The 109984-nt window shown below is 41.3% G+C and overlaps 1 protein-coding gene and 1 pseudogene across 1 annotated transcript; both read right to left on the bottom strand.

Moving 5' to 3' along the window:
* Positions 1–12048: 12048 nt before the first annotated feature.
* On the bottom strand, positions 12049–74233 carry Cenpe (centromere protein E). Its single transcript, XM_028857287.2, is given in 48 exon segments — positions 12049–12420; positions 13064–13350; positions 15124–15304; positions 18733–18830; positions 20328–20440; positions 24508–24693; positions 25880–26107; positions 27451–27654; positions 28213–28410; positions 29891–30109; positions 31219–31305; positions 33840–34100; positions 35486–35644; positions 36567–36848; positions 37041–37199; positions 37666–37953; positions 39775–40059; positions 40245–40403; positions 42637–42909; positions 43898–44041; positions 44165–44296; positions 44298–44441; positions 46159–46317; positions 47371–47574; positions 48898–49053; positions 49168–49440; positions 49567–49881; positions 51827–51981; positions 52271–52427; positions 52509–52631; positions 53238–53357; positions 53567–53641; positions 54606–54773; positions 56518–56606; positions 57381–57552; positions 59510–59668; positions 60746–60865; positions 62346–62475; positions 63396–63483; positions 66479–66530; positions 67560–67625; positions 67707–67774; positions 67942–68023; positions 68698–68817; positions 69435–69553; positions 69683–69772; positions 71306–71397; positions 74119–74233. Coding segments are annotated over 48 exon segments (7590 nt in total). The 5' UTR covers positions 74175–74233; the 3' UTR covers positions 12049–12325.
* Positions 74234–78139: 3906 nt separating this feature from the next.
* On the bottom strand, positions 78140–85131 carry LOC114683445 (annotated as a pseudogene).
* Between the last annotated feature and the right edge of the window lie 24853 nt (positions 85132–109984).

Below are 109984 nucleotides of genomic sequence, written 5' to 3'. Positions count from 1 at the left end.
CTGGCACTCATCTGTCACGTGTGGTCAGGTCTAACACACACACACACCTTCAGCTACGAGCATCTTGGCTACACTGGGCCTGGTGTGGTGGAGTGACCCCAGCTTGAATGGAAGTCTGAAAAGGAACAGAGTTAAACAACAGGAAATCAAATTGGTTGAAGAAAGCATCTATGAAGCCAAAAGGGTAGGACTAGATCTGGTGTGCTCTCTTGGTTGGCCAGAGACTTGCGGGTTGATCTGATTGGTGTGATTAGGCAGAGTGACTATGTAGGTCATGTGTGAATGTCCTACATAAACAGGGTACTCAGTTCATGTTTGGCTCACTTTGCCGTGGCCTCTTGCACTGTGAAGGCTACAAAACAAAGCTATCCAATTCCCAGCCTCCTTTGTTGCCAGGGCTGGCCTGTCACACAGATCTGGCCATGGAGGCTGCACTTTCTGAGGGCTTCTTTCCTGAAGGTAAGGTGATGCCGCTCAGAAGGTTCTGGCTTCTGCTCCCCTTTCCGAGCAGCAGCTGTGGTGTGGGTTTGAGAGCCGGATGCACACGGGCAGGGCAGAGCAGAGCATGAAAGGAGCTGGTCCTTCCAGGCTGGCTCGGGGTGACTCCTCTGCATTCTGTGGGGGCAGAAACTTCTGATCATTGTTCGACAGTGTTTTGTGTTTGTTTGCTGCTGGTATTACCTGGTTAAGAATAATGAAAACAAACAGAACAACAGAGCTGGGTATCTTGCTCAGTGCTTGTCTTGTATGCCAACAGGACCTGCCTTCAGCCTCTAGCACCTCATAAAGCCCCACATGGTGGCACATTGCCTGAGATCCAGGCACAAGCAAGAGATGTAGGAGGATCAAAAAGGTTGCCTAGTAACATCAAGGCCAACATGAACTACAGAAGATCATTATTCAAAACAGGAACCAACCTCCCTCAAAGGGGAAAAAAAGCTCAATTTAAAAATAAAAAGACTGGCAAGCCCTATGTCTCCCCTCAGTAATTCAGGAAATAAAACCTGTAAAGTGGCAAACTCTCCAGTGTTCTTATATGGAAAAGGAGAATAAAACAGCAATTATACCAAGGATGTGTTGAGGTTTTAAATGTGGCGCTGTTACTATGCAAGAAAGGTCGTGAGGCACAACAAAACCCAGTATCAGAGCTTTATTAGGAGGAGGGGGATAGGGACAGAGGAGAGTGACCAGGCCTGTGAAAGACATGTGTAGGGAGAAAGAGATAGGGAAGGAGGAGAGAGCAGAAGAGAGAGGAGGAGTCTGTGACCAGCTTTTTAAGGATTTCCCTGCACATGCGCACGTGGGCTTATGGAGCTACACCATGCATACGCAGATTTTGTGACCACACTGCGCACTGATGACGTAAGGCTGCTTGGCTACTGAACTGCGCATGTGTGGTCATGCAGCTGGAGGAGAGGCAGAATCCTAACTGTGGTGCGCAAGCGCAGTAACCCAGTGTTTGCCGCTGGCCCACCTGCTGGATAAATGTCAACTTGTTACAGAGGACACTCAGAGGAACAGAGTGTAATTGACAGAGTATTAGTTGCCTTTGCAGTTCTGCCCAGGATGCTGAGGCTGTGGAAGACTCCCGCCACTGGGCATCGCTCTTCCCTGTTGTACAAAGCTCCTAATGCTGAATCCAGTGGTGAGCGCACATCTGGCTGTGCTCCTTGCTTTAATAAACACGTCTTTTCCTCAGCGTCCCAGGGTTTTGAAAGAGACTTTTTTAATGACCACGAGGATGCTCTGAGACCGACTCCTGCATCTCTTTCTTCATTTTAGTGAAGATTGAAATCCAAGGGACTCGTCTGCAGTCCCTGTACTTGGGAGGCCAAGGTAGGGGTTATAAGGACAAACGGGGCTTCACAGCAGGACCTGCTCTCCAAGGAAGAAGACCAGATTCACATCCAGACGTTTCTCTTTTCAGTCCTGAAAACAGCAGGGCTGAGGGACACTAGCCCACTCTAGCACGCGGCTCTGGCTGACCCTGCCCTTTTCTCCAATTCTATCCGCTTTGCTAAAAACTGTTAGATTACATTCCTGAAGCCAGCCCCCAAGGTCCATTCCCTTATTTGACCAATCCTTCATCCTGAGGCTGACTACCAAGGTCCAGCTACCAAATACTGAAATCCAGCAATTAACCCCTCCATTGGCTCACCTAATTAACGTGCCCAATTAAAATTAAACACCTTATCCTAACGTGGAGTTTCCCCTTGTACCTTTATAAACTGACATTCTCTTGTGTGCCACGTCTGTCTCCTCTCTATCCAGACAGTCCTTTGTCCTCTGGACCAAATCCCCCTTCCTTTCTCCCTTGTTCCTTTCCCCTTCTCCCTCGTCCTCTATCTCCTGTTTAGTCTCTTATTCCCTGACCTCTGTCCCTCTGGGGCAAATAAATCTCCTTTGTGATGAGAACTTGGCCTTGGGGTCCTGAGCCGATACTTTTCCTTTCATAGGGTTCCATGACCCAGATTCAGCAGCCTACAGGAAGACCTGCTTAACCCAGTTCTCTCACATTCAGACCTACAGGTGCCGGCCTTCTTCATCCAACACTGGCAATAGGTGAGTTTCCCACTAAAACTCCCTGCGTTCCCATACGTGATGTCCTAGGGTTTCAACTGCTGTGAAGAGACACCATGACCACGGCAGCTCTTATAAAGAAAACATTTCATTGGGGTGGCTTGCTTACAGTTTCAGAGGGGAGCATGGCAGCATGCAGGCAGATGTGGTACTGGAGGAAGAGCTGAGAGTCCTACATCTTGCAGGCCACAGGAAGTCGATTGAACACCACAAGGTGGGAAGCTTGAGCAAGAGACCTCAACGCCCGCCCCCACAGTGACACACTTCCTCCAACAAGGCCACACCTCCGAAGAGTGCCATTCCCTTTGGGGGCCACTTCCTTTGAAACCACCACAACTGATGAGCGCATTCCCTTTCGTTCTGTGTCGCTGGCAGGCTTTCCTCTCACTTTTGGTGGCTGCTCCGCCAGAATCCAGAGCCCTTTTCCCATTCCTGTCGCCAGGTCCCAGGTTCCTCCTCGGACTCACTGGAATCCAACTTTCAGCGGGAGAGTCGGGATGACGATGATTCTGCTCGGGCCTCTCCAGTGTCAAGAGGACACTCTCAGCTTTGGCCCTCCAGCCTCCATTGGCGATTGGAAACACTTTGCCCCAACTGAAAAGCTCCGGTTAACCACACACGTTAGCACTCACCAAGAACTTTGGCGCCTGAATGTGTCTCTGCGTCCTCTTCTGCCTGCTCCAAGCCCTCCATGTGACTACTACACTCTCCGAACTTTGCTATGTGCCAGCTAAGCCTTTGCGCCGTTTCATGTCCTATTTAACTCGAAAAGCTGCAGGAACACTGACTGCCAGCACTCTGTGCCCAACAGCCTCCCTCCCCGCCAGCCCAGGGTGCTGCAGAGGCCACTAAAGCCTGCAGCTTCAGCCTCTGTACGGATGCCACAGGCCACACACCTCAGGCCCACTCTGTGGCTGCTACCACTGTCCCCACCGTCCGCAGCTGCCAGAGTCCCCCACCACCTCCTTTCAGCCCTCCTGAGCTCCTTCCCCGTGCCCGTCCATCACCTGGCCACACTCACTCCCATGTCAGCCCTGCCCACTCCGCAATGCCCAGTCCAGCCTGGCCGGGCGGGGAGGAGTCAATGCTTGCCCAGAGCACACCAACCTCTCCTACCCTCCGTAACATCCGGTCACTCCCATGCCCGCAGGAACTGCAGCTTCCTTAGGCTCATGCCTGGACCACAGGTTTTCCCTAAGGCCTCTGGGCCTCTACAACACCTCTCCTCCTGGAAGTTCTGCAGGCCCGTGTGTGGGCTACTATAACCACCCCTCCACTGCTGTGGGTCCCAAAACTTGTTCCAGCTGCGCCGCCGCTCCAATGGCAGCTCCCTCCTCCCTCACCGCTGTCTCTCCTTAACTCCCAGCCCATGGGCAGCAGCCCGCCTGTCAAGGTCACACTTGCTTCCACAGCAGGCCTGAGACAGTCCTCTGCTGTTACACTGTTACAGCATCCTCCGCCTTCCTTCCGGAAGCCAAATTCTCCACTGTTGATAATCAAGTAAGCTACCATACACTTAGCTGCTTCCTCACCTTAACCCTTTCCTGTCCCGCCTGACACTGCCTACAACTTAGTCATACAAAAGAAACGGTGATATTCTGAATATTCTGTAATGCCACAAAAGTCTGCTTCACTTATGGTTTACAGAAATAAGCTTTATTTAGCCCCCTGTATATGTTTTCAAGGTTAAGCTTTAAATCAGGTATCCTTAATAGATACTTGGTTCTCAAACTCAAATGCTAAAAAATAATGGCATTTAAAATGTTCAATAAAAACTCTCCACAATAAACAGAGGCTCCCTCCTAACAAAACAAAACAAAACAAAACAAAGCAAAACAAAACAAAACAAAACAAAGCAAAACAAAAACAAAAAACCCAAAAACCTTTAAGGTCTCCAAAGAAAAGAGATGGAACATTGGGCTGTTGATTCCACCTGGACTGTGGTAACTCTAACCACTGGGCTAACTGCTCCAAGCCTCACCTGCCACCAGGAACCTGCACCAACTGTGGACACTTTTGAATTGACTAATAGACGTGCCTTGTCACAGTAAGGTCAGTTTGCTGGGGGATGTCTTTCTGTATGCTGTGAATATATGTTGTTCCCATTGGTTAATAAATAAGCTGCTTTGGACTCTGGTAAGCCATGGAACACGTGGCAAAACATAGATTATAGAAATGGGTTAATTTAAGATATAAGAGCTAGCTAGCAAGAGACCTGCCATAGGCCATACAGTTCGTAAATAATATTAAGCCTCTGAGTGATTATTTTATAAGGGGCTGCAGGTGAGAGATTTGTCTGGACTGCAAAGGGCTGGGCGGGACCCGAGAAACTTTTGACTACTCAATTTTCCCAAGTTCTTCCTCTACAGGAAGAATTCCCAGACCTGGTCAGACCAGCTGAAGGCCTGATGCTCTGTGGGACAAGGGAAGATTAAATGTTGCTCTTTCCTGAAGCTAAAGGCAGGCTGCTTCTATGATGAACCATCATGTAAGCCTGTCTAAGTAAGTCTCTGACATTTTAGTTGCTACAGAAAACATTTAAGTTATAATTCCTACTCAGATTTATCCATCACAGATCTCTGAGGACACTGATGGCTAACTGGAGCTTTAACAACAGCAGTCACAACTTCCAGGTCAGCCCGTTTCATTTGCACAGTTTACTTTGCTGCCAGACTTCACACTAACCAAGATCTGAGTTTCTGAAGGTTACGAGAAACAGACCAATAAGTTATGCAGGTCAAGGAGAAATGAATGATACAAGGTATGCAGGTCTAAGATAGGTCTAAAGTTGGGCTGGAGAGATGGCTTAGTGGTTAAGAGCACTGACTGCTCTTCCAGAGGACCCTGGTTCAATTCCCAGCACCCACATGGCAGCTCACAACTGTCTGTAACTCCAGTTCCTGAGACCCAACACCCATGGCAAAACACCAATGTACATGAAATAAAAATAAATAAATTAAAAAAAAAGATAGATCTAAAGTTATGAAAATTTGTGCTAAGGTCTAAAGACATAAAAGTTTAAGCAAGTCATGAAGGTTTGAGAAAGTGATTTATGGGTCTGAGAAAGTGATTCAAGGTCTATGAAAAGTTGTTTCAGATTTCTTTTCTCCTCTCTATGCTATCCCTTTTCCCTCACACAGTCAGAATACACAGCCAGTCCTCCAGACCCTTCCCTTTACTTGTTTTTTCAAACTTTTTTCTCCTCATTCTCTCATGTCCTTCTCCACGCTACAATACTCCCCATCTTAAAAGTAAAACAAACAAACAAACAAACAAACAAAAAAAATCCAATAAACTAACAAAACCTCCTGTCTAGTCCAGGACCTCCCCTCCATTAACTGTGGTCTCTTTACACTCTTTACACCCTTAGGTCTCTAATCCTCAGGCTGCTCTCTCCATTATCCTTGACAAGACCCTTGCTTTTCAATCTGAAATTTTTTTTTTCAAGACGTGGTTTCTCTGTGTAGCCCTGACTGTCGTGAAACTCCCTGTAAACCAGGCTGGCCTTGAATTCACAGATATTCATCTGTCTCTGCCTCCTGGATGCTGGGATTAAAGGCTTGGCCACCACTGCCTGACTCAGTCCTAAATCTTAAAGACACTTTCTTCTCAATACTCCTAGATGTCCACTCCCAAGACTTTTTTGCCGTTACATAGATGGATCCTGATCCTTAAAGATCCTGACAACTGACCTGGACTGTCCTTGCCCAGAGATTCAGAGACAGTCCCCACCATTTTGGCCAGGCACTCACTACAGACTTGGCCTGCCTCCTCTCCGATTCCTCCTGCCCACTTCAGTATGTAGATGACCTCCTTTTTCACAGTCTTTCCCTCCCTGATAGCCAGTCTGACACTGCCTCACTCCTCAGTTCCGGAATTTACCTGCTCTCACCTTCCAAAGCTCAACTCTCCTCTCCCAAGTCGCCTATCTTACATTCTTTCTCATGCCAACCCATAGACACCTCACTTTAGACCACCTTTCCCATCTCCACTCCTTATCCCTGTCCTCCTGGCCCATTTCTTCCATTCATGGGTCCCTGGGTACTCACTCCTGATTCATTCATTCCCTACACCAAGCTGCTCCTAGACATCTCCCCCTCTCATCCACAAACAACTCCTTAAACCATCCTCCTTTATACTCCAGCCTTCATCTCCCAGATCTATGCAAACCTTTTCATCCTTACACTTCCAAAACACATAAACACTTCCTAAGACTGACCTTTGCCCCTGTGACTTACCTCTCCGAAACTCTAGATAACAACCTCCACAGTGGCCTCCCTGGCTATGTGCTCTTGCCACAGCCTCTCTGCTCATCTCTAAACCAAATAAATTAACTCAGAGATTCCCTCTGACCACCTATCGCTCCTCTCACAGTCTATTCCCACCAATATCTCCCTCAACTCCTAAATCTCTTCCACTGTCTAGGATTCCATTCCTCCAAACTTGTCTTATTGAAAACTCATCACTCGAATTCCTTGCCTGTCCTCCCTTCAGTCCCTCCACATTTATCTCTTGGCCTCAACGTTCCCCAGATCCTCTGCACTCCTGTTCCAGACTCTCAAGGACCTCTTCCCCCATCCCTTTCACACACAAGAGGGTCCTCTAGCTACGTCTGCTTACACTTTTTATACACTTGGCAGCTCCCTCGAGTCAGACAGCCACATCAGACTGACCCCTCCATTATCAATATTCATCCTCAACCTCCTCCTGTATCCTCATGATCACCCATTCTACACAAATCTCATCTCTTCTCACATTCCTACTTTTCCCTCTGCCCAAATGATCGCCAAAAATCCATGGCCAATTGACTCCCTTAAATTCATTAACTGTCCAGACAGCCTCAGACATCAAACACTCTGGACAAATCCTACACTCCCAATTATGAGACATAACTAACCCAAGCCATCTTCTCTGTGACACACACACTCTCATGGCCAAGTCCTCACTTGGGTCAAGGTCATCCAGCAAACTCTCTCCTAAGCTTCACTGTCTTCAATGCCTCCCACTGCTTTCTTTGTGCCTTCTTCAAAGCCTTCCATTAATTGCAGTCTCTTTGCCACTGATACTCCAGTTGCCAATGCCCCACCTCCACTACTGACTGCTTGTCCCCTTGACCACCCAATTCCCCCTTTGGAAACCAGTGCCAAGTTCCCTCAACCTTTCCACACCAATCTCCAAACCTGTTACAGACCACTCCTCTCACCATTTGCCAAGAGCCTCTCCAATCATCCATGTTCCTAAAATACTTCAATTTAAGAACCCACCTGCACACCCCCCAAAAGACTATTCTGATGTAACATAAGCCTCTTAAATTATATTCTCTTCAACACATATAACGGCTATTCCCCCAATTAACCTTATATAGCCAGTCTAAATTATCCTGGCCCCTCTCAAAAACTCAAGCAGACTCCAGATAAGTACTGCCAACCAACACCCTAATTTAAGTTCTCCTGCCTTTTGCCTATTCCTAAGGGTAGGATCTCTCCCCGCTTCCCTGGGATTTTCCCCCATTTCTCTGCGTCTCCCCATTCTCCCTGGTCTTGGGACCTGTCTTCCCAACTTCAGGACCATGAACCTAAAAGTTTCAAATGTACATCAGAGAATTTTTTTTTTTTTGTCTAACTTCCTTAACATCACCTTTGTCCCTAGTCTGTCTGTTCCAACAGAATTCAAATCAACTACAGATTACTCCAGTAACCCCAGAGCCAGGCATAGTTGTTTCCTTGGAATGTACAGCCTCACAGACTACACTTCCCTAGCCTCAGATGGTCCCACAGAGCCAGGACTATTGGGGAATATTTGTTTACACTGTGTGTCTACTTAAGATGTGTCTCTGGGTAAGGCGTCTTCTGATTGGTCCAATAAAGAGCTAAATGGCCAATTGCTGGGCAGGAGAGAATAGGCGGGACTTCCGGGGAAAGAGAGTAATGGAGAGGGAAAAAGAATCTAGTGCACAGAAGATGTTAGGGGGACTCTAAAGAGGTCAGATATAGGCTACAGAGTAGAGGTAACTGAGCCATGTGATAGAACGTAGATTAATAAAAGCAGGTTAATTTAAGTTATAAGATCTAGTGGAACAAGCCTAAACTAATGGCCTTGTGTCATTATCTGTGAGCTGGCGGCCCAAAGAAAAACCCGATGACATTGGACATTGATTGACACAGCCTGCCCTTCCTGGCCCTGACCCAAACCCAGCTTCCTTGGGGCCCCAAACAGCAACATTCTAGTGTCAGCAGGAAGCAGCCAGAGAGAACAACACCCACTTCCTCAGCACCTAGTGACCCAATAACAAAACAGGAAGGTGGGAATGAAGGGACTCTAGATAGCCTGGGCCTGGCAAACATGGCGCTGGCAGGCCTTGCCCCTCTTTTGTCTTCCTTCTGCCTTGCTAAAAACCATTAGATTATAAACTGCCATTTTCCTATGTGCCAACCTCTGTCTCCTCTCTATCCAGAGGCTGTTCTTTGTTTCTCCAGGACAAATACCCTGCCCCTTTCTCTTGTTCCCTTCCCCTTCTCTCTTGTCCTCTGTCTCCTGTCTTTGGCTTATTCTCTGTTCTCTGTCCCTCTGGGACAATATAAAGGTACAAGGGGAAACCCTGTGTTAGGATGGGGTGTTTAATTTTAATTGGGCATGTTAATTAGGTGAGGCAATGGGGGCTTTGATTGCTGGACTTCAATACTTTGATAGCTGAACCTTGGTAGTGAGCCTCAGGAGGAAGAATTGGACAAATAAGGGAATAGACCTTGGTGGCTAGCTTCAGGAATGTAATGTAATGGTTTTTAGCAAGGTAGAAGGAACACGAAATAAAGGCAAGGCATTGACTTTTTTTTGGCCAGCTGTTGTATGATATCTCATTTGTATCCTGACAAATAAAGCTTGCCTGGAGATCAGAGAGCAGAGCTAACCATTAACCACAGAGGACAGGCAGGGGTGGCACACACCTTTAATCCAGCACTTGAGCTGAGGAAGCAGGAAGTTCAGGAGTTCAAGGCTACTCTGAGCTACAGTAGAGATTGAACCAGTCTAAAAGAGAAACAGAGCTAGGCAGTGGTGGCTCACACCTTTAATCCCAGCACTTGGGAGGTAGAGATAGGATCTCAGCCCCAGTCTGAGGATTCATAGAAACAGGATCTCATCCATTTGGTCTGAGATTTCATAGAGGTAAGAATTTTCTGGTGGCTGCTGCTCTGCTTCTCTATCTTTCACCTTCGATATCTGACTCCAGGTTTTTATTGATTAAGACTAATTAGGTTCGTGCTTCAGCCAGTTGTGTTTGGTTCTAGCCTAGGTCTCTGGGCTATCCATCCTGTGTCCTGGTGCTCCAGGTAGTGTCAGGGGTGGGCTCGATCTTGTGGCATTGGTCTTAGACTGGACCAGCCATTGGTTGGCCATTCCCACAATTTCTACACCACACTTACCCCAGCACTGTGAAGGTCTAGACTTGACTTTACAGCCTCCATCTTAGGGAAAGGGCCATCTAGACTTGACTTTACAGGCTCCATCTTAGGGAAAGGCCACCATCTCAGACCATCCACTGTACTCAGTTCCAGGAAGGACCTCAGGAATGTACTATGACAACTCCAACAGATACAGAGCAGTATCCTCCTGCAGACATCCTGTCTGCGGTTTATGGCCCTTGGAGATATCTAGATAATCCTGCTGAGCAGTCCAGACGATCTTGTTCAGCGGGTTGTGGTTCCCCACCAAAAGTCTAACCCAATGGTTTCAAATGTGGTTTCATGCCCAAAGTCTAGACCCATAGTTTCAAAAAGTCACCTTGCCCCATATCCCTTCAACCCAATCCCAAGTTGCCAACTCCTGGCTTGTTTTTCCCTATAAAAACTCTCTATACCTGGGCTTGTGGCTGCTGCTGTGCCACATTTCCTTCCATCTGCCATGCGGTGGCCCAGGTTGAACCTGAATAAAAGGACCCTTATGTGCTTGCATCAGAAATTGGCTCTTTGGTGGTCTCTGGGGGTTTCGAGAAATGGGTACAACAGGACATCTTGTAGGCAGGGCAAATTTCAGGTTGAAGGTTTTGTGGCTTTGCTGGTATCCCAGTCCCTTCCTGGAAGTCTTGTCTGGTTATAAGAGATGGCCAGTTCAGGCTCTATATCCCCGATTCCTAGTAGTCTTAGCTAGGGTCACACTAGGTTTCTAGCTCAGTCATCTCTTCCAGTACTCTCCCCCTCCACCCCACCTCTTGATCCTCCTGTATTGAGATCCCAAAGAGCCACTGCATCTGACTTGAATTCCTGAGTGCTAGCACCTAGGCTTTGAACTACCTTTTGTTTAAAGTCAGTGATTCTTATTCAAGAGTTGTTCTTTTGAAGGAATTCCAGAGCCTTTACATAACTTAGTTGAGAGAACCTGGCAAACCAGGTCTCATGACGGAGAACCAGAACCGCTTAGGCAAATGGTTCTTTCCAACAACTCTGGATAAGAGGGTTTGGTATTCAGAGATTGACCTGCTAGAGGTGTAATTTGTGTAACAATAAATGAGGCTTCAACAAAGCCTCAGAGCAGTCAGGTCATCTGATGCTCGCTCCCCTGCTGCTGTTGTTAAGCCTGAATTACACTTTGGAGTGACCATGGATACCTCCTGTTTCTATTCCCACCCTTGACATCTATTCTATTTCCTTTCCCCAGAGAGAGCCAAGCATCCCCTCTGAGCCCTCCTTGTTACCTGGCCTGTCTGGGTCTGGATTGTAGCACAGTCATCCTTTACTTTACAGCTAATATCTACTTATAAGTGAGTACATACCATGTTTGTCTTTCTGAGTTTTGCCTGCAAATTTCATGTCATTGTTGTGTAGATGTACCACATTTCTTTATCCATTCTTTAGTTGAGGGACATCTACTTATTTCCAGTTTCTGGCTATCCATCAGGGAAATGCCAATCAAAGACTCAGATTCCATCTTACACCTCTTAAGATTGGCTAAGATCAAAACCACAATGGCATCTCATGCTGGTGAGGATATGGAGCAAGGGCCCTCTAGGCCTCACAAACCATAAAGGCTATTGCTACTGCTGTTGTATAGGAAAACTAGATGGTAAGACCCCATTCCTGGAGACACTGCATGTGGCTGCAAGACAGGGAGAAATTAAGCTGGGACTGAACTGGAGACAGCTTTCACAGTGCCAGAGGGGGCCATGTAGGTTGCTGGTGAACTGTCATCAACATTCCTATGGACCATGTGTGCTAAAATTCCAACATGCCAGGTACAATGTATTTGCTTGTGCAGTAGTGGCTTGGCTGTCATGGGGAAGACCAACAGTCTTCTGGTTAAGGCTGCTCCATGAGATGGAGTTCATGGAGCACTGGAAGTCAGAAAGCAAACTTGTGGCTGGAAAGTCACAGGTGGTATTCATACTCGGTCTGTCGTGGGCTCTCTATCTGGGGTGAGTAGACATGTGTGTTGCATCTTCCCAGGAAAAATTTCATCATACAACAAAGCTTTACATTAATTTATGTGCTATGAAAAGCCTGAAGATTTAAGAACTTTATTCTTTCAATATATAAAAATAAATAAAACAGTTCAATTTTTGGGAGTATCACAAATACAAGAAGGTACTGCTATCATTATTCTAAATAACTGGAATAAATTAGTTTCTTTTTCCTCCATCTTCTAATTATAATGGCAAAGTGAAAATTAGGCTGATATTAAGTTGGACTGCAGCATCACTGTTAGGGTAGACACATGAAGAAAGCCATTCCAAAGGACGCCGTGGGTGGGGCATCTACTGCATTTTGCACTCGGGCCCATCTCTTCCTGAGGAGGGCTGACAAAGGTCTGCCCTAGGATCCACATTCTCTACTTCAGCAGCTGGTTCCTCTGACAAAGAAAATAAAGACAAATTAACCCCATTCAAATACACACACAGGCAAGCACAGCAGGAAGCAGAAAGGACATGGAAGCAGGCGGTTAAGGAAGAAAGGGTGATTGGCACATGTGTTTGGTGGAGAAGCTTGTATAGAAGGAACTCTTATTTTACTTAATAGTCCATGAAGAACAGTAGCGATGTTGGCAGTTTGAACATGCTAATGGGAAAAGGGGAGCTTTTCCTATAATCTGTATGCATATAAAAAAACAAACAAACAAAACCCCAGCAGTACATAGGATTATGCTATCCAGGATTTCCGCGTCCCCTGGGGTCCTGGGATGAATCTCTCACAGACAAAGTGGACTACAAGAATGTGCATGTCACAGAACACTAGCGGTCTGACTCTGAGCTGGGTACAGACTGAGTGGGTGAAGTCAGATGCCGTGCTTCTGTAACTGTGACAATGACAGCAAGCGGCAAGGGAACAGAGCGAACCCAAGTCTGGAAACACCATGTAACTGTGTAACCACGACAACAGAACCTGAGTTCTGACTCAGGCTCTGCAGATGAAGCGGTGCACCGGCCTGCTGAGCCAGACACACGAGTTCCATCTGCTGTCCCCAGTGATACCCAGCAACCTGTGCATTCACCTACCTGGGCACAGTCCTAAACTGGAGTTATCAAAATAGCGAATCGGATGGGGTGCTGGTAAAGACTTGGACCGGTTATCAAAAAACCAGGATTTTGGTGACTCTTTTGGCACAGGATCCTGGAACTTCGGTTCCCTGCACCGAGAAGGTGTGCGCTGTCTCCTTTTAGAATCTGCCCCAGTCACTTTAGGAGACTTTGGAGAATTCTCACGAGCTGCTTCTCTGTAAGTGTCTTTTTTAAGGCTTCCTTCCTTGCAGGTTTTAAACTCCTTGGAGAGCTGAGGGTTTTCACTTGAATGGAAGCAGAAAGTGCAGACAACTCAATTCTCAAGTGTGGGTATGGAGGAAACTTAAAAAGAACCCCACCCCACTAAAACCTTGAACATGAAACTTACCATTTTGTTACATTTGCATTTTAATTTCACCCCAATGCTTTCTGTCTAGACTACTTCCATGGTTCAAAAGTGAAAAGGAACTATATAAATTGAAGAATTAAAGTACAATTTTGTTTGTTTGTTTTTGTTTTTTTGAGACAGGGTTTCTTTTTTCTTTCTTTTTTTTTTCCCCAGGATGGCCTAGAACTCACAGAAATCTGTCTGTCTCTGCCTCCTGAGTGCTGGAATTAAAGGCCACCAATGTCCAACACAAAATAAATTTTGATAATGGAGTCTGAAAAAATTAAAAAAAAATTCAAAGTTTAATTCAGGTTTTTGAATGAGTCTATAACATTGAGTGGTTTATATGCTACTGTAGTTAGGTTTATAGAATGCTTATTGAACCTTTACACAAGTATATTTTCATCTATTCTAATTTCTCTTCACTTGTTTGGTTGCAACTGCTTCACCTTCCTGAATCTATCTGTATACGATCAGATTCTTCCTTCAGAATGTAATTTAAGTTAACCATACCCTGCTTATCGTTTTTTGCTGGGACAGGGTCTCAGTAAGTTCTAATGGCCTTGACCTCATAAGTTTCCTGTCTTTGCCTCCTGAGTTCTGGAATTGCAGCCATACAATGTTTGGCCCTTTGTTTTTGCTTAATGTTACTCAATGCAAAAGATGTAGTTGTTAACTTCTTTGGCCGGGGATATTTTATTCAGTGACTCTTTGCATAAACGTTCTACTCTTCTATGGTAGGAGGAGCTGCAGTGTTTTAAGTTTGTCTGTAAATAGGGCCTGTAAATAATGGACTCGGAGTCCTCTGTGGGATACAGCTTCATTGACTGTGGAAGCTGTCTTCTCAATGGTATTCATTTCCTGGTTCTTGACCTACTTAAAAATAGTTCAGAATAGCTGGGAAGATGGTTTAGCAGGTCAAGTACTTAAGCTGAATTCCTAGAATCCGAGTTAAAAGAAAACCTGGGTGCATAATACATGTCTGTATCCAGTGCTGGGGAGGTAGAGGCAGGAAGCCCTCTGGGGTTTGCTGGTCAGCCAGGATAGCTGAATCAGTGAGAGACCTGGTCTCAAAACACGCCAGAAAAGCAGCTGAGGAAGACACTCACACCGACCTCTGGCCCCCACATGTACAAGTCTGCACAGTTAATGAATAGCAAATGTGAAATGGAGCCAGGATATTCCCGTTTGATTCTCTTTCTTTCTTCACAGGGTTTCTCTTAGTAGCCCTGGCTGTCTTGGAACTTGCTCTGCAGACCAGACTGACCTCAGATTCAGAGACCTGCCTGCCCCTGCCTCCTAAGTGCTGGGATTAAAGACATGGGTCATCACTGCCTGGTTATTCCCATTTCTTTTAAAATAAACATTTATTACACAATCTCTAAAAATTGCTTTCCCTCAAATTAGTGAAAGGTTGACAATTGCAGAAAATATGTACAAATAGTTCCAACACATGTAGCCATCAACAGGATAGGTCATGCAAACAAAACTTGCCTTTTTTGTTTGTTTGGCTTCTTTTTTGTTTGTTTTTGTGTTTTTTGAGACAGCTCTCCATATTATGTAGCCTTGGCTGACCAAAAAGTTACTATGTAGACCAGGCTGGCTTTGAACTCTAGAGTGCTGGGATTAAAGCTATGTACCATCACACCTGAGCTTAGATAGAACTTACCTTAATAGTTGATTCTTTTGTTTTATTAGCTGTTCATTTTGCTGCTTTAACTTAGAAATTTCATTTTCCATCCTTATATATTCACTTTTCAAAATAAGAGCTTTGGTGCTTTGTACAATACCACTGCCACCTCCACAGGTTAAGGGTTTACGCAAAGGCTGAGAGTCATGTTCTGCTACCACTGAAAGAGGCAAACATACACACAGGTTGATCCTCTTCTGTTTCTGTGCTGCCCAGGCTGGCTCTGGACTGGAACTGATCTTCCTTCGTCAATCTCCTGAGTGCTGAACTATATGTAGACAATGTGCCACCATGTCCAGCCAGGCAGATAATCTTAATTAGCTCTAATGCTCAAAAAAAGAAGTATTAAAAACTGCAACAGGCCACTATGGAAACCATTTCCTGGAAGTCATGTCTGCTTTTCTGTTTCTCCTCAGTCTACTGACCATCATTCTTCATTTCCCTACAATCTGCCTCCAATACTCACATTACCGCACCTTCCATCCCATTATAGCAACAGCAGCCTTTTATAACCAGAGCTCTCCTGAGTCGATCGACCTATGCTCTAATCACCTGTGGGGCTTGTTACCTGCTACCTTGCTGCAGGCCGTGCAGTGACTGCCCCAAAGTCACTCAGTACATTGCAAGTGCTCAGCACACACTCAACTAAACACACCTCCAGATGAGAGTAAAACTGTCAGTATTGTGGACAAAACTGCATAAATATGGAGGTGTTACTTATCTAACAACCCACGTGGTCATCAGCAGTTAGTTAAAGAGACAGAGAGGGTATGTGAGGAGATTAGTGATGGACATTTTTATCATTCAGGCACAATACAGGCAGACATCTCTGAAAATCAGAACTGCTCCAGTGTCCCAGTGAATTAGAGATGAGCAACTCATTAGATGCAGAAAAGGCCCTTGGCAAAATCCAACCTTCCTTCATGATAAAAGTTCTGAGAGACTAGGATAGGAGGGACATACCTCAAAATAATAAAGAGTGTCTACAGCATCCCCACAGTCATAGTCTTGACTGTTACTGAAATCAGGTACAAGACAAGAACGCCCAGTCTCCCCTCCTGTTCAATATAGTGTTCCAGGTCTTTTTGAGAGGAATAGACAACTGAAGGAGATTAAGGGGATATAAATAGGAAAGGGAAAAGTCCAAGCATCCTTTATTTGCAGATACGATTTTATATATAAGAGACTCTAAAGATTCCACTAGGAAACTTTTACAGATAACAAATACTCTCAGCAAAGTAGCAGGATACAAAAATCAACATACAAAAATCAGTAAACTTCCTAAAAAAAATCCTGGAATAACTCTAATCAAACAAGAAAAGACTTGTACAATAAAAACTAAGACATTAAAGAAAGAAATCGAAGATGACATCAGAAAATGGAAACATCTTTCATGCTCATGGATCAGTAAGATTAATATTGTGAAAAAGGCTGTGCTACCAAAAGTGATCTCTAGATCAGTGCAATCTCCATGAAAATTCCAACACAATTCTTCATAGAAATGGAAAAAAAATTTAAATGTCATATGGAAACATAAAAAACCTGAGATAGCTAAACAATCCTGAATAATGAAGGAACTGCTAGAGTTATCACCATCCCAGATTTCAAATGATAACACAGAGCTATCTATATAGTAATAAAAACAGCATGGTATTGGTATAAAATCAGACATGATGATCAAAGGAATAGAACTGAAGACCCAAATATAAGTCCACAAGCCTATGGACACCTGGGTTTTGACAAAGCCAAAACTACACACTGGAGAAAACAGTATCTTCAACAAACGTTGCTGGTCAAACTGGAGGGCTGCAGGGAGAGGGGAACTAGTTTCCTATCTGTCACCTTGCACAGTACTCAACTCAAATGGATTGAGACCCTCAACACAAGGCCAGATACCCTGAACGTGACAGGAGAGAAAGCAGGGACTAGGCCTGCACTGGAAAAGACTTTCTGAACAGGACCCTCCCTGATAGCAGAGCATTAAGACCAGCAATTAATAAATGAGACCTTATGAAACTAAAAAGTCTTGTGTATAGCAAAGGACACCATCATACTAGTAGAATGGCAGCTTGCAACTGGAAAAAAAACTTTACCAATTGTCCATCTGACAGAAAGTTAGTATCTAGAATATAAAAAGAACTAAAAAAAACCCTGAACATCAAGAAAACAAATAACCCAATTTAAAAATGGGGTATAGAACTAAACAGAGTTATCAAAGATGAAACACAAAAGACCAAGAAACAGAGCAGTGGTTCTCAGCCTTCCTAACACTGTGACTCTTTAATCCAGTTCCTCATGTTGTGATGATACCAACCACAAAATTATTTCATTGCCACTTCACAATTGTAATTGTGCTACTGTTAATGAATTGCAATTTAAGTATTTGATATGCAAGATATCTAAAATGTGACCCCTCTGGGGGTCAGGACCCACAGGTGGAAAACCACTGACTTAAAGAAATCTTCAAATTCTTAGCTATCAGGGAAATACAAATTAAAACTACTTTGAGATTCCATCTTATACCAGTCACTTCTATTTTATCCTTTGAAGCTTTCCAGTCAGGAACCAAGATCACTGCAATAGACACTTAGGAAGTTCAGGCCACATTAGATACCAGACAACATATTTAACATATTGTTTTCATTTTCTATTACATTTAAAAACTAATTACATCACTTCCCTTCTTGCCTTTTTCCCTTCCACCCCTGCCACACCCCTACTATTCCCTCTCAAATCGATGGTTTCTTTCTTTCTTTGATACTGTTACACATATAAACATAAACATTCAACCTACTGAGTCTTTTTGTATGGCTTGCATACACGATTCCAGGGCTGACTACTCTGTATTTAGTGACAAATTATCATTCCTCAGAGAGGTTAATTCTCCCCTTTCTATTTTCTTTTGAGAAGAAGCATAACACAGATATGCTATATTTTGTTGGGCATTTAGATTTCTCAAAGTGCTTTCCTACACCTGCTGGTTTGATGCTCGTGTGTATGAAGGTCAGGTTAGTTCACTTGGTCGCCGAGGGCACTCAGTCCAAAGACTTTCCCCCAATTTTTAGCTAATGCTCATTCTAGTACATAAAGGTGCTCCAATACCCAGTCAGCATTCTTCCTCTAACAAAGCACATGACAGAAAAAAGAAAGAAAAGAAAAAAGCTGCTGCAAGGAGTATACAGAAAGAAATTGGACCCTTCAATCCCCAAACTATGTCGGTGGCAAATTTCAGTTTTCATGTAATTATCAACGTAGTATCAATTTATGAGCAGATCAGCTAATACTTATTCACTGTTATTATGTAGCAACTGGAATTTCTTAGTTGTATGCATATAGCTAAAACCTCCTTGGATGTGTTTGGTTTGTATTGGGAAGTAAGTTTTCCCTGGATAGTTGAGCCATTCTTACAGAAGTCAATACTTGAGTGATGTGTGAAGCTCTTAGGAGGCCTGCTCATTTCTGAAGGGAAACGGAGGAGGAGTGGATCTGGGGGAGAGGGGTGGTGGGAAACTCGGAGAAGTGGAGGGAGGGGAAACTGCAGTTGGGATGTATTGTAGGAGAGAAAAAAATCTGTCTTCTTCAACTTACTTGAGGTATCCTGGGCTTGTTGATTTCTTCTAAGATTTTCTCTCAGCTGCCTTATCACTTCTTTTTGATGTTCAATAGTGGCTTTTATAGAACGAACTCTAACAGGAGTAAGATAATGAAAATATGTCAATGTCCAGGTGATTTGAAGTGGAAGGTAAACAGAACTGTTGCCGAGGGTTTTCTAAGTTGATGTGCCACACTGACATGACACCTTATGCTGTAGCACACCAGTCCCTGGACTACAGCTCAGGTCTGAAGGCTACACACAAATGCAACCATTCTGTTTAGCTGTCCGAACAGTCCAGCTTTATTATTGAGAAACCAAGTCATTTAAAACTTCTAATAAATGTAATAGGCATTAGTTATCTACTGAACAAAATTATTTTTGGAGACACTATGAACTATTACCATGAGTGATATAAACAGAAAATCACCAGAGAATGAAAAGGAACAGGAAAACCAAACCAAAGCAAGCCAAACCAAACCACTCATTTCCATACTATCAGGAAAGCAAATCTTCACTGCAGCTCTGACTTGGGGCAAAGGAGTCAAAAGCCAAATTCTATACTGCTCCCCAGGAGAAAGGGATACTCTATGAATTCAGTCAGCAATTCAAGAATTAATCAGAAATGATCAGCTATAATCCTGTATTAAAAATTATACTGTTCTTGGGCTGGAAAGATGGTTCAGCAGTTAAGAGCACTGGCTGCTCTTTGAGAGTTCAGTTCCCAGCAACCACATGGTGGCTCACAACCATCTGTAATGAGATCTAGTGCCCTTTTCTGGCCTGCAGGGATACATGCAGACAGAACACTGTATACATAATAAATAAATCTTTAAAAAAAAATTATGCTGTTCTTAAAAACAATGAAAATAGTGCTGGGTGTTGTGGCATAGGCCTTCAGTCCCACTAAACAGGTGGTCTCTAAGTTTGAGGCCAGCCTGGTCTACAAAGTAAGTTCTAGGACAGCCAGGGATACAGAGAAACCCTGTCTCAAAACACCAAAAACTATGACAATACATGCTGACTGTATTTTATAAGTATGCTATTATGGTAAAAAGAGGATATGCTGTGGGGTCCCAAGTACCAGAAGAAAACAATCTTTACACAAAAACGCATTAGGAGAAAAAAGGGAATTGATAGAACCAAGCTGAAACCTCAGTCAATCAAACACCCGTGCACACACAAAAAGCAAAGGCTCTCAATATCCACTCTGAAGGATGACAAGTCACCTTTAAGTTTTGATTCAGATACCACTGAGGCAGAACTATTCAAAGACACCCTGCTAACTGATGAGAATCAAGCTTATTTTTTCAGCCCTGGGGATTGAAAGCAGGGCTTGGGACATGTTAGGCAAGCACCTTACTGTTAGCTATACTGCAGCCAGACTGTGCTCAATTTTTTAATAATTTCTACAGGTAACCACACTTTAATGAACTTGAAACTTATGAGTGCTTACATATTTTTTAAACGTAAAGAAACATTTTTACAAATTACTTTCTAAAAAGTAAACAAATACAAAGATTTTTGTGAAGTTTATAAAGCAATGCTATGTGACTAAAGCCATGTTCAACAAAGCCAAAGACAGACTTACTCTACTTCGAATCCCTTGGCATTTTCCTTCTTTTCTAGGTCAATCTTCACCAGCTGCATTTTGAGATCCTCAATTTCTTCTTTATAGGGCAGAGCTCCTAAGGCAACTTTGTCCTGTCATAGAAAAACAAGTAAAGAAAAACAATGATTAGTTTTGGTTTTGCCAGCTGTGAAGTGGTTGCCTTTGATGTAGCAGAAATGTCTGAAAACTGCCTACAACTTCTAACACAAGAAGGTAGTAAAGGCACATCCCAATATTTGATATGAAGTATATCTGAAACTATATGCAAACAAATACTGTTTTTTTAAGAAAATATTCTTTCCCAATGGAAAATGTGATATAATTTACCAGATGAACAGAAAAGTGGAAATGATGAAATGTGGGCTGGCGCCATGGCTCAGTGGTTAAGAGCAACTGGCTGCTCCTGCAGACGACCTCGGACAGCTCACAACTTTAGCTCCAGCACCAGACAAGCACGTGGTGCAGAGACACCCATGCAGGAAAAACCGTCATACACATGAGAGAAAAAAATGAAACGAGTGAGCAAGGGAAAGGAGCGCGGCAGTGTGGGCACAGAGCAGACGGGCGCTCGGGCCACAGAACCTCCCGGGTGTTCTGTGGCAGGACAGCTCAATGAAACAAAGACAGCTATTTTGACTCAGGGAGTCCATATAACCTTACATGTCTGCAAAGCTGTGTATCTTAAAAGAATCATGACTATACTTGAATGCTTTCTACATTTACTTTTTTGTGCAGGACTGGGCAACTTGCAAGGTTAGCTCTCCCCCTCCACCGTGTGGGTTCTGGGGCACAGACTCAGGCTTGGTGGCAAGCATCCTTACCCACCGAGCCATCTCACAGGCTCTTGACGATGTGTAGAGTTTTATTTAGGATTATAGAAAAACAAAGTGCGGAAAACTCTCACACATGTCTTGTCCCTTTTCTTTTTACTTTCTACTAAAATTATACATTAGTACAGTGCATTTTCTACAAGTGAACTAACATTAGCATCTTGTTTAGTTTTCGAGATAGGGTCTCGCTGTGTAGCCCTGGCTGTCCCGGAACTTACTATTTAGACAAGTATGGCTTCACTGCAGATCTGCTTGACTTTGAGAACCGGCTTTAAAGTGAGCAGCACCACACCTGCCGAGGACTAATACTTTTACAGGAGGGATCTAGATTGCCCACATTGTACTGACTCATCTTTCTCTCTCTCCCCGCTCCTGGCAAATGCTAATCATTTTACAGTCTTCCTAGTTTTGTCTGAAGTTTTTCTAAAAGATAGGGAGCCTTTTCAGGTGGCTTTTACTTAGAACTATGCTTTTAAGGGGCCTGTGTCTTTTCATGACTTGCTACATCTCTCTCCACATCCCAGGTTTTACAGACAGGATCTTTCATATTCTTGGTGAGCTTTATTCCCAGGTTTATTTATGGGTGGCTACTGTGAAACGGGGTTATACAGGAAGGCAAATGATTCGTGTTAATTTTGTATTCCACCACTTTATTGAAGGTGTCTGTCTATCAGTTTTGAGATTTTCTGTGGGGTCCTTGGGGTCTTTTGTGTATAGAGCCACATCATCAGCAAAGAGGGATACTTTATGACTTCTTTTCCTATATTTACCCCTTTATTTCCATCTCATGAGCTACTGTCTTATTACTTTAGCTCATATTTCAAGCACGGTAATGAACAGGAGTGGAGAGAAGACACTTGTTTCTGATCTTGTGGGAACCATTGGAGCTTTTCTCCTTTTGGTATGGTGGTGGCTATAGGTTTACCACATCTAGTCTTTTAGGAATCATGGCATGTTCTCCTGTCCCAGGCTGATCTAGGACTTGCTATGTAGCTCCAGATGACTTTGAACTCCTGATCCCCATCTCATTTCCCATGGGCTGGGATTAGAGTTTGTGTCACCAAGCCTTCTTCATGAAGTGCTAGGGATGGAGCCCAGGGCTTCCGGCAGGCCTGGAAAGCACACCACCAGGGGTGCTTCTCCCTTAGTCCTCTCACTACCTCAGGAGGAGTGCAGCAACACTGTACAGACACACCAGAAGGCGCCCAGGGGCTTCTGTGGACAGGGCGGAGTTCATTCTAATTTTTGTCCATTTCATATCAGGTTGTTCGATTTCCTTTCTGGTATATTTTCTCCTGTGTTATCTTCATTATTTACATTTCTGTCCATGACTTCTTTTGTCTTTTAAGAAGGGCTCCTGCTATGTTGGCCAGGCAGGTCCTGGGCCAGTGAGAGCATGCCATCCTCCCACCTCAGTCTCCTGAACTGTGCGCTGTCACTCCTGGCTTATGAAATGCTCATGGGTGTCCAGGTGTCCAGCATTAATAGCTGATAGGTCACCTCTCTCCACTGAGGTACCTTTGTCCTTTTTAAAAAGATCCCAGGGCTGCCTTTGAGTGTGTCTGTCTTTAGGTTCTCTGTTGTGTCCCACTGATCTGTTTGACTAGATACTGTTTTAAAAGTTCAAACACACCGACAAGAAAATTTCAGTATATGCTGAAAGTGTAGAAATTGCAGACATTCTTTGGCTATGATACAAAGACATTATCACATAAAATACTGTCTAAACAATTCTTGCCTCAGGGAAATCAAAACTGGAAAAGCTGATTTAGAAATGATGATGGTAAGAACTCCGTGTGGCAAATGTATCACCTGTGGTTAGAGTGATATTCACAAAAAACCTGCTGGCCTTCAAGCGTTATTAGTTAAAAAGACTGAGATAGGAATTCCTAGCTACTAAGTTTAGCCCTTGAAGATTAGGTGGATTCTGTTAACTCTTTTTTTCTGCTAACTATTCTTCCACTAGAAACATAGTCCTCTGTGATTCTGATCTGAGCCATCCTAGATTTAGAAATTCATAATGGAGGGGCTGGGAGATGGCTCAGCAGTTAAGGACACATCTGCTTTTCCAGAAAACCCATGTTTCTTCCCAGCATTCACTTTAGGCAGGTCACAGGCTCCTGTAACTCCTGCTCTAGGTGATCAATGCCTCTGACCATCTCAGGCACCTGCATTAATCTCCCACTCCCCCCAGTTAAAAATACTAAACATCTAAAAAAGAAAAATGAATGAAAGAATATGGGAAAATCCCTACAGGTTCATTTCAGTTCTGATTTGGGACATGGTGAATTTCTCATTTTACATCCCATTTTCAAATATATTTCTTTTTTGTTTTTGTTTTTCAAGATAGCATTTTTCTCTGTGTAGCCCTGGCTGTCTTGGAACTCACTCTGGAGACCAGGGTGACCTCGAACTCAGAGATCTGTCTGTCTCTGTCTCCACCACCGCCCGGCTTATAACTCATTCTTTTTACATGTTCTTATCTTTTTTTTTTACAATTCAAGCATTTTACTTTAGTTTTTGTGGTCATTATAATCTCTGAAAAAGTAATTGTACAGGATGGTTATAAAGGTCTAGTATAGTTCAGATTTTAAACAAATCCATTGCGATCTGATTTGAGCAATTTGTAATGTTACAAGAAGAAATTTACCAAGATTTTATTCAAATTACGTTCTTTTTCAATCAATAAATGCTCTATTATATTACATGGCTGTATGCAGAGGATAAAATTAATATCCTTGGGAGTAAGTTTTGAAATAAGTATTTTGGATACTACAGATTTAAAAATATGATTGACAGAAACAATCTTTTTTTTTTTTTTTCGAGACAGGGTTTCTCTGTAGCTTTGGAGCCTGTCCTGGATCTCACTCTGTAGCCCAGGCTGGCCTCAAACTCACAGAGATCCACCTGTCTTTGCCTCCCGAGTGCTGGGATTAAAGGCTTGTACCACTACCGCCCAGCAACAGAAACAATCTTAAAAAGTCAAACTATGAAAAGAATTTATGGATCTCTCTTCAGGACAGAACAAAGCCATATCCTGGTACATCATTCTGCTGCCTGTAGAACCCTGATGCCTGAGGCAGTCTAAAATGTGTCGCTTATTCCATTTTGAAATTCCTTTTTCCACTATACTAAAAATCATCAGTATTTTACATGCAAATATACTCCATTTCCTCCAGTCACTTCCTTTTGAAGTCTGAGAAATGAACTCAGCCCTTACACAGGCATCGTGGTAAGGTTGTAGTAAGAGGGGGGAACAGAGCATCCAATCATTTGCTCAATCCAACAGGCTAAAACACGTTTTTATTTATGAGACTGGTCTGCCTTACCTCAAGTGTTTGTATTGTTGCCCGTGTGTTTTCAAGGCACTTGTTGGATTCATGAACTTGGCTCTGGAGTTCTGCTACTAAGTCCTTGGTCGCTGCCAGTTCCTTCTTCACTGTTGCCATCTGGCCTTCCTTATGGATGGCATTCTCTTTAGCTTCTCGTAAAGAGGCTTCCAGCTCCCGAATTTTCTGTGAGAGAAAGCACAGATCCATAGGGCAAATCCATAGTATGTTAAATAAGACAAAAATGATCATCTGTAGCTAGTTATTGAGTTTTCACAGACTCAATCAACAAACAATGAGGTTAAATATTGTTTAATTTATCCAAATACAAGTCCTTTTACTTAGAAAATAATATTTTACATGTTAAAAGAATGCAAAATTTCACATTACAACATGTTGGCTAATTCTCTAAGTCATGCAAGCGAGAACACATCAGTTACACAACACACTAGTTAGCAAAGTTGTAAGCACATTTAGTAGTCAGTCACCTTTTAAATAAAGGGCACTTGGACTTTCTACAGTAATTTAAAGGTGAAAACATATGAAAAAAACCTTGAAACCATAATGAAAATAAAGTTCTCCCAGATGCTAACCAAGGACTATGAAACCTTTTTGGGTATCACCCAACCCCTAAAAATTTTCTGAGCAATAATAAGTATAAAATTTATGAAAATAGTCAACCATACCCAATAAACATACAGTTATACTTGGAGGAAAAAAAACCCAAATCTGTGGGTTTCTAATCTTCTAGTTTCTAATGGTAAATGTCAAGCTAATGGTTGATGTTTTATATTAAGTATTTATTTTGGAAAAAATGATAAACTATAATTGGCTTTTGATTTCCCACTAAGACAGTGCATACTAACACAGTAGCATATTTGCTGTTGTGACAAATTCCCAAGCAAAGGCAGCTAATAGTCTACCTGGGTTGTTCAAATGATACTGATTCTTACACATGTTAATTTGCCTAACAATTCCGCTATACTTGAGCCTCTTAGCTTTTATGATGATAATATTACTCAATATTCAAGACAACAGCTAAAGATAAGCTAAATTGCTATTTTTCTCTAACTTGTTTTCCATGCACATTATAGTTTAGCTGAAATTCATGTTTTAAGAAACTTAGAGGATACTGTAGATATACCATACATGGCAATAAACTACTCTGTATATAGTCTTTAAACTATGACTTGTTTCTTTAACTCATAGGAAAGCTCTTACATGATATCAAGTTTCATAATTAGTTGAATGGTAACTACAGTACAACCACATGTAAAAATTCAACTCATCACACATATTTACAATAGTGTATTCATATTTAGTGAATATATTGGTGCTATATATTTGCTCTAAACTCCAGGAAGTTTCATACCTCTGATGTTAGTTGTTCACCTACTGATGTGACATGAGGATTTTTACCATACTGTGTAGAAGAATGTGCAGTAAGATAAACCTGGGCAGCAGACTGGGCGACAGTCACAGTATGGTAATCTTTAGATAGTTGTTCAGTCTTTTCTTTCAGTGATTTCAGGTAATGTTCCAATTCTTTGGATCTGGCAGCACTTCCTTCCTCAAACTCTGTTGACTCGTTTATCATGGCCTATGAACAGTAAGAGACACTACAGCTTTAAGATAATTGATACATTAAAATTACATTAAAAAAACAGTAGAATTCTAGGACAGTAGACATGCCGAGATTCATTATTTAGAATGTCTTAGGGCAGTGCTCAAGACAATGAATGCACATTTCTCTTTCAACATGTTGGATGTTAATAATGGTGTGAATAAGAAGGGCTTGAGAAGATCCTGCTGATCTGCAAGATCATTTCATTAGGTTTACAGTACCTCAGGAGGAGAAACTGAAGAACTGCGGGTTAAAGTCAGCAATAGCAGAGCTCACAAAGTAAATCTAACAATTATCTATTCTCTCCACTTCCTTCCAGACCTCAGCCCACAGAGAAATACTTTACTGATTTAAAACCCCTTTGTTATGTGTTTGGGTGTTTGGCCTGTATGTCTGCCTGTGTACCATGTCTGAGTCTGGAGCCTATGGAGACCAGAAGAGGCCACCAGATCCCCTGGAACTGGCGTTACAAACAGCTGTGAGCCAGCCACCATGTGGGTGCTGGGAATTGAACCCAGGTCATCTGGAAGACTAGCTAGTGCTCTGACTGGCTGAGCCATCTCTCTTGCCCCAATTTACTGATTTTTGCTAATTAATCTATAAATCTTATATTCCTGTGTAGACAATAACAGTCAAAAGTCACTATTCTCTTTGACACCAGAGGCTGGCTGACGCTGGGATGATGGGAATATGTCACAATACATTAAGAAGCCAACAGGATGTTCAACACCAGATGTGAGCTTGGAATTCATGACTGGGTCAGATGAGAGTTCTCTGTAGTGATGGGCTAATTTTTCCATAAACTTAACTAAAAAAAAACAAATACTGACACACATGCCATAAACAAAACAACAGTTGGAACCTACAGTTCAGATTAAAGCATGTGACGACGGTGAAGGAGCTACTGAGGTGAATGTACACAGAGTCCCCCTGATGCAGCCAGCCGGGATCGCTTGTGGCTTTACCTCAGCTGCCGCCCACAGCCCTAGCAGACTTACATCTCAGTTTCCCTGAGGCCACTGGGGCAAAGGCTCACTCCTCACAAGCACTGAGAGGAGAATGGGAAGAGAACAGTGAGGAGAGGCAAAATCTCCCAAGTGGGAACTCAGTATCACATGCAAACAGCCCGCTACCTTCCCAAGTACAAACTGGTTTAATTGCCTTGAAGAAACCTAAGACAACAAGACGAAATTTTTATATAATCAAAACTTTCATAGAGAGCCCCTATGTATAAATATTAGCCAGTCTAACCCTTTTAGGAATGAGTAGAAAAATAAAAGAAGCATAAAAGAGCCCGGATGACGAACAATCACACTCACAGTTACTTTGCTGTTATAGAGGTTATTCACTTGGCAGATGCTGTGGTTTTCTTTTTGAATGCCACTTTTAAGTTTCTCTGCATCAAAAGGAGTACTCAGCCATTTTTCCAAAAACTGAGTCATTTCTTTGCTATTACTTAGTACTTGTTGGAATTCCGTTTTTATGGTGGGGAAGTCATTTTCTGAAAAATCTTTGAGAATCTCCTGTGTGAAAAATAGGTATCGAACTATATGAACATTAGGAAAGATTTCACCCAAATAACATATAAACTATAAAAATATCATAACGGGGAAAAATACCCACTGTACTCTACTTACTAGGATACTAGAGTAAATGAATTCTAATTTAAAACTATTCCAATTACGTGCATAAGAGAATGCTGGTAATACATTCTACACGACAGAGGTAGTCTACCTATAGGTTCTGGTGGCTCTTTTTCTATGCACACGGCAGGCCTCACATGTGTGTTGGGAACTGCAGCCAGCTTTACATTGTTGGGAGAGCAAGAAAGTCCTTGCAGAGTTGATACAGGAAAGAATTCTGACTTCCAGTCAGTGGTGCAGGAAGGCCCTGGGAAACCTACAATTCTCTGAATTCTCACTTGTTGATGTTAAATATACTTCCTGTCTACATAGGCCTGGCAACATCTAAACAGTCCTTGGGTCAGCTATCATTCTGGGAGTTCCTAGTAATTTCAAATGCATACAAAGGTATCTATTTACAAAGCTTAAAATCACATTAAAGGCATTAAAAAAGTATACCCCAATATGGCGGTCCATATCCTGGCTCAGTCTGAGGTTCTCTAAGTCTTTGGATGGAATATCATAAGCCTGTTGAAAGCTCCGCATTTTAATCTGAAGTTTATTCTGCTTTTCCACCTCCTGGATGACAGCCATTTCGATATTACTGATGACCTCATGCTGTTCTTCCTTCAGCCGAGTAATGTAGGTCAACACGTACTGAAGGAGGTAAATTGACAAACGAGACACTGTATTTAGGGGACAACATCTGAGATGGTGAGGTCTCCTGTTTATTAGTTATACTATGACAGAGATGAAGAAGGAAGCAGCTACTCTTTATCCCCAACTTTCGCTTCTCAGCCCCTTGGGAAAGAAACCCTTCCAGATTGCTGTTTCTATGTTTGACTTCCTATGGGACCTCTCATATGGAGTGTTTTAAAATGTCACATGGCACTTTCTATAAGCTCTCTTTTTCCTATTTTTATGTGTGTGACTAAACATGGATTTTTTGTTTGGTGTCCATGGATCCCCTAGCACTTGAGCTCCAGATGGCTGTGAGTCACACAGTGTGGTGCTGAGAGTCAACTCTGAGTTCTCTGGGGAGCAGCCAGGGGTCTTGCCACTGAGACATCTCTCCAGCCTTCTTATAATAATTTTTTGTTCTGTCAATCTCCTACTGTCAGACATTTGAGATTAAAAAACATATTTCATTTTATATAGTATTACATGTATACATGTGGGTACATGCATATGAGTTTAGATGTCCATGGAGCCTAGAAGAGACCTTCAGAAGCCCTGGAGCCAGAATTTCACGTGGTGTGAGCTGCTTTGACCTGGGTGTTAAGAGCTGAATTTGGGTACAAACAGTAAATGCTCTTAACTGCTGAGCCATCTCTCCAGCCCCATATTGGATTTTCGAAATATTCTTCTAACAATCTTGTCTGACTAACAACCCCCAAATGTCACATGCTTCAAGATTTCTTTATCAAGCATCTTTAGATGTTTGGCTTTAAGGTAAGGATAATTTTAATGCTACAGTGTTCCCCAACCTCATAAATTTTGGGTATCCGACTGCCACAGTCTATGAGAGGATTATCAACTAAGGAAACCCTCTATCTCCTGGAAAACCTCAAGATTCCGAAGGCGCTTCCTCAGGGTTCTAACAGCAGGAAGTGACTGCTGGAGGAGGAGACATGTTGAGCAGGAGGCCCAGGGTGCAGCTTTGCTGAGTGATCGCCCATTGGGGTGGGCTTGCGGCCAGCGCAGATGTCCCAGTCATCCCCCTAAACTGTAACCCCAATTAATTCATTGGTTTACTAAGTTGAATTGGACTTTGGTGTAATTGGTATTTTGGTCTGTTATGGATTCCCTGTCTGGGGTGAGGGAAAATCTGTCACATAACAAACCTGTCAGTACCTCTACAATTGCACTTATAACTGGTCACAAGCCTGCCTCACCTGATTATGAGATCTTTGGGATGTGACTCATGTGGACTCTGAGTACCCTCACATGGTGTCTAGGCATACAGGCAGAGCTCAAGTTTTGTTGAATGAATCCGATCTTCAGATGCATATTAATTTGTATATACATATTATATAGACAGTATATATGGTAACTCCCAAAGGACTTAAATACATTGAAATATACAATTGAAATTATAATTACATCAGTATAAGGCCAATACAAAAAAAGTTGGTACCTTAAGTTTCTTCAGGATTCTGTTGAATTCCATGGAACATCTCTGGTGCTCAGCAAGCAGCTTTTTAATCTCTTTGGTTTGTGAGTATGGAAGTGAGAGCTTTGCTTTTACAGTAATTGCCAGCTCTTTTTGGGTTTTAATTTCCTTCTCGAAGTCAAGAGAGAACTGATTCAAGCACTCATAATCATTACCCATTTCTGAGTACTTTTTCAGGAGCTCCTAAAGGACATTAGAGTTCATTCTAATGAATACTAGAACACTGTAATACCTTCTCTTGGAAAAAAAGAAATTAAGACCTTTGTGCTTAGAAGATATAATTAGTAATTTTTAGATTATAGAAGCAATGTTTAATGTTGTGAAAACTAACCAGAGGAATATATGAAAACCAACTTTTCTTTTGGTCTTTTGAATAAATTTAGTGTGCACCATACACCAGACTGAGAGCTGGCTTATGCTTATAAAAGCAGTGAGAGTCTGTGGATAAATCAATGACCATGACTCAACTGCCCCTCCCCATCTTGCTCTAGTCACTCCACACATTTCTGTGATCTGCTAATACTGTCTGGACTTCTACCTCTCCGTTATCTGTTTACATGATTAAAATTCATCTTTCAAAAGGGCTCTCTCACTGGCCAGCGGCTCTTGCCTTTAATCCCAGCACTAGGAGGCAGAGGCAGGTGGATCTGTGAGTTTGAGGCTAGCCTGGTCTACAGAGTGAGTTCAAGGACAGCCTTAGCTACACAGAGAAACCTTGTGTTGAGAAAACAAAAACAAAAACAAAAAGAAAGGCTGTCTGCTTATACTCAACTTTCAGTATTCACATCTTTCCTTTTCAAATGTAGGTCATGTTGTGTCTCTCACACTGTACAACTCTCCAGCTGCTCCTACTCAGAGCAAACCCCAAGTCCTTCTGTGGCCTCACAGCCCACTCCAGCCCACTCCTCCATGAGCTCGACTTTCCTTACTTTTCACTAGCTTTCTCTCCTGAAACTCCTTGAACACAAAGCCTTCTCCATCAGCTTTGTACCACAGTTCCCTATCTACCACATTCTTCCCCCAGAGTAAATGGAGACCTTTACTGCTTTTAGAGATTTGCTCAGGATTACTTTCCCACACAGGCCTTAAAAAACAAATCACAAACTTGCACTGTGTCATCTGTACATATACGTGTACATGTATATGCATGCATAATTGTACTAGACCATACTGCTTACGAAAACATTTGCTATCATCTACCCACTATCCAGTTTCCTTTAATCCTCTTAGGCGTGACAGGATGCCTTTGGAACAGTAGCTACAATGCCACGTAGCTCCTATAGGGCTCTTACTTTTATCCTGAGGCACTTTTCACGAAGGTGTTCTATACTGTGTTGTTCTCCATCATCTAGTAACCTCTTTGCATGGTTCTGATGGTCCTGGTACAAAGAAATACATAGCAATAACCACATGCACATCACATGTCTAATTATACATGCTTACATCTTACATCATGTTTCAATAACAGAATTAAATATTTCATTGTAATATAAAAACAGTATTAAAATAGGCAAAAAGAGGAAGTAATAATTACTGTCAAGCTACATGGTGAATGACTTCAACTCACTGAAGGAATACACGAGAAGTACATGATATCTAGAAAAGGATTTGCTCCTCATCAGGCCTTAGACTTCTAGTTTGTAACCTCTCAATGTCTACATTAGAATTACTGTCACCAACTAAATACACCAGAAAACCCAAGCTTTGTATATTCTTCCACCTTGGGGAGGAGAGTCTACATTTTGTTCATATTCTTTCTGCGTCCGATTAAAAAGCCCAGAACAGACATACCCTCCCTCCTTAAACTGAGACATTAGTTTAACTTGGCCACTGTGATACCCAGGAGACTATCTGCTAGATACAGATTTGTCAAACAAATTATGTCTGTCAATTTAGACAGGCCCTACATGTACTGGACTCACAAGTGTTTAGTGTTTATGATAAGACTGCACATTAGGCTTTCTATTTTACCTTTCGAACATGAAAATAAAGTTACAGACTTTCTGCTACTTTCTAGAGGAATGAATTAAACTTTTAAAGATTATTCTGAAATAAAGTCAAGAAAACTCCCTTTTAATCTCTACTTTTTTTCCTTCTAACTTCAGTCATGAAAACCCATTTATTTCTAGAAGTCTATTAGTATAGGAAATGGAGGCATTTAATCTTTTGCAAATATAGTCTCTGAAATATTTTTCCACTTAAAATAATGCTAGTTTCTTTTTGTGTTGTTTCAGAAATTTAGAAGGATAATAGTATATCTAATAAATCTTTTCTTAAAGATGAAGAATTTAATTTTCTGAAAAGCATTGTGGCTTTAATGTTTCCTTTTTGTGTTATAATTATTATACGTTTCCCACCACAGTTTAGTATCTACATAAGTTTAAAAAAAATTAGGAGGAAGAGGAAAAACTCCAAACCCACAGCAGGCAAATCCAGATACCACACACTGTAATCACCCCTAACGCTTCAGTCTTAGAGCTACTGGGCGTCGAGGGTTCTGAACTCACGCTCATTAGCATGTGACTTATGGTGTCTTGGGATTGTTCTCTTTCCACCTTGAGAGATTCTGTTATCCTGATTAGCTCACTGTTTTCCTTGGCTATAATTCTTATTGCTTCAAGGTTTTTGTGAATTTTCTTAATCAAGTCCAAGTTATTTTCACCCACACTTTGCACATACGAATTCTGAGCCTCAAACTGATTTTTCAACTGCTCAATTGCCTTCATTTCTTTATAAACTTTACTGACATCCTCTTCCTCTTTAAGAAGCTGAAGCTCTTTTTCCTGAAGTTCTTGGATCTTGAGATAATTACAAAATAGAACAGAATAAAGAATCTCTTCACGGAAGGGCAACGTCTACTGTTGTGTATGTACACATACATTATCAGAGTACCTGACGAAATCAGTGTTTCAGATTTTACAGTGTTTGCAGTCTGGACTTTGCTGGTTAAAAACCCCTGATCTGAAATCCAAATTCAAGATTTTGAACTTCACACTGGTGCTCAAAACCTTTCTAAAATTGAGCATTTCGCATAGCAGACAGGAATCCTTAGCCCATATTTATGTATTTTATTATCACTTCTAAGTGACTAATTACTTTTAATACGCTCAAAGAAAAAAATGTATGCTCAGTTAGAAATAAGCTCTACTTTATGCCTGGGGTACAAGAGGGCCAAAGGAGCCGGGCTTTAATTCCAGTACTCAGGAGGCAGAAGCAGGGTATCTGAGTTCGAGGCCAGCCTGGTCTATAGAGTGAGTTCCAGGACAGCCAGGGATATATATAAAGAGAGATCCTGTCTTGAAAAACAAACTAAACCAAACCAAACCAAAGATCCAAAGGACCCAGAGCACAAGTTCTGATCCAACCTTTCCCTCGGTGCTGCTCCCCACTGAATCCCTGACTTGTTTTCTCTGTCACCATCTTTTATGGTCAGAGTCACATAAATAATATGAGACTTAGAATTCCATCATATAGATGAGCCCCATTCAGTCAGTGCCTTGCGGGTGGATACTTGGCTTACTTCTAGATTTTGGTTACCACAAACCACTCTACACAGAACAATGTATTTTGGCGAAATCAGTGAATATACTGGTTGGGTAAATTCCTAGAAGTGGTGCTGCTGCACCAAATGTACTGTACGCACTAGGAAGTTTTCAAAGAGACACTGTTTGGCTGGGAAGATGGCTGAAAAGAGCACTTGCTTTTTTTTCAGTTCCAGGAGCTCCAACACCCTCTTCTAATCATTACAGGTACCAGACATACATACACATGCATCCAGGCACCACACACACACATGCACAGAGGGAGAGAGAAGGAGTGAGGAAGAGAGAGAGAGAGAGAGAGAGTCCATCTCTGGATGCTGCACTTTCAGGTAGAGTGGTGTCTCTAGAGAGGAAGAAGGCAAACAACTCACCTTTCCCATGGTGTCCCTTAGGTTTTCCTCGAGCTGGTCTTTCTCCATCCTGAGCATTTCCTCAATTCTCTTTAGATCGTCTCTTTCTTTTATTACAGATTTCATTTCCTCAAGGTTTTCGTGAAGCTTCTGAGCCAGGTTTAAATTCTCCATCTCTATCTTACTCAGAGTTAAACCCTGCTCCTTGAGTTGCTTCTGTGCTTTACTGGCGTCTCCTTTTAACTTAAGAAGTTGAAGTTCATTTGCCTTAAGTTCTTGAATCTGAAGACATGAAATCACATTAGGACACTGACTCTTTAAGAAAAGCTTTATTTTTCATTTTTTAGACTTAATTTTTTTTTTTTTTTTGGTTTTTCGAGACAGGGTTTCTCTGTGTAGCTTTGCGCCTTTCCTGGAACTCACTTGGTAGCCCAGGCTGGCCTCGAACTCACAGAGATCCGCCTGGCTCTGCCTCCCGAGTGCTGGGATTAAAGGCGTGCGCCACCACCGCCCGGCCTAGACTTAATTTTTTATTACTGCTTTATTTTATGGTTAAGGGTGTTTTGACTACATGTATGTCTATGCACCATATGTATGTCTGGTGCCCATGGAAGTCAGAAGACGGTGTCAGATCTCCTGGAACTGGAGGTAAAAGAGTTGTGAGCTGCCAGGTAGGCTGTGGATATCAAACCTGGGTCCTCTAGAAGAGGACTACTCATTATGTGAGGGAGGTGCTCATGAAGGTCAGAGATACAGGAGCCTCTGGAGCTGGAGGACCAGGCTTTGAGCCACCTGACATGGATGCTGGAAACTGAACTCCAGTCCTCTGCCTTTTAACTGCTGAGCCATTTCTCCAGGCCAGGATACAGACTATTTTAAAAGAAAGCTGAAGGATAATTTTGCTGGGAGTGGACATTCATGCCTTAATCCCAGCACTCTTAGGTGGAGGGAAGAAAGAATAATTTCTAAATTGACTACGATAGTAATCTTTCCATGCTATTCTCATTAATGTTTTCTAAAGGCACCCACCCAGCTTTCTTTTGAGGTATAACACATATAAAGCATACTAATCTTAAATGTAGAGTTTGGTGGTTTTTGTGTTTTTTTTTTTTTTTTTTTTTTGAGGCAGGATATTCTATGTAGCCCTGTTAGGGAACTCTTGCTGTAGACCAGGCTGGCCTTGAACTCATAGAGATCCGCCTGCCTTTGTCTCCTGAGTGCTGGGATTAAAGGCATCCACCACCACTGCCCGGTTCAGTTATTCTTGATATATGCATGCATCTATAAAATCACACCCCAGACCAAACTAGATAGTATTTGCAGTATCCAACATCTGTGTATCCTTTCCTTGAGGTTAATATTAATCTAACCTTTAACATCCTGGATCAGTTTTGCTTCCTTCTGAAGTGAAGACGACAATAGAGTCATCCATTCACTTGCTGATATTTAGGTTGTTTTCATTTCCCCGCTATTTTGAATAAAACTGCTATGAACATTCTTGTAGACTGTGTAGAAGAATGATCCCTGTCCTTTTCAGTACACACCCAAGGAAAGGAAACGCTAGGCCTTATAGTGAATACTGCCAAATTGTTTCCCAGTATGGCTGAACCTTTATAACCTCAAAGGCTTTTTTTTAGGCATGAACAAATGGGATGCCCAATCAATACCTTTTCTTGTAATTTAATATTTGCATCTTCCAATTCCATTTTCATATTTGATACTTCATCTGTCTTCTTGGACACAATCCCTCTGAGTTTGTCAATAGTTTCTTGGTGCTCTTTCAGATCCATGTGAACAATTCTTAGTTTCTCTTCCTTTTCTAGATCCTTTTAAAACAGAAACATATCTCAACATTAAATAGTATTTTTAAAAGTAAGTGATATATCTTCTTAGTTTAAAAAAATGTTTTTACTTCTTTTTTTTTTGTTGTGAACTGGGAGTTGAACTCAAGACCTTGTACAAACAAGCAAATGTTCTGATATTGAGTGGGACAGTCTGCTTTAACTCCTTAAAAAATTACCTTAATTATTATTATTATTATTATTATTATTATTATTACTATTGTATGTGAAAGCTTCACATGAAGTCAATGGGCAGCTCTGTGCTGTCTGTTCCCCCTCCTTCCTTTACACAGGTTCCGGAGAATGAACTCAGATCATCAGGCTGGTGCAGCAAATGCTTTACCCGATGAACCACACTGGGGGAGGAGGGGGCTGCTTTTACTGCTTCATGTTCTGTATTGTTAGAAATCCATAGACCTTTCCTTCCCATTTCATTTTCCCATACTCTTACTTCAAGAGGCCAACATATCACACATTTTACTTAACAAACTGCTTCCCTCTTAATGTGCCTGAGCTGCTTGTACAAGATCTTGGCCTACTGCTTGTATTTACTGCCAGTTTCTTCCTAAGACACATTAAGGTTGTTTCCTATCACAAACTGATATAACCAAGCAACTTTGGGAGCTACTGCTCTGACCTTTTTGGCTTTCATCTCTGCATTGGCTCTGTGTTTCTTATTTAATAAGACGGTTGGTTACATCTGCATGTTTATGTATACACTCATTTGCTTATACATTTCTTTAACAACTGAATCAATATATACCTAGGTTAAAATTCCATAAAGAAATGCTGAATTCACAAAGTTTAGGAACACCAAACTGCCTGTCATTCCTGTCGCCATGATGGACTCCCACTCCCCGACCCCCCAGATGACTTGGAAACCTGCTATGGCAGGATGGGAACTTACACTTGCTTCCAGTTGCTGAAGACTCTTCCTCAGTTCGTCTCGCTGTACTCTGAGGGCTTCATCCATAATTTTCAGGTCGTCATTTTCCTTTGTAACAAGTCGTATTTCTTCAAGGTTTTCATAAACTTGTTGAGTCAATTTTAACTTCTCTATTTCTATGTTCTCCAGAGCTGAATTCTGGGCTTCTAGCTGCTTCTTCAGTCGCTCCATTTGATCCATACTTTCCCTGAGCTCAGCTTTCACTTGAGAAAGTTGATGTGCTTTTTCCTGGAGTTCTTGGCTCTTAATACAACCATATAATAAGTTAGGGCACTGACCATATGAACAGTCCCCCGCCCCCACTGCCCCACAACAGTCTTAAAATTGAAGCAGCAAACCTTGTGCTTCAAATTTAGACAGGTTCACATCCTGTTTCCTGGTTCATTACACAGAAGATCTGACTTCATTTCCTGACTATTCAGATGAAAAAAATACCTGTGTTTCTAGCGCAGTATGTGCATGTACTAAGTCCCCTTGAATACGTGATATTTCCTCTGCCTTATCAGACACACTCTCTCTGAGCTTGCGGATAGTCTCCTGGTGCTCCTGCAGATGCACACAAGCAACTCTCAGCTCCTCCTCTTTTTCCAGACCCTTAATTATTAGGTAAAGAAAGAATTGAAGAAATACATTTCAAACATAAGCTATACAAAAGGAAGTAAAAGTCTTCTTGTCCTCTCAGGCCTCCTGGTCCTCACTCTCTTGAGCTGCTTTGGGATGTGACCTCATATTCTAGATGAACCATGGTCAACTTATCTTTCCCCAAGATAGGACACTACAAATAGTGTCAGTCTACTTTGTTAGCTAAGGCACAGCATTCCGTGATCCAAATATGCTGTTTATTTTAATTATTTATTTTTAATAATAATTAATTATATTAATATGTCCCCTATTAATGGACAATATGAATGCACTACAAATACCTTTGCAGGACTGTGCCAATGTGTAGAGTGTAAACAGTTACAACTAGACTCTCAGGACCAATTTTATACTTTGCCCACTTCAAGCCCAGTGTCAACTGGGCATTAAGCTCCATGACGGCATAAAGATGGCAACTCACTCTAGTTACTGTCTCTTTAAGGCTCTCCTTCAGCTGGTCTCTCTCTATTGTGAGACGCTCTTCCGCACTCCTAAGCTCATCTCTTTCTTTTGCTACAGATCCCATTTCTTCAAGGGTTTCATGAAGTCTTTGAGTCAAGTTTACATTCTGCATTTCCACCCTCTCCAGCGTTGACTTTTGGTCCTCCAACTGCTTGCTCAAGCATTCCACTTCATATCTATTTCCTTGAGTTTCATTAATAGTCTCCATTGCAAGACATTCATGCTCTTTGTCCTGAAGTTCTTGGAGCTGAGAAAAGAAGTTAGGTCACAGGTACACAGAAGTGGGCTTTGTTAGTTTTTAAGAGAAAGGAAGGTGTATTCCTACATCAAGGCAGAAACTTTTCCATTTAGTGATACAGAAATATAGGATATAGATACAATAGGATAAAAGGGTAGATTATTGAATCTACTTTTAAAGAGCAACAACTTGTTTAAAATGTTTTATGTTGCTATGGATTTTAGTTTATTGATACAAATTTAAAGTTAATTTTGTTATACTGTATGTATATTTCTACACTTGTTTAAGGTATTATGTTTGTGCAGCTCATTAAAATTGTAATGTGTAATTAAGAAATACAAATTAATAGTCATCTACAATAGTCAAACTTATAGTCATGTTACTTAGGTTTTATAGATATGCAGAGATATATTTCAGCTAGGTAGGAAATCTTCAAACACTTCAAAGACCTACATAATATGGCATTTAAAATGTTTTAAAAACTTAAGACTTTCTGGACAGTGAGATATGTCTGCTCCTGGCAGCACCGATGTACTTCAAAGAGAAAGATGGGCATCGAAGACACTCCATATGGAGTTTATCTTCTTGGCAAAAATAGCCATTTGGGCAAGAAACAGTTCTTGCCTGGACTGCTTGACAAAATGTTGTATCAACTAGACGTGCAGGACCCATAGGAAGGTGACCACTGAATTTTTTAGGTTCCTGCTTCACAGAGGAGACTGCCAGATACTCTACAGGACACACGGAGAAGCGATTAACTCAAGGCCTATTGGCTAAAGATAGATGCCCCAACGTTGCAGATGAACTTTGGGTGACTGTCCAGGCAGCCAACTGTCTCTGTCATTCTAGATTCTTGGAAGTTGTTTACAATGCATTTCCTGTTTACTTAGGTAATATTATATCCTTCTGGGGTCTCTGATGTAGTTGAAGACTTAATAGTTATAGTAATTTTGCTAAGTTATGATAAAAGATAAATTAGATATGAAACTTTAGACTCACAAATATAGAATATTTTCTTTAATTTTACCAAATACAAATAGACTAGATATTGTAACTATAATTCTTGCTTGATAACTGTTCGTTATATGTAATTTTACTAGTTAAAAACTTCCTTTTTGATTAAACAGAAAAGGGGAAATGCTGTGAGATAATGCTTTTGTACACTGGTTTAATAAAATGCTGATTGGCCAGTAGCCAGGCAGGAAGTATAGGCGGGGCAAACGGACTAAAGGAATGCTGGGAAGAGGAAGAGCAGAGTCAGGAGCCACCAGCCAGACACAGAGGAAGCAAAATGATGAGGCAGAACTGAGAAAAGGTACCAAGCCATGTGGCTAAACATAGATAAGAATTATGGGTTAATTTAAGTGTAAAAGCTAGTCAGTAATGAGCCTGAGCTAATAATGGCCATACAGTTTATAATTAATATAAGCCTCTATGTGTTTATTTGGGTCTGAGTGGCTGTGGACCAGGAGGGAAACAGGAAAATTTCCAATTACAATTTAGTCTGATGCGTGCTGTGCTTTCTTTGATGAGAAATGGGAAGGAAAGAACAACTAAGTTCATGTGCTTTTCCACTTAACAAGGAAGGCCTTCTTCTTGTAACCCAGCATTTGACTTTCCTAAATCTATCTGAGTACCTGCTGCTTGATCTGTCTTTCCTGAAACATTCCTTGAACTAGTAATTTCTATGTAGTCATTCAGATGAATATGAACAGTTTTCAGTTCCCTTTAATCATTACAGAAAAATTAATAAAACTTAATAGGTGACATCACAATCATCTTAGTCCTATTTTTTTTTTTTGTTTCCTCCAAATTAGCAGACAGACTTACCTTAGCACCAATTTCTTTAATGTTTTCTTTCTGTTGTTCGATTTCCACATGAAGAGCCTCTCGTGTTCTTCTCAGTTCATCTCTTTCCTTAATTAGAATTTTTACTTCCTCTTGACTTTCTTCTACTTGTTTAGTCAACTGGAGCCTGTCACTTTCCATCCTTTGTAGTGCTGAGTCCTTGGCTAGGAGAAGCGCCTTGACTTTGTCTAGTTCTTTCATTTTCTCTTGAGACTCACTAGTTTCTTTTATATTAAGTTGTTCCTGTTTCTCATCAAGTTCTTGAACCTTCAAACATCGATGAAATAAGTTATTAGCACAAAATACCAAACTCTCTCTCTCTCTATTCCTCCCTCCCTCCATCCCAAGGAAAAAAATATAAAACAGGTTCCAAAACAATTCATTATGTAAACAGCAGTCTTTAAGTCAGCAATCTCCAAGTTTCCTCCCACTGCTTTTCACCCTCAATTTACCTTTCTCTCTAGTTCATCAGTGGCCGACTCTAGCTGTACACGAATACTTGACAGCTCAGTGTCCTTCTGGGAGAGGCTCACTCCTAGTGTGTCAATTTTTTTCTCTTGCTCTTTCAGGCAACAACGAGCAACGTTAAGTTCCTCTTCAGTTTCTAGATGCTTTAGTATTAGAGAAAATTCCAAGACATTTATGGAAATATAACCATTCTAGTATAACTGACTCCTTTTTGAAAAGATTTAGCAATAAGGAAAAGCAATACAGAGCAAAGAGGAAACTATCTTCGTTGCAACAGCCCTGGGATGCTGGGATGCCTGGAGAGCCTGCTGCAGGCACAGCAGTCCACCTGTCTCCTTTGACCAGTACAGTCCAATCACCAAGGTGCCGCGGTGGCAAGCGTGCAGCACTGGCAGCAACCACAGCTCAATAAGAGGGACACCACACCTGGTACTGGGAACCCAGCCAAGTACTCATGTCATGGCTCTTGGGAGGAGAACCTATAAACATCTTTTTACTAAGCCAGCATAATTCCTAGCTACATTCTAAATATTTGTCCTTTCCCCAAGTTGAGCATTTCTATTTCTTCTCTCAGTGAGGCTTGATGCCGACTCTCTGCCTCTGCTCCGCTCATCAGTTGTTCCACCTCACTCATTACTTCAGCAGTCTCACTGCCCTTTCCTCCCACAGTGAAGAACTGCTCCTGTTTGTAGAGCGCTTCTTGCATCTTAAGGGGATTCCAAGACAATACATTTGATAACTAAAGATAATTATAGAAGGAAGGAAATTAGTCATTTTCTTATGTAATGAAGATAGGATCCAAGGGCTCATTTACAGAGTAACTTTCTCCCATTCTCTAGGTAGTTAATATGATTTATTTAAGGACTCACTGTATTGTCAAGTATCCCATTAGACAAAGGCTAGAGATAAAATGGTTGAGCTTGTTTTTTTTTTTTTTTTTTCTTCTTCTTTTTTTTTTTTTTTCTTTTTTCTTTTTTTTTTCTTTCTTTCTTTCTATGATTCTTTCTGCCAGAATCATACTTTAGGGAGAAAAGACAGATACTATGCCAAATTTCACCAAACAGAAGAGATAGGCTACTTAGGGCATTAACACCAAGCATACTTACTATCATGGGTGATTAGAAAGGGCTTCCTAGAGGACAGAAAACTGAGAGGTGAGGGATGAAAACACGAGGTACACAAAGGTGTGTAAGTACTGCAGGTGGAGAAATGATCAGAGCAGTCAAAATTCCTGAGAAGTACAGAAGAGCATCCCAGGAAGGGAGGCTGCAGAAGGCTAGACACCGGCAGGCTCCCTGGTCCCGGGCCTCATGGGCCATGCAGTGGATTCTAGTTTTTAAAAAGGAACAGTAATATAGTGAACAAATTTAAGAAAGCATCACTTTGTCTCAGAATGGGAACTGTGTTGGACAAGTGTAAGAATGAATGTAAGGGGACGGGAGAGTTGGCTCAGTGGTTGAGAGCACTTGTTGAAAAGGACCTGGGTTCAATTCCCAGCCCCCACATGGAGGCTCATCACTTCCTTGGGCACCAGGCATGCATGTGGTAAACAGATGTACAAGCAGGCAAAACACACATACATATAAAATAATTAAATTAATCTAAAACAAAATGAATATAATGGTGATACTGTATAAGGGTATTGGTAATGTGGATAGAAAAATGGGAGGGTTTTAATGTAGGTTGGGCGCATGTGAGCGCGCGCGCGCACGCGCACACACACACACACACACACACACACACACACACACACACACACACCAAGATTTGGAAACTGTATTATAGAGTGAGTGAAGGGGAAGACAAAGAGCAGGATGGTTTCCAGGTTTCTAACAGAAGCAATGAAGAAGACGGTAATACCGTATAAGAGAAAAGGTTTGTTGACAATTTAATACATAATCTTCCTATTTGTCTCAGAATCCCAGAGTGCTGAGATTACATACAGTTGCCTAGCACCATGGATGGCATGGAGAAAGAAAGAAAATATTTCTTTCTGCTTTCCCTTTTCTGTGATTAAAACAATGGTTCTTCTAAGTCAATTCTGAATACTTAAGAACAAGGTGTTTGGACAGTTTCAATCATTTCTTTACATTCAGGAGCAATTTCTAATTACTCTGTTTCCTGTCACTCCATGATTAAGAAACATTTGCAGAAAGTTAGTAATAAAGTTTTTAAATGTGACACAAGCAACCCTTTTCTAAGAACTTAATTTTGATAAAAGACTAGTTTAGAAGGAAGAAAGAAACTCATTTTATCCAAGCAGAGTGGTACATATGCCTGTATCCTAGAACTGAGGAAGGGAAGGCAGGAGAATGAGTTCAAGACCAAGTCTGGTTACATGAGACTATCTCAAAACAAAACAAAGCAAAGACTCACTTTAGCCAAAGCTTTCCTGGCATCTTCTCTCAGCTGGGCACATTCGACATGAAGTGCTTCTAATGCCGTTTTCAGGTCGTCCCTCTCTTTAGTGAGACATCTGATCTCTTCCTGAAGTTTCTCAGTCAGCCCAAGTCTTTCTATGTTCTCTGGTGGCTCTGAATCCAATGTTCTGGAGTGTTCTTCCAATGGCTTCAGTTCATTCACTTTTCCTGGAATCTCTCTGACTTCTTTCACATTAGGAAGCAGCTCTTGTTCTTGGAGCTCTGGGATCTTTTGATATTCATAAAGCACAAGGTTACTATCTAGAGAATACATTTTTCCAATAGAAAAGGTCAGGAAATTTTACCCAGCAATGAATGTGACCTTGAATCTTAGAGTCTCCCTTGGATCAATAAGCCATTGTGCACTCACTGTCAATCCCTTTGATTCTATGTGATGTCTACTTTCAGTCTGCCATGCTTTCTTTTCATCTTAGACCCGAAGTTGAACCAATCTTTATATATTAGAATCATCACACTATTAACTCAGCCAGTTACAGACTTAATTTCTAGACTGGTACTCAAACTATAAGCAAAAAAGGAAATCATCTTAGGTGTTTAGGAACATTCCAATAAATGGATAGTCCCCATCTTTTGCTGAGTTCAAATAATATCTCCCAAGTTTTCTGTTTGTGCACACTGATTCCCTATTCACTCTAATAACTAGTGGAATGTAACTTTGTATATATTTCTATAGTCATTACATTAGAATTGAGGAACTGTTTAAACATGTATATCACTGACAAAAAGACCTGTTTTATTATATACTAGTTTCAATGCTTGGCAGAGAGCAGGTTGCCCAGTTATCCCAATGTCATCTTTTCCACAGAATTTACAATTCTTTGATGGTGTCTTATTCATTTGATTACTCATTTATCTACTACATTATTCCACTACAGATCAAGGATTTTACCCCTGTTATCACTGTTTCCTTTCGCTTCTTTGGTAAGACAGGATCTTACATAGATCAGACTATCCTTAAACTCTCTGTGGAGTCCAGGCTGGTCTTGAACTCCCAATTCTCCTGCTTCACCTCCCAAGTTCTGAGGTTATGGGTATGCACCAGCATACTTTCCCCATCATATCTGTAACCAACACTATGTCTGTCATAGTAGACAGTCAACAAATTCTTACCCAGTGAATATATCATAACTGCTTACTTATTTTCCTCCGAAGGAGGAAGGAAGACGTGGCCACGGACATGAGGAAAAATGACATACCTTTCCTTGCAGTTCGGCATCAGCCTTTTCCGTGTCCTGAGTGCTTGCTATTTCATCTTTCTCAGAAACGCTTCTTAGCTCATCGATGATTTCTTGGTGCTCTTTCAGATGTGTGTGAGCAATGTTTAGTTCTGTTTGTAGGCCCTTAGACAGTAAATGAAATGTAAACAATGTTACAGCCTTTGCTCAACACTGCCTCTCTTGCCAGATGACTGGGTTTCTAAAGAAACATTTAACAGATAAAGAAAAGGCTACAGCATTACTTACTGTAGCATATTCTTTAAGTTGTCTTTTTTCTATTTCAAATGATTCCTGCAATTCCTTTAGATCATTTCTTTCTTTGGTTATAGATTTTATCTTCTCACAATTATCATGAAGTTTCTGAGCCAACTCAAGTTTTCTCTGTTTCCATGCGTTCCAATGCCAATCCTTGGTTCTTAAATTCATTCTTTAAGCTCTCCATTTCAGTCATCTTTTCCTGCATCCTACTCACATCTTCTTGGGTACTAAGAAGTAGCTGCTGTTTTTCCTGGAGTTTCTGGTTCTTAGGAGGACAATTTTTTATAGTTATCATGTTGCAGATATTTTGCCAAATTTTTATGTAGTACCATTAACAGAACATTGTCTACATTAATGTAACCAGACAAGCAGCATTAAAAGTAAATTAGCCCTTAAAAACAATGTTGATGGTGGGTTTAACAGTTCAGAACCATCTAGAAACTGAGGATGTGAACTTGATTGGAAATGCGACTTTTACACATATAATTGTAAGCAATGAGACTAGATTCTTTTGGATTACAGTGGTCCTTCAAATCAATGACAGAGATGGTCACAGAGAAACCTGGAAAAGCAGATTTTGGAAAAATAGCATCAGAGACTGGAGTTCTGCAACCCAGGGCAGCTGGGAGCTATCAGATACTACTTAGAAGCAAAGAAGGCTTCTTTACTCAGCCATCCAAAGGAACGCCACTGACACTTCAACTTTTAAACCTAAGGACCAAGAACAGTGACAATGAAGCATGTGGAGGCCTACACCCTCAATCTCAGCACTGGGGAGGTAGAGGCTGGTGGATCTTGGTGAGTTTGGGGCCAGCCTGGGCTACATAGTGAGTTCAAGGACAGCCAGAGCTACTTAGAGAGACCCTGTCTCAACACACACACACACAAACCCACACACCCACACACAAAGAAAGAAAGAACAGTGACATAATGCATTTCTCATCTTGTAAGCCACTAACTTTATGGCAATTCTGGTATTACCTTGGAAACTTACAGAGGTTGATAAAGGTGAAATGAGAAAATAAAACTAAAAAGCCAATACTAAAATATACCAATACAGAACCATAATTCCCTGTGATACAAATAAATAATATACACATATAATTTGTTTATTTAGAGACAGTCTCATTCTGTGGCCCAGGTTGGCTTAGAACACAATATCAAGTCCAGGCTGATGTCAAATTTACAGCGAGCCTCCAAACTGTAGGGACTACAGGTATGAGTGACCACACCTAGCTTCTCATCATCTTTTACTTTTAACAGAATGGTTATGGGATGACCCAAATAAACTTAAGAGTACCCACTATTACCAGCTGTTGGTTTCATTTCTTAGGAGAATGAAAAGACCCAGGTTTTAAAGTAAATCCAATTATATGAAAGGGCTAAAAGAAGATAGAAAGCAAGCTCCCGAGAACAGTGGCACGAGTTACAGTTGTCATCAAGCAGTGGCGCTGCTCTCATCCTGAACAGAAGGGACTTCGAGTGTGTTTTAGAGTCACCGAGTCCCCTGTCACAGTCTCAGGTCTCACATGTCTTATAACAGCACTTCTCTTTACCAGTGAGTCAGAAACCTGTTAGCGTCCAAGATGGTGATAGTGAACAGTCTTACATTTCAAAGAAACTCCAACACAACTCCATATGGAGAGAACCTTTGTTTGTTGACTGATATATCTCAAGTACTCAGCAGGGTGTCTAATTCATGGTAGTACTCAATAAAGTTTGATGGATGACTATATTATATGATTAATTTGGACCATATAAGGCTGCCTGACTCTTACCTGAATATGTTACAATTATACAATCTTTGCAAGGAATGTTGATTAAGAATTCAATTCAGATTGAAACTTCATACTGTTAACATTGAGACTTCTCTCTTTTGAGATATTCACTATTCCTTAACTTAAGAGTAGAGGAAAAAGAATTTAGTAGTAAAATGTATGTGGTCGGGACAAACAGCCAGGAAGGCAGCATGGGAAGCTCACCTTTTCCTTTAACTCTCTCTCTACTTCTGCTAATCTCTCCCACGCCCTGGAGAGCTCCTCGCTCTTCTTGGTGGCTTCATCTTTCTCCCGTGCAGCTATCTCTTGCTGCCTTTTGAGTTCATCTCTAAGAAGTCTTAATTCTTCCTGGTTTTCAATAGTCTAGAGTTTAAAAAAAGTCCTAGATTAGCATTTATAGCATTTGTTTACCTTTATGAAATCAGGAAAACCCAGAAATTACTTTTGACTCAAAATGAAGAAATTGAAGTGATAATACATAGAAAAAGAAACTGTAAAGTGAAGTCAGGCTGCTTTCAGTGGCCAAAAGACTACAGTCACAGTTTTTTTCTTATACTTTATGACTTTGGATTCAAGCACTGTTAAATGACCAGTCAACTCAAAATGGTTCCCACTCTTTGCTGGCAGGATGTAGGCTACTTCATTATGAAGGCCACACAGCAGCAGGCCTCTACATGAAGGTCACCAAGACATAACAAGTCTACAGAGAACACACTTTGTGTTTGCATGCTAATTTTCATTCAGTTTGTTGATAAACCAGACAATTCTAAATACAGGAAATAGAAACAGCACGAAGTGTCAGGTTCTACTGGATCCACAGTGAATTTCCTAAATTATTAATTTTAACCCTACAGACTCTAGAGTCTTGTAACAGATTAAAAAAACACTGAGCCAGTATTACTGGCAAACATGAATGACTTAAAACAAAATTAAAAGCTACAATATTAAAGAGAAGCATTTAGGAAGCAATTTAAAAAATTACGTATAATACCAGCAAACTATAACACAACATTAAGAGAATAAATCATTAAGGATATTCAATGGCTAATTAGCTTATAAAAAATGTTCAATATCTTTTGTTAGGGAAAGGCAAAATAGGTACATTAGTAAAAGAATGGCTAAAGTTGAAAACATAAATAAAGTGTTGGTAAGGGGAAATTTGGAGCCACCAGAATTCTATTTGTTGACGGGAATGTAAAACGGTAGAGCTGATTTGAAAATCAATCTGGCAAATTATTATCAAGTTAACACATAACACCCAGTGGTTCTATTTAGTCAGAGACATTTGTCAAGAGTCATTCAACCTTACACTTCCATGACATATGTATTGCATATAGATTCTACCCGAATAAAGTTAGTAAAACCTAAAGTGAACAGATAGAAATGTACAGCCAACTGCAGAGAGCTAGATCCTACCATCTCGATATTTTCCTTTAGGTCCATCTTCAATTGTTCCCTTTCTGCAATAATACTCTCCAGGGTTTGCTGGAGGCCACTATTCTCCTGCAGTAGAGAGTGTATTTTCCTCTGTTCCTCGGTGACCTCATTATCGTTACTATCTGCAATCAATGTCGGGGTGTTTTCAGCAGGCAGACTCTGTTCTTCATCTGTGCCATCCACCTAAAATTTGAACACATTAAAGAAGAATTTAAGTCGTTAACAACTACTTTAATATTAGGGAAGTATCTATCCCTTGTATTTTGTATCAAGTACTAGTCTCTTATCAACCCAGAGTCTCCTCTAGAACCTTAGGAGCGCGGCATTATCCCTATCTCTATTTGGTAATTAGGGAACTTAAAGTCATTTATGCATTATGCAGAGAGCATACAGCCAGCTTTGGATGCAAGTGCTCTGCTCTAGTACTGGTATTTTTAGACCTGTTCACTGATAAGAGCTGCCTAGGAAGCTATACACATTGCAATTTTTGTGTACAATAGGTTAACCTGCCTCTGTGGACATTCATTTATTCAAACTGATTAGATAATTAAGACATATGCCTTTCCTGGCTACACATCCTCCTTAAACACTTTCTAAGTTATACAATGGTAGTATTCTGGTTATTTTATTTTATTTTTTGCTACAAAAAGAATACTGAGGACTTTGCTTCCCTGAGTGCTGATGGTTACAGTTGGAATAAGAAACAACAGACTTTGTATCAAAGTGGGAACCGTGGGCACTACGTCAAGGGCTGGTGCTGGAGGAAGGGGCTGAGCTACAGCATTCACCTTTCTTTGCTTCCTGACTGGGAATATGATGTGCCTAACCTCTCACTTCTGCTGCCTAAGTTCCCTGTCGTGGTGAATTATACCTTTGACACTGTGAGGCAAAATAAACCTTCCCTGAATTGCTTTTGTTAGAGATTTGGTCAGAGCAACAAGAAAGCAACGTATGTAAAACATGGGTTTTGGTGAAACCATGATTCCTGAGGCAGGTAAGTCAGTGCTGAGAAAACAACACATTTTGTTATGCTCTGTGACTCAGGGAGGAGTGGCCTGGCACCACCTTGAAGGAGAACCTAGGGTTAAAAAATAGGCTTCTGTAAAAAGTCTAAGCTTCCAGTATTTTTACCAGACACTTCATGATCTTGTCCCTGTTCAACTCATGTGTCACCTAGTCTCAAATTCTGTCTTCCTAGCCACTAAGAGGTTTGGAAAGTACTCTACAGCTTGCTGTGACCTCAGGGCTTTAGTATCAGCCATCTTTTGTCCTTGCATTCTTTTACTATCCTCATTTCTCAGTCTTTGCCCCCCATTTCCACCCATTGGTCGTGTACTTTCCTACTTATGTTCCTCTTGCTGCCACAGACCGCTGATGGGGAACTTGGGAGGAAAGGGCTTATTTCATCTCACAGGTTATGGTCTGTCACTGCAGGAAACCAAGGCAGTGTGTGCTGTTAAAGAAAAGCTTGTAGAAGCATCTGGAAAGTCAACCATTGTTCTTTACCTTCTGCTGAACTTCATCTCTACTTCCTCCTCTGTCCTTTATATGCAAATTCTCAGACACTTCCTCAGCAGCTTTCATTTTCAGCATGTTAATTGTTTCTTGGTGTTGTTTCAAAGACTCAAGAGCATTTAGTAACTGTTCTTGAGTATCTACATTCTTTGTAAGAGAAAAAGAAAACGATTTCCATTAGTATGTGAAGCACACTAACCTTATAGTTACTACTTGATCATATCTAACATGACTTCTGCAGTTCTAACAGTTGGTCCATACCATGTTCACAGTGTCCTGAATGTCACTTCGGAGTTGGTCTCTCTCCGTTTGTAGGCTTGCTTGGAGTTGCTTCAGGTCTTCCTTTTCTTGGGTTAAGGCTCTTACTTCTTCCAAGGTTTGCTGAAGCTTCTCAGTGAGCAGTGCCCTCTCCTTCTCTGCAGACTGCAGGCTGGAGTCTCTGCTTTCTAACTCTTCTCTCAGTTCCGCCATTTGATTTAACCTTTCTTGGCCCTCACTGGTTTTCTGCTGAAGCTCTTGAGTCTTCTGAGAAAGCTTTAAAGAGAAAGTGTGATACAGTGAAAGCAGAACGTTGTATCACACACAGAGACAGACACACGTGCACGCAGACGATACTCTGGAAACAGAAGCCTATTTCTCTTGTCGACAGTTTGTACCAACCTCGGCCTTCAAGGAATCCAAACTTAAACCAAGGTCTTCTGCTTCTTTAGAGAGAGTTCCTATTTCCTGCTTCATCCTCTCCTTCTCCTCCAAGAGCACTTCATATTTTTGCTCAAGTTCCATGTGAAGGGTTTTCAATGTTTGGCATGCCTCATCTCTGCTTTCGTAATTCAGCTGGGAAGCTGCAAGGTCATCTTTAGCGTTTCCAATTTCTTCAAGTAAACCTTGAATCCTACTGTCTCTATGAGCTACTTCAGAAAATAAGTTTTCTCTTTCTGCAGTTATTATACAGAGCTCTTCAGATTTCTCATGCAGCTATGGAAAAGAAGTAGAGATTTAGGGATGTTAGCAAAATATGTTGGATACCCTGAAGCAACTTTCTGAAAAAATTGTCAAGTTAGCAAAGATCTGACTGAGGAATGGTGGTTATTTTGATTTGCAGCGCTGAGGATGGAATGCAGAACCCAGTGCACACTGGGCAAACACGCAGTCTTTCAGCTCTGTCTACAGTAGAGGGCAATGTTCTTGTCATTAACTCTTCATTTAGCCATCTAAATCCATCTTAAATGCCTTTTTCATGATGTCTTTGGGCTCCAGGTAAAGAATAATGAAGGAGTCACATGGAGGAGTCGACAGAAACAGCTAACTGAGGCTTATCTGTTTCCTTAGCTAGCTAGCATCTGAAAGTAGTCTGTAATGTGACTGTGGCAGGCACTTCAGGTTTGCCTCAAAATTTGAAATCCCTGTCCCCTGACTAAAGTAATTTCTACATATTTAATCTATGGACAAACTATACTTTTAAGAATTATATATGAAGCATCATTTTAAATAATTATATAACCCACAATATATTTATGGGTAGTTCGATCACTGTGAAAGGAAAAGGAGAGAGCTAAACAGCCCACAAAAAGAAGGGCTAAAGCAGAGGTTAGCGACTGACCGGCTTAGGGGCACATCCATGTGGCTCAGCGACTAGCCTGACAGTTATTTTGGGGCCTGAAAACAGCACCTGCTGGTCTTTTCATGCACTGAGTGGTGAAGGGACTTATTGTTTACAGGACAGATAAGGTTTCCAAGTTCTTTAGCAAGATGTTTGCCATAAAGTATGTACTCAAATTCTTGGCCCTTTTATTCCTTTTTGAAAGATAGACAGACAGACAGAGAAGCTGATAGGTGAGTTTGCAGATGCCTTTACTGGGAAAATTTATAGTGGCTGCAAAAACTATCAGTGTTAACCTTGCTGTACTTTATTTTGAAAATTATTTTTTTTTTACATGTTTGGGTGTTTTGCTGTATGTATATATATCTGTGTACCATCTGAATGCAGTGTTCATGGAGGTCACAACAAGGTTTTAGATCCTCTTGGAACTGGAGTTAACAGGATAAGCTGTAATTTGCAATGTGGGTTCTGGGAATCAAACCTGGCTCCTTTGGGGGATTAGTCAGTGCTCATAACCAGTGAGCTCTCTCTCTCTAGCCCTTGCTATTTTTTAAATACAGAATTTTAAATTTAGTCTCTGAGAATTCCACACATACATACGGGATGTATTTAAATCACATTCAGCCCCCTACCAATTCCTCCTGGATTCCTCTAAATCCCCCTCCCAACTTTGTGTCCTCTTGTTTCGTAACTTTCTAAGTCCAACCAGTCACCTGGGCATATGCATGACTATGCAGCCACCTACTAGACCATGGTAAACCTACTAGGGACCAAAGTCCTGAAGAAAACTGTCTCTCCCTCCCCTAGTGGCCATCAATTGCTGGCAGCTTCAGGCAGCTATAGCTGCTTGAGGATAAGCACACAAGTCTTGTCAAATCTGGAAGATACTGTTTTGCCCTAAGCCCCTCTAATCACTGGCCCTTATAATCATTCCATCCCTTTGTTCTTGATGATCCCTGAGCCCTGGGAGGACATATAAAATACATGTCACAGACATTTGTTTTTTGCATTAAAGAAATTTGTTTTTGAGTCATAGTCTAAAATGATAGCCTAGGCTGGTCTAGAACTCCTAGTAACCCATCTCAGCCTCTTGAATGCTGGGATCATAGACATGAACTACCATTTCCAATACCTTCTCATTTCTATTCTTTTTTCTTCAACACAGTGACATGACCAGTACCAAGAAGTGGGCTAAACGTATGTGAACACATTTGAAGACCAAGCACAGCCGGTGGATTAGGTTACTGAGCGCTGTGAGAGCATGAGTCCTGTCTTCCCGTCACTCACTGAGTCACATGTTTACAGTGTCTCCTGTTTTACCTCTTTCCTCAGCGTTTCCACCTCAGAGGGTAAAGATTTCAACTCGGAGAGCAAGCTAACTTCTTTTTGCAAAGTTTCTTTTTCTTCAACTTCTTTATTCAGTTCTCTTTGGAGATCAGTAATCCTTTTCTCCAGTTCCAAATTTGACAGCAAACCTAGAAGTGTTTGATAAATTAGCCTATGTTGATATAAAAGTGATCTAATTTTTAACAGATTTTAAACCACCTCTCAAGTCATGTCCAGTGCATTTGAAAAATAATCTTAAGCCTTTATTATTGTGCCCATAGAAGTATTTATGAACATGGACATTAAAGACATTTAAACTGAATAGTAAATTCTTTTTAAAAAATAAGAGCTTAACAGGCACTTAATTTTGGAATGTACTTAATCCCTTTAGGTGAGTTCCCAGGGGCCAGTGTGCAGATATCTGAATTTGTATGGTACCTTTGCCGTCTACCAGGGCAGTGAGTTTTGATATTTCTTGAAAAGCAAACTGCAATTCCTTATCTAGATCAACCTGCATTTTCTTTTTTGCCTCCAGTTGGCGTTGATACACCTGAATGTCATTCTCCATTTGCTTACAAGAATCTGAAAGTTCATTCTGTTGGAAAAACATTGAAATTTTGATGACCCCATGCTGATCACTACAACTATGACATCATAAATTCTGAAAACTTCTTACGATTTTCTCCTTCAGCTTCAGATTTTCACTTCTAAGAAAGGCTGACTCTCTCTTGGCATCAAGGGCCACAGTGTCCATATCAGACAACGTTTGCATCACATGTTTCAGGTCTTCAGTGGGCTCCTAGACAGAGGAAAAAGGACCCAGGAGGTCCAGTTTTGGCAGATTTTGGAAACTACACTGGAGAACATACACACATGCATGTCATTCCTAGCTGATCAAAAAGGGTGAAGACAGGATAAAATTTCTGGCCACACTTTTTCTATATTATAACAGCTGGTCTAGAAGTACAAACTGGTTACTGTTTAACAAAAAACTTAAACCAGGTATGGTGGCACCCACCTTTAAATCCCAGAACTGGAGACAGAGGCAGGTGGATCTCTTGAGTTAAGAGGCCAACCTATCCAACATATCTAATTCAAGTCAGCCAGAGCTACACAGTGAAACCCTGTTTCAAACCAATCCCTCCACCCTCCCCACACTGGCACAGAGAAAAAAAACAAACAAACAAACTAAAATTATTGAAGCATTTACTTCAACTCTCTATTGGTAAAATGTTGATTACACTAATAGCTCATTAATCGAAAATTTATGCTATTAAATATATGTAAATTGGCTATGACCAAGCCTGGTACACAATTGGCTCAATATAACCATTTACTAGGATGATTATGATGATATACTAGAAATGCCAAGTCAATCACACAACAAAAGAAAACCCAATTTTACCGAAGAGTATGACAAGTCCATTTTCATCTTTTCTGACTTCTGGGCATCTTTGTATTTCTGCAGGTCCTTAATCTGATCCTCTTTTTCTTTAAGAAGCTCCACTTTTGAACTTAGTTCGTTCTAAAAGAATCAAAGAACACTGAAACTGAATTTAATAAATGATTTGAACTTAAAATGACAAAAGAACTTATATTTAAAAATTTAAATTGGTCAAAATTCACTAATATTTAAAATATAATTCCTCTATTTTCTGTAATCATGTTTAATTACAGGATACACATTTTTAAGTTGTAGTTATTTATCAAAGAAATACTAAGATAAATGTTTACCTCAAGATCTTGATTATATACTTCTGCATGTTTAACTAAATTCTTTAAGTTGGAAATTTCATGAATTAGTTGCATCTGTAAGAGCATGTGAACAGGAAACAGCAAACCAATTGTTAATAAAGCAAAAAAGAAAGAGAACCAAAAAAAGCATTCTTTACTGCTTCAGAAACACCATCTCAGAAGGGACTGAGAGTCTAACTGTAGTAGAGCACCTCATAAGCTAACAGTCCAGGAAAGGGGGTGGACAGTGGGCTCAGCAGTTCAGCTCAAGGTCGGTTCCAGCATCCCGTCAGGCACCTCCACCATCTGAGACCGCAGCGCTATAGGAACTGACGCCCCTGTGGGCACCTGCACTCACACATGTGCACACTCACACTTAAACACTGACGATCTTAAAACCCAAGAAGCACTACCCAAACAAACTCAAACCCACAAATCAAACAAATGAGGAAAAGAATCGCAGCACGTTTTCATGCTCTACAATTACATACTTTGACATGATTTGAAGCTGGGTTGGTTTGGGTTAGGACCACTTCACGTAGAAACTTTAAGCTATTTATTATTACTGCTGTTGAGAACCTACGTGGGTGTGGGATTATCAACTCTTTGTTCAACTATTCTCAGGAAAACACTGAAAATGATGCTACTGCTTTATGTTATTCAACTACCTGAAAGGATAAAGGAGAAGCATTTGTCTTAATGTCGTTTATCAAAGTTTGTGCACCTTTGAATTTTTGACTGCCAGAAACTTTTATAGTAAGCCACAAGAGACCAAAACCAGCCCAAACAACCAAACAGAGCCACTTTGTGGAAAGACAAAGCCACTAAACCCTTCAAGATATTTCCATTTGTTCCCCTGCACAAGTATAATGGAAAACAAATATGGCTACATTGATTACCTCTTGGTGAAATTTTCTAAGTTGTGTACACATACGAAAAACATCAATACCCCAATCTCAGAAATAAATGTCTTCATGAGAATGACACTGTTGTTGAACGTGTTGTTTTCATTAAAGTTCATTATTTCTATTTCTCTTACCTCTTGATCTTTCTCTGCTTTTCTTTCTAGCGCCTCAAATTCTTCTAAGTCATTTTTTTCCTTTAATTTCAATTTCAGTTCTTCATTTTCTCTTCTTAGCTGCTCATAGTCTAGTACTAGGTCATCATATTGAGCATGAACTGAGCTCAACTCACTTTCTAAGTTTTCCTATTATAAACAGAAATAAATTTTCCAGTCAGAAAATTCAGATCCACTTAATTGCTTAGCTAACTAAAATGTAGATCAAATGAATGATCAATTCAACTCTGAATCAGTTGACACAGGCTGTTCTCTTCTTTAATCTGACATTTGCATAACCTTGCTAACTTGAAACAGGAATAGGTTATTTGAAGATCATAAAAATAAGTAACGTCTGTCTGTTCCAGACAGGGAAACACCCACTGTGAAAACAGAAAACACCGAAGCCCACTGACCATGTCACTGACTCCGTGACACCACTGATCATTTAACTGCTCGTCCGACCCACTCCTGAGAGGGCTTGGAAAGGAAACAGAAGTGGGATGGACTGACCTCTATGCTGCTAACGGTTCCCATGTTTTACCATATCATCCTGGGAGAAGCAAATTTCTATTTTCTATGCTACTTTGGAAAAAACTATGATGGAGGAAGAAAAAAAGCTTAACATAGGATTTTAAGTTATTTAGTTTTGTTATTTTTGGGAGTCTTTAAAATTTAAAAGTGTCTGAGTGTTTTGCCAGCATGTTTATAAATTTTATGTTGCACACTGTCTGTGGAGGTCAGAAAGGGAGTTGGATCCCCTGGAACTAGAGTTACAGACAGTTGTGAACTGCCATGTGGGTGCTGGGAATTCCAGGTCCTCTGGAAGAGCAGTCAGTGCTCTTAACCATTGAGCCGTCTCACCAGACCTCTGTTTATTTTTAAAAAACAAATTCTAGAATATGTGCAGAACACTTTGCCTTAATAGCCATCAATTAGTAGTGCCCAGAATTGCAGGGAGCACTGTGGATGTTTCCAAGCTAAAAACAAAGTTTCCTGATTATACATTTAGACAACTTTAGTATATACTCGAGACTCTGGGCTTTTTTTTTTTTGAGACAGGGTTTCCCTGTATAACAGTCCTGGCTATCCTGGGACTCATTCTGTAGACCAGGCTGGTCTTCAGCTCACAGAGATCCACCTGCCTCTGCCTCCCAAGTGCTGAGATTAAAGGCGTGCGCCACCACCGCGACTCATTTTTAAATCAGTTGTTTACCCTCAAGGGATTTCTCAAATCAAAATATAAAACTTAAACTATCACAGATCCTCAGATTTGTTAGTAAGAGCTGTAAGCAGGCTTCTATTACATCAGCACATACTTGTTTTACAGAATGTTTAGTCTATCTAAGTATCTCTATCTAGCAGAGATATAAAATGAGAGATGGCTCAGGGTTAAGAGCACTGACTGCTCTTCCAGAGGTCCTGAGTTCAATTCCCAGCAACCACATGGTGGCTCACTACCATGAGATCTGGTGCCCTCTTCTGGCCTGCAGACATACATGCAGGCAGAACACTGTATGTATAATAAATAAATAAATATTAAAAAAAAATAAAATGAGAACAGTCTTCCCTATAATCAGGCTTGTCTCTGATATTAAGTCAGGCAGGGTTATAAACCCATCAAGAGAGGGCTCAGCAGTAAGAACACTTGCAAGGCTTCCAGTGACTCCGGTTCTGCTCCCAATACCCATAGGGCAGCTTCAAAACACCTGTAGTTCTGATTTCAGGGGATCTGATGTCCGCTGCTGACTCTGCAGGCACCAGACACGCAGTGGTGTGTGCACGCATGCACACATGCAAAACATGCATACACACGAAATAAAAATCTTAAGAAAAACAAAACAAAAGGAAAAACAAATCGTAAAGACAGATGCTCTATTGAATACTTAGTTACCTCGCTTAGCAGCTTTGTTGCTGAATTCCACTCTACCTCAGGCAATGGATCAAGTGTGTTACTGAATGCATCAGACTCAAACGACAGTGCTGTAAGTAGAAAAAAAAAAGATGCATGTTATAAACATTTAGTATAAGTTATGCTAAACATAAAAATGAGATTAATAAAGAATTCTGACTAGATGTAAGTTCAAATTAACTTATACTGCCAAGTGCATGTCAATAATAGATATGATCACTGATCATATTATTGTATGAATTAAAGCTGGCTGGAATTTGTGATAAAATAAACATCTTTGAAACAATACAGATAAAAACAACAAATTCTGCATCTGAGAGTTGATCAGTGTCAGTAGATTAAAATGTCCCTAAAGATGATTATAATGCTGGAGACATAGTTTTGAAACGCAGTCCTATAGAAATGATATAAATGACACACCCTGAATAGAATAGAAAGAATGAAACTAGAATAAGTTTAGTGGGATGTTATGGGAAGACTGTACCATTTTAGCTGAACATTAGAGCAAAAACTAAGTCACGCACCTGACTTATATGCTCCAACTATACTATACTGTTCTGTTTGTGACAGGGTCTTACCATAACCCAGTCTAGCTCTGAATTCCTGGCAATCCTCGTGCCTTAGTATCTCAAGTGTTGGTATTATAAACACAAGCCACTGCACTTGATTTACATTTCATCTAAATCTTAAGAGATTTGGAATCAACAGATTTTCACAAATGTTCACTATTTAATCATATCTGAACTATACATACTTTACTTAACCATATTTCTCATATTAGCCAAGTTAGTGTCTATGGAGACACATTTATAATCCAACGGAGCTCCACTTGGAGAAGTACTCACATTCATCATTCTCTCCCAATCTCATCAGAGAGTTTTCTCTCAAAAGAGTCACAGAAGTTTTGCGTGCTCTTGTTGTTACGTTTGTTGGGACTTGAAATTCATTGACATAGTTTGAATTCTTCATTTTGTTAATTTTGCCATAGCACCAAGTAACTCTTCGCTTCTTTTTAACCTTGAAAACCAAGAACAAAAGAAATCAAAATTATTCCATACAGACTCAAACTCAGACAAAATAAAACAAGGAAGCTACTTCTTATTTTTTATTTATGTAAACACCATGGTAGAATTCCTAGGTCTGTTTTACTTTAGGACTTTAAGAAAACACACTGAGCTCCGTGGTAAGCACATGTTTACCCTGCACAAAGCCCTGGGTTAAATCTCAAGAACCAAGAGAGAAATGTATAATTGACTTTTGTCAATTATAGGATCAAGTGCTGACTCTAGAATCAAGTATCTCTCTTTTCTCCTTCCTAAGCCCTTCCTCCTCTGTCCATCCAACAGTCTACCCTGACTCACTGTGAAGCAGTTTTCGTCCTCACCACATAACTAAAGACGCTCTTGCAAATAAGTCAAGGCTTCACTGTATCCATAGGCAAGGAACAAACCCCAAAACATCAAAGTCCTATTTAGTTTCTCTCTCAATTCCTCCCCAATTTGTCTAATTTGCTCCCTTTCCAGGGTCATAATTCCCCCAGAGATGCAACTTACCTCATGCAGACAGTAGCTATACCCTTCTGAACCTCAATGTTGATGTCACATAAGGCTCTGTTGTCCTTAGCATAATGCCACACTCACATTCCTCAATGTGCTTCAATATGCCCTGGCCACTGTGCATTTTAAGTTCAAAGTATGTTTACCAAGCATTTGCAAAACTCCTACACCTTTGATAACGTAGGTTATTTCTTGAAGCATCTTCCATTGAGCTATTTCCTATTCATTGCTTACCTATACATCAACCAATACTTCTTCAATGTCTGCACATCTGCTAGTGACTTACACAATAGCCTACTGGTAATTACACCGAAGACTCACATTAGGATTTTCTGCATGGAAAGGACTGTTACACACATTCATGAGACTGGACATCAAGCTATCCTTCAGGTAACTATCCTTCAATAGTTAGTAACTGATGGAACTGAGATTAGAGTTCAGTTGGTCTGGCTTTGAAGGATACCCTAACCAAAATACTCCAGCATGTCTACTGGACAAACAGAAACCTATTCCAGGAAAAACAAAAAGGACACCTGCTGGAAGGCAGGATTTTGATCCCTACACTGATTTATAATGTCAATAGGTTTTCCTGAGTTAACATTACTATTAATTAAGTAGAAGATACTTTCATAAACCCTAGTGATCTTAGTTCCTAATCATCTTATAAATTTCATTAGACTTCACTAAGAATCATAGTTCAGATAGTCTTTACCAACACCCTAGACTTTTTGAATTAGTATCTATAGTGGTATTTTATTTGTACTGAAATGTGATTTTAATTGTATGTTAAAAAATAAAGTTGCCCAGGGGTCAGAGCTATTAGAGCCCTAACAAGAGTGTGGTGGTGGTGGTGGTGGTGGTGGTGGTGGTGGTGGTGGTGGCACACGCCTTTAATCCCAGCACTTGGTAGACAGAGCTAGGTAGATCTCTGTGTGTTCAAGGATACAGCCAGCATTAGAGACACATGCCTTTAATCTCAATACCATAGAAGACCTGGAGGCTGTACAAACAGGCAGTGACGAGGCAGTCATGTGTTTGGGTTTATAACCAATGAGAAAGCAGAACAAAAAGACTATATAAAGACAAACACACAGGAAGTAGCTCTTTTTCGGAGAGGTAGGACCACCGCAGGAGGAAGGGTAAGGTTTTAGCTCTGAGCTCTGACTTCTTAGCTTTCTTCTTTACATTGGTTCTGTGTTTCTTATTTAATAAGGTCGGTTGGTTACATCTACAAGTATCTCTTCACATGAGAACTGGGGAAGAGGTTAATTATAACTCACTTTTTAGGTAGAGATGATAAATGGCAAACACACAGAATGCTCTAGATCTCTTAAAGATTCCGTATCAAAGGATAAAAAAATATTAATCTTAAGCACACAGAAAGGTCTATTCTGTTTTCTGCCATCTTGCAAACCTACCTTCAGCTCCTGCTGCAATGCAATAGAAGACGACGTCACCAGCATCCGCTTCAGGTTCTGGATTTTCTCATCCTGCACTTTCTGAAGCAAGTCTTTTTCATCCAGGAGCTGGGCCAGTTGATCCTTTTCCATTTCCTGTGCCCGAGTCTTTGTATTTACCTAAGAAATATTGGGTTATGTTAACTGTAAACGTAGCAAAACTGAGTCCTTGGAAGTAGCTTCAACAACAGAAAATTACATTTGCATGCAATCTATGAGAACTTTAATTTTATTAAAGTAAGATATTGTCTATATGCAGAAACCCAACATGTAGCTATCATAACCAATAGTTACTTAAACTTAAGAGATAAAATACATGCATTTCTTCTCATTAGGATACTATATATCATGTTAGGATAGTGTTGTTAATTCTATTAATTGTCTATGAAGATATGAATAGGTAGGGAAGTCATGGAAGCTGAAATATGAAAAGTGACTGTAACAGTAGAGATGTTCTTGATATTTTATTTCATTTGACATTTTAACTCATTTTAAAAAATCACTAAAATGAAAGGTTTTTACAAGATATGGGAACATGATGATAAAAAACAAAGAGGCTGACTATTATTCTATGCTTAGAGGGCTAGCTATTAACCTCAAAGTGGAGGGACATTCAGGAGAATGTGAAAATACAGAAGGTAGCTTTAGGTCACCATACAATCCACATACAAAGATACATGGTCTCTTAACATAGCTCAATTTCAAGAAACTCCACTAATTTCAAGAAACGCCCCCTCCTTCTGTTTTTGTTTTTTGAGACAGATGTAGTCTAGGTTGGTCCAGAAATGGCTACACAGCAAAGGATGATCCTGAACTCCTGGACTCCAAGGAACTAGTATTATAGGCATCCAGCACCAGGCTTGGTTTTCTGAAGTGCTTTGTACACAGCAGGCAATCATCCTATTGACTTAACGACATCTCCAACAGTCAGAAACAAGGTATTTCAGTTTATAGTAAATTTCTTTTGTTGTTGCTGAAGACAGACCCAGGGCCTTATACATTCCAGGCAGCACTCTACCACTGAGTTCCATCACAATTACTGAATTTTTATGAATTGAATTATTTTAAGTTAAAAATCTGTTTGTTTTAAAATTAAGTTGTAGCAATTCAGATATTCATAAATTTATAGTCTCTTAGGCAGATCTCCATCATTCCATATTGGCTGTTAGTCTGTCATCCGAATAAAATCATACATACCTCCTCTAGTTGTTTTTTAAGGTCCACTATTTCTTTTCTGTATCTTTTCAAGAGAGCTTCATCATTTGACACCTCATTAACATAGGGAGTATTCTTCATGTATTTAGCAGTGCTAGCAAACTGGGACAAAACATCAAAGTATAAGATATTCAATATTTAAAATAATTCCAATAATAACACTTGTTTCTTGCAATCAACTTTTTTTTTTTAAAAATAAAATAAAATAAAAAACAACAACAAAAACCCACAGTACTTTTGGCTGAAAGTATTTGCCCTTCTTTTATCTTTTTCTATTTTTTTTGGGGGGAGTGGAGAGTGATGTGCGTGTGATGTGTTCATATACGTGTGTGCATATGGAGGACAGGGGTTAGAGATCTTCATCGATTGCTCCACCTTCTTTACTGAGGCAGGGTTCCTTAGTGAACCTGGAGCGCGTGGATTTGGCTAGTGCAGCCGGGCAGCTTGTCCTGGGATCCCTTGTCTTTGTTTCCTGAGTGCAGGGACTGCAGGAGAGGTGCTATGCCTGCCCAGTTTGGATGCTGGGATCTGAACTCTGGTCCTCACACTGGTGAAGAGAGGGCTTTGTCCAGTGAGCCATCTCTCCAGTTCCCAGGACTCCATCAGGCAATCATGTTGGAAGCCAAGTCTCATTTACTTTATAAACGGTGTGAGGCCGGCAGTACCTTGAGCCAGTACTCAACAGCTACAATTCTTTCCTTTTCTACACAGGATCTTGTTACATGGCTCAGACTGGCCTGAGACTAGATAGGTAACCAAGCTAGCCTCAAACTCAGAGGAACCATCTTGTTTCTGCTTCCTAGAAGCTAGAATTAGAGGCATACCTCATTACATCTGGCTTAATTTGTTTTCCATTTTAGAGAGTGTTTTGTTTCCCAGGCCGGTCCATCTGCCTCAGCTTCCTAAACACTGGGATTTGAGGCATGTGCCACCATGCCCAACTGTGAAGTCTTGAAGCATTTTTCCCCCAGTGGGGAAAACTCAGGGTCTGCGTAAGCTCTGCAAGCATTCTTCTCAGAGCTACATCCATCACCCCCTCAACAGCTAAGCGATGGTATGTGACTATCTTAAAGAGATCATTAACAGCACTGGATCCCTCACCTAGAAAGCTACTATATTAATTGTTTTCCAATTTTCCTTTTCATTTCCTTTCTTCTTAAATAGAAAATGTAGGTCTGCAGCTTATATGCAGCCAATTGTTAGGAGAAATTCACTAAATGTCTGGTCACACACATATATATTTTTGGATTACTATTTGTGGCAGGTAGCACTAGTTTTTCATTTACAAACCTCACATAAAACTTCCAGTTACCATGTATCAATAGAAAAAAAGTGAGTTAAAGAAAATATCAAGTCATTTCAGTTAAAAGTATCGGGTGTGCCCAAAACTATAGAGGTGGAATACAAATATTAAAGCCTGGGAAAACTAAATTAAGGAATGTTAATTTAATTGCTAGACTGTACATCAATTTTACAACAGGTATTTTGTCAATGGAAGAAAAATGACTTGTCATTTTGGTAGATCAAGTTTTCTGCAAGTTGGTCATTCCCTACAGTGCAGTCAGAGGAAAATGAAACTCACCTGGAGAGTGGTCAGGGTTTCATCAAGGGATACTGGAGTGATTGTGCAGATGATACGTGTTTTCGCATTTCCTCCCAAGGAATTCTGAAGAATTCGTGTTAATTTGCTATCTCGGTAATTTATGAAACCACTTCTCAGGAAACAAGTGTGGAAAGAAAAAGGTTGAGAAGGTACTATAAATGTTTTCCTTTAAAAAATGAATAGTCATCATTTTATAAACTAAGTTCTTACAGTTTGTGTAAGGCAGATCAAACTGCTAATCAAAACTACTTAAGGTAGAAAATAAACTCAGGAGGTTAGAGTCCTATGTATAAGAAGCTATGCTCATAAATTAGGCATGTGTATTAAAATCCCACAATGAAGCACATTATTATAGATACTTAAAGTATGCTAATAAAAACCAAACAACCGAAAAAAGACTCTGCAGGCTGGTGAGATGGCTCAGTGGGTAGCGGCCGTGTGCAATGTTCTGAAAACCAAAATCAGACCTGGGTTCCACTGGCGACAGGAGAGAAATGATTCTTAAGAGCTGTCCTCTCACTATCAGTTGTGTTTGCAAAATCAAAAAAATAGAACAAAACCGTAAGAAAAAGCTCTCTAAGCAAACAGCTCAGGTTAGGATCTCAACACAGTGTAGCTGGCAGACAATGCTGGAGGCGGGGATGGGAATCCTGTAGGCTCTAATCCAGGTAGTGTGCATGGCATCAGCCATGAATGGGCCTGGAGAAGGGAGTTAAGGGAGGCGCAGGCTAAACCACCTCGGGCTCCCGCACGATTAAGAGCAGATAAAAATGCTAAACTGTACAAAGGAACATCACAGATTCGTAAGTGAGGAAACATCCACTACCTTGCACGCCACATGTGCACTGAAATCTGTAAATATGTCCAATTATCACATCTCAAATAAACACACATGCTTAAAAAGCCAGCTCACAGAAACCCAAAATCTTTAAACAGTGCAGAAGAAATCGATACACTTGATTATGACTAAAGCATTATAGTTTTCCATATAATAAAAACCACAAGAAATAAGTATAAAATAAAACTTACCCAACTTGTCCATCACTAAGTTTCTTAATCACTTGTCCCAAAATAAACAAACTCCGATTTATATTACAGCCTTCCTTGAGTCGCACACCTGAGTTAAACAAATGTAAAAATTAACTTCTGTACTAAATAAAGTGCTTGCTGTAAGTTGTAAGTCAGACGTGAAAGGGTCAGATGCTAAAATCCATGCTGTGGTTCAACCTGAGCTCACTTTCAACACTAAGAGGTCTCTTTCTAGTCTGCTTACAGATGAAGTCAAACAGAAACGTCACCACTGAGAGAAAACAACATCAAGAAAACAGGACTAAGGGGAAAAATGCCTGCTTCCCAAGGTCCTCTGACTTCTCAGTTCAATCTTTTTATAAACCTTTAAATAAAGGTGATCATGGACTTCCAACCAAATGTCAGCAATTTTTACTTTTAAACTGTTAATATGCAATATGCTTACACGATTCAAAAAGTTAAAAGGAAACATGCAAACCTTGGAAAGGCACATGCCCACTTTCCCCTATTCAGACAGCTCCTGTTCCTCACTAGAGAACCAGGATTGCTCCTTTGCCTTTTCTTCCAGACTTAAAAACCACCTCCATATACAGTCATCATCTTTTCCCTCTCTATCCAGACTATACACACTACTTTGTTTTGCTGACAGGGCCTCTCTGTATAGCCCTGGCTGTTCTGTAACTCACTCTGTAGACCAGGCTGGCCTCGAACTCAGAGATTCGTTTGCCTCTGTCTCCCGAGTGCTGGGATTAAAGGTGTGCACCACCACCACCTGGCTTACATATTACTTTGTACTTTGCCTTTTCCCTTGAAAATGTATTTCAAAACTGGGCGGTGGTGGCGCATGCCTTTAATCCCAGCACTTGGGAGGCAGAGCTAGGCGGATCTCTATGAGTTCGAGGCCAGGCTGGGCTACCAAGTGAGTTCCAGGAAAGGCGTAACACAGAGAAACCCTGTCTCGAAAAACAAAAACAAAAAAAAAACAAAAAAAAAAAGAAAATATATTTCAGAAAAAATTTCCTATTGGTAAGATTGGCCTTCTTCATTTTATATCATATAATTCCATTGTGTGTTTATCATACTTTAATTGCCCTTTTGAAAGACACACGTTTCCAATCTTCGGCTCCTATAAAAAAAAAAATGTGACAAATAATTTTGAACCAATGCTATTTCTGCTCCATTAGTTACCAGCAAATATTGCTGTCAACAAATCAGCTTAAGCAGCAGCATGTCCCTCTTGCTCACACACTGAGGGTGCGCTGGTGTGGTGCAGCAGCATGTCTCTCTTGCTCACACCTGAGGGTACACTGGTGTGGTGCAGCAGCATGTCTCTCTTGCTCACTCCTGAGGGTACACTGGTGTGGTGCAGCAGCATGTCTCTCTGCTCACACCTGAGGGTGCGCTGGTGTGGTGCAGCAGCATGTCTCTCTTGCTCACACCTGAGGGTGCGCTGGTGTGGTGCAGCAGCATGTCTCTCTTGCTCACACCTGAGGGTGCGCTGGTGTGGTGTATACAGACCAACTGCTGGGTGGCTCCAGTTAGGCTGTGGGGTGAGCTCTGCCTCTGCGTTCTCATTCCTGAGTCAGAAGCTCTTCTTACAGTGAGTGCATTTGTTAGGAGCGCATTATAAATGCCCATTTATACCTTTCCATCCGACTCTCTTGGCTACCAGTCTTTCTCTTCAGGTTCTAGACTTTGTGCAGTAGACAGTCTTTCCCACTGTGGACTGATTTTTAACACTCATTCCCTTCCTTTCTTTGACAGGATCTCCCTGTGGATCCCAGGCCAGCCTTTAATTTATAGTCCCCCAGCTCAGCCTCCTGAGTCCTGAGGATTTTAGGTGGGGACCTCTAGCTCCTGATTCCGTCCAAGTAGGCTGATAATTCATTTAGTATTATGCAAGTTTTTTCTTTCTTTTTTTTCTTTGTGTAGCTTTTGGATCCTATCCTGGAACTCGCTCTGCAGACCAGGCTGGCCTTGAACTCAGAGATCTGCCTGCCTCTACCTCCCGAATGCTGGGATTAAAGGCGTGCGCCACCACTGCCCAGCTTGTAGTACACAAGTTTAATTATGGTAGCTCAGGTTGTACTAGCCTGTGGGGCTGAATTTCCACTCACCGTCCTTCTCAGACAGTCTTGTCTGTTTTCAATTTTCCATACACATGGTAAATCATTGCATCCAGTTTAAATGCAAAAATAAACTTTTGACTTTACTAGGAATGTTTTAAATCTAGACTATACATATACATGACATCTTTATAATTTTGAATCTTCACATTTGAGTGTGCTTTTTCATTAAGTCTTTACAACTTATGAGGTTTTTTTTTGTTTGTTTGTTTGTTTTCCGAAGCTGAGGACCGAACCCAGGGCCTTGAGCTTGCTAGGCAAGCACTCTACCACTGAGCTAAATCCCCAAACCCCAACCTCTGAGTTTTAAGAACTTTAGTTTTATGCAACCTTTGAATATCTTCCTAGAGAGCACATTTTATCGGTCTAGTCTTTTTTGTCCACTAAAATAGTCAAACTGGGTTTTTTTTTTTTTTGCTTATGACAGCTTTTTTTTTCACTTTTATAAGGAGAATGGGAAAAATCAAATGGTCAATCTTGTCATGAAAAATGAGAACTATCCAGATAAATCTGGCCTCTTGTTGCAATCCTCCCTATGAGAGCTCTGCAGTTCAGATGTTAGGAAGTCTTCTTGGAATGACTTTGATTACTGTTCTTTCTCTTCTCAGCACTAGTCACAGTCATTGTGTTTTTAATGGAGGGAAAGCTTTCTGAAATACGGTGTCAAGGTAAGTGGCAAAGCACAGAACCAGGACATTAGTACTAGAAGGACAGATGCCTCCCACCACCTTTGTTAATTTCTAACTAATTAAGATAGCTTAGATGGTTTTCATAGTACATCCCGGGCTGCCCAGCTACACAGCCCTGTCAATCAACTGTAAACCTGAGTTTTTCAGTTGGTGCCATAGTAGGTCAAAGGAATTCAGTTTGATTTTTATAGTAGTGACTTTCATCTGGAAGTCATTCCGTCCTCAACACTTTAACATAAATGGTCAGACGTTACCAAGTTCTCATTACCTTCAGCTCCTGTTTGAGCGGCTCGTTCACTGCCCGCAAGATCAACCAAATTCTGTAAGACAGATGAAAACGTGTTTAGGCGGTGTAACTAGAAAGAATAAACTCTAACTTGGTGAAGAAATAGTTTAAAGACATGACGTATTGGAATATCCCCTTGAATCCTTGTCTCCTAGCTACTGTTTGGGCCTCTCCTTTTTTCCTCTGAGGCACACTGGACTCCACGCCTTGTTCCTTCTCTCTCTTCTCTCTACATATACTCCATGCTGTTGAGGTATGTCCTACACAAAGTCCAGAACTTCGCCAAGGAGAATGTGATCTTTGCAACCCGGCCTCTGCTGCTTTCTCCTTATTTCTAACGTTTTAGCCCCACCTTACTCTGTATTCAAGAACCAAGACTGACACGGTCTTCTCAGTGGAGCTTTGCCACCTTCACCCTTCTCGCACATCTAGAATGAATGCGTCTGTAACTGCATTCAAACTTTTAGAGGTGAGACTTATTCACACACACAGCACTAATTTTTGTAGGCTGGCCATGTACACACCATACTGCACTGCAGCACTTTTGAAAGCACTGGCCTCTCTTTTATTCCGTAAGTAACACGGGAAAAAAGTGAGTATCCTATTTTATTTTAACCATTCTACCTAGTTTTTTGGTGGTGGTGTTTTGTTTTTGTTTTATCATATACATCTAAGACACACTGGCTAGGACTAGAAAGAATACAAACAAAAAATGCATCCAAATTCCAAGATTCATCTCTCAGGCAAGAGGCTTTGTTGGTGTTAGAAAGACTCAGCTCCTGCAGTTCTGCAGGCATCCCACACAGGAACAAAGATGCACTAACCCTTACACTAACATCTCAGCTGGTACCCGAGGCTAACCCTCACACTAACATCTCAGCTAGTACCTGAGGCTAACCCTTGCACTAACATCTCAGCTAGTACCCGAGGCTACTCCGACGATCACTTATGCTGCCAACTACTGACGCTTTGTTCCTACTTAGTAAACAGTTCTTATTCAAGCAGTCACCCAATAGGCGTCTTCTTGGGCCCGTATGGAAAGTTATGGTTTAAAAATACTCACTAAATGCGACACCTTGATAGACCCGTCACAATTAGAAGATTCACCGTTTTCTCTGCTTTCCAAAATCTATACAGAAAAGGCAACTTGTCAAAATGAGTAAATTCTTCTTTGGAAGGTCCAAATGTAGGAAGAAACGAAATTACCTACCATCCTGAAAATCGTGTGGGAGCGACTGCTTCTCTGGTTCATTTTGGTTATTCCATAATGCCGGTTCTCTGTAAAAATGAGTTATAAGTCAACTGTGTACTAATTTAAGCCCAGGACAGACGTCAGGCTTCACGTTAGCTCACTGTGACAAGTCTACTAGGAGCCTGTCTTAGTTTAGCTCAGTAACGACTATGACGGGGAGTTCTGATGTGCATTAAAAGTGCAGCAGCCTTACTCTCGCCGGTTGTGATCCACTTCAAGGCCATTTCTGCGGTGTAAACCACTTCTTCTGTAAGATCGGCAACATAGACATTCCTCTGAAAACAGTTTAATTGTGAAAAGATTAGAGAAACAAAGTCTGCTTTCAAAGTTATAATCTACTATAGAATTTGAGAAAGTTTAGAAAAAAAAGAACAATTATTCTGTAGAAAAAAGCAACTTATTCACAATTTACTGTGTATACTGAACACAGATAATTTTTTATTTTATAAACTTCATTATTTTAAAAAATCTCGCAAATATAAAAACACTACACACCAAAATTATCCAGACCCAAAATATGTACAACTCAGTGAACTTTCATATACTTAGAACAGGCAACTGGAACAGAACTATTTTAAAGTATAAACTTTCTGTATCAAATATATTTTATGCCCTTAGTTTTAAATAAACTCATACTCTTGTCATTTCATACATATAACCTTTTCTTATCCCCCTACATCCCTATCATCCCCCATACTGGTACCAGTGCTGTTTCCAACATGATTTTTAGTTTGGTGACTCTACTTAATCAGGGACATCTATGTGGCTACTGAATCCAAACTGGATCCACTTGAGTGAGGTTCACAAGTGAGGGCAATGACTTCTCTCCCTGTAGCAAACAGTTCAGCAGTGCTCAGAGGGCCCCCTGAATGCCACCTCCCTCCCTGACTGACCGCTGATAGGCTCATTCTTGGGCTGACCAGTGACGTCATCTAGTTCTTTTACTCACGTTGGTGTCTTCCCGAATTATCAAAGGCTTCATTTTTTGAGCATTACAGAGTAAGTCTGTAATGGTTTCATTGTAGATCTCCATGTAAGACACCCGTAGGAGAAATTCTCTCTCAGGAAACTTGGAGAAAAACAAAATGTGTGAAGCATCAGAAAGTTCTCATTTATGAACTACCATCATACATTCACACACTGAGTAAAGACCCCAAGAAAAGTTATCTGTGAAGCCCACAGAATCTGCGGCTGTATGCTGATTAAAAAACACAGAAGCACTATTTCAGAAATAATGAATTGTCTAGGCTCAAAAGAAAGCCCTGACAATAGATGCTTTTACTTTCACGCAAATGCTCATTTCAAACCAACCTAAACCAATGATCAGCTGGTATACACTGCCCGCTGCCTTCCTTCTCGTCTACCCACGGCTACTTTTTATTGCTCCTTAAGCATCATTAGAAACTAAACAAAGCTAACATGGAACTAATTGCTCTGACAGGATCTCCTACTGCTTCATTTAGTCTACTTGTGGTTGGGAATAATACTGTTCCGGGACTCAACGGGAAAATTAATCCAAGAACTTCAAGTTCTATGAAGTGTGTGAATCGATGCTATGCTTTTCTTCTTTTCCCAGGAAATGAGTGTGAATCTCTTTCTCTTTCACTGTTTCAAGAGGAAAACACCGATGCCACTCAGTTACCACTACCTTTTCTACGTGTGCTAGGAAGCGTGAGAAGTCGTTACCTTCTTAATCCTCTGGAAAATGTCATGAATGGCTCTGGGTATAACTCCCAAACAGTCTTCGGAACCCATCATAGTATGTGTTTTTCCCGATGCAGTTTGCCCGTAAGCAAATATAGTGCCTGTAAAAACAAGCAAAATAAATAGATAAATAAATCAATGCGAAAACCCAAACTTATAGTGAATAAAATTATCAATACTTAATGGAACAGACACTGAAGATGTTTCTGTGACACGAAGTGAATACAAACCATTGTAGCCTTGTATAGCAGAATTGATGATTGGTACTGCGATTTCTTCATACACATTCTTAGTGGTTTCATTACTATGAAAGACACGATCTAAAAAGAACAACACAGAAATTCAATCAAACACATCAACTGCATTTTCAAAGAGTCAGTAAATACCCAAAGAAACAAAGTGTCAGGATCTAAAATGGTGACATACCTAGGACGTCATTTCATTTTTATTCTTTCAGAAAACACCCTTCTCAAAGGGAAAATGCTCTGATCTCAGGAAAACACACACGTCAACTATGGACTTTCAAAGGCGGCAGGGCACAGCGGATCAGATGGGTCTAGAGTCTGTTAGGTACAATCCTGATAGATCCTCTCCATGTTGGGTCCTGGCCTCTAATTTACAAGACAGGCACACTACCATCTCTACAGAATTACTGCAAACATATTAGTACTCAGGAAATGTGAGCAGTTATTAATTTGAGAAATTTTGTTTTATAATGTATTTTGTTAAAAGCCTTGCTCAAGCTAAACCTAGAAAGCACTGAACAAAAAATGTTACATGAAACAGTCGTCTGTCTTCTAAATTTAGACATTTTAGACATTTGTACTGATAAATTTGCCATTCTAGGATCTGAATCTTGGCTTTTGTTAGAGAACTAAAAAAAAAAAAAAAAAAAAGTGACACTTTCCATGGTGAAAAAGTTCACAGGGAACAGAATTCTAAACCAGGGAAATGTGTTGGCAACAAGAAGCTCAGCAATCATTGTGCTTCTAACAGTTGTCAGTTGTCCCTTAGGCAGAAGGAACGGGAAAATCAAGCACCACAGAGAGGCTGTTGAAGTCAGGATTTCAGGTGAAGGGGAGTTGGTAGACATTTGTATTTTAATACCATCAACCTCAAGCAGTTGATGAGTTCCAATCTTCTATATGTGTATAGGGCCACTGTAACATGAGTCTTACAAGGTCTTATAATAAAAAACCCAGAGCCAGATATCAGGGTGAAAGCTGAAGAAAGATGAGAGAAGCAGAACAGCCAGCTACTAGCTTACCTCTACGGAATCCTCAGCCTCAAGAGAGAGTTCCTGTTTCCTCACACCTTATATACCTTTCTGTGTCCTGCCATATTACTTCCTGGGAGAAGGTGTGTATCACCACTGCCTGGTTCTATATTTCTCTCATGTAGCCCAGTGTGGCCTTGAATTAAAAGTGTATGCCACCACTCCTGACCTCTATGTCTAATTTAGTGGCTGGCTCTGTCCTCTGATCCCCAGGCAAGCTTTATTGGAGCACACAACATATCACCACAGGCCACCAAAGCCTAAAATACCAGAGTCTGAACTCTTTGGGACCTGTAATCTTGGTTTTATAACCTCTTAAATATACAGTTTTATCTTTAAAAACTCTATTATAAAATTGCTCTTTACTAGAAATCATTTTATTTCCTATACTTCTCTAATCAAAATGTTGTCATTTTAGTTAACAATGGGATGACAGCGTAGGGTCTAGGACAATGGCTCTGTTCACTGCACTTACTTTGTAGTTCAGGTTGGCCTCGAACTCCTTATCCTCCCGCCTTCAGAGTGCAGGGAATAGAGGCTACTGCACCCAGCATTCGATACCTTTGATTAAACTTACCAAAACTGAAGGACTTCCCCCCATCAGTCTGATAAATAGCATTGTTGTCGGTCTTCCAGTACACATGGGCGGCTTCTCCAAGTTCTTCTTCTCTGGAAGAATGGAAAACCACACTTCAGAACAGTGTGAGTGATCACAGAGGCACAGCACAGGAGGGATCATCTAAAACATTTCTCATTCTGAAGACTACTCTAGAAGTCGGCAAGAACAAAAAGTCTACCTTGGGAGGGTCAGGACTCAGCTCTCTGAAATGAAGCTTAGTGATCTGCTTCCCATCAATTCCCCAGTGAAGCCCCTCACTCCAATACCAGAATGCGAGGAGAGCAGTACCAAGTGCTACTCTGATTATGTTTCTTTCTTTCTTTTTGGTTTTTTGAGACAGGGTTTCTCTGTGTAGCTTTAGAGCCTGTTCCGGAACTCGCTCTGTAGACCAGGCTGGCCTCAAAAATCAGAGATCTGCCTGCCTCTGCCTCCAGAGTGCTGGGATCAAAGGTGTGCACTACCACTGTCCAGCCTGCTTATGACGTTGTATATCAGGTGTGGGTGTAGGTTCACACGGGTCCATGGAATCAAGACACAGAGGCACCCCAAGGATGATCTAGCCTTTTCCAGCTGTAGCAAAGGGCTCTTTTGTTGTTCTCCAAATTACACCTTTCAGCAAGTTAATCGCTGTCCCCAACACCTCTCACCTAAGCTTCCCAAAGGGACAATGTCAAATGCAGATTCTCAGTTAAGGAATATCATGGTTTTCCTTTCGGATTGTTCCTCAACCAAGTCTGCACAGGCAAGATTCACACAGAAGGTAACAAGAGAAACAAGAGAAAGGTGGGTCAAGGCTAGATGGAGCAGACTAGGGGCACTCTGGAGCCAGACCAGGGGTAGCTCTGTGGGAAGTCTCCACCTTCATTTCTAGGGGTGTCTGACTTTTCACATGTGATATGATGCCGTCATCTATAAAGTTCATCCCTGAGAACCTTACAACAGAATGCTATAAAAGAAAAACAAAACAAGACAAAGAATAGCAACAACAACAAAACCTCTTGCAAAATGAAGTTTTTATAGTTTCCGTACATTATGATTTTATGCTGAGCTATAGTCATGGTTATCTTTGACTGCATGGGGGGTTCTACTGCCTGTCTGAAATCCTTAAAAAAGAAAAAAACAAAAACCCTCTGGGTGGTGGTGGCTACACCTTTAATCCCAGCACTTGGAAGGTAGAGGCAGGCGGATCTCTGTGAGTTCAAGGCCAGCCTGGTCTACAGAGTGAGATCCAGGACAGGCATTGATGTTCCACAGAAACCCTGTCTCAAGAAAACAAACAAAAAAACCTTTGGAAACTTCTGGAAAACTTAACATGCCATAAATCACCTGGATCATGTCACTAATCTCTCTTTCTCTTTCTCTCTGGAGACAGTGTCTCACTATGCAGCCCTGGTTGGCCTGGAACTCACTACGTAGCCCAGACTGGTCTACAACTCGGATACCCTGCCTCTGTCTCCAGAGGGCTGGGACTGAAGCCACGAGCTACCACAGGCACCACTCTCTCTCAATGCCATTTTCCTCTAAATTCCTATACACACCAAGCACGACATCAATCAACATCAATCAATCGAATCTCTGTGACCCATCCATCAAGTAACCACCTATCCTTTCATTCATGGAAAGTGTCTGGATTTTCCTGATACCAGGTGCCCCAATCTGTCACCTCTGAAGGCCCAACGTCTGTCTCTTCCAACGTTCTCCACATTCACTTTTCACAGTGTATATGTAATGGCTTACGTCGGTACAAATGCTGTCTGTTCTAGTTTGCTTATTGCTGTGATAAAATCCTCTTTGTGTGTGTGTGTTTTTTTTTTTTTTTTTTTTTTTTTTTTTTTTTTTTTTTTTTTGAGACAGGGTTTCTCTGTATAGCTTTGAAGTCTGTCCTGGAACTCACTCTGTAGCCCAGGCTGGCCTCGAACTCACAGAGATCCCCTGCCTCTGCCTCCCAAGTGCTGGAATTAAAGGCGTGCTGCCACCACTGCCAGGTGATAAAATAGTCTTATCAAAAGCAACTTGGAGAGGAAAAGGTTTATTCCAGCTTACACTTCCAGCACTGAAGGAAGTTGGGGCAGGGTCTCGAGCAGGAGCAGAGGGAGAATGGAAGAACACTGTTTACTGTCTTGCTGTCTCTGGCTACTGCTCAGTTAGCTTTCTTATACAGCCTTGGAGTCCATGAATAAGGATGGTACTACCCACATTGGCCTGAGCCCTCCTGTATCAACTAGTTACCAAGAAAACACGCCACAAGGACATGCCCACAGGCCAATCTCATCGAGGTAACCCTCCAGTTGAAACTCCCTCAGATAAAGTTGGGCTGTTAAGTTGACAGCTAAAGCTAGCTAGGAGACAACGTTGCCCAAACTAGGGAAGGAACTTCTGAAGTACAAGAAACTCTCAATTTTGAGAATCTCAACCCGTTCAATACCTATTTGGCGAACACCAAAAGCTTTAGCATCTCTAGTCGAACGCCAGAAGCTAGCAAACCCAGGAGACTGCATCTCCCACTTCCTGCCGTTTCTTTCTAGCATTTCTGACCCTCCTCCACTACTGCACATTTTCTGCCCTCGTCCCTCAGACGACGATCGCAGTGTCGCCGGCTGCAGAGCCACAGTCTGAACTTGTCTTGGGCTGCAAACAGGGAGGAGTCCTGCTCCGGGGGGGCGTCAGTGTGACCCGGGGCAGCGCGGGCCGGGTTGCAGGTCCCCAGCCGGGAGGGCAGCGCGGCCGCCCGCCGCAGGCAGCCGCCCCCCGCCGCCCGGCCCGCCGCCTACCTGCTGTTGAGCGGCCGCACCCGCACGCACACCGCCACCGCCGCCTCCTCCGCCATCCCGCCCGCTGCAGCCCAGGAAAACGCAGAAGCCCAATGGCGCCCACCAAGCTCCAGGACCCGCCCCGCCTTCAAGTTTAAAATGTCCTGGACGTCGCAGCTGATTGGGCCGCGGCGCGTCATGACGTCACGGGTCAGTCCACGTGCCGCGCGGTGCGGGGGGGAGGGCAAGGGGGGGCGGGAGGCGGGGGGGGGGGGGGGGGGGGGGGGCGGGGCGGGGGCGGGGCGGGAGGCGGGTCCACAGAGCCAGACTAGGCGGGGGAGGATCAGGGATCACGGAATTGAGATCGACCTTGCTGGAGAGTGGTCCTGTAATAGATGGTCGGTCAGAAGCCACCGAACACCAGCCTCTCCCTACCCCACCCTCAGAGAGCTGGCAGTTTGCAGGACAAAAGAATTCTAATCTTTAAAAAAAATAAACCAAACCAACTTCTGTTTTGTTTTGAAGCCTCCAATGGGAAGACTTGGAACTCATTGTCCTGTCAGGAAAGGAAGATTTTTTTTCTTTCTTTTTTTTTTTTTTTTTTTTTTTTTGTATTCGTTCGGGAACCGCACTGAAGCGTTTTCCGTTTTCTTTCTTGAACTTTCATTTCCCTTGACTGTGACTTAGGGAAGAGAATCGCTGAAAACGGGAAGCATTTTGTGGGAAGCGGACAAAGATCCGCACTAGAACCATAGACTATTGGACAAAACCCACAGGACTCGGCATGGGAAACCTCATTTCATGTTGTTGGTCTGGGTAGTCTAAGAGACTCCCAAAATGATAACGCTAGACCTCAGGGAAGGGGTTTCCAGGTCAGAACCAGCTCGGGTTTCCAAGTCCTGACAAGTCTCAAGTATGTGTTGTGTTCAGCAACAAGGACTTCAACCTCAGGGAGGCAACCAAGGATAACCTGGGGAAGTCAGTTCTCTCCTTCTGCCCTGGGATTCCAGGGATCCGATCCAGGTGGTCAGGGTTGCCAGCAAGTGGCCTCACTCACTGAGCCATCTTCTCAGCCCTGTTTTAATTTTTTAAACGAGCAGACAAATAGGACATATATTCAGCTGCAGGGAATGAGCCTAGGAAGGGGAAGAAGGGTTATGTACTTACAGGCTCAGAAGTGAGGAAGGGATTTTGAGGGCAGAAGTATTGAACTGTCACAGCCGTGCTTACGATTGTTGTCATACTGGTTTTGCTATCGTTATATAGCAGGCAGTATTTACTGAAGATTGATTATGTTCCATTATATGCTCCGTGCCCTTGGGTTATCTCATTTATCAGAGCTGTCCATCAAGGGATGTTAATATTCTGATCCTGTCTTTTGGTGCCACTCTATGTTCTGATATAAAAGCCTATTCTTAAGGGAAAACTCTGCCCATTTTCTCTCTCTCCTCTTCTGCTTTCCTCTCACAAGGTATGAGGTGTGCACCTCTCAAACCCTCTCTCTCCCCTCTCTCTTTTTCTTCCCCCTTCCTCTTTCTGTCTTTCTGCCTCTTCACTTCTATTATAATAAAACATTTCCACACAGATGCATTTTCTGGGTTGTGTATCTCCACCCGCCACCCTGCTGCCATGGCCACATAGACTTGGCCTCCCACCAGCCCACCACTGTATCTGGGGGTCCCCTAGATAATCTGGCTGTTCTCAAAGATCAGAACTACAGCTACAGGGCCTGAAAAATGGTAATAGATTCAGATGCCACTGCCAACAGCTTATAGAATGTCTCTCCTCACTCAAGGTCTATTCAGACTTAAGAAAGTTAGCCCCCTTGCCCCTGCTAACTTCATTTAGCTGTAACTAACTGGGAAACCTGTATATCCAGATTTATGCTCTCAAAATTATAAATACATCTAGCAGATTTTGTTCCCCCAGTCCTCAAACACCTGTAGAGATCTGAGAATATGGCATTTAATATAAAAGCTTTTTTGTGGCAAGGAGACATGTTAGCTCCTGGCAGCAGCATCTTGTAACTTCTCCAAGAAGATGGATGGCCACAGAACCTTCACCTGAAAACTTATGGCAAGGCCCGCCATGCAGTGACATGTTGGGATCCTGTCCAGACTGTGAATAGGTGTAACAATGGAGGACCGATTGCCCCATACTGCAAAGTCAAGGTGGGACAGTCTCCCCAAATTTCTACTCCACAGAAAAAAATCTGTCAGATCTTCTGGGCCTCTTATCTGAACAAGTGCTGTCTTTTGGGCTTCTGTACAAGAGTCCAACGACCACAGAGAGACTTGGGATTGCTGCCCAGGTAGCTGTCTCACTTTGTAAATTTATTCTTCTCAGGTCTGACAATGTTTAATGACTAAAGTGTATCAATTTGACAGCCCCAATCCCAAGATTACTGACAGTCCATTAATAAGTTTCCATATAAAGCTATGCCTTGCTGTGGGGTGTTCTATATGCTGTGAATGTGTTGCTCTGATTGGTTGATAAACAAAAAGTTGATTGGCCAGTAGCCAGGCAGGAAGTATAGGCAGGGTAAACAGACAAGGAGAATTCTGGGAACAGAAGGCTGAGTCAGTAGACGCTAGCCTGCCATTGAGGGAGCAGCATGTACCGGCACACAGTTAAAGTGACCGAACACATGACAACATATAGATCAACAGAAATGGGCTGAGTTTAAATGTAAGAGCTAGTCAGTGGTAGGCCTGAACTAATGGCTGAGCAGTTTTAATTAATATAAGCTTCTGAGTGATTATAAATGGCTGCAGAGTCTGTAGCGCTGGGCAAGACCAGAAAAAAACTTCAGCTATAATGCCTGATTCCCAGACTTCATGGTACAGGATAGACCGATTTCAGATATAACTCCAGAGGTTCAAAGTTTTAATACTTATAAATGCAGCTTTGATAAACCGATAGAACATTAACTACAAACAGTTCTTAAGACTCTTAAATTTATATGGATTTTCAACCCTTTTTGCTATGATATAAATCTATTCCAGCTGTCTTACAGATACCTAAGGTCCCTGGGGAAAGTTCTACTGCATCAAAAAATCTGGTCTGATAAAAATTAACAGTCTCCAGAGCCCATTTTAATCTCATCCACTTTCGAGAATATTTTGCAGTTTTCCTCCCATGCATGGGCCAAGGGGCTCTCCAGATAGGCCAACCCCAACCAAGGACACCAACTGAGATGGATGCACCCCCACCTCCAGAGAAATGGCGGATGTGATGGCTCCTACAATCCTGAAGAACACACTCCTCAGTTCACTGCTGTAACCTGCCCCCTCTGCTCACTCAAGAAACAGACATATGAGATCTCCACAATGACAGCTAACTGGATGCTTCTTCACTCATGCCCCTTGCCGTGTGTGACTCCTGGGTTCCCCCTCCCCACTTCGCCCTCATCAGCTTGAAGTAGCCTTGAGAATTCAGCACCCTTGTTTCACTACTGGCTCCCATAACTCACCTCCTTTTTATATAATTGAAAATGGAGAAATGTTAATATTCTGATCCCACCCTTTGGTGCCACCTTATGCCCTGACATAAAAGCCTATTCTTAAGGGAAAACTCCACCCATTCCTCTCTCTTCTCTCTCTCTTCCATTTTCCTCCCACTAGGTGCGAACCTCTCGAACCCCTCACCACCTCTATCCCTCTCTTTTCTCCTCTCTTTCTCCCCCCTGTCTGGCTCTCTCTTTCTGTCTTTGTGCCTCTTCATCTCTCTATTATAATAAATCATTTCCATGCAGATGCAGCATCTGGGTTATGTATCTCTACCCGCCACCCTGCTGCCATGCCCACATGGACTGGGCCACCTGCCAGCCCACCACTGCATCTGGGGGTCCTGCTGCATATAATTCCTAACATTATTCATTAGAGGGGAAAAAGAGGGGGGCTGAGAAGGTAAGAGGAGTCGAATTTGATAAAAGGATATAATATGCAGGTATAAAAATGTCATAACAAAACGAATTGTCTTGTACAATTAATATACACTAATGAAAAAGATGTTGCCTGATGTTATAGGCCTGTAACCCCAGCTACTCAGCAATCTGAGGCAGCAGGATGGCTATGGGGTTCCCAAACAGCTTGACCACACAACTGCCATGACAGGCTTGGAGGCCCAGACGCAGCTTCTGTGACAGGCTTACTGGCATGAAACAGACCCAGGAAAAGTAATAAGCTGACCCCACGAAGGGAGGGCCTATATCTAAGGGGAAGTACCTGACATCCCAAACATTTCAACCATTAGATAAGGTTAGATAAGATGGCCAGATGTCCCTGAGTCTAGCACACACCTATTTCTGTTTTATAGATACACCTAGACAAATGTCAGCCAATCAGAGTTCTGAATCCTAGAAATCCCCTCACCCCAACCTCTGCTATGATAAAAACCCCCTGTGCCTGAGCTTAAGGGCTCTCTGCTCTTACCACTGTGTCAGACAGACAGAGAGACCAAGCTTGGAGCTTGAAAATAAAGGCTCTTCACTCTTACATATAGGATTTGGTCTCTGTGGTAGTCTTTTGGAGGTCCCTGCAATCTGGGAATAACAATGGCCACATTCAAAACCTGTCTGGGTTGTGGACTGAGTTCAAGGCCTCAAGGGCAGTTTAGTCAGTCTCAAAGTAAAAAATAAAAAGGGGGCTGGGGCCAAGGATTCTGCCTCATTATGTTTAATCACTAGCAGTGGAAAAAAAAAGATATCCATTGAGAAACTACTTTGTGTTGGATATTTTTCTAGGCTTAGAAAACACAAGAATGACTAGACTAGACTAGACCTAGTACATGTGGTCTTAGGGCTATTATTCTCTTAGGAGAGGTAGTAATGAGCACAAATATCTGCTGTGGGATGTTCTGTATGCTGTGAATGTGTTGCTCTGATTGGTTGATAAATAAAATGCTGATTGGCCAGTAGCCAGGCAGGAAGTATAGGTGAGATAAACAGACAAGGAGAATTGTGGGAAGTGGAAGGCTGAGTCAGGAGATGCTGCCAGCTGCCGCCAGAAGAAGCAACATGTAAAGATACCGGTAAGTCACGAGCTATGTGGCAAGGGATAGATTAATAGAAATGGATTAATTTAAGATATAAGAACTAGATAGCAAGAAACTTGCCATGGCCATACAGTTTATAAGTAATATAAGTCTCTGTGTGTTTACTTGGGTCTGAGTGGCCCCCGGTGGGACTGGAGATCAGCTCCAGCTACAAATACCTGTTCTCCCAGGGTACAGAGTACAAAAATAAAGCTAGAGAGAGAGAACAAGAGAAGCTAGTAAGTGTTCGAGCTTCTCATGAAATGCATTCTTGTGGAAGAGGCAGGAAGTACATACTAAATAGTAAAATAGCCCAGCCTGGTCTATAGGGCAAATTCCAGGACAGTCATGGCTACACAGAGAAACCCTGTCTCAGAAAAACCAAAACCCAAATCCAAACCAGCCAACCAAACAACCAACCAACAAAAGAATACCTTACCAGGTGGTGGTGGCACACACTTTTAATATTTGTGCTTGGGAGGCAGAGGCAGGCAGGTCTCTGTGATTTCGAGGCAAGGTTGGTCTACAAAGTAAGTTCTGGGACAGCCAGAGGTACACAGAGAAACTCTTTCTCAGAAAAAATTCATTAAAGAAAACATCCAGGGCTTGCATTAATCTATATTTTTGCAATTTTAAAATAGAATTTACAGTTTTCATTTAACCTTTTAAAGTTTTTATTTATTTTATTTTTTTAATATAACATAGCCATTTGTTTTTAAAGTTCACTTTGTGTGCCAGTGTGGTGGCTTGAAAATGGCCCCCAAAAGAAGTGGCACTATTAGAAGATGTGGACTTGTTGGAGTAGGTGTGGTCTTGTTTGAGGAAGTGTGTTACTGTGGGGGACCAGGCTTTGAGGTCCTTTTCTTAAGCTTCACTGAGTGTGACAGTCAGTTGACTTCCTGTTGCCTGTAAGATGTAGCGCTCTCAGCTCCAGCACCATGTCTGCCTGCACGCTGCCTTCATGATCATAATGGACTGAACCTCTGAAACTGTAAGCGAACCACCCTCAATTAAATGTTTTCTTTATAAGAGTTGCCATGGTCATGGTGTCTCTTCACAGCAATGAAAACCCTAACTAAGACAGCCAGTAAATAGATTATCATTATTCTTCTCCACATACTCCAAACCCTATGAACTGCTCATGTAAGCTGTCTGATCACTTTCAGTCTTTGGTTCTGAACAGTTGTTGGCTGCTGAAAACTCTTGTTGAATGAGATCAGCTAGTTTTTCTTCCTGCTCCTCACATTTCTGCATACCCAGGTCCCACTGCTGCAGCACACTCACGAACTGCTGAGAATAGTCATTGTTAAGCTTCTGTGTTTGCTCTTCTAGTGTCTTCCAAATTTGCTCAGTTTTCTGATTACTGTCTTTGAAGGAAGCGCTTGTATACATGTCTGTTCTTTTTCTCTTGGCAAGAAGAGCTTTGTTAATGCCAGCTCCCCCCTCCCCAGCATATTCTATACTTTGCCTCCTGTATCTCCAATTATTCTTGCAGAAGGTCTTTTCTTTCCATGTTTATCAATCACTGGAGTCTTTTCTTCGTCAACACCCTCTTCCAAAGCACCCAGATCTTTTTCTTCTTTCTCAAAGTCAGAACCTTTCTTAGGTTGATCCTCCAAGGAAGGCTTCCCAGATTTCCCAGAATGCCTTCTTCCACCAGACACAATCTTTAGATGTTTCCACTTCATCTCCTTCACCTCTGCTGCTCAGGTGAGAAATCATCTTCCTTGAAAGATTAAAGCCTCTGCCAAGATTCTCAACTTCTGGGTCGTGACTCCTTTGCCAACCCTGTATCTCCAAAAATATTTATATTACAATTCATAGTAGCAGCAAAATCACAGTTGTGAAGTCCCAATGAAATAATGTAATGGTTGGGGGTCACCATAACACGGGGAACTGTATTAAAGGGTGGCAGCATTAGGAAGGTTGAGAACTACTGCTCTGGGGTTGGGGAGCGAATTTCAGATGGCTGTTTAAGAAAGATTTAGAGAGCCTCTTGGGACTATACATTGTATAAGAACCAATCAGATGTGGGAGGGAAAAGACAGAGGTTTCCAGTTAGACAGATAAGTATGTCAAAGAATTCAGGGCTTGCTAGAGTTTGCTATGTGCCTGTACCATCCTTGGGACTTAGTAGTCTTGGGTAGTGGAGAGGGAAGGTGGGGCAAGGTCTTATGGGTCTTCTAGTCTACAATAAAATATAAGGATCTTTTTCTCATGTTGAGGGGAAGCCTACAGACATTTTTACATGAGAGAGTAAGAGTAAAACGACTCATGTATTTTTTAAAAGACTTTCTGTACCTTTTCACTAGGAACATAGAAGCTTGTGGAGGAGACTTTGTACTAGTTCCTAACACTGTCTACTCACCTGCTTGTCTTGTACCCACATGTCTTTTTCCTAGGCTGTGAGTAGATGGCAACCATATACTCTGGAAACCTCTCCCGAGGACCCCCCAGGGGTCTGACAATGAAAATATCTCAGACCACAGTGGGAAATGGCTAGAGGTTGAAGTCTGTTTATGCTGGTTGGAAAGGGAAAACTCATCAAGCAAAGCAGCCAGTGTTGTGCGAAGCAGTCTGGTGGCCGGGCAAATGGAAAAGTGGGCAGCTGTAGATAGAGTGAACCTGGGTACAGGGTCCCAGATGTGGAGCACTGGGAGGTCCTGTTTTGTCTCGGCACCAATGTTATTTATTAAGTGGCACTGTTTACCGTGCGAGAAAAGCCAAGAGGTACAACAAAGCCCACTATAAGAGTTTATTAAGGGAAGTGAACAGAAGGGATGCTTAGGCCTATGGGAAGGATCGTGCAGGAAGAAGCGGGGAGGAGTATGTGGGACCTGCTTTTATAGATTCCCTCACACATGAGCATACGGGCTTATGTAGCTATGTCACGCATGTGCATAGATTACGTGATCACGCTGCACACAAATTATGTGATCACGCTGCACGCAAATTATGTGATCATGCAGCGCATGGATTACGTAGGACATAAGGCCCTGGGATGACTAAGCATCTTGCCAGTATGTGCATGGTCATGGGGGAGTGGCTAGGAATTCTATCATTCCAGACTCTTTGTTTATTATAAAAATGGTAGGTGAATGGGAATGGGGTGCCATGTCTCCTGGAACTGCTTCCAGCTGACTTGGTGGGTGTTGGTTAACTTTTGGAGGTAGGGAAAGGAGCTTTTGGGATAGCCGAATGTACTGAGGTAGTGGATTGTCCGCTGCTGCTTTGGGAATCATCTATCACCTTCTGCTGCTTAGGGCTCTGTGGCTGTTTGGGTCTGACAAGGTGCTAGTGAGGCAGAAGAGGAAGTTTAGAAAAAATTTTACGGGGGGGGGGGTCCCAGGGTGAGGAATGGGGGTCCTGGGACCAGGAAAGTTTGAATTATACTTATCTGGAGTGAAGCTGACAAGAACAGGTGGATTCAAGCTAGTTCTGGAGCTCAGGAGAATTTTTAAACATATTAAGAAGCAGCTACAGGGATTTAAAATCTTGAGCTGGTAGCCATGATGTTATAATGTTTAGTACTCTGCTATTAGAATTTTATTCATTAGTGTGTGTGTGTGTGTGTGTGTGTGTGTGTGTGTGTGTGTGAGAGAGAGAGAGAGAGAGAGAGAGAGAGAGAGAGAGAGAGAGAGAGAGAGAGGGAGAGACCTGGAACATGCTTTTAATTTTCATCTGAGATAAGCCTTATCTGAGACAAACCTCCCCACAGCACCTGTTTTCTTTAGTAGTTTAGCATCCAGGAGACACAGGTGATCAATGCTGAGGGCATTTAACAGCAATAGATTGTCTTATTAAAGTCTGTTTTTTGCAGAATCCAGACTCTTTTGAGTCTGGGGGTGTAAATACCTCTGGACTGTTACTGTTCCTTACCGCCAGGGTATACTTGATGGTCCTTGGTCTCTGGCTCTATGGTGGTACTGTAACAATTAGCTGAGTAGTAACTGGATAGTAATAAGGGGATGGTGCCCAGCAATAGAAAGGTTCTGGGTGTCCCAGACTTTGGGGTCCACCTGAGAGGCTGGCAAGGGAAAGGAAATGCCAGAGCTAGTAGGCTGAGTGGCTAGGAGGATGAGGAGAGGAGCTGCTGACAAGTCTGGAGTGAGGCAAATGGGGGAGCAAATGAAATCAAAGCTCCTACCTTAGCTAGAAAATCTCTTCCCATTAGGGGCACAGGGTGGGTTGGCACAACTAAAAATGTGTGGGTGAGAGGGGTACCCCTGAAAATACAACTAAGTGGTGGGATCTGATAAGGTAGGTAAGGTTGTCCCCCTACCCCGACAATAGGGAAATGAGGAGAGGTAGGACCCAGAACTCCCTCAGGATTGAGTAAGCAACCACAGTGTCCAAAAGGAAGGAAATGGATCACCCCGATACTGTAATGGCTACCCTAGATTCCCTGTGGGAGATGGCACCTTCAATCCTCACCCATGGCCAAGCCTAGGAAATCGGCTGGAGGATGGTCTTTGATGTCCCCATGCCATGAGGTGCACAGGGGCAGTCAGCTGACCAGTGTCCCTCTTGGTGGCACTTTGGGTAAGGCCCAGATGGTGGCCTGTGTGGGGCAGGGCACGTACGAGCCCAGTGGCCTTCTCTACCACATTTAAAAGAGGGACCTGGAGGCTTTGGGCTGCTGGTCTGATAGCGTGTGCCAGCATTTGGCAGTTCCATTTATGGGCTTTCTCATCTCTCCCATGGCACACCTTATATGCAACAGCTAAGACTTCTGACTGTGGGGTCAGCGTCCCTCTCTTCAGACACTTAATTTTAGCACTGATGTTGGGGAAGCTGCAACACAAAGTGGGTTCTAAGGAGCTGTCTGCCCTCTGAGCTCTCAGGATCTAGGCTAGTATATTGTAAGAGAGCCTTTGTAAGCCATTTAAAAAATGAGATGGATTTTCTTTCTTGTTTTTTTTTTTTTTTTTTTTTTTTTTTGGTTTTTTCGAGACAGGGTTTCTCTGTGTAGCTTTGCGCCTTTCCTGGAGCTCACTTGGTAGCCCAGGCTGGCCTCGAACTCACAGAGATCCGCCTGGCTCTGCCTCCCGAGTGCTGGGATTAAAGGCGTGCGCCACCACGCCTGGCGGATTTTCTTTCTTATCTTGAATTATCGGAAACCACCTTGGTCCCGGGTGGATGGGCAGCATTAGTTTGATGACCCTCATCTGCGTGTGTCTTTGCCTGCTCCTAAACTCATCTGTGATCCTCAGGGCAGTTCGAGAGTGAGTGACAGGAGGAAGTGAAGGTGGGAGCCAGAGTTGGGCAGTTGGAGCAGCCTGATATTGGAGAGGAGAAGGCTAGAGGAGGAGCTGAAGGGGCCCTAGGAGTGGGAGTGGGAGTGGGAGGTTGGATAGGTGGAGGTTCATTGGCAGGGTCCAGAGCGGTAGTCAGAGATTCCTCAGGTTCAGGTTGCATAGCTAGGAACATGTGGGCAGGAGAGAGGAATCAGGAAGGCAGGATTTGGAGCTTAGGTGAAAAAAAAAATGCTTGGATACAAGGCAACTCTTTCTATTTGCCTGTTTGCTGGCAGAAGTTAGATAATTCCTGTAAAATATTGGGGTCCAAGGAGCCATTAGGTGGCCATTTTTTATTGTTATCTAAGCGATATTTGGGCCATTTCTCAGAGGAGGAGTGGGACTCAGAAGGAAGCCTTATTTCCCATGGCTGTGACAGAGAGAAAAAAAATAAAAAATAAAAAAACAAATGTGATCCATGATCACAATCTCAGGCATCCCCAAGATCAAGTGAGGATCAGTGATTGGCACAAATCACCCAACGCTTCATCAAGCTAGAAGGGTGAGGGCCAGGGCATACATAGCATAAGGACCCCCTGGGGATCTGACAGCATTCAGTGTTTCATCAAGCAAGAGAATGAGGGTGGGGTGTATGCAGTCCGAGCCCTTTGCAGAGATTCTGTCATCCCCTTGCTCCTTTCTGTCCTGTATCATTTTCACCTGCTCTCATAATCAGTGTCTCACCTGCAAATGCACTCCTCATGGTCTCCAACCAGCCTCAGTTATCTAGTAGGCATTGCAAACTTACAATATTTAGTACTGAATTCACAATTGTTTTTGGTGTCTTTTTTTCTTCTACTAGCTTTAAGTTTATTCAACATGAGACAATCTCCTCCAACTTTGTTGAGGTGGCTGGACCACATACATGCCCATATCTATGACCACACCTAATGTGGGGAATTAACAAGGCAACTCCACATAGTTAAAAAGGAGGTTTAATTTTGGGGTAACTTATAGCCAGTAAAGGGGTTGGTTACAGGATCCAGGAGAGGTGAGGTACAGTCCAGTGGGGTTCTCTGGAGAACTCTGACTCGGTCTGCCATCCAGCATCTGGGATCAGGAGGAATCAAGAGGGCCAGCACGTCTGGATCTCATTTCTTAAGGGCTCCTGTCTCAGCCCTGCCCCAGGGGTGGGTCATAGGAAGGCGGGGCAGTTACCAGAAGCCTCACTAGGGATAGTACTTCCAGGTCAAAGCTGGAACAGCTACCCACTACACACATCTACCTCTGAACTGGAATCCGTTGCTAAACCAGTCCCAGACTCAGCTTCCTTTTCAGTATCAGGGCACAGTGCTCCACACAGGTCTCTGTAGGCTTCCGTCTTATGAATCTTGCAGGTCCCTCACCTTTGGACCTTTGAGAGGAGTCTGGCAATCTCAGGAGGGTTGATGCGCAGGGTGTCAGGGAGGATCTCCGGTGGCAGGTGGAGGTAATCTCAGAGATCCTGTTTTGTTTATAAGGAAGCAGTGGAAGTGTCCCCAGGCAAACTGTTCTTTCATCTAGCCTTGAGGCTGAAGAACTGGATGCCCTTTTTGACAAGAAGACTCAGCTCATCCTTGTCTGCTAACTTCTGATGTTTGGACACATGGACATCCTTCTTAGCTACCATCATTTCCTGCTTAAAAAGAAGTTCAAGAGGACAACCCAATTCTTTCTGGGCACCAACATCATAGTGGCCATGGGGTCCAAGCCCAAGGTAGGAAAGCTTAGTTTCTTTTATGTTGCTCTAACAGAACAGCTGACAGCCGCAACTTCTGGGAAGGATTTATTTTGGCTCACACGTCCAGAGTGGCTTACTCCATTGGGTAGGACAAGCACGGCAGAGTTCTTGTGGAGGGAGAATGTGGCAGGGGCTTCTCACATTGTGACAGACCACATAGCAAAGAGGGAGGCTAGACACAGGGGTGGGGGTAGCTGTTAGGGGCCCCATTCACAGTACTTACCTCTGACATATAGGACAAACCTCCTCCAGGTTATACAGCCTCCCCAAACAGTGCCTACAGCCAGATTCCAAGTAGTCAAACCATGAGCTTGTGGGGGATAGTTTAGATTCAAACCACAGAGCAATTGTTCTCTTTCAAACCTGCTTGCTCAGTGGTTTTCTATGGTGATATTTTATTTGTATTAAAATGTTATTTGTATGTTAATAAATAAAGTTGCCCGGGGGTCAGAGCTATTAGCAAGCCATAGGAAAGCAGGGCAGTGGTGGCGTACGCTTGTAATCCCAGCACTTGGTAGGCAGAGCTAGGTAAGTCTCTGTGTGTTCAGGGATAAAGCCAGTATTGGATACACATGCTTTTAATCTTAATACCAATCATAGAAAACCTGGAGGTCTATACAGACAGACCGTGACAAGGCGGTCATGTGGTTGGGTTTACAACCAATGAGAAGGCAGAACAGAAACACTATAAAAAGACAGACACACAGGAAGTAGTTCTGGTTCAGAGAGGTAGGACCACCGCAGGAGGAAGGGTAAGGTTTTAGCTCTTAGCTCTGACCTTTTGGCTTTCTTCTTTGCATTGGTTCTGTGTTTCTTATTTAATAAGACGATTGGTTACATCTACAGTTTTCAGCCTCCCAGTTGATGGCAAGCCCATCCTTCCAATCATCCAGGTAGAAACTATGGTGTAGGCTGCCCACCCTCTCCTCTGCTCTCCAAGTCTATGATCAACATGCCTGGATATTCTTTTAGGGCTGCTTTGAACATTGCAGAACATAGCCATTTCTGACAACTTCTGCTGATGCCCTAGTCCTCCTACGTCTCTGTGTATCAACTCTTATCCATCCCCACTGTCGGTCTACTCTCAATGGAACAACCTCAGAGGTCCTTTAAAAACACATCAGTAATGCCACTGTCTCAAGACACCCAGCGTCACCTCTCTACTCTCATTTCCTTGTTCAAACTCTTCGAGTTGTTCCCTAAAGTCCTGACCATTTTCATTCTTCTTTCCTTTTTCCTTTCTTTGTGTGTGTGTGTGTGTGTGTGTGTGTGTGTGTGTGTGTGTGTGTGCGTGCGCGCGCGCATGCGTGCGTGAGGGCATTGAACCCAGGACTTCAAACCATAATAAACACATGCTGTATGTCTAAGCCATATTTGGAGTCCATGGTTTTGCCCCTGGTTACCCCTCTGGCCTCACTTCCTGTCACTTGCTCCTTCTCTCCTTTCTCTCCACACTGGAGCACAGGCTCCCTACCAAAGCCACAACTCTGTTCTCTGCAGCTGATAGATCGGCATGCTTCTCTGTGATTCTGGGATCTCTGTGAACATCCCCTTCTCAGAGCTCATTGTCTGTGCAAAGTAACAACCCTCTTGTCTGTCACTTTTTTTTTGCTCATTTTTAAAGTATAATTTTTGCTCATAATAGAAATCACACTTAAATGAATTTATCTGTATAAAATAGGTCTCCTCATTCTAAAAATCAGCTCAGTAATTAGCCAAATAGCTTTTTACTTCTTATACCCTGGAAAGGTGCTTGGTATAAATGTTCAGTTTTACAAAGTTGCTTACTCATATGCTTAAAAACACGTGAATGTTAGTTTCCCACAAGCTAAAGATATTAGTTAATGGGTAGAAATAGTCTATAAAGCAGAGTCTATTAATTGAAGATTATTTTTGGTTGCTATATTGTGAGCTTATCTGTACTCTTCCTTTTTCACAGCTAAACTGTAAAACAACAAGGCAGTACTTAGGGCAGGCCTAGAGATTAACTAATGCATGTGAAGTTATGAAACTTCTAGAGAGAGACCCTTTTAATTTATATATATATATAAATACATATTATATATATTTAAATAAAATACCGACAAGGTTTTTATTCTTTCACTTTCATTAAAATTGATTCTTTTCTCATACAATATATCCTGATTATAATTTTCCCTCCCTCTACTCCCAGTTCCTCCCCACCTCCCCTCCTCTCCAGATTTACTCCCTTTCTGGAAAGAGACCCTTAAAGTGTGCACACATGGTATTTTCTTAATAGGTAGTTGTTATTAATTTTTTTGCCATAAGATTAGTGCATGTGTATAGTTAAAATTCAAATAATGAAAGAGTCAACATGAAAACTATTCCTGAATTTGATTTCTAAAGGTACTGGTTTGCCTACCATAGGTAACTGTGCCATTTTAAAAATAATCTATAGTTATTTGCATACATGTATTTAATGGTTCATTTAGTTTTTATAGGAATAGGTATCTTCTATGATTCTATGATGTACTCTACTTAAAATGTGGGATCTTATATAGATATTTTCATCTCATCTAAGAAGGGAAAGTGAATTTCTGGGACACATTGATGTTTTAATTCATTTATTTTCCCCTACAAACTGTTTTCTTTTGCTGAAACTGCAGAGGGCACTGCAACCCGTCCCTTTACCTGTGGGCAATGAAGGTCTTGTGTGGTAGAAATGTAAGGACTCAGAGAAGCTCATTATATCAAGACATGTATCAATTTAAATTATTTGTGCTCATATATTTTATACATTTTATATAACCAGGGGACAACCATTTGTTGTGATCGCAGGCATGAGATCACTTTCTTTTGGGGCATGATTGAACATGCTTCTGTGACAAGAATTAGCTCGACTGATTTTGGCCATTTCACAAGCTGGAAAATCCTTGATCTCTGCCAGTCTTTGTTCTTTTCATCAACAAGATGGGGGGGGGGGGAGGGGGTTGGAATGATGTGACAGACCTGACCATGTTGTTTTTTTGGAAGGATTATGGAAGGTTTTTGGAACTTTGGGATAGAAAAACCATTGAGTGTTGAGAGCTCAGTGGGCTGTTCTGTAAGAGCCTAGAAGATCAGAAAGTTGAGAGCAAAAAGAAAGACCTTGGAGCACATAGCTCTAAACAAGATGTCTCCATCAAATCCCTCCTCTTAGAGCTCAGGGAAGAGGAGGCAGAAGGAGCAGGGCAGACAGAGGGGATGAGTACATCAGGAGAACCAGGCCCTCTAAAACAACTGAGCAAAGCTCACATGAATTCAAACAGACTGAATCAGCAATCCTACATGGGTCTGTTCCTGGTCACCAGTGCATGTACTACACTTTTCAGTGAATGTGTGAGTGAGTGGGTCTCTGATTCTTGTGACTGCTTTTGTGGCTTTTTTATTTTTCTGTTGACTTGTCATGTCCAACTTCAAGGTGATGGTTTTCATTTTTATCTTATTGTATTTTATTTTGTTATGTTTTGTTGTTAAAAAAACCCAGAAAGACAGTAATGGTATGTACTCACTCATTGGTGGATTCTAGATATAAAATAAAGAACAATCAGACCACAACCCATAGAACCATAGAGGCTATATATATAGCATGGAGGTCCCTAGGATGACTGTGGCATATAATAAATTTCAGTTTTACTCATTTATTGAAAAAAAAAATAGCCAAATGAATGGAAACACATGAACTATGAACCAAAGGCTGAGGGGCTCCCAGCTGGATCAGGCCCTCTGAATAGGTGAGACAGTTGATTGGCTTGATCAGTTTGGGAGGCATCTAGGCAGTGGGACCAAGTCCTGTGCTCATTGCATGAGTTGGCTGTCTGAAACCTGGAACTTATGCAGGGACACTTGGCTCAGTCTGGGAGGAAGGGACTGGACCTGCCTGGACTGAGTCTACCAGGTTGATCACAGTCCTCGGGGGAGGACTTGTCCTGGAGGAGGTTGGAATGGAGGGTGGGCTGGGGGTAAGGGGAGGGCGTGGGAGGGGGGAGAATAGGGGAACCCATGGCTGATATGTAGAACTGAATGATATTGTAAAATAAAAAATATATATCACAAAAAAAAAAGTTTAAAAAGTCGAGAGCAGTGCAGATGATGAAGGCCTGGCTTGTGAAGTTTCAGAGGGAAGTAAAGACTCTACCAGGCAATTTGTGTGAAGAGCCCGTGGTGTCTGCTCAACTGGAGCTGAAGAATAGGTTGTGATGAACAAGAGACCACAACCACTGAAGTGGATGCTTTGCTTAGCTGAGACCATGGATGCTGGTCATCTGGGGATGAAGGATCAGCTGTGATTAAGAAGAGACCAGCATCATTGAGGTGAAGTCTTCAGGGAAGTGTTTCCTCAGGGTCAGCACACAGAAGCTGTTGTCCAGAGGCAGCCAAGGTGTACCTCCTGTTGTCAGCCAAACCTGGTAGTGTAAGAGTCACCCAGATGGTACTAGTTTTGAAGGTTGAAGGAGTCACAGAGAACAACTAAGGCTTGGCTCTGTGTGGCAGTTCTGGAGTCCCCAGAGAGAGCCCAGGAGAGGTGACTGTTGAAAGTGCAGCTCAGTTGCAGCAAGAAACCCTAGCATTTTAGATATACCAGTACCATGGGATGACCACCAAGGACAGCAGCAGTAGTGGAGTGGAGCCAGCTGGAACCTAAGAGTCAAGCTGTGTGATGCTGCAGAGGGTGGAGCTGGAGAAGCAACCCAAGCCCTTTGGAGGAACTCAGAAAATCACGAGTGGACCCCAGACATTGGACATTGAGTTTTTTACACAGTTGGAGTTTCGTTTTGCTTTGAAGTGATTGTGAGACTGCCCTGGTTCTTCCCTCTTGAAATAAGAAAGTATTTATTTTTAATGTTTTAGGAGCCCATAGTTGAGAGACTTTCAACTTCAAAAGGGACTTTTGTATTTTAAAAGAGGTTTTGGATTTCTTAAAGAGCTAGACTTTTTAAACTGTTTAAATTTGTAAGACAGTGGGACTTTTTAAGTTTGTATAATGTTTTATATTCTGACGTTTATATTAACGTGTGACATTGGGATGAAAAACAAAGGAAAGGTTTTGACTTTAACAGTGATGTGTTTGTGTGTCAAACTGACAAGGGCTCAGTGTGCTGGCAAGTTTTATGTCAACTTGACACAAGCTGGAGTCATCAGAGAGGAGGGAGCCTCCAGTGAGAAAATGCCTCTTTAAGGTTGGGCTGTAGGCAAGCCTGCAGGGCATTTTCTTAATCAGTGATTGATGGGGGAGGGCCCAGCATTTTGTGGGTGGTGCCATCCCTGGGTTGGTGACCCTGGAGTCTATAAGAAAACAGGCGATGATTTAGAAGATGGCGGAGACAAGCAGACGCAGCTGGGCCTGTGGCAGTGGCCCGCGGAGGTAGACGGGTCCGGCAGCAGTGGCTGACAGGGACATTTAGGCCCAGCGGCAGCTGGCGGAGACATTCAGGCCCAGCGGCGGTCCACAGAGGTGTACAGGCCCTGAGGCAGAGATAAGCAGACTGAGGTGGACAGGACCGGCGGCGGTGGCGGCCGACAGAGACTTTCAGGCCCGGTGGCGGCGGCCCACAGAAGTAGACAGGCCACGGGGCGGAGACAGGCGGACGCAGGTCGGCGACTCAAGGAGGTGGAAGGGCCCGGTGGCAGCGGCCGACAGGGACATACAGGCCCAGCGGCAACCAGCAGAGACATACAGGCCCCATGGCAGCCCACAGAGGTGGATGGGCCCGGCAGCAGTGACAAGCAGAGGTAGGTAGGCCCGCGGCGGCAGTCGGCAGAGACATACAGGCCCATTGGCCGCCCGCAGAGGTAGACAGACCCAGCGGCAGCTGACAGGGACATACAGGCCCAGCGGCAACCGGCAGAGACATACAGGCCCCGTGGCAGCCCACAGAGGTGGATGGGCCCGGCAGCAGTGACAAGCAGAGGTAGGTAGGCCCGCGGCGGCAGTCGGCAGAGACATACAGGCCCATTGGCCGCCCGCAGAGGTAGACAGACCCAGCGGCAGCTGACAGGGACATACAGGCCCAGCGGTGGAGACAAGTGGATGCAGGTGGGCCTGTGGCGGTGGGCCACAGGGTGGACAGGCCCGGGGATGGAGAGGGGCGGACACAGCTTGGAACGGGGACGCCCCTAGCCCCAACACCTGGGGAAGAGGCTATCTCCGTGGGTCGGAACCAGGGCGAGTCTGGACACTCCGTCTGGGGAAAACCCAGGGCCCAACTGTGATCCTGTGAAACCCAACAACTTGGAGGTGTTGGTGAGACTACCCTGCTCAGCTGAAACCCATCTGGGAGAGGATTCAGATGCCTACAGTTTGAAGTCTGAAGAAACAAGATCAGCTGAGGAGTTGACAAATGAACAAAACGTGACCTGGGAACACAGAAGAAGGTGCTACCCAGTCACCAAACCAGATCACGAGAATCATAAGTATATAATTCACCGACTGAAATCAGCTGTCCCTGAAGAAACAGCCCAATAGCACCAATTTAACCAAGAACCCCTACTAAACCAAGACTAAAAATTAGAACAAGAGAGGCACTCTCAGACACAGACACCACCTGCACCGCACAGAGGAAAAGATGAGTAGACGCCAGTGCAAAAATACAGGCAACAACATAAAGACCTATGGCAACATCAGAACCTAGTGATTCTACACCTGCAAGACCTAAACATACCATGACAGAAGAAACAGAAGAGATCAACCCTAAAAATGACTTTAAGAAGATGATAGAGGCCCTTAAAGAAGAAATAAAACATTCCTCAATGTGGAAATAAAAACTTTTCTTAAAGAGGAAATGAAAAACTCTCTTAAAGAGGAAATAAAAACTTTCCTTAAAGAGGAAATGAAAAACTCTCTTAAAGAGGAAATAAAAACTTCCCTTAAAGAGGAAATGAAAAACTCCATTAGAGAGGAAATTAAAAACTCCCTTAAAGAAATGGAAGAAAAAACGAACAAAAAATGGGAAGAAATCAAATCAAGCCAAGAAAAAGCAATTAAACAGATGAAAGAAACATTCCAAGATCTGAAAAAATGAATTTGAGACAATAAAGAAAACACATGCTGAGGGAATGCTGGAAATAGAAATCCTGACAAACAACAGGAACTACAGAAACGAGCATAACCAACGATTGCAAGAGATGGAACAGAGAATCTCTGGCACTCAAGACACAATAGAAAAAATAGATTCGTCAGTCAAAGAAAACACTAAAGACAAAAAAGTCATAACACAAAACGTCCAGGAAATTTGGGACACCATGAAAAGACCAAACCTAAGAATAATAGGGATAGAAGAAGGAGAAGAATACCAACTCAAAGGCACAGAAAATATATTCAACAAAATCATAGAAAAAAACTTTCCTAACCTAAAGAAAGAAATACCTATGAAGATTCAAGAAGCTTACAGAAAACCGAATAGGCTGGATCCAAAAATAAAGTCCCCTCCCACATAATAATCAAAACACTAAACACACAGAACAAAGAAAAAATATTAAGAGCCACAAAGGAAAAAGACCAAGTAACATATAAAGGTAAACCCATCAGAATAACACCAGACTACTCAATAGAGACTATGAAAGCTAGAAGATCATGGACAAATCCCATGCAGACACTAAGAGACCACGGATGCCAACCCAGACTATTATACCCAGCAAAACTCTCAATCACCATAGGCGGAGTAAACAAAATATTCCAGGATAAAACCAGATTTAATCAATACCTGTCTACAAACCCAGCCCTACAGAAAGCACTAGAAGGGAAAATTCAACCCAAAGAAGCTAAACACATCCATGAAAAATCAAGCAATAGATAATCCCACACCAACATACACCACAGAAGAAACAAGCTGGTGTAGCTATCCTAATATCTAGAGAAAAAGGATGTTTCAAAAGAGAAGTCTTGTGGCAATGCCTCAGTTGTCCAGGTATCTACCAGAACTCGGAAAAGTTGGTTGAACTTGGGATTGACCTGGAGGCCAAAGATTTAAAAAGCAGAAGATTCTCTCAAGACACAAGTTGTGTGATAATAGTGTGTTTTTGTGTGTGTGAATGAGAATTTGTAAATGTTGAATTCTAGGCTTCGACAATCATTGTCAGTGCAGATTAAGCTGCAAGTATTTATGCTTTAAAACTTAAATTATAAAGCTAGTTACATCTTTCTAACAACTAGTTTTAATGTATGAGCATATTTTACCTACATTACCTTTTCAGGATGTTGAGAAAGATGCATCACAAGCAAAGGCTGGAGGCTGGGGGCTAGATGGTTTTGAGGAAGAGGTCTTGGTGGACTCTTTCATAGAGCAAAGGGAAGCAATGCCTTCTGGGAAATGAGCTAAGTTTTAATCTAGTCTTTAGGATTAGAAGTCAAAAACAAAAATATTAAGGAAAGGAAAACCTAATTGATCTTTGAAGTATTGTTATATGGAATTGAGTGGGACTTTTGAAGCCTTTCTTCCAGAAAACAAGGACTTGGTTGTCAGGCCTATATTAGGCCTAAACCTTGGTGCCATGTATTTGTACTTAAATCATTTCAATGGAAAGTGTCTTAGTGATTGGAACTTCTAGTGCAGTTTGGAGTTCTTCCATTTGAAAAATGTGATATTTGCATGGGATTGTTTGAATCTTGTTTTCTAGTCCCTCCCATCACCACCCTCATAGTCTGAAGGTAGATTTTTCTCTTGATAAAGGAACAAAAAAGGTGAACATCTTGTTTGTAAATAGGTATCTAGTAACTATGGTAAACTTGAAATGGTAGAATTCTTTAAAGCCTAATTCTAGATAGCCTTAAGAAAATATATCTTAATTACTTTTGAACCTGTATTCACCTTGTTTTTTTTCAAATATCTTAAGTTATATTTTCTTTTTCAGAGTTGCTTCTTATTTGGGGCTACTTTTTTTTTTTTTAATTGAGGCGTAATTCATAAAAGGGTATATTGTTTTGATGAGACTTTTTACAACTGTGGCTGGATGTCTTTCTTTAGTCTTCCAAGAAGGGCCATTTTACTTTTTTTAGAGTTACTTTTTAAAGTCATGAGGTCAACAACTTGGACTACTATGCATGTAAGTGCTAATGCAAATTAAAGCCCAAGTTGACCTCCAGCAGCAGTTTCATTCTATGTTGACAGTGAGAGAACACTTTGCCTGTTAGGATACTGTTACTCGTGGACTGAAATGCTGAAGAAACCCCTCCCCCTATTTTGTTTTTTTGCAAAAATCAAGGTATATTCTAGGGTTTCCTGGTTGACCTCAACAGATAAACTGAGATGATAGTCTTAGTTCAGAAATGATCTGAATGTAGATTTACAGTCTACGTGTACAGCTGGCTAAGTGAGATCGCTTTCACAGTTCTGCATGTATCCCATCGGCTCCCCATTAGTCACTGAACTCTTAAAACTGGTATTGTAACATTATTGCAATGTTTTGCGCCAATTTTATAAACTTTACAGTACAATATGTGTTCTTTTTGAGGCAAACAAAGGTATATTTCTCAAGGTTCTGCTGCTATCAGCAGTGTTGATGGAGGATTTTTTGTACATTTGTAATAGATAGAAATAAACCAGAAAAAAAGAAGAAAAAAAAAGTGGTGGAGGAAAAGGTGAACAATGCAAGAATACTCAAAAGGGCTGAGAGTTGCAAACGCCAAGATTGGCTTTGCATAGTAAATGGAATAGAACAGCTCTGAACTATAGCTTACTTTTCCTGGTTTGGTCTGACAGAATGATTGAATGCTTTTGTACAAAAATCAGAGCCTTAAAAACAAGGATTTTGGTGAGATTGTAAAATGGTGTGCCACTTTGGCAAAACAGTCTGGTGGTTGGTCAAAATGCAAAACATTGTTACTCTGTTACTCAACAATTCTACCCTTAGGAATATATCCTCAAACTACTGAAAATGTGCACCTATGAAACATGTACATGAAGGTTTACAGCAGTGTGTTGCTAATAGTAAAAAAGTTAAAACAACTCAAATAGCTATCAAATACTGGAGAGAAATAAAATGTGGCTTATTCATACAATAGAATATTATTAAGACATAAAAATGAATGAGAAACTGACAGATTAAATGACTTTGGTGAACCTTCATAATTTCATTTGTAGATCTTTCCATTTCTAATTTATAAATACATTTGGGGTTATAAATTATAAATGTACTGCCTCCTGTCAACATTGTATACTTCTATTTGATGATTTCTGTGTCAAACATTATATGGAAATGTTTCCAAGTATTTTCTGTATTAACTGTGAATGAATAGAACAAAATAAATTGCCTGTGATGGAAAAAAAAATAAAAAAAATAAAAAATAAAAAAAGATCTCAAAAAAAAAAAAGAAAAAGAAAAAAAAAGAAAGAAAACAGGCTAAGTAAGTCAAAAGGAGCAAGTCAGTAAGCAATACCTCCCCCCCCCCATAGCCTCTGCATCAGCTCCTGCCTCCATGTTTCCCGACCTTATTGCTTTTGATGATAAAATTGTTATGTGGAACGGTGAGTGAAGTATACCCTTTCCTTTCAAGTTGCTTTTGGTCATGGTGTTTCATCACAGCAATAGTAACCCTAACTATGACAGATGAGAAGGATTCCAAGGCCCCTTTCAGCTTCAGTGAGCTGACCCAGCTTCACTACAATTGGAAGGGGACTTGCAGGGGACTTGTGAGGCACTGCTAATATTTTAGTCCTTGATGGTGTTGGAGTTACAAAAGTTTGCCCACCTTGTGAATGCCCACTAAACTGTATGCACGTACTCTGTACATTGTCTATGTTGTGCTTCAGTGAGACTGTTTATTTTAAGAAGATGGGTCATGTCTGAATCTTTATCGTACAGTTAAGCAAACTGAACTTAGAAGATATTTGCTGTAGAGTCAGCTTTGTAGCATGAGTCAAGGGCTGGTCCCACTGCCGTTGCTTTCAAATGGAAATATTTAGCATCTATTTGATGATTAAACTGTTTTTTTTTTTTTTAAAAGACATTTATTATGTATACAGTGTTCTGGATGCATGTATGCCTACATGCCAGAAGAGGGCACCAGATCTCATTATAGATGGTTGTGAGCCAGCATGTGGTTGATGGAAATTGAACTCAGGACCTCTGGAAAAGCAGCCAGTGCTCTTAGCCTCCCAGTTCTGATTAAACTGTTTTGACACTCTTTACATTTACTCCTTTAAAAGATCATATAGCAACTGGTTTAGGTTTCCATTTTTAATTGGTTATTTATTAGTTTAGTTTAGTTTTTAAGGCTGAGTCTTGCTTTGTAATAGAGCCAAACCAGTTTGCTGCCTCATCTTCCCAAGAGCTGGGATACAGGCATGTGGATTTGCAGCATGTGCTCATCATCTAGGCCTGGTGGGCCATGTCATCTTTTTAGCAGTGACACCAGGCTGCTCTTAAAGTACAGAAAGAGCTATCGACAAATGAACAGTCTTCACACTGTCCTAATAAAACTTCAGTAAAACAAGACTTAAATTGTCTTCTATTTTTACATGTCAACAATATTGCTGTCCTTTTGCTTTCTTTTGAAACATTCAGCAATGTAAGCAACATTTACCAGTTTCTGGGCCATTTAAAAATCAGTGGCAGACTGAATTTGGCCCATAGATCTTCATTTGCCAAACAATTCAGAAAGCCTATTTACAGTTTATGTCAATAATTTGTATATTTCTACCCTACCTCCATCTTGCTAAACTCTTTAAATACTAGAATTTCAAGCACACTTCTGAACACATTGCTAGTTTCATGACAAAGGCTAGAAAGTCCTTTGAAGAACAATTTTATGCGGCATTTTTCTTCTACATTTTCTCTTGTCCTTTTTCTTTGCATTTAATAAGAATATACAAATGGTCTGGAATAAGGACAGATGATTCATCAAATGTCAACAGCTGTTGAGCTACCTGTTATTGAAAAAAAGTTTAATTAGCACCCCAAGACAATCAAGCCTTTTTAGCTGTGGGTGTGTAAGTGGAAGAAGAAATAAAAGGCAGAACTGATTGGTAGGTATCACTGTTGATGAGACAGCATTCTTTTGTAAAAGGTTGCAGATAACAATAACAACAACAGAGCAGAAGTTTAAGTAAGGCTCCTGGGTAATTATGCTGCTCAAGAGCATCTATGTTCACTTGGTAAAGTTATTAAAGGGAGTCATAGCATGTGAAAATGAAGAGGTGGGAATGATACCTGCAAGCTTACAAAACCAAAATCCAACAGTGTGCATGCCATTGATTCTCAGTTGGTTTCCTGGCTTATGCATCCTGTGGATCTCTTACCAATGTGGTAAATAAGAGATTTGGAGCATTGAGTTTTGGCCACAACTGGGAAGTGAAACTTTTTTTGGGAGATGTCTGGCACACAGATTCCGTGGTGCACAGGATGTGGTGTCGTCAAACGTATCTAAAGAAAGGTGGAGGTGGGGTGAGGAAGAGACATGGTCAAAAGTGGGATACTGCAAACTGCAAGGAACACATGAGAGGTAACAAGTCTCAGTAAACTGTAGCTAAAGAAATGCTTCTGTTTATTGGAGCAGGTAAGAACTCAGGCTGATGAGTTCATGAGATGGAGTCAAGACAGTAAAGGCACAAACAGGAAACTAATGCTGAGGGCTACGTGAGGGAACGCTGTAGTAATATGTAGCTATAATCACATTTCTTCAAATGTGCAAATATCCCAGTATTTGAAATGTGCCATGAGCACACCCCTGGTCTCAATGAGTGTTTTGCAACACATTCTCTACACAGGTGTTGGGCAGATAATATTTTGTTATAGATACAGCTTTATATGTTGGTGGATGTATGTCATCTGTGATGCTTTGCCTAATGCTTGGCTGTGGGGCTCTGCATCTGTTCCTATAATTTGCTGGATGGAACCTCTCTGATGATGAGGTTTTAGTCTATGAGTATAGCAGAATACCATTAGGAATTATTTCATTGACGATTTTTTTTTTTGCTGGTCATGCTTGGTTCTATTCTAGGCCTGCTCTTTTCTGAAGAGACATGGAGGAGGAGTGGATCTGTGGGAGAAGAAAGGTGGGGAGAGGGGTTGGGAGGAAAGGAGGGAGGGGAAACTGTGGTCAGAATGTAATGTATGAGAGAAGAATAAATAAATTAAAAAAGAAGTTAACTATAAGAGTAATAAAGAAATTCTATTTCCTCCAGTAAAGTAAAAAAAAAAAGATGTCCAATCTTGCAGATAAGAGAAATTCAAATTACAACTATGTAGACATAATTTTCTTAGATAGCAAGATGGCAATAAACCAAAATTTTAACAATATATTAAGTTGTTAGATCAGAATGTACAAATTTGCTGTTGTTCCATGGAGGGTGATCAGGGGCACTTAGCAAAGTTGTATTAATACTTATAGAAATTCACCTTAAGTATGTGGATTTTGTAAAACTACAAAAAGATGTATGTGCCAAAATTTTCACTGTAGAATTATTTTCCACAGAGAAAAGACAAAAATCTACAAGAAAGAAAGAGTTCAATGTATCATCATCCATCTGCACAATGAAGTGTTGTCTTCCTGCAGAAAGCGTTGATGTATATATCCATCTACTGCTTTGAAATGCTCCTAGATACTGAGTAGAATAATAGAGGAGCAAATTGTGTACATTATAGTTTGTTTTTATTTGAAGGACTACTTTTTTTTGTTGCTATTAAGATAAATGAAGGGGAACCCAAATCTAAGAGAAAAAGGCTTACTTACATGGCAGTGTGTGGTGATATATTGTGTACCCTGATAAACTTGCCTGAGAATCAGAGGACAGAGCAGCCACTAGATTAGACATAGAAGTCAGGCAGTGGTGGCACACAACCTTAATCCTTCCACTTGGGAGGCAGAGATCTGTCTGGATCTCTGTGAGTTCAAGGCCACACCAGAAACAGAGCCAGGCAGCGGTGGCACACACCTTTAATCCCAGCAGTTGAGATCTCTTACCTTTGCTTGGGAAGTACACACGCCTTTAATCCCAGGAAGTGACTGCAGGGCGGAGAAAAGTATGTAAGGCGTGAGGAAACAGGAACTAAAGCAGTTCAGCTGAGACCCTTTTGGATGAGGACTTAGAGAATTTCAGTCAGAGAATTCTTGGAGTTGGTGAGGTAAGAGGTGGTGGCTGTGGCTTGCTCTGCTTCTCTGATCGTTCAGCTTTCACCCCAATATCTGGCTCTGGGTTTTCCATTAATAAGACCATCTAAGATTCGAACAACAGCGGTGCTTCTAAGTAGCTGTGACTGGAGGAGGGATGGCAGCATCTCACACCTACCTCCCTGAATAGCTAGCGTCTATTGTGCAAACCAGTCACCACCAAATGTCCCCTAGAGGGCACAGTTGTCCACCTTTGAAAATTGCTATAGGCAGCAGAGGAAGTGAAAACCAAATTTCTGTATGTTATCTTTATTATTTTTCTATGTACTGATTTGGAACTTTGTAAACATTTTACATATTGCATAATAAATTACCCCTCCTGCAAAGTTTCTAAAAATCACACCAAAACTAACTGAGTAAGCTAACTACACACAGAATTTATATTCCAAATGGCTTTAAAAATAAGTTTACTGTACGTCTTTAGTGATTATGCCCTAAGTAGGAAAGTAACAAAACCAATCTTTCATTTATCAATATTTTAAAAATAATGTTGATGTTATTTTAGGAAATAAAGCCAATCAATAATTATGCTGTTGTTAGGAACCTATTTTTTTTTGCATAAGAGACATAAAAATAAAACAAAAATTAAGTGAAAACTCAGTGTAAATTGGGATGGAAATGTTATCATGAATTCATGCTATGTTTTTTCTTTAGTTTTATTTTTAATTATGTGTGTATGTGTGTGTGTGTGTGTGTGTGTGTGTGTACGTACGTGTGTGTGAATGGATGTGCTCTCAGAAGCCAGAAAAGGGCTCCAGATCCTCTGGAACTGGAGTTACAGGTTGTAGGGAACCATGGAGCTGGCCTGGCCTAGCTGCCTCGAGAGGCATGCATCACAGGGTTTTCAGGTTAGAGTCCATGGCTCCTGGAGCACAATGTACCTTCCAGTTCCTGAGAGACCAATGCACTCCCTCGGGCAGCAAAGCACCGCTTTGTGTTTCTCTGTACGTTCCCTTAGTAGTCAAGGAAGCATGAAGGCTTGACAGGACAATTGGTCTTAGACATTAACCTTGTGTAACCTGTATGACTTGCAAATGTCACTGTATCCTGGCAACTACAGCTGTATGATCCTGGCAATTGTCATTATATTCTGTTTCTGATAAAGGTATAAAATGTCTGATTGCTCTCATCCAGTGGTGGTGGCACATGCTTTTAATCCCAGCACTGGGAGGCAGAGGCAGACAGATCTCTGTGAGGTCAAGGCTAGCCTCATCTACAGAGTGAGTTCCAAGACACCTAGGGCTACACAGAGAAGCCCTGTCTTCAAAACCACCACACCCCAAACCAAACAACAACAAAAACAACAACAACAACAACAACAACAAAAGTTTTCAAGGAAAAAGAGAAGGGGGGCATGTATACATTCAAAGAGAATCCTCAAACCTGCCAATGAAGTGTGGGACCAGCTTGTCTCCTTGTGGAGACACATCAATTCTAGAGTAAAAAAATGAAACTGTTGGTTTGAGCAGTGACTAAATAATTGATTATACTAACTTGCATTAGATTTTAGAGACTGTTTTCTAATAAGGATGCAATTCTTTCACATGTATCTGCTGAAGTATGTGTGAGTGAAATGGAATGACCTAGGGCACCACCCCCATTGAGAACTGCCCTCTCCACTGCCCTCCGGAATTCTTTGGGATTTGCAGTTGATATCTGAGCAGTGCAGGCAAGCTTCAGGGGGTGGCATATTCACAAGCATTGTACCACTTGGAGAAGATGAAAATAAATTTGCTTAATGACTCGTTCTGCCTTCCTTTATCATCCATTAGCATTCATTACCTACCTCTGGCAGTGGGATGGATAGTCTTTGCTTATTACTTCCCTCAAATTGAATACAGAGCTTTCCTACACATTTTTTAGGTTTTTCTATAATTTCAGTACATTCTGTGCTTAAGCTTCTCCAGACCTATTTTAAGGCCTTACATAACTTCTACAATAAACATCACAGAATGGTTTGAAAGTTTTAAACCATTGTATTTTATCTCTTTTCTCAGGACATTTTAAATGTGCAGTTTGACTACAGTTGACTTTAATAACCAATATTTCTTGTGCTATTATTTTTTTATCATGAAATCATTTCATACCTGAATTTTTTTTATCATGTTTATGCTAAAAAGTAGCTCAAAAAGAGCAGGCTAAAACTATAATTGACCATCCACAATTTTATGTATGAAGACACTATCAAGGAAGGGAAGATACGATTCCCCCCCCCCCAAAAAAAAAAAAAACCAACAAAAGGGGAACACAGACAATAAACATAGTTGAAGCATGACTGTTTCTTTAAAAGGGTTTGGCTTTTAGTAGATACTCAGATACTACAACTCTGTCACTGTTATTTTGCCTTTATTCTGAATTGTCACTATCTCCAGGTACCTGTTTTCAGAAAAAGGGACCCTAAGGACATCTTCCTCCCCCTTTATTCTTCACCTTCTCAGGACTCTGTGGCAGACTGCCACAGTGGGGCTTATGAGTTGGGAAGCCCTACTCTTGGATGGAGCTATACATTTGCTGTTGAGTTTTCATTTGCAGAATCATGAACTTTGATAGAAGCAAGAGGGATGCCACCTGTGGCCCAAGCCTTCTGCATTCCCTACCTGGGCTTCAGGGTTGCTCAGGTTAAACTCTACTGTGTGCTGTCATTTCTCATTTGAATGAGCAGCAGGGAGCCGATATCCAGTATGTGTTATATGATTGCCTGGCTCACTTCAGGGCTATTTTTCTGTGGATGTCGAAGACATTCTCCCCATCATCTCATTGCTCTCTAACAGGAATCCTTTAGGTCACTGTCCCAAATTGAGTTGAATTTAAAAGATTTAGTGGTGTTTGCTGTATGTACCACTGTAAAGGGGTAATGTGTTTTAGTAGAATGAACATGAAAATCAGGGCATTTAGTTCTAAAATTTATCAACAGTGTGATTTAAGAGTTTGGGGCCAGTGAGATATCTCTGCATGTAAAGGCATTTACCATGTGCAAGCTAGTTGACCTTTCTTTGGCCCCTTGAAACCCACATGAAGATAGAAGGACAGAATCAACTCTATAAGATTGTCCTCTGAGCTCCATATATACACGTCACTAGTGTACCCAGGTACGTGAATGACCACTCACATCAGACATGCACACACACACACACACACAAACAATAATTAAGAAAGAACTTTTCATTAAACTTCTCCAGTGCTACAAGGTATAAATGATAAAACCTGGTATTTTCATTATATTAAATGAAATGATATATGTTTAAGTACATATACTTGGCAAATATTTTATGAATGTATGTAACTATGTTAGTATTATTGCAGTTGGTATATTAGCTCTTGAATGAGTGGTTATTTTTTAAGTCTTGTTACATTTCTCTTGTTTTTATCTATGTAGGAGCAGGCACTACCACTGTTAAGAATTTATATTCTTGACTATTGTTCTACCTGAGAGGCAGGGTATTGATAAAAAGCTTTTACAATCCTTGTTTTTAATTTTGTACAGTTTCCTGATTGGTTTTGCATTTGTAGAATTTGGAGTGATAATAGTAAGCTCACAGAGTTATCACAGTGGTTAAGGAGAGGGGATGATTAACCAATCTAGATTTCCTATATTAGAATATTTGCTGAATATGTCATAGATAGTCTCTTGGATTTTCACTATTTCTTTACCACATTTTTTTTTAAGTGAAGGCATCACCCTTCCCCCTTCACCCCATCCACATGAACATTCTCTTGTGCTTTCTATCTTTTGATTCTCTGCTAGGATTGCACTGATAATACCTTTGAGTACTGGGGTTACAGGTGGGTGGCATCACACACGGTTTGTGGTCTTTATCTTTGTAAGTAACTCTAGGTTGTGCCAACTTTCCCAAGTCAGAAATTTTGGACACGTTGCTTTATTTTTACATAGAAATAAATCCAGCTGGGTTATCTTCTATAAAACTTGAAAGCTTGAGGCTCTTCGTTTTGAGCCTATCACTACTTTATAGGCTCCTCCCTTTCCATACCTGAATTATTCCAATTGCCTAACGAATTCTCTGTATTCTTTCCAAATGATTCTCTTCATCAGTGCTGGTAGCCACTTCTTAGGATGCAGAGCTAATCATCATCCCTGAGATGTTATGTGGGACGATATTAGCAATCTAATGACCTTACTTTTGTCGTGCAAAAATTCACCTTATGTTCCTCCTCTAAGAATAAGAACAAATTAAGAAAGCATCCAGTGAGGCTTGTTTTTGTAAACTATTTCCTACTTTTTTAGAAGCCAGAGAGTCTGCTAAATTTGCTGTGTGTTTTCTGAACCTGTGGAGACACTCACACCATTTCCACTCCCCCACTTCGAGGTATTAACAGATTTTGTAATGCTGAATAATTTTTGTATTCCTGTAATAAAATTCCTCTGGTCTTCATGTCTTTTCTTTACATGTACTGCTAGATGCTCATTGTCCATATGTATTTAGTGTGTTGCACTGGTAATCACAAGTGAAATTAATTTGTGTTTTTTCCTTCCCATGTAATCTTTCTGAATTTAGGACTCGCTGTTTTTCCTGTATCTTGAAATTGAATTAGTCTGTTCTCCTTTTATGTATGCCCTGAAAAAGTTGAATTAACATAGGAATTACGTGATTAAAAGAGTTTAGTAGAAATCTCTCCCTCACACACCCAAATATTTGTGTTCTGTGCTCTTTATAGCATAGTTATTTTACTATTTTATTCTATTGCTGGAGTGAATATTAGTCTTCAGAATTTCACAGTTCTTCTTTTGGCAGTTGTATTATAAAAATAGAAACAGTAGTATAAATTTCATTTCACAAAATTTAAAACTTATTTTTTATAGTTATGCAAAGTAGTCTTAAGATTAAAAGTTTGAATTAAGGATGGGAGGTGGCTCAGTGGTTAAAACAGTTGCTTTGGAAGGGTGAGGCCGTGAGTGTGGATCCCTGGAACCCATCCTCTGCCACACAAAGCTGACATAGCAGTTGGTGTCTGTAATCCCAGTGTTCTTGGGATGAGTTGGGAGACAGAGGTAGAGGAATCCACAGAAGACTGTGGGCCAGGGAGTCTGGCATATACAGTGGCAAACATCAGAGCCCTTGTCCCAAACAAGGTGGAAAGCAATGACTAACACTCAAGATGACACTATGACCACACATGCACACTGGCTTATGTACCTCTACTCTCACACACAAACATGCACACATACATGTGGTAAAGTAGTTGATATGGTTATTTGAGCTTTTTTATTGCTTAATTTGTGTTTATACCATTATTTATTGATTATTATTTAGTATTAACAACATTTTGTGCAAGTGCCAACAGTTTATTTATATATTGGTTGCTGTGGATATCGTTCTGTATAAATAAAACCCTGATTGGCCAGTGCCAGGATAACAGTTTTAGAAAAACCTCTTAAACCTGTAAAAATGAATTATAGAGAAATTCAAATTCAGACAGAAGAAATTAACAGTGAAGTTGTTTCAAAATTGGATCATAAGGTTACAGAAAGAAAGCCTGTTTTCACACAATCACCCTTAATTTATCCGGTAGCCGTAGAGCAGCTACCTGGTGAAGAGAATAGACAAACTATTTTGATTCCAATTGAAATGTTAGACTTATGAAGATTTAAGGAGGTAATAGCATCTTATGGCATGCATTCCCCATATGTAAAGCAAATGTTAAACTCCTGGTCAACTTATAATAGGATTCTACCACAGGACTGGCAGGAGCTGGCAGGACAAGGAGAGAGGAGAATTCTGGGAAGTGGAAGGCTGGGTCAGAGAGACACTGCCAGCTGCTGCCATGACAAGCAGCATGTGAAGACACCAGTAAGCCATGAGCCACGTGGCAAGGTATAGATTTATAGAAATGGATTAATTTAAGATATAAGAACAGTTAGCAAGAAGCCTGCCACAGCCATACAGTTTGTAAGCAATATAAGTCTCTGTGTTTACTTGGTTGGGTCTGAGCGGCTGTGGGATTGGCGGGTGACAGATTTGTCCTGACTGTGGGTCAGACAGGAAAACTCTAGCTACAATTGGTTCTGCTATTTTTCTGTTTTTTACTTCATCAGTTTGAATTAATATTTAAAGACGGTGTATTTGATGATTCTAAGTACATGGGCATAAGTATAACATTGTGCCATGTGGTAGTGACATTTTTTTTCTGAAAATATATTATGCCTTTAAAAAGACTGAACTTCTGCCAGCCTTTTCAACCAAGCTAATAATATGTCTTGAGATTATTTAAGATTATGCATTTAACCTACTGTCCTACTGTGTACTCAAACTGCTTAAGTTTAACCGGCCTTTAAGAAAGCAATGTAACCAACCTTACTATGATTTGGGTTGCCCATGCAATCAGCTTTTACAACCTAACTATATCTTTAATCTTAAGTTATAGATCTTCCACCCATCCAACCTAGAAGAATATATGAATATTGTGGTAAGCATTTTCTGAAAGTAGCCACCTTAAATAAAACAAATATTTCATAATGTTGGAGATAACATGTGGACATAGATTGATAAGATCAGTTTTTTTTTTTGAGTGTCCTTCTGGGTCATTTGAGGTTAGTAAAGTATTTTCTTACTTTGTAAAACTCTGTCAAAGCCTTCTGTAAAAAGGTGTCCTTCATTTCTTTTCCATAGTGAGTTTTCTGTGCTTTTCCATACAGATAGAGCAATGGCAGTTGTTAGGGAAAGACACAACACCCCAGACAGGCATACCACACATATTAGGTACAGCAGGTAAACAACAGGACTGACAGATCTGATGGGCCAATAACCACAGACTACAGATAGCTGAAGGCAAAGAGATCTGATGGGCCAACAACCACAGACTACAGATAGCTGAAGGCAAAGGGAGGGAAAGAGAGATGGTTCAGCGGCTAAGAGCACTGACTGATGTTCTGGGTCCAGAGGATCCAGGCTCAATTCCTAGGCCATTCAGTGTGTGATCATGCCAAGATTAAAAAAAAAAAAAAAAAAAACAGAGGCGTAGGGAAAGAAGTGGAGAATTCAGATATGGGTTCTTGGTCAAACTACTTGAGAGGAAGCTTCTGTTTTCTTTCCTTAATGTGACATTAATACATTCTTGTGCCTCTTGATTAACACATTAATTAATTCAGTGACATCACATAAAAGGAAGACAGTCAATAAAAATATTACTTAAAGAATTGTTTCCTAGTTCTGGAGAACATTTGAATAATACTTTATATGTACAAAGAACATAGAATTTCTATATTTTATTAGACTTACATTTTTTTACTGTGTACTTTATCTATTCCTATAATTTTCATCCAAATATATCAGGGAAAATTTCATGGGGTTGAGATTTTCTAACGAGTAGGATTGGAGACAAAAAGTGTAACAGGTGAGACATGTAAACTGTAATGGTAACTACATTGAAAAGAAAGGAGCTTTGATATGAGACAGGGATAGATAGATAGATATTTTATTATTGATATAAAGAATTCAAGATAATATGATTAATGACTGATGATAGTGTTGGCTTCTTCATAGACATTTTCATCTTTGGTGTGATGTAGGAAGTGCCACTTCATAATAATGTAATGGTTCACATGGCATATAGCAGGTACACCACTGTTTCTTAGAAGTGACTCTGAGAATGAGAAATACAGTACACTAGTCTAGGTGTGTATGCCGATGTCTCAAGAGGTGTATAGTGATACAGCACAGCTCACAGGAAGGGCATCTAACAATCTAATAAAATTTTAGGGCTGGGAGGAAGCTCAGTGGGTGAAATGCTTGCCATGTAAGCACGGAGGACTGAGTTTGATCTCTGCACCCATGTAAATGTCTGTAGGACGAAGTGCTAAACTGTCTTATTAATTAAAAACCTGGAGCCAGATACTGGGGTGAAAAGCTGAAAGATCAGAAAAGCAGAAAGAAGCCAGCCACATTCTTACCACTTGGAGATCCTCCACCAAAGAGAACTACTTCCTGTATACCCACATCTATATGTTTTTCTGTTCTGCATTTCACTTCCTCTCTCTGCCCAGCTACATCACTTCCTTTTCCTGCCCAGCTCTGTCTCTTCCTGTCTGTCTATACAGACCTCCAGACCTTTGTGGCTAACTAATGTTGGAATTCAAGGCATGTGCCACCATGCCTGGCTCTGTTCCCAGTGTGGCCTTGAACTCACAGAGATCCAGACAGATCCCTGCCTCCAGAGTGATAGGATTAAAGGTGTGTGCTACCATTGCCTGACCTCTATGTTTAAAACAGAGGCTGGCTTTTTCCTCTGATCGTCAGATAAACTTTATTAGGGTGCACAGTATTTTGGAGGATGCAATACATCACCACAAATGTCAGGGCAGCAGGTGTGAGACTGTAATCCCAATTCTGCAGGGGCAGAGACATGCATATGCACATCAATGTATAACATACACATAAACAAAATTTTGAGATGCTTGTTTCATGTCATCTTTGATGTGATTTTCCTCCCAAGCAAAGTACCCCAAACATAAAATTTAAATTAGATGATTACATGGCTTAAATTCTACCTTGCTTTTTATAGGAATAAAGGCAAGAAGAACTAGGCCTATAGCTTGGACTCTTCTGAGAGCTAGCTCTATGAATGTCTAAAAATTATTTGGCCATGTGAACTATGATGGTTCCAATTAATTCCTGACACACACACTTTGTTTTATGTATCATGGATTTGTGTTTACAATAATTTACAAAACCAATGGAAGTATTGAGGTTATAGTCATTTAAATAGCTAATTAGCTCAGAATGATTGATGCCTAATAAGTTAAATGAAGATAAAGGAGACATAGGAGAGGGAAAGAGAATATAAATTAAGCAAATTTGAAAAGTATGACTATTTGTGTATTATTCAAATTAAATTAAATTAAAACCATGCAATAGTCTAGTTTGTATTTTGTCTGGGTTATCTTGCTTGTTTTACTGAAATTGGAAAAAAAAATCATATCTAGGCTAGCATGAGATAAGCATCTCTGAGAATTTGTATTAGCTTAACTTTTTATTGGGTTCAAAGTAGTTTAGATAGAGTGAGATGGGAAGAGGGTATGGAAAAAACACAGGAAGAAAACTGATGCTATAGAATGCAGAAGCAACATACTTACTTATTAGTTCAACTCAATAAGAATATTTGGAACAACACCTAGACTGTAATGAGTCCCCAATAATTATCTGCAATATTTAATGAGTCCCCAGTAATTATCTGCAGTATTTGTAAGACTGAATTTTGGTGGCCAGAGGCAGCAAGAAGAAAATATCCTCCACTGTATTAATATGAAATCTATTTAGTTAGATCTCTTTCTACCCTTTGCAGTACAAATGACTTACATTTATGTCTGGAGTTTGCTATTTCTTGCTCACTAGATCTAATAATCTAATTAGTGCAAAGGGCCAATGTGATTTTTTTGTGCAAAAGGGCAACCAAATGAATACAGGGCTGGAGGGCTGATATGCCCAGAGGTAGGTATGAAGACAGATGGATTTTGGTGATCTGGGCTAATAACTATCAAGAAAACATCTTTCCTGTCTGAGGGAGTTAGCTCTACATTGTCTGAGGAAACAGTAATGACTACCATGGAGGCAGCTGTCAAGCAAGACAGTGATGTTTATTCTCAGGACGGTTCCCAAAAGGCTAGGAGGGCTGTTCCCACAGGGCATGAGAACTGCCCTTTGCTGTCAGACAGGACTCATCAGATTTAGGGGCTCATTGTCTCACTTCCTCAGAGTTTTCACACACGTTCCCTCC

The sequence above is a fragment of the Peromyscus leucopus genome, chromosome 6 (genome assembly GCF_004664715.2).
Source record: "Peromyscus leucopus breed LL Stock chromosome 6, UCI_PerLeu_2.1, whole genome shotgun sequence".
Lineage (NCBI taxonomy): Eukaryota > Metazoa > Chordata > Mammalia > Rodentia > Cricetidae > Peromyscus > Peromyscus leucopus.
This window is presented reverse-complemented; position numbering and strand designations above follow the sequence as displayed.